This window comes from Lygodium microphyllum, chromosome 4 (genome assembly GCF_053477565.2).
Source record: "Lygodium microphyllum isolate KBCC chromosome 4, Lygodium_microphyllum_v1.1.10, whole genome shotgun sequence".
NCBI lineage: Eukaryota > Viridiplantae > Streptophyta > Polypodiopsida > Schizaeales > Lygodiaceae > Lygodium > Lygodium microphyllum.
In genome coordinates, this window is record NC_141138.1 from 94,300,942 (window position 1) to 94,445,120 (window position 144,179).

At 41.0% G+C, this 144,179-nt stretch overlaps 2 protein-coding genes across 3 annotated transcripts; both read left to right on the forward strand.

The window, feature by feature from the left end:
• The first annotated feature begins 15,360 nt into the window (after positions 1 to 15,360).
• On the forward strand, positions 15,361 to 99,377 carry LOC148037340 (uncharacterized). 2 transcript variants are annotated; one of them, XM_087676246.1, is made up of 8 exons: positions 15,361 to 16,281; positions 17,272 to 17,367; positions 17,555 to 17,638; positions 17,719 to 18,951; positions 63,989 to 64,515; positions 64,875 to 65,018; positions 98,518 to 98,703; positions 98,994 to 99,377. In XM_087676246.1, exons 1-8 carry the CDS (start codon positions 15,522 to 15,524, stop codon positions 99,072 to 99,074), a joined length of 3,111 nt encoding a protein of 1,036 aa, XP_087532372.1. In that variant the 5' UTR covers positions 15,361 to 15,521; the 3' UTR covers positions 99,075 to 99,377. The 2 variants fall into 2 exon arrangements, with proteins under 2 accessions (XP_087532372.1, XP_087532373.1); XM_087676247.1 differs by having other exon boundaries at positions 17,767 to 18,951.
• A 30,711-nt stretch (positions 99,378 to 130,088) lies between these two features.
• TKPR2 (NAD(P)-binding Rossmann-fold superfamily protein) lies at positions 130,089 to 133,756 on the forward strand. The gene is made up of 6 exons (XM_087677289.1): positions 130,089 to 130,252; positions 130,367 to 130,542; positions 131,033 to 131,233; positions 132,826 to 132,988; positions 133,116 to 133,305; positions 133,389 to 133,756. Exons 1-6 carry the CDS (start codon positions 130,105 to 130,107, stop codon positions 133,534 to 133,536), a joined length of 1,026 nt encoding a protein of 341 aa, XP_087533415.1. The 5' UTR covers positions 130,089 to 130,104; the 3' UTR covers positions 133,537 to 133,756.
• Positions 133,757 to 144,179: the final 10,423 nt, after the last annotated feature.

The window sequence follows — 144,179 nt, forward strand, 5'->3', positions numbered from 1 at the left end:
TCCATAATAATGAATGGCTCTACAATATTGTTATTTCTTGCCATATATGATATTTCAAAATCATAACTTTGTAATGTGGCCAACCATTGTCATTGCTTCCGAGATAGATTCAATTGAGAGAGAAAATATTTGAGCACCCAATGGTCACTATCTACTTTGAAATGGTTGCCATAAATGTAATAACATTGCTTTTTAATGGCATAAAAGATTACAAGCATTTCTTGCTCATACATATGGAGTTAGCATTCCTTGCCATCAAGTTTCCTACTCTCGTAAGCAATAACTCCATGGTCTTGATATAAAACAGCCTAATCCCATGTTCACTAGCATCTACACAAATGGTAGTCTTTGGAGAAATCTAGAAATACTAAGATAGGTGATGAAATAAGAAGTCATTTCAAATTAATTAAGTTCTTAATGGTAGTTGCATCCCAAAAGAATGCCTCATGATTCAATCACAGCCCCGATGAGTAGAGTGGCTATATGAGGATAATTCTTCATAAACCACTGATAGAATGAAGAGGATCCAAGAAAACCTTGCAAAGAAGTATAATTCATGGGAGTATGCCAATCTTTGATTCATTGCACTTTCTTGGGACCCACTTTGATACCCTTTTCACCAACTATATGACCCAACTATTCAATCTCAACTGTCATAAAAGTACATTTGCTTTCCTTGACAAAGAGCTTATGCTTTCTTAATGTCTCAAATACTTATTTCACTTATTGTTAATGTTCTCTCTAATGCTTGACATAGGTAAGAGTATTGTTAAAGAAAACCAAGACTATTTTGAATAAGAAGGGTTGTAGCACTTTATTCATCAATGCTTGAAATGTGGTGGATGCACTTGAATGACCAAATGGCATGAATAAGAAGTGGTACAGACCCCATTCCATTTGGAAGACTATTTTGTACTCATCTCCCTCCGCATGTGGATTTAATGGTAACCCTATCGAAGACCTTAGAATCATTGAGCTCATGTAAAACATCATCAATGCAAGGATTCATGCATCTATACTCAATGGTACACTTGTTGAGGTCTCGAAATCAATGCACATTTTAAAAGATTGAATAGGTTGAACTAAACCCATTTTCCACAACTCTTTGGCTTTCCTTTCCACCTCTTTATGCTCATACTTTGATAGGTGGTTTATTAATGGGTTTGTGTTTGGCACTAAGTCAAGCGAGTGGTCTACTTCTCTTTCAGGAGGCAAAGAAGAAGGTGGCTAAAAGACGTCCTTATACTATTCAAACAATTTTCTCAAATATGGATCCTTCATTGAAAAAAAAGTTGGCTGGTTTTCATTTGCTTTACAAAGTAGAATAGTAAAAATGCAAGACATTGCCTTGATTTTCATCTTTAACTTATTCTTAGTGATCAACTCCACTTGCTTTTATTGAATTCCATCAAGTACTACTTATTGCCTATTCCAAGCAAACTCCAATTGCATGTGCTCTTAATCCATAGAGAACTCCCCAAGTGTCTCTAACCAATCACACCAATGATAACATCGATTGGCCCATCTCCAAAGCTATAAGGTGCAAGTCAATGACAATTGAATAGACATTTGTGGACACACCTCTTTGTGTGTTTAAAAGGCTCCATTTTCGACTTGTACCCTCAATGGCACATTCATATCCATTGGTAACAACTTTATCCCATATAAAGATATAGTATTAATAAAGCTACATATGCTACTCGTACAACAAGAATATGAGCAACATTTCCATTAATATTTTCTTTGAGGAGAAGTGTGTTTTCTCCTCTTGAACCCATCCAAGCATCATGAGAAATAGTACATAGGTTCCCACCCAAGTCAAATATAAATTGTCCATAGGATTAAAGAATTTATGATTGGTCTCTTTGTCTATGTCAATGACTCTTCATAGGTAAGATTGGCATCAACTTGTAACAAATTACCTTCATGAATGAATTTATCTTCTAAATCAACAATAAGAATCATGCTCACTTTAGCATTTTTTGCTTTGCATTTCAGCTTGTGATCGGGAGACAATTTGTCACCACACTTATAGCACAAACCCTTTGCATGCATGTCCCAAAGCTTATTACTAGATAGGAGCTAATTGCTGGTACTATTTGATGATGGTTTGGCACCCATTTCAGCCCGTTTAAACTCTAAATTTAACTCACATTAGGCATGTAATTATTCTCCTATTTTGAAGAGTAAGTAGTAGAAAATATACGCACTTTATTGTAGGTGTTTGAGTCCTTCTTTCCATCTATAATTTTGGCTAACATATTGCCCTGTTATAGTGGACTAGTTTGATTGAGAATTTCCTATCACTTTGGAGCAAAAATTAGACAAATCTCTCTTGTACTTTTGACTATATCTTTTAGCAAGCTGAATGGATTCATGGATAGTTGCAGGCCATATAACTCCAACCTCCAAAGATAGGGCTGAATCTAAACCAAAACGATACTTATCATTCTAACTTCTCTTTTTCCAATGGAGACACAAAAGCTTCAACCATTGCACTCTTGAATGCTTCCCATGTTGCAAAAGGTTTCCCAATCTTGATTTTTTACCTATATCATGTATGGGCATACCCTTCAAGGTGAAGTATAGCATAATAGATTTTTTCATCATCATTGTAGCATTATAGACTACAATACATCTCTAGTTTGTTCAACCATTCCTCCTATTCAATCGGAGATGGGTTGTCTCTTTAAAAATTTGAAATATTGATCTTCTCATGATATTCTCAATCATAACAACATGGCTATCTACTATTTGTTTGCTATCCATAAGAGGGTTATTAAGGTGGCTATTGATTCCATGAGCTTTGTCTATGCATATCCAAAACAATTATGATCATTCCCATGGGCTAATAACTATCCATAAGAGTGGTGTCCCACATTATTGTAACCAAGAGATGACCTCCTCTCATTGTGCTTATCTTCTTGAATGGTTTGATGGTTAGTTTCAAATCTTCTGGGCATATTTGAGGGCAATGGATAAAAGGATTTGTAAAATGGGTTGCATCCATGGTAATCTTTATCATGCTTAGGGTTGAATTAAAGCCCTTCATGCTGGTCATTATTCCTAGGAGCAAATTGAGCTCTTGCTTTATATTTGGCTTTCATTTGAGGTGCTTGATAAGAGTCACTCACTATAGATAGCTCACCTCCATGGTGATAATTTGTTGGTTTGGGCAAAGTAGATTCAATTGGAACTACATTTAAAACGGTGGGGCTATTGTGGAAGTAAATTTCTTCCTAAACATGGTAAATGTAGCTATTAACTTGTCAAGCTTGGTGTACATGCTCATATTGAGTTGGTAAATCCCTTCATTCATTAACTTCATCAGACAACTTAGCTTAAATTTATTAGACAACTTATGATAGTCTTTGGAGTCATTAGATATGTCATTGACCTCATCCAAATGATGGGTGTGTTGTGTATTTGACATGCTAACTCCTACATTTTGTTGCTCACTGTTGATGGCATTATTGGAAAGATTTTGTTCATTTTGAAAGGGACGTACATCTTTATTTATGACATTCATTATTCTGATATTTTCTCTTGTTCTTTGCCATAAGTGCTAAGAGTGTTATCTACTCGATCAACTAATTGTGTTTCAACAATATCTCTTTAGCCGGCGTTGAAATGACAAGTTTTTAAATTTAAAATGGAGGTTATGATGTCCTTTAAAGTTTTTTGCTTCAGTTTTTTTTAAATACTCAATTTGCACAATTCTATGATAAATATTCTAAAATTGTCCAAAATAGAACAATACCCTATTTCGATATTGTTCTACACAGGTAGCTACCCCAATTTAACTTGTAAACACTGGGGCAATAGTGGCCACTTGGAAGGATTGTAGGAGCATCTATAGAAACTCTTAAGAAATTATAGAGATCTATAATATTCCTACCACACCACTTCATATCAAGAAACAAACTCGGACTTGAAGCATTTTAAAAATTACTTGTCAAGTTGTCACATAAGTGACTGCACATAATTTTCTTGATATTGAGTCTCACATTAAATCAATTCTATAATTTGACAACGAGAAGACACCACAATGTTCCTAGCCAACAAAAAGTAAATACGCCTCGTAAATAATATTACGACGACTTGATCATAAAAAAATTTCCGCATTATTTTAATTTGGCATTCCTTTTATGTATCAAGGATCGCATTGATTTCATAACCACAAGACAAATCGCAAAAGCCTCAACTGGTAGATGAAGAACACGCAAGAACGAGCATGATATTGGGTAAGTTAAATATAAAAGAGTATGACATGACTTTATATACTAGATAAGTCATGAAGTAACTAGGCCAAAAACCACCATATAAAGTTGTTTTGAAAAGAAAAAGACATTTTTGAAAAAAATTGGCCAAAGAACATGATGTTTTTGACACCTGGAGAAAGGAAAAGCATTAAATAATCATCCCCATGCCACCATCCAATATGTAAGCAATCAAAATGAATATTTAATAAAGCTCAATTGGCTCTTGACAAGTAGCCAAAAGAATCACTCGACTACATACTCCCCCTCATGCCTATACATGCACCCCCTCTCCTTAAAAAAAAAAAAGCAAGAAGGAAGACCTCCTAATGATGGAAAATTTTATATACTTCTCTTATCCATTGAAGCTTGAGCCTTGAAATAGGAAAATACCCCCCTTTTACCTCATTTTAATTTTCTCTACCCCTTGCTACCACATCAATTTCGCTTGACATTCATGGCTTCGCGAGGTCACAGAAATTCAAAAAGCACATTTGAAGCGAGGGAAGCAAGGAGCGCGATCGATGGAGAAAATGACGCAATAGAAATTAGCGAGACCCCCATTACAGCAAACATGAGAGAGGTAACATCTTGCCGATTTGGAAAAAAATAATATTTTATAAGCTTATGGCTTTATTTGGCTTTAAATGATTATAAACACATTCTAATAAAAATACATATGAATTGCCACTTAGGAAAATAACCTAAGTAATATAATAATTAACTATTCAATGAAAAGATTTTTACACTTGAAAAATGATTATATGTCCGTCATTAATAAAATATCTAATTAATTATGATTTATTTCACGATATTTATTGTTATTTCATTAATGACACATGTGATCATAAAACAAAAAAATGATAGATGTTGTTAGGGAAGGGAATATTTTATAAGTTTTTTCTAAAAACGACTATCTCTATTTCATTTTGCTAATGATAAACATATGTATATGAATTTTATAATAATTAATTAAAATGATTTAGATAATATCATGAAATAATCAATGCATTAAATCAATGGAAAATTACATAGGAAAATATATACTAGATGTGCATAAATTATGTGCGTGAAAATATAATTCGATGTTTGAAAGATGAAAGAAAAATTTATACTTATGATTTTTGCATTGCCGCTTGGAATAAATAAATTCAAAAAAACAATTAGCATTGCATTTAAGAAAAAGCTAAATGAAAATTGATCTTTCTACATAACGTTGAAAGTTCAGCAAATGGTCAGAATCATCGATTAAACCATAGAATATGAGTAGAATTTTTTAAAAAATATTTTCTTGCTGAAAACACACACAATTAATATTAATTATTATATTAGTGAGAGCGTCAATATCATGAGTTGACCCATATATGAATCAACGAGAAAACCTAACCTAAAATATCAAGAGTGTTGAAGCGAAAACAACTATGAAATACTCGGCAACCTTGAAACTATCACTATCAAGAAATTAAATAAATATCGGAAGTTCGTAGGACTTGTTGGACATTCATAAGAATTTGTCAATACAATTTCTAAAGTCTAAACAGACTTGGAAAAGCATTTGAAATCTTGCTAATGCCATAGGCATAATATCGTATTATCTTTTAGGGCGAAAATAACAAATTTTTCATAAGGATCAAATAATAGACTTCCATAATTAATTAGATTCATGAAATAACTTGCGGATCTTGAAAAATAGTTGCAAGTAGAAAGCGAAACCCTAAGAATAAGGTGGGACCTTAAAAGAGAAACGCCAGATTTGGGTGGGACTGCTTTCTATGCTAAAAACACTTGCTACTTTTTCTTTTTTATTTGTGCGCGCATTGATGGTTGCACAGAAAAGATTGATTGTGCTTGCAGCAGTTAGATCTGATTGTAAATATATAATCAAGATAATAAGAGGAAAGATCGCGCCATGCCTCTCCCACGGTTAGATGCTAAACCTTGCTCCAAGGGGGATTGTTTTGTACCACCGCGAGGAGCTTTGGGCCGGCCCCAATGGCGAGAGGCCACTCAATGAGGAATTCGTTAGGCAAGAGGAGGTGGGAGTGCCAGGGGGGCTCTAACCATAAATCTCTCGATCACTCTTAGGAACTGCCTGACCCTCACACAAATCAAGTTGGGATCCTGGAGTCCCCGATACTAGTGAAGGGACGGAAATCTTTGAGGGTTTATTTTCTTCTGATAGATAGAAGGGATTTTTCGATGAACTGAGATTTATTTTCTGTGTAGTCAAAAGGGAAAAATCATTATAAACAACTTTGCAAAATAATAAATAAATATGTTTTGCCAAAGGACTATTTTCTCCGTCTTTGTGTTGTGCCATAAATTTATGCGAAGAAACCTATGATAATGGGTTAATTAACAAAGCTACTTCTATATTCAATAACTTAATGTGATAGATAATTAGAAAACTAAAGAAAACCATTTGTGGAAAGCGAGTGGGCAAGATCCCCACAAATGGATGGGTGGTCTTGGTAAGTTGGAAGCTTCTCTTAAGAGATTGAGCGAAATGTTAATTAGGAAAAATTAGGTAGAGCCGAGCGTTGACTTACTAAGGGTCAGGTCTTAAAACCTTGATAAGAAATTATCCTAGGGGAAAGGTGCAGCTATTATGCCAGAACTTTGTTAAGGTTCCTTAAATCCTAACCAATTACTGGAAAAAAGTGTTGCACTCCATGAACCAAGGGTAACTATGATTGCTCCAGTCGGACGAGAAGCCCTCGTGGGACACCTCCGATGGAGCTAGTTGATGTATTGAGACCTCAGTTTTCAAATAGGACCCTGAGCTTTCAGGTTGATCATCGTGGGAATGGCCGGCACCTTTTGTTCTAGGTTGGACTCTGGGAAACCTAGACAATAGACCTCGTGCATTCTTGCGAGTGCCGAGCAAAGCCACCTACGATAGTTCCCCAATGAACCACTAAAACGTATTGCTAGGGAATTGTTAGGCAAGCACGTGACAATATCAAAAGAATACTAAATTACTTTATAGTAATTCATGTGACTCCTGTCAACACTTGTGGGTACATGTAGGCCTGTAATAACCTATTCAGAGCTCTATAACAAATTTGTGACTATTGAATATTATCCTCAACTATTGTAGAGCGTCTATATGTCTTTAAAATCCACTTGGGTACCTATGGTACGGAATACCACCAAAATCAAGGCTCCCTAAATGGGCTCAAGACCAATAGGGGTGTGCAAAGCTCTACCCCAACCTTGGTTGTACACCCCTTCCAAGTATTTAGCAATAGAGAAGGGTCACCTCACTATTGTTCTACTACCTCATCCTACATTTAACTTTTTTATTGTCAAGAATTGAACATGGTAGATTCAATGCTAGACTAATAAAGCATTGATGAGATGCATTGACTGAAAATAGTATTTCACCCTTTCACAAGATGTAATAGGGATAAAATTAAAGAGATCAAATGAATGGGATAAGAGGGATTACCATGGGCAATCAATGACTCACTGATTTGTCACTTACCCTTGTCTTACAATGAATTTATTATCTTCAACGCTCAATCACAACCGATCAAGGTTAGGGATAAAATGAACAGCTCAATAATAGAGAAATTTCAAACGAGTTAGCACTCAATAGAACCTTGGAAGAGGCCATTTAGCTAGTAATTTGAATGTATCAAGCATTCTAACAAAGAAAATGGATCACATACATTGAGAGCTTGAATTCTTGAACATCTAAACAAGTGGCTACGTTGGAGAGATCGAGAATCATCGAATTACCTTTTCGTAGGTTTATTAATGACTTGATGCATCCATTTCAATCAGATCCCATATAATAGATGATCAAGAGCTAATAAAAATCCCTATTCCAATGTTTCTCAAGACATAAATGCTTCAAACAAAGAAATTGAGCCTTGGAACATAAAACCCCCAAATTAGGGTACCATTGAAGCCTCAAGCCTCCAAGAATGCTCTCAGGCTTAAATCCTTGCTTAATGCTTGCATAAGACTATTGTAGGAGACTCTGTTACTAAAGATTGAGAGCTTTACTTATTTAAGCAAATCTTTGAAGTATCCTACTATCCATACAATCTTGATGAAGAAAATGGCTCTAAATGAGAGGGGAAATGCAAAATCCTTCCATTATGTCTTACCTTGAGTAGTGTAGAGAATCAAATTTTTAAGAGACCACTAAAGATTAGAGAGCTTGGAATGAAGATTCATGGTTGCCTTATCCTGTGAGAAAGAGAGCAATAGATGCCTCAATGGAAGAGAAAGTGGCTCAATCTTGGCTTAAGGAGTTGCCACAAGTGAAGAGAAGAGTAGTACTTGAAGCCTTGTAGTGAATAATTCACTTCAAAATTGAGAAATTTCAACTATGAAACACTATGGTCCATCATCTACCATATCTAGGGTTTGTTGAAGAAGATGAAATGGTAAAAGAATGAAGAGGAGCCTTCCACATGGGCCAAAGAAGCTCACATAAGGAAGAAGTAAGCATTAACATAACTTAGTACAATTGGCATTGTGGCAAGCAATAGCAATCATGCTATTGATTTTGGCCCAAATTTTTAGCACAAATTGCACATGTGGACACACTCCACATAGACATAAATCCCAAGCAATATGGTTATTGTAAGAATTATCCTTGAGGCTTGTAGAGTTAAGATCTAGAAGGCTTGTCAGTCGTCATAGAAGCTCTTGTTCAAAAATATGGGAGAAGATCCTCCATGGGAGTTTGAATCAAGCTTGGGAAAGGAAAGAACAACCCTGGTAAAAAAAACTAGAAATGCTTCTAGTTGTTCCTATCTTCAATAGGCTTCTCTTTTGTCCACAAGCCTTCAAAATGGCTCAAACTTTGATGACAAGTTGCTAAATTGACAAGATTGCCATAATTTTCCTCCATATATTAGCCAAAAGCTTCAAGGTAGCCATAGTTTACTATAACATATCCTGTCTAGTCATGATTATAGAAAATAACTAGACAATGATGAGATCTTCAACTACTATAACCAATCTTCCATGCTTGGAACCAAACAAAAACTTGAAAAATGACATCTTTCTTGGATCAAATACGTGCTCTAATACCACTAACAAAGCCAACCTCTAACAAAAAATATATATTGGACACTTGCAAGAAATCAAAGAAATTGAATAGCCATAGCCAAGTCACCTTATGCTTATGACTTGATGTAGCCATAGCCATGAGATACAAAGGAGAACACAAATGAACAATGCAAGAAACTCACCTCTTACAATGGTGGACATGTAACTCACCACATGCTATGATGGGAGGTCCAAGAAGAACCTCAAGAAGAGTTCTTGTGAATTTGATAATGGCAAAAAAATCCACACAATGTTACATCTCCACCTTTTATACCTAAGTCCTAGTACACATGATTTAAGACTAAAACTAAGGTAAATGCTACATGACATATAACAAGAGATAATCATGAATCAATTGGTTGCTAAGATTACAAGTTCCCGTTGCACTAATAGTTAATCATCCTTGCTAAATATATTCCCATGGAAATACTCTCACTTTGGAGGACTTCTCTTTTGTGCTGATGGCAAGCCTAGCACCCGCCCCAAAAATAAAGCTTGTCAATGATAACAAAAACCCATAGTAAATTGTCTTCACTTGGAAACAACATCAAGAGTGCAACCTTCGGTTGTTGCCATAGAATGGGAGGGACTTAAAGTTTTGCTTTTTGAGTGGCCTAGATAGACTTGCAAACAATAGTGACATGGACAAAACATTGATCTATGATTGCAGTCTTGGTGACTATGTCAAAACCATAAACAATCAAACTTCCTTCATAACTTTAGACCAAAAACTAAAACCTCCACAGTTACCTTTATAGTAGGTGCTGAAGTCTCCATCTTGTCTAGTTACACTTACATTCTAGCTAGTAGAGAGAACCTTAAGTATAAATATGTTGAAAGAGAAGTATGACAAGGCAATGAAGACAATAATGGTGGCATGAAAAGGGGCAAATAAACAATAATGGGTTGTTATTCATTGCCATCTAGGATGGAGGCTTGAGAATGACTACTCAACTTTTCACCATGTTCACCTGCATTAGACCCAACTCATTAGCTCAATGAGTTCCCTAGGGCCTCATGGAGCATAACAAAGCAGAATTTGAATAATTTTTGGCTCGAGGCTATCACAAAATCCATCATAAGGGCTTAGAGCATCCTTTGAAGGCTATGCATGAAGCCACTCACAAGCATCAACAAGTGCTGCAATTTTCACTATTGGGAACTTGACAAGAGTAGAATGCAATCCAACTAAAGGAGGAATAGTCTCAAGGGATACAACTACCAATAAAACTCAAGAAAGGGAGCAAGGCACCACAAAGCAAGAAGAAAAATAGAGGAAAGAGGAAACATGCACCATGAGAGAAGAGATAGAGGGGGAAATAAAGAAGGGGGAGAAGAAGCAAACATGTTGGACTAGTAGAGGGGGAAACAAGGAAGGGGGAGAAGAAGCAAACATGTTGGACTGAGCAAGCAAACATGAGAGAAGAGATAGAGGGGAAAATAAGGAAGGGGGAGAAGAAGCAAACATGTTGGACTGAGCAAGCCATAAGAAATTCCTTGAAGGAGATGCAACAAGAACATGATACTCTATCAAAGGAGCAAGAAGACCTAGTTTTTCAGTCATACAACTATCCTACCAAGTGGACATGCATGAGAGGGTCAAGGAAATTATGGGAAGGGTGGAAGAAAGGTTAGAGAGAAGTGCAGAGATATCTAATAAGGGGAAAGATTAGGTCAAAGAACCCTAAAAAAATGCAACAAGGTGATGGTCACTGTCCAAACTTTTCACGCACAATTGTTAGAGCTTAAGAGAATGAAATCCATAGAGAAGGCCACATATAGCAGGGAAAGACATTGATAGGCCAAATCAACACTTGATTCACACCAATGCAAAAGCTAGTTGATTTTCACAAGAGGAGGATATGCCTTATTGGAGCAATTGCATGAAGAGGTCTGAATGACAAGGCACATGTGGTAAGAGCAAGTAGGAACTCCAAGGCATGTTGGATGAAGAAAAGGAAGCTTATGAGGAGTTTATGTAGCGTATTGATCAACAATAGTGAGACATGCAAGCCCAATTGCAAGACATGGAAAAGAAGATTGAGAAAAAGAACAAAAAGCTACAAGAAATAAGAGCTCAAACTCATCACCTAGAGGAGGCACAAATGTAAGAAAAGGAAGCCAAAGTGTAACTACCCAAATGTAGGGTGCATATGGAATAGGAAAGAGCCAAGGTAATGGTCCTAATAAAGGAGCTTGTAAATAGCCAACAAGCTCACTCTCAACTACAAGCCTTTACCAAACAAGAGGCTATGGTGGAAATGAGTCTCCTTAGGTAGTAGCTAGCATGGAAGCCTAAATACTCGTGTGGATATGCTTCATCTCATGGGTGCAGACCTAGCCCATATTCTCTTTCAAGAGAGCCAATATAAGGAGCAGGTGGCTATGTGCAAACATGCCATCTCTCTTCAATAAGAAATGTACCCCAAGATTGTAACGATCACCTTGAGAACCCAAACTGATCAAGCATATGACTCACCTCCCCACCATCCAATGATGACCCGATTATTAGTAGCAATAGTCCTTGAGTTGCCTTTGGCCATGACACCTTCAATAGACACACTGGAGCCCTCGGACTACGATGCACCCCCAAGAGGAACAATGGAAGAGCCCAAGATATGACATGTAGATTACCCCAAAATAATGAGAGACATATGAAATAAATTTCAAAATATTATGATCCCACAAGCAGAAGGTAGCAAACCTTTCATTAGAGATACAATATCAAGAGAGTAGGAAGAAAACCCCTAAGAAAACATTGCACCAACACTAGGAAAACCCCCAAGAAAACATTGCACCAACACTAGGAAAGGCAACAAGAAAATGTTGTTGTCAACTTCAACTTTAAAATTTCTATGAAGAGCCTAGATTTAGGAAGCATCTATCCCTCTAGACAGTACATGCACTCATCAAAACCAAGGAGAGCACCTCAAGGAGATGCCTTAATCAACAAGATAAAGAGACCTTTCAAAATGCTTGCAAGCTTCAAGGTATTTGCGAGAATTGCCTTAAATGAAAGCTAGAGATGCATGGCTAAGACAACCAAAGTGGTAATACTCCATTCTAGAATTTGAGATGAACAATCTTAGTTTACCTTCTATTACTTACCTCCTAATGGGCAAGCTAACTTATTGCACTACCCGTATCCTGGAAGGCATGATAATAGCTACAATGATCAGAAGTATGGGAGGTAAAATTTTCTTAAGGTCCCTAATGCACAAGTAATGAAGGTTGACAATATCTACTTGTTCTAGCCTTGAGATTTAGTTTCCTCATTCAAAAACTTTATGTGGACATTCAACAAAATTGTTACAATCTAATATTCATCACCATGTGCAATTACTTGCAGTTGTTGGTAGGCTACTGCCCCTCTTCTTTGATGTGAATGTGGGAATTGTTTGTGTTTTTTTGGTGTAGTTATACTCCACACATCACTCCTACCATTGTATTGCACGACTTTATTGAAAGGTATGATAGACAGTAGGTCTATTATGGGCACACATCTCTTCTTTCCAAAGTCTTCCATCAAGCTATAAGAATATGTAAAAAGTACTTACTAAGTAAGAGGCACCTACAAAGAACGCTATGATGCCTCCCTAAGCCCTAAACTTGAGAGAGAGAGAGAGAGAGAGAGAGAGAGAGAGAGAGAGAGAGAGAGAGAGAGAGAGAGAGAGAGAGAGAGAGAGAGAGAGAGAGAGAGAGAGAGAGAGAGAGAGAGAGAGAGAGAGAGAGAGAGAGAGAGAGAGAGAGAGAGATCCCTTGTACCTAGAGGCCCTCAATCTCTAGCCTTGCTCTCCATTGCACAATCTCAAGGCACATCAAGGGCAGGATCTACTAGGCATGTTTGGATGACTTGTCATGAATTGCATGATGGGGAGACTTGCTCAAATAGTTGTATCGAACACACCCGATGCATGCAAGGAGAAGCTCACTTAAAGACATAAGAAGAGATATGGAGGCCAAAATGTTTTCTTGCTAGTTTTTATTTCTTCTTTCGCACATATACATGTACACAAAGTATAGTTAAGATACAACATAAAGGAAGTGGCCTACTAAGTTAAATTGTGCATAACTGACTATATTAATGGGTTGGTGCTATAACTATTCCAGCTATAGGTAAATGCAACTAACCAAATATAATATAAGGGATGAGTTAATGGATGTAACGATATGAATGGGTTGGTGCTATAACTATTCCAGCTATAGGTAAATGCAACTAACCAAATATAATATAAGGGATGAGTTGATGGCAATGTGAGGATCATAATGACCATTGACGTGCCAACTGTAGACATGTAGACCCATCTAGCCAAGTAGTCCATCATCAATGTCCACATGTGTTGAGCTTGCTATTTGAACACTTCCCTTAAGCTTAACTACACCTTTGACACTCCAAGTAAGCGTTTAAATCGTTGAAGTTGCTCTGCATCCAATGCCTTTCTGAAAATGTTAGCTACCTAATCTTGTGTATCGACATACACCAAGTTGTTCTCACCTACAAGTACATTCTCTTAGAAAATGGTAATGTACCTTAATGTGTTTTATCTTGGCATGGAGATACTACTCAAAATGTGACAATGAATGACAGTTGTACCAACTACTTGTGCATCCAAAACAACCAATAATTTTTATAGCCATACCACCTCACATGCTGCCATAGCAACAACTCTATATTCAACCTTTGTACTCGATAAAGCAACTCTAGGTTGCCTTTTGCTCCTCCAAGTAATTGCTGCTCTACCCTGTGAAAATGTATGGAAACTAAAATAGGCAGGGACATCTAGATGTCAGTATTGCTCCATAAGAGCAAATGTGAGCATCTACCATGGATATCTAGGTCACTCACATTAACCATTATGAGCATGACCAATGATGCATATAGAGCTTAGCTTATCCATGTATTGGTAGGTGTTTGCATGCTCATCGGCTATATCAAAGGCACCTTTGAGAAGGAGGGGATAGTCCCTAGAGGAGAAGGACAAATAGCTATCAAATAGGTGCTTGGTAGATAGGTGGGCTAAATGCAAGAGTGCAAGAGAAGGGCCACCAAAAGAGGCCTTTCTTGCAAGTAGAGAGAGAGAGAGAGAGAGAGAGAGAGAGAGAGAGAGAGAGAGAGAGAGAGAGAGAGAGAGAGAGAGAGAGAGAGAGAGAGAGAGAGAGAGAGAGAGAGAGAGCACATCCATTTATTCAATGCATATTAATTTCCAACCTACCATCCTACAATGACAAAGAGAGAGAGAGAGAGGGACAGAGAAAAAGAGAGAGGAAAATTAAAAAAAAAACAAATGTGTAATTTGTGGATGCCACATAAGATAGGAGCGAGGTTTGCTATTTCTTTCAATTATAATATAGTATGGATGTATTTCACTTTTCAATAACTAAAAGTCTTGTAAAGTACAAGGTTTTAAACCTTCTTCTTAAAGCTAAGTCTCGCTAGCTCAAGTACTGGTAGTGAGACGGTGTGAAAAACCCAAGGTCAAGGATCCTTGACCTTGGCATCTTGCACAATATAAAGAAAGAGACATGGCTTTGGTCCGCTATTCACCAAGATGAATGTTATAAGAAGACCATGAGTTGAGTTGGTCGTCAAGGGTCTAGACGCCTTTGGTGGGCTCTAAAATGTGATAAATTTAAAGAGTTTGTCCAACACAAGGCACAATGATTTGTGAAGTTTATAAAGTTTATGGGCTATAGCTTTTTGGCCTTATTTATTTCAACATTTGATATCCTTAAACTGCAATCTGTACAAGCCTTGTCATTCAATTAATACAAATCCTTTCATGTCTGAATGTTCTTCTTTAAAGTTTAAGCGTCCTATGAAAATTTTGCACTTCATTTTATGTTAAACCTCCATTTTATTACGAATGAACACTACCTTTGCAGCATATAGTTATTGAGTAGATGCTCTTGATTACAAGACTCGGTGTGAGCCTATTAAAATAGTGTCTAAACCTCCTCTAAAATTGAAGGTTTTCTATGAAGTGTTTGCACTTCATTATGCGTTAACCTCTGCTTTTAAATTTTTAATGAATCCTGGGTCTGCATTGTGTAATTCCGGAGCGTCGAAGCATCATGGCAGAAGAGAATTTGTGAACTTCTAACATTGGCTTCACTCCTCCTTCGATGCAGAGTATACACACACAAATGTGCATTACTGCGAGCACAGAGTGATCGTCTCGTTCTCGTCTCTAAATGAGGGGTTTTGTGGAGCCAAGATGTCTTGCAGCAACGTTCACTCGATCTCATGGCACTGTTCGCTTCTACAGTGCAAGGGGAGGAGGAGGGATTGGAAGAGGGCAGGCAGGAAGAGCTCCGAGCGAAGACGCAGATGACTCCCTATTCGGCGTCGGCGGGTACGGTCATGGATCCCCCCTTAGTTCCAATCTCTCAAGCGGCAACCCAAAACTGGGAGCTGCTCCCTTGGATGATACCGGTGCCCCAATCGCCCCTCCAGGCCTATCCCGTGGCAGGGGCCCTACTGGGCTCAATCAATCACAGCTCAGTGGTCGCGGGTTCTCGCCGGGCCCGATACTGCCGGGCCTATCCCGCGGCCGAGGTGGCCCTTCAGTGCAACCTGCACCCCAAGACCCCATCTTCGCGGACAGGTCATCTTATGCAGTGCCCAAGTTCAGCCTGGGTCTCGGAGGCCTAGGCCGAGGCAAGCCGTCGCCTCCTGGCTCTCCACAAGCCCCACCAGAGGAAGAGACTGCATTTTTGGATGAAGGTCGCAAGGTGCTACCCAAATGGGACGAAGTAATGAAGCGTATCGATGATTCAGAAGGTGTTTCAGCTGCAGAACTGCGGCTATTAAACGATGATGCACCGGTTGGGTCAAGCTTTGCTGGAGCTGCCCCTTTAAGCCCGGGCTCAGTTGGAGGCAGCAGGGGTTCTGCCCAACAGCCAAGACCATCGGATGAGGGACGGCTTAGTACTGGCCAACAGCAGGTCAAAGGTATTACTTGGACTATACTTGGATTTGTAAGTTTTAATTTAGATATATGTGATGGCAATCAAGAATATAAACATGTAGTTTGATAGGTATTGTGGTGGGTGTGTAAGGCTTCTACATGGCCACTGACCTCAGAGATCTTTTAGTCAAGAACGTATCATCAAATTCTCAGAACACGTCAGCATGAAGATTGCTAGTAGAGCTTTTTGGGATTAGAGAAGACGCCAGTTTGTTCGTAGGAGTTCTAGAGTGGGCAACTGGAAGGGGTGTAAGTATGTGCATGCATGCTTTTGTGTGCAAGGGATCATTGAAATCTTGTAGTTACAAGATCATCTAAAACCTTGTCTGGTACCATAGATTTATTTATGCAGATTGACTTTTGGGGCATTTACTTTGTTCTTAGGTGGTGCAAGCTCTTGTTTGGACTGTTGAAATACAATTGCATGAAGATTGGGGCAGGAAGGTGTATCACCTTTGAGACAACGATATAAAGCCATGCTCTTAGGCTTGACTGCTACAGGCTTCACGATATTGACCATTGTCAATATTCACATGATAAACTACTGCTGACATTCTTCATGGCTGCTGGCGTAGCCTCTCTTGACATCAAAATGATTCAAATCAGTGGTTTCACTATTAAAATCGAAGAGAGTGTGTAAACTATTAAATGCATGTCAAGAGCTTAGAGGCAGCATTGCTATACCAAGTAAATCAGGGGTAATCTCCTCTGCTGGCATAGAACATTCGAGGCTCAAACAGTGGCAATTTTCTAATATGAGTTATTTTTTGATTTCTTTTGCTGCCAAGCTGACACTTTGATTGTCATGGGCCCCCTGCTTTTGAAAACTTGATATTTGGTCAAGCACATTTGGCTAGTATAAATGCTGCTGTCTTATTTTGTCTGCTTTTACTGACGATTGAAGTCCTATTTCTGTGGTGCTGTTGCTTGTTTGCATTTACTGATGATCTGAGTTCTATGGCTCCGGTATGCAGCACCACTGAGATCTCATTATAACGTGTTGGGTGCACCTCCATCTATTTCGACATCTAAACCCACTTCTCCATCGCAATCGCCTAGTTTTAAAAAAGGTACTAATTCAGTCATCAGGTGGCTGTTTCAGGCAGATAAGGCTACTTTTTCTTGTGTTTGTTTCATATTTTATTCACATTTTGTGTGTCTCCAGTTCAAAAAAATGTGATGGGCACTCTTTTTATATCCTCTGAAATGTTTTCCCCTGTATATGCTTTGCTTTAACTGTAGATCACCTATGAACAGGTCCACAACAATCTGTGACACATTCTCTCTCTCAAGGATCACCAAACTTGACCTCTCCTCGAGAACTGCCTGTTTTGGCAAAAGGTCTGATAGTTGTGCAACGTTTTATTACTTGTGGTCTGATCTGTTTCAGTTTTTGTTAAGTTAGATTTTTCTGCGTTTAGGCTGGGTGGCTGCAGGTGTGCAAATAGATTCCGACAGTTTACATTCAGGTTCTCAAGGTTCAACCTCTCCAAAGGTTCAGCATATTAGTAATAAGACATCAACCAAGAAGCCAGGGCATCCAGATTTATCTGTATCCCAGACTGTCTCTTCATCTTCTTATGACTCCTACGATGAGGAATATGAGAAGCCAGCTAGCTCAGATACTGAAGTTTATCAAGCAGGCCAGTGGTATTATGATGAAAGTAGTGGTACATCACAGGCTTACGATTCAAGTGAACTTGCCTCTCTACAGGTTGCAGGTCAAGATGAAAGCTGGGATGCATCTTTGCCAACAGCACCCACAGCTGATGGAAGTCCTGACTCCCTGCCCGAAGCAAGCAATTATGACTATGACTGGGCTGCATTTACGTCTGAGTCGAATGCTTCTAAACCAGACCTGGAGGTGAATGCAGGAGTACCTCCACACTCTGAAAGAATTCGGGACTATGATGCAAGAATTGAAGAACTCTATGCAGATGAAAAGCTTGGGGATATAGATGTTCTTTATGCAGAGATGAAGGCTTCACATATTCAACCAAGCCCAAGAACGTATGATACACTATTTCAGACCTATATGAAGCTTGGGAAGTTGGAAAAAATGTCTCAAGTCTATCAAGACATGCGCAGTATACTGACTTCTGAGGATGGTAAAGGTAAAGCAAAAAGTCCTAAATCCCAGAGGATATCTGGATCCCAGGAGAAAACAGTTTCAAAACCTCCAGAGAGTATCAGGACAGACGGCTCAGAGGAAATGGAGGAATTGGTAAAAACAGATGCTGATGTTGCTCATGAAGCTGCTTATGCTAGAGAAGAAGAGATCTCTAGTACACGGGACAGTGCAACTGAACATATCAGGCCCGCATTTGGCGAGAAAGGGAACTTTGGCACTTCTGGAGAGTTCTCTACTGAAACTATTTCATCTGAATCTATTGATATAAAGTCACCAGTGTTATCAGCTGAGAGGCAAGGCTCTGCACTAGGAGTTGGCCTTGGCAGGGGCAAGAAGATAGAAAGATTCTTTGATTCTGATTTTTCAAAGAGTTCAGTGTTGGGAGGTCTTGCAAGAGGAAAAGTGCAGAATGATCAGGAGTTCAAGCCAGAAAAGATTGATGACTACAGCGAGACATTCAGACCAGTTATAAAACCAGAGTTGCAGTATGAGTTTGCTCCACAGGGGCTGTCTAAAGGACCAGGTCAGATCCATTCTTTTTGCACGTTCATTTTAGAAAATGGCCTAGGAAAAATTAATATGTTTGAACTGCAATTTGCACATTCAGGGAAAACATGGAATGATTGAGGATAGAATAACACAAAAGTTTAACTTGGTTTGTCTTTATGATGGTTGTGAACTGCAAGTGTTTACTAAAGTTTTAATTTTCAAAGTTGCCTTAGGTCGGTTGCAAACAGCAAGCGCCAGAAGATTATCCTTTTAAGGATGATTAGAGACTCAGTGTAGTGATTTTCAAGTCTTAACTTCTGACAGTGTGACATGGTTAGTGACTATGAAGTTTATTTATTTACTGGATGACTGTGTTTGGACATAGAATGAGCAAATTACACCTATGGGACAATAAATCCAAATTCAGCAACCTGTTTTTTATACATTATGATTACTTTTAAATAATTAATTCAGCGAGCAGTTCAGCACACTGTTTTTGCATAAATCTTGATTAAATTTTTTCAGATGTTGAATGACAAAATTGCACCAATTGGATAAAAATTCAGTAGGGAATTCGGCATCCTGTTTCTTGTATATCATGTCTAGTGATTTACCTGAATGTACTGTTGGGTGCCAAAGACATGAAATAATGTACTGTAGGAAAGAGTTCATGCTATGCAAGGTAAAGATGCTTTATGGGCTAATTAGCAAAATGTAGCATGGATTATATATTTCGAAAGGTGATCTAGATTCATCAATCAACAAGAGGTTTTTTTAAAGGATTGTGTCGTATCAAAAGGAGATATGACAATAGTTCTCATTAGTATGCATCTAGTGTGGTGAATTAGAAGCAAGTACAAATTAAAGTTAGAATCAGCCTCGGGGTTGTCCTTGAGACACCAGCACCATCAAGTAATTGGTTTTTGGAAGTTTAAGGTGATTGTTAGGGGCAGTGAGCCCCTTAATTCTATGTTGAGATTGTTCAAGTTTCATCATTAGTATTGGCATTGAGAGGTTGCCACTAGTAGGCTTAACTATGCAGGTAGTTGTTTCCTCTTTACCTTGTTGGTTCATTCATTTGTGGGCTTTCTTATATTCACTCTCTTCAATGAAAGACAGATCTAGCATGGTAAGTTGTGCTACATGAGCTCAATGTTGGGATCGAGGACACTCTCCTATTGTTTTAGGAGTTTTGACCTATGAAGTACTTAGGGTAGCTCTCACCTAGCCCCTTGCACGATTGACGAACTTAATGTATAACACAACTAAAAAGAATCTTTATCTTTTTTAACTAATTTGCATAATTAATTATCCATTGAATTTGTAATTATTAAATATCTAGAAAAATGTATTAGATTTAGCCATTGATAAGTGGTCACATGTTATGGTGGACCCATGCAGTGGTTTAGAGAAAAGATAGTGTACACTTCCATCTATATGATCCAATTGGCTATGCATTTGATTGGAACTCAAGTTTATCAAGATCAGACTTGCACACAAAAAGGATTAGTACCTTGAAGTATAGGTTAGATCCATCAGAATAAACAATTACAATAAATAAGATGGCATGATCATGAAAAGTCTATACAATATGTATATATAGGCTAAAGGTTTAGATTGGACATAACTTTGCATAGAAAACTCAAATAAGGATTTCATTATTGTTTTTGTAATGTACTCTAAAAGGGCTTTTGCTTGATACTGATGTTCAAGAATCCCTAAATTTTGTGGGGAATTCCTAAATTTTAGAAGGTTTCTAAATTTAAGGAGCCTTGGATTGGCCTAAAAATGCTAGTCCTAAAACATAGGGATGCTATTCTAAAAGCAGTAAGTTTACATTCTAGTAGTGCTCACTAAATTTGGTTATTTCTATTTTTACAACCCTTAGCCCAAAAAGGAAGGCCATAGAGAAGAAACAAGTTTCAAGACACTTGCCACACGAGCTTCCATGTGCCCCACCACTTGATACATCTTATGTCATGTGATCGAATAGTTGCTATTTTACTTTCTTTGCACAAAGTTTTCCTTGCACCTATAAAAAGAGCTTATAATTTTACATTAGTTTTCCTTGCTGTAATTCATGTACAATAGTTGAAGATAATCTAAAGTTGGTCCTAGCCATCTTCATCATACTTCACTTCATCATCATCAAATTTCTTGATTTTTTCCCTTCTTTCATTGTTGTTTATATGATAATAGACATATAAATTTATTACAACATTCCCTTTAGGATTTTTGAGCTCTTTTTCCATTATAAGATTAAGAAGGAAGCCATATGTGAGAGTGTGAAGTGCTTCTCCTCATGCTCAAGTTGATTGTAATTGAGCTTATTTGTAAGAGATTTGGGCTGAGCAAAAATATCTCTCTTTGGGGGCTTGAGGGGAGGGGGTGGGGAATGAGGGGTGTCCATTTTTAAATCTTAACTTGTTTGTGTCTCAATAATAAGCGAATATTATAATTGCGAGGATAATGCATTGCTCAAGGCTCTTATAGTCTAGGCGAGTGGGGGAATGTGGCCAAGGTAGAGGGGCATGAATCTAGTTGGGTCATTATTTTTTAGTGTGAAAAAGAGTGTGACACCTCAAGTGTACTGGGAAAGGTATTTGAGCTCTTGGTGATTAGGTGAGCCACCTTGATGAAGCTATTCCCAGTATTGTCGGAGCAAATGGATGATGGAGGTCCGATGCTTTGCAAAGTGCAAAGAAGAGTGCTCTCCATTGAAGACTAACTTGGAGTTGGCATTTCAAATGTGTGAGAGAGAACTTGGGAAATGGAATCTATAGACTAAAGCATGAGAGTGTGTACAAATCACACAAGTTGTGGCAATCAATAGAGTACTCCAAGTCTTCCTCTCTCCAATATGATGCACGGTGTTATGTATGATGCGATTTGAGGAGGTGGATCCTATAAATGGACTGAATATAAGCAATAATACTAGTAGATTGACCAGCCATAGAAACGGCCTAAAAAGCAAGTTAGTTAGTTAAGAAATGATTCCCCCATTAAGTAAGAAATGTGCCTAATTTGGTTGGTCTAAGTGCCCATAAAATTGCCCATACAAGCCTCTCACAGATCTTGGTGACAAGTACAATGCAATATACGATGATAAAAGACCCACCATAGTATATACAACAATGAGAATTAGAGAGGACCATGGATGCGCAAACAATGGGTGAAGAAAGCCATCGCCAAGCTGCCTTGAAAAAACATCGATGTTGATGTTGACCGCAGAGAGTAGAAATAAATGAATTTGGATGGTTACCACAAACCAACTTTAGGGAAAGCAAATCATGACCATGGATTCCTTGCTTTTGGCTAGACTGCCAAAGTGTCCCGTTGTATGGGAATATACTAGGACCAAAGATTGCTTGCTTTGTTTTATCTTCCATCATGAACTAGAAAATCAACATGTTGTAGGATTTGAATTTGCTAGGCTTCATTGGTTCATGTAGAATGCCGTGTGAAGAAAAATACCCTAACACAGAAACATAAACAGAAATCGTACGACAAAGCACAGACTGATAAAAAGAACACAGTTAGGGTTAGGGTTAGAGTAACTCATAGACAATGAACATAGTGAATAAATGAAAGGATATGACTACTAATAATACGATGCTCATGCAGCAAACATACTATGCAGTGAATGAATACTGAACCTCGAACTCCTGTATCTCTAGTATTAGGGCAGGGGTAATGAGCTGGAGAGTGTGTCGTACTTCGAACAGATCCCGAATTGCAGGAAGGCAACCTCCGGATGTCGAACACCAGCAAACGCAGCAATGAGAAGCTGGATCTGATGTAGATAGCAACGAGGAGAGAGAAAGACTAAAAACAGAGCCTACAAGAGAGAGAAAGACTAATAACGCAGGTAGGACAGCCTGCAGGAGAGACTAAAAACGGAAAAACAGAGCTTGGAGGAGAGAGAAAGACTGCAACGACTGCAGATAGGAGAGAGAAAACTGTTAGGGCGGCAGCTGGAGCCTGCAAACGCAGTAGTTTGCTGGCGTGGGAGGTTGTACGACAGCAGTGCAGATGAACAACAGTCAGTCGCCAGGCAGAAACAGTAGCAATCAGCGTGTGGAGGGCTGGAAACAGGCGCCAGACTGTAGGGAACAGTGATGGACTGCAAAAACGAGATTGTAAAAGAGTGGAGGGTTGGCTGCCAATTTATAGAAAATTAGGGTTCTAGATCCTCTCCCACTTAACTTTCTCGATCTGCTCCTAGTTTTAGGGTTTTGGCTAAAATAAGCCTAAAATAAGCATGTTTTGGGGCTGTTTAAGTGGCTAAGTGCATTTCTTAGCACAACACTCCCTCTCAGGCCCAAAATAGGGCGAGAAAAGTAGGCCAGCCTAAATTTTGATTTACCCCAAGGCGTCCCACCCCAAAGTAGCCAGGGCATCGGACAAAAGGTGCACGTCGGCTGCCCAGTGGCCTACCAAGACTACAGAGACAATGGATATTTTACCAAGGGAGTCGAAGTGATCACCCCAGAGAGGTCAGGGCATCGGACCAAGGGTGCTCGTCGGCTGCCCAAGGGCCTACCAAGGCCTACAAAGGCGGATGGAATCAACAATGGATTTGTTTGTTTGTTTGTTTTTTTTTTTGAAAAGTATTTTGAAAATACATAAGTAATATAGGGGCAGCGGCCGATTAAGTGACAGATAGGAAAATATAAAGAGAGTTTTAAACCCAAGTTATTCACAAAACTAGCAAGCCAATCCCTCGCACTGACGAGGATAAGTGGCTAAGGATGATAAAAGTGAGTGTATGTGCCAATCATGTGTTGAATATGTGAGAGGCAAAAAAAAAGGTGGGCTTAGCAAGACAAGCAAAGCAAGCAAGCAAGCAAGCAAGGTTAGGGAAACTGCCTTTAGGAGAACTGCCATGTGTTATGCTACGAATATGGTGGATCCTAGAGTCGACCACTCCAAAAGACCGAAAAGGGATAAATGTGCATAGATGTATGTTGACATGAACAGAATGCCAATGCATAGGGTAATGCAAAGGGAGATGCAAGATGTCATGCTCATGCAATATGCTATGCAACGGTGCCACTGGGATAGTGCCCTCGCAGGGAAAGTGTTCACTTGTCCAAGTGCCCTTTTACAATCAGGTCATTTTGATAGTGCGGATGAAGTTACAAATGCCCATAATACAATACAAAAGAATAAGTGAATGTAGTAATGTCTAAAAAACTGTAAGCATCATCATTGTCACGATCAAGAGTAGGAGCCACCCCCTCTCAAATTGGAAGGGAAAGTAAGAGGGAAGCACCCTTTCCTTGTCAAGCTGAAGAAGTAGGGGAGGGTGTACCCAAGCCGATCCTGGGTAGTAGGTACTAAAGAACCGGCCGGTTGACCACTTTGGTCAAGATATCTGCAAAATTATTTGATGAAGGCACAAACTCTAGGTGAATAGTGCCTAGCTCAACCTGCTCTCTGGAAAAGTGGAAGTGGACTTTCACATGCCGTGTTCGTGGTGTGATGATCGGATTGCCCGCAAGGGCAATGGCACTCTGGTTGTTGCAGTAGACAACTATGGGAGAGTCACATTGAAAATGAAGCGCCGCCAGTAAACTCCTCAGATAGATGGCCTCAGTGGTGCCATCAAAGAGAGCCCGGTACTCAGCCTCGGCCGTGGAAGCCGCCACCGTCTCTTGCTTACGGCTGGACCAAGAAATGGGAGCCATGCCCAAGGTAAAGAGGTAGCCGCCATGGGAATGCCGGGTGTCAGGATCTCCTGCCCAATCAGAATCAATGTACCCCTGTAATCATAAACCAAAACCATATGTCAAGCCATAAGAAAAAGTACACCGCAAATAACGTAACACACGAAGACATGCAATCCAATGTGACATCCTAGGTGCTGTGAAATACTGACTGAGTATGCTAACTGAGTAAGCTAAATCTGGCCTAGTGTGAATTAACCAAAGAAGTTTTCCTACAACAGAATGATAGGTGTGTGCATCGAAGGGTTGTCCTAGGGTATCCTTCGACAAGTGGATAGTAGAATCAATAGGCGTGGCCACTGGCCGTGTCTGATCCGAAGTGTACTGTTCCACAAGTTGAAGTGCGTACTTGTGCTGTGACACAAAAATACATCCACCAGAACGAACTACCTCCATCCCCAAAAAATAAGACAACAAACCAAGGCCTGTCATTTCAAATGTAGCTTTAAGCTTAGCCTTAATTTCCGCTATGGCAACAGAATTTGAACTTGTGATGAGTAAGTCATCAACATATAGCAGGATATAGCTAACCCCCTCTGGAGTGGATCGAACATATAAGTTCGGGTCATAAGGGGTAGAATGGTATCCATGAGTCTGTAAGAACTCATCCATTCTATGGAACTAAGACCGCGGCGCTTGCTTCAGCCCATATAAAGAGCTTTCTGTAAGCGGCATACCGTATCCCTAGGGTTCCCTGAGGGAAAGCCCGGTGGCTGCTCCACATAGACTTCCTCCTCCAAGTATCTGTTCAGGAAGGCACTCTTGACATCCATCTGATGTATCGGCCAACTGTGGTGAGCGGCGAGCGTGAGTAGCAACCGAAAGGAAGTCAACCGTGCAATAGGGGCAAAGGTCTCTTCATAATCAATGCCGTGCTTCTGTCGAAACCCTTGCACTACAAGGCGAGCCTTGTACTTGTCTAAACTCCCATCAGCTTTTAGCTTTGTCCGAAAAATCCACTTTGTCCCGATGACTTTCTTGTGGCTTAGACGATCCACCAATGTCCAAGTCTCATTTCGGTCAATACTCTCTAGCTCCCTTTCCATGGCCCCTCACCATTGAGGGTGCTGAAGAGCCCCCTGCCAGGTATTTGGCTTAGAATGCGCTATGTAATCAGCTGTAAACAGTGATGCAAATGATGCCTGAGGAGCAAGCCGGGTAGATCTTCTGGGTCCCTCCGGAGTGGAATCCGGTGGTAGGATCCCCGAATCCCGCATGGTTTGCTAGTACCAACGAGGTAACATGTCTCGCGAAGGGGGCCTGAGAGGTGAAGAAACTGCAAGAATATCAGGAGCAGGAAGTAGACTAGGCTCAGTAGGTACGATCTCTGATGATGTGGAAGAAGGAAGTGGATCGGAATCCGGTGCAGAAGACTGCACAGTATCCCTCTCGTCAAAGACGACATCCCGCCTAACGATCACCTTGTTTGTCCGAGGATCGAACAAACGATAGGCTTTCGCTTCGGAGGAATATCCCACAAAAATAAGGAGATCAGCTCGGGGAGTAAGCTTTCCTATCTTGTCATCAGGCGTGTGTGTGTACGCATGACACCCGAAGACACTAAAATGGAAAATAACAGGCCGAGAGCCAAAAAATGCCTCATACAGGGTCTTCTGAGGAAGAGCCGCAGTTGGGCACCGGTTGAGGATGTACATTGAAGTGTTAACAACCTCGACCCAAAGGGGCTCCGGAAGCTCTGCTGTAAACAGCATAGAGCGTACCATTTCCATGACTGTGCGGTTCCTATGCTCTACGACTCCATTCTGAGAGGGAGAGTTGGTAGAGGTGAGCTGGCGAGAAATGCCATGCTTCTTTAGTGTTGGGGGTAAAGGCGCCTCCGCCGTGCCGCCCCGTGTATTACTACACTGACAGTACCCGCCACTGCACACTGCAGGTGGCGGGCGCCCGTCACGTCACTTTATTCTTTATTCTTTTAGTGACAGTTTGAATAAAGGAAGGCCCGGTCACACATTGTGACTGTTGGAGTTCCCATTTCTTGTCTCTCTCTTTCTTGCTCTTGCTCTCCCGCCATAGCTCGCGTGCAAGCTTCGATCCTTCTCACCTTTCAACTGGTATCAGAGCTTGGCATTCTCTTGCTCGAGCTCGACTCGGTGCTTTCCGACCTTCGCATCGACTCGCTTCACGCATTGGGTCTCCATCCCGGCAGCCATATCCGATCTCCCCGAGCTCCCGTCACTCCCCGGCTTCCCGAGCACCTTCCTAGCCTATTGAGACACCTTCAAGGCATTGATACTGAGGTATTTGATCATTCTTTCAAGGTTTTATTTCAGTCTACAGGTTGCAAACAGCAAGGGCAGCCATGGCTTCAAACCCGTGAAGCTTATTCTCCTCATATTGTGCCTTACACCTATCAAGGCTCAAAGAGGCTTGTCATAGGCCTTTGATAGGCCCTTCTTGAGCCCCCCATTACCCCCTTTTCAGCCCATGTGGAGCAGCAGCAAGTTCAGCACCAACAGGGCAGATTGCATCATTTTTTCCAGGCTGTGAGCACTCATCTACTTCAGCTCCACACTTGGCCATTGCTTCTTGCTCTCTACCTTGATCAAGAGGGCTATAGACTTCATGTTTGATGTCATTCAAGCTTTGGGCATTGGTCTTGATCTTTCGGGGCTGATTTCTTCAGATTTGGGACTGTTATAAACTGTCATAACAGGCTGAAAACAGGGCAGCACCATTGGCATTAGCATTTGTTGCTTATACTCCATTCCGGTTGTGCTATTTCATGCCCGTATGCGGTCTACATGATGCCTAGTGCCTTGGGAATGTATGCACATGATTATGCCATGATTTTGGCTTGAAATATTGGCTGATTTGGGACTGTTATTTACTGTTATACAGTGCTGGAAACAGGGCAGCCACACTTGGCATTGGCATTTAATGCTTATACTCTACTCCGGTTACCTTGTTTGATGCCCGTATGCGGTCTACTTCCTACCCGGATGTATTGGGGATGTATGCATTTGGTTTGACCATGATTTTGGCTTGAATTTGGGGCTGAAATCTACTGTTTAGAACAGTAAATACATGCTGGAATAACAGTGGGCTGAAGGTACTTTACATGCTTTGGCACTTACCTACCGATACCGGATGTATGCTTTGAGCTTTGGCATGATATCTCTGACATTTGGGGACGACTTGGAGCATATGTATGAGATTATGGGATGCTTTTGAGCTTCGCATTAGCTCCGTCTTCACTGGCATTTGGACCGACTCGGCATGCTCGTGGACCGCGTATGCCTCATGTCTCTGCTTGACAGTTAGGCTTTTGCATTACATGCTTTGGTTCGTGACATATGCTATTTGGTTCGTGTATGCCATACCGACATTTGGAGCTTGGATTTGGATGTATTTGAGCATTCCCGGCTTACTTGATCACTGATCTTGGTTGCTATTTGGATGTCATTGAGTTGACCGAGAGCTTATTTGGGCTTATGTATTGCTTCATGGTTAATATGACCGGTGCTTCATGTATGTCATGCTCTCTTGGATGCGCTTGATGCATTGACAGGGTCACTTATCACTGGTGCTTTCTCTTGGGTTGTTTGAGCTTCTAAGCTCGCTTTGTACGCCTTTTGTGCCAGTGGGAGCATTTTACATGCTTTCTTGACCTTTGACAGTTGCATGCTATTGGAGCACTTACATGTATTTGGAGCAGTTTATGTCTTGAGCAGCTACATACACATTGAGACTTTGGGATCATACTCCGATCTTTATGGATATGCATTGATGTACTCTTGGTTCACAGGATGCTTATGAGCTGAGTCTCATATTTGGATCTTTCTCTTTGAGCAGATACCTATTTGTGTCAGGTTTTGGCAGTTACAGGAACACTTTGCCTAGAGTGTCTGGGGGTGTGCCTTTCACTGGCAGATGTTATTTTGACATGCTTGGTGTTGAGCTCATGTTCTTTTCACTGTCATTGGCCTTGCTTATGTCCGTTTCATGCCGGCTTTGGACCTAGCATTGTTTGCTTGACATTGGATCCTATTTTGGGACAGTTTGCTCTCTAGACTGCATACCTGCAATTTATTACAGCAAGCAGTTATTGGTGGACTGAGGTGTACTTTTCATGCTGAAATATCCTGATTTGGTGTACCGCACCTAGTACTAAGTGGGCAGCAACTTTTGGCACACTTTGCTCACCCTTTGGACCCCGTTTTGGTCATTTTTGGGCAGTTTCTGCAGTAAAACAGCAAGCAGTTTTGGACTGTTTGGGCATTTCCAGCCTGTATAATGGCGTCATCTTCGCATGATAGTGCCATCTTTAACATTACAAAGTTGGATGGTACCAACTACTCTTACTGGAAGAGTCAAATATGGCAGGTTTTGGTGCAGAAATCTCAGATTAAGCCACTTCGGTTGAGTGGGGAGCAGCCTGAAACTATGGACATTGACGACTGGCTTGAACTTGATGAGCTATGCAAGTCCACGATTGTATTGTCTCTCACTGAACAGGTACATTATAATGTATTTGAGGAAGCACAGAGTGCATGGGATCTATGGAATAAGATCAAGAATCTTTATGATAAGAAAAGTCCGGCGAGTCAGATGTACTGGTTGAAGCAGCTTATGGATCTGCGCATGAAGGATAATGCGACTATGTCTGCTCACTTGAGCCAGTTCCATGCTATACTGAAGAACCTGACTTCGCAGGATATCACCTTTGGAGAGGAAGTAACTCCTCTTTTCTTGCTTGGAACTCTGAATGAGTCATGGGATGTATTCCGCACTGCTCTTTGTGCCTCTAGTGCTACTCTAAAATTGGCAGATGTTGAGAGTGCTCTTCTTCAGGAAGAGGTGAATCGCAAAAACTTGGATGCCTCTCGTGGTAGTCATGCTTTGACAGTTAGAGGCAGGAATGACAGGTATGACCGTGGTAATGGCCGAGGCCGTGACTCGCAGAAGGGTCGGTCTAAATCTCGTGGTGGCAAGTCGCGTAGTAAGTCGCGTGGACGCAATGCAAATGTCACTTGTCATCATTGTGGGAAAAAGGGCCATATTAGACCACAGTGTCATGAGTTGCGCAATGAGAAGCGCAAGGATAAGGGGAAAGATAAAGTGCAGGAGAAGTCCTCTGATCGCAGCATAGTACCTACGAAGTCCAACGTCAAGATTGAGGAAATTAATGTCACGCAGACTGAAGAGTCCGATGGTGGTGATGAGTTTATACTTGCAGCTAGTTCTTCTGATGCTTCACACTTGACTGAGACACCTAGTATGTATGCACAGTGCTGGTTATTGGATTCAGGTGCGTCCTTCCATGTGACGCCTTACCGTGAGTGGTTTCACTCTTACCGTACTGTATCTGGATCAGTCAGACTTGGAGATGACAGGTCTCTTGATATTGTGGGCTGTGGAGATATTCAGTTGCAGTTTTCCACTGGCAGTTCCTTTTTGCTCAGGGATGTACGTCATGTACCTGCGCTTACGCGTAGTCTTATGTCTGCAGGACAGTTGGATGATGCAGGATTTCATGTCTGTTTTGGGGATTCTGCCTGGAAGATTACCAAAGGCAGACTTGTGCTTGCTAGAGGCGCCAAGGCCGGTAGCCTCTATCCTCTTGTTGTATCTGGGTCTTCTGTAGACCATGTTTTGGCAGTGGGCTCTATCCCACATGTATCACTTTGGCATGCCCGTTTGGGGCATATGTCTTTGAAAGGAATGAAAATGTTATCTGGTTTGCAGTATCTTCCGCCTTTGGATTATGCATGTTTTGACTCGTGTGATCATTGTCTTTATGGTAAGCAGAATAGGTCTACGCATAAGAAATCGGGTAGGCCACGCATGAGTGAGCCCTTGGCATTGGTGCATTCCGATGTTTGTGGGCCTATGCCTTGCATGTCTATGGGTGGCGCGAAGTACTTCGTTACCTTCATTGATGATTTTTCTAGGAAAGTGTGGGCTTATCCCATAAAGCAGAAGTCCGATGTCTTGGCAGTTTTTCAGAGATGGCTTGCTCTTGTTGAGAACCAGACTGGGTATAGGCTGAAATGCCTTAGGACAGATAATGGGGGAGAATATGTCTCGCATGCTTTTGAGCAGTTTTGTGATGACAGGGGTATTAAGCGTCAGTTGACCGCCCCTTACACCCCACCCCAGAATGGTTTGGCTGAGCGCATGAACAGGACTATTCAGGAGCGTGTGCGCTCTATGCTTAGCCATGCAAGCCTACCCCCGAGTTTTTGGGCTGAGGCAGTTAGTACGGCAGTGCATGTCATAAACCGATCGCCTTCCAGTGGATTGGATTTCCAGGTTGCAGAGGAAGTTTGGGCTGGTAAGCCACCCTCTTATGCGCATCTCCGTGTCTTTGGATGTGAGGCATTCTGCCATGTGCCCAAGGACAAGAGGAGTAAATTGGATCCAAAGAGCATTAAATGCATATTCCTTGGCTATGGTGAGTCAGGAGAGATGGGCTATCGCCTATGGGATCCGCAGGCGCGGAAAATAGTACGCAGCCATGATGTCGTCTTCCATGAAGACAAGATGCATAGGCAGCCTGAGAAGGTGGTTGAGATCCGCAGAGTGATCTTTCAGGAGGAGCCTAAAGCTCCAGCACAGCCAGTAGTACAGCCTGCAGCAGTTTCTCCACAGGGCGAGGGTGTTAGACAGGCAGCAGAGCCTGTGGTGAGACGGTCTGCTAGAGATAGACGTCCACCTGACAGATTTCAGCCCTCTATGCATTATGTTTTGGTTACAGATGCAGGAGAGCCTTTCACTTATGATGAGGCTATGCGCAGGGGTGACAGTCACTCCTGGGAGAGGGCTATGCAGTCTGAGATAGACTCCCTGCATAAGAATGAGACTTGGGATTTGGTTGCCTTGCCTAAGGGCAAGAAGGCTTTGCCATGCAAGTGGGTGTACAAGCTGAAAAGTACCCCTGGACACCCCAAGCCGGCATACAAGGCTAGATTGGTAGCAAAGGGTTTTAAGCAGGAACATGGTGTGGACTTTGATGAGGTCTTCTCTCCTGTGGTTAAGATGACCACCCTGCGCTTAGTCTTGGCTTTGGTTGCACAGCTTGACTTAGATCTATATCAGATGGATGTCAAGACGGCTTTTCTACATGGGGACTTGCATGATGAGATCTATATGGATCAGCCTAAGGGCTTTGCAGAACCTGGCAGGGAGCACCTAGTGTGCAAGTTGAAGAAGAGCTTGTATGGCTTGAAGCAGGCACCTAGGGAATGGTATCATAAGTTTGATGCCTTTATGCAGTCACAGGGCTACAGCAGGAGTGCTATGGATCCGTGTCTTTACACGAAGAAAGCCCGTGATGGCAGTTTGCTTATCTTGGTACTCTATGTTGATGATATGCTGATAGTAGGGAAAGCTCATGATGAGCTAGATGCTCTTAAATCTCAGCTAAAGAAGAGCTTTGAGATGAAGGATTTGGGACAGGCCTCACATATACTTGGGATGCGCATTAAGCGCGATAGGCATCAGGGACTTTTGTATCTCTCACAGCAGGAGTACATTCATAAAGTCCTTGAGCGCTTCCGCATGCAGGACGCAAAGCCTATTGGCTGTCCATTACCTTCTTATGTGAAGGTATCACAGGCCGATTGTCCGCAGACAGATGAGCAGAGGGCCGAGATGGCCAAGATCCCTTATGCATCAGCCGTGGGCAGTTTGATGTATGCCATGATAGCCACTCGTCCAGATATTGCACATGCAGTTGGTGTTGTGGCACGCTATATGGCTACACCTGGCAGCAGACATTGGGATGCCGTGAAGGGTATCATGAGGTACCTGAAGGGCACAACAGATATGTGTATTTGCTATGGCAGCCAGGATACAGGGGTCGTGGGGTACACTGACTCCGATTATGCAGGACATGCAGATAGTAGGAAGTCCACTTCTGGCTATGTATTCACCTATGCTGGAGGGGCTATCTCTTGGATGTCCAGGGTTCAGAAGTGTACGGCTTTGTCTACCACTGAGGCCGAGTATGTTGCAGCCACTGAGGCTTGCAAGGAGGCCATATGGTTAGGCCATCTAGTTGCTGACCTTGGGATTGATGCTACACCTACACTGCATTCGGATTCTATGAGTACCATTCAGTTGGCTAAGAATCCGGTCTTCCATGCGAAGACGAAACACATTGAGGTGAGGTATCACTTCATACGTGGTGTCGTGGAGGACAGGTCTGTTGACCTTGTCAAGATCTCCACTGACGAGAATCCTGCAGATTTGCTCACGAAGAGCCTCACTACTGAGCGCTTTGCCTTCCTCAAAAGGTTGATGGGCGTTGGATGAGATGTCACCTTTCCTCATCCCTTGTACCTATGTACATTTGTACTGTCTTTTCTTTTTCTTTTCTCTCTCACTAGGGCAGATTCGCCTTTAAGTGGGAGGTTGTTGGGGGTAAAGGCGCCTCCGCCGTGCCGCCCCGTGTATTACTACACTGACAGTACCCGCCACTGCACACTGCAGGTGGCGGGCGCCCGTCACGTCACTTTATTCTTTATTCTTTTAGTGACAGTTTGAATAAAGGAAGGCCCGGTCACACATTGTGACTGTTGGAGTTCCCATTTCTTGTCTCTCTCTTTCTTGCTCTTGCTCTCCCGCCATAGCTCGCGTGCAAGCTTCGATCCTTCTCACCTTTCATTTAGAAACTCGGAAAACTCGTGGGAGATAAACTCACTACCGCTATCACTCCTCATGCACCCAACTCGACGACCAATCTAGTTATGAACCAGCAGCACCTAACAAGAAAAATATGTGAAAGCATCTGACTTATGCTTGAGGAAGTACACCCACATGTATCGAGAATGATCATCCACTATAAAAAAAAAGTACGGCGCGCCATTCAAAGCAGCAGTGGATGTCGGCCCACAAAGATCAACGTGAATCAGTCTAAGAGGATCCTCAGCTCTATGTGTAGACTGCTGAGGAAATGGGGTACGGTGCTGCTTCTCGAGCTGACAGGCTTTACAGACATCTCGAGCTAGCTTCAGGCGTAGAAGGCCCTCAACCAGCTCACGACGTGACAACTCATAAAGTGAGTCATAACCAAGATGCCCTAAGTGAAAATGCCAAAGACGCTCATTGTGTGTAGGCTCCCGAGATGTGGCTAAGGCCTTGAAGCTATGGAACACAGAGCCTTCGGCGGTCGGCTTGGTCAGAAAGTGTCTCATGTGGTATAGGCCATTAGGCTGTCTCTCACCGCGAGCAATCACTAAACTAGTTAGAGAGTCAAGGACCTCGACTGTGGTCGCTGTAAAGAAAAATGCTCGCCCCAATCGGCAAAGCTGCTGAACAGATAAGAAGTGTACCCCAAGCTGAGGGACATGATATACATTGTCCAGCAAAGCCAGACCCGGACCCTTGTCAGTGGCAAAACTGACGCAACCTTGAGCCTGAATCTTGATGAAGGAGTTGTTTCCTACACGGACCTGCCTGGCTGCAGGGGCTTGGGTACGGAAAATGTCCTCTATAGGAGTCATCTGATGTGTAGCTCCAGTGTCCACAGTCCAAACTGGAGTTGAAGTGCTCGGTTGTGACGAGTGGGCCTCTGCAGTAACCTTGTCGGGAGGCAACTCACAGATGTGGACGAGACTCGCATCTGATGTCTCTATGGAGACGATATGGGCCTCTGCAGACCAGTCAGACAAGCCCTCTGGAGTTGAGAACGTTGTCGACTGAGATGACTGTGCCGTGGTAGTGTGAGTCTAACCTTTAAACTGCCCCTTGCCATCACGTTGCCTCCCCTGCTGGGGGTTGCCCGACTGAGGGGCGAGGGTGTGAGACTTAGATTTTGGTGCTGTGCCTCGTGCCTTTGATCAACACTCATCGTCAAAATGGCCAGCCTTTTGACAATGTTGACAATACCTATTCTTTTTAGGTATATTCTGTCACCCAGGTTTGAGTTGTAACTGGGAGTTTCCTTGAGAATCCCTAGATTGATTTAGCTTTTGAGTTTGATTTTGATTTTGAGTGGAGGTTTGGTTTGGTTTGCCCTTCCTTTGTTGCCCTTTTTGAGAATGAGCAAGAAGAGCACCCTCTAAAGAGGAATTAATATTAAACTGATCGAATAATCGTGCATAACGCAACAGCTGAAACTCAAATTCATAGAATGTAGGCATGGTAGGCTTTGAAACTATTTCGTCCACAAAATTGAAGTATTTCTTGGGGAGTTTATTTAGGAACAATGTGACCTGATTGTCAGAGGACTTGGGAGTCCCTGTAGTGGAGAATTCAGCGAGGAGACGTTGATACTCAGTCAACTTGACTTTCAAGTCATCCCGGTCAGTGATTTTGAAAAGCTGAAGCTCATGGTCAAGATTAATACGACGGGTCCTATCTCGAGTCGCATAGCGGTCAGTCAAGTGCGCCCATCACTCTGACGGTAAGTCAAAATGCTGAAGCTGAGAATGAAACTTTGGCAATAAGTCCTGCATCAGCTCGACAATAGCGGAGGCATTCCTAGCCTTCCATGAGCGGACGACCTCGTATGGAACAAATGCGGGGTTGGGTTGGGGTTCCAACCCGTGCACCAGATCCCATAGGTTTTGTGAATCAAGGACATGTCTCATCAAATTCGACCAAGTAGTAAAGTTTGACCCGTTAAAACGAGTCTTGTCATTAAATGCATTCTTGGCAGAAGATGAGCTAGAACCATGAGGTGTCGGGTAGGTGGAGTAAGATGATGGTGGGAAAGATGGTGGAGGTGAGAGTGTCTGATAAGAGTAAGAAGGAGGGGGAAGAGGTGGGTAGGTAGAAGTAGGTGTCAGAAGTGGAGCAGCGGTGGAAGCATAAACATGTGCTGAAATAAACTGCTGAAACACAAGACAAAAAGAGAAAAGAAAAGAACACTATACAGATGAGAACTCAGATGTATGCACGGGAAATGGAATCCATATATCTGAACATGAGACAGTCGCATACAACAGTGAGTCACTGGCTGCGTGGGCACTGGCGCTGGCTCCTCTCTCCACAGAGTCTGCAGATGGTGAAATGAAGTGACTGACTGAGGAGGAGCCACTGAGTATAAATAGGCTGAAAAAGTGGGGAGCAATAATGCTGGTCGGACAGCATTAATGCTGGCCGACTGGTGCATAAAAATGCTCCACTGGCATAAAATGCCACACCAGAAAAATACCTAAAATACCTAATAAAAATGCCCAGCCCAGATCAAGCTCAGACTCACACATGAGCTGACAAATACTCTGCTAACACCCTCTCTCAGATCATGGGTGATCTGATACAATACAATAGTACAATGAAAAGGGATCAGAAACTATACAACATAGAACCACCAAGTAGAACCATGGATACCCAAGTAGTGGGTGATCAAGCCACCACTAAGGTGCCTCGGAGAGAACCTGATGTCGATGCCGATCGTACCAAACACCTGAAAATAGAGACCATGGATTCTCCGCCTTTGGCCAGACCACCAAAGTGTCCCCTCATGTGAGCTCCAGACGAAAGCCTCCCGCTCTCTGTCAGATGACCAGCTCATCATGAACCTAGATGTCAATCCCAACTCCAGGATTTGATTCCTCCAGACTGAAGTCGATGCGTCAGGAACGTCTCTCTCTGGAACCTGTGCACCTGTATAAAAATATAGATGAGGCGCGGCCGCCCCATCTGAACACCCGCTCACACTCCCTCTCTGGCACAAGAGAGTCGTGAGGGATGACCTCATCACCACCACTAGAAAGCAGCTGAGGAAGGGGCCACCAAGCCCTTCCCGCAATCCAAAGAAGAGGATCCCTTCCGCGCCTTGGACTTCACCTTGGTCGGAGGATCGGAGTCGGAGGCTGATGAAGGAGAGGACTCATCGGTAGAGTCAGCATCCTGCTTCGTCTTCTGCTCCTTCTTCCTGGAAGCCGCTAACTTCTTGCAGTCCTTCCGCAAATGTCCCTTCTTGCCACAGTGGTAACACTGGGCCTTCGACTTCTTCTTCCCGTGACCCCTCTCTGAAGCTACATAAGCCTCACCTCCATAATGTGCCGGAAGCCGCCCCTGTAATCTCAAGGATGCCTCATGTCATATGTAACTTATCATCAGTGGAAGTGCACGGAGGAGCCATATGGAGAGGATAAGAAGAGAAGTAGAGAAGAGATGGAATTTAGAGAGGAAACACAGCCAAAACACAAGCACAGACTACCGAAAATGAGAGTTCACATGCAATAGAACCCAAAATCTGATCGATAGAAGACAAAATCTGTTGCAGAAAGTCAAAAAATCAGTCAAAAACTGCCAAAAACAGCAAAAACGGCCTGAAGTAACAGTCACCCAGCCATGAGAGACGCTGAATCAGCAAAACGCAGGCTGTAAACTGGAGAAAAACAGGTAGAAAACTGTCGCCAGCAGCTACAGATGAAAAACGCAGGCAGCAGAGGGTGCAGAGGCAGCAGGCGATGGCAAAACTGCAAAAAACGCAGGCTGAAAACAGCCCCAAAATAGGTCGCCTGGCTGCGACAGCAGTCGTCTGATCAGCAGGGGTACAAAACAGTCCTGAAATCAGCAAGAAAACACAGCAGAAACACAAATCCTGAAAACTGATACCATGTCAGAAGTGGAGCAGCGGTGGAAGCATAAACATGTGCTGAAATAAACTGCTGAAACACAAGACAAAAAGAGAAAAGAAAAGAACACGATACAGATGAGAACTCAGATGTATGCACGGGAAATGGAATCCATATATCTAAACATGAGATAGTCGCATACAACAGTGAGTCACTGGCTGCTTGGGCACTGGCACTGGCTCCTCTCTCCACAGAGTCTGCAGATGGTGAAATGAAGTGACTGACTGAGGAGGAGCCACTGAGTATAAATAGGCTGAAAAAGTGGGGAGCAATAATGCTGGTCGGACAGCATTAATGCTGGCCGACTGGTGCATAAAAATGCTCCACTGGCATAAAATGCCACACCAGAAAAATACCTAAAATACCTAATAAAAATGCCCAGCCCAGATCAAGCTCAGACTCACACATGAGCTGACAAATACTCTGCTAACAGTAGGTTGTGAGTGTCCAATGAGTGCCGATTGATGCGGAGGCACTGGAACATGAATGTTCCATAAGGTGCCGATGTAGGTGGAGGCACTGGGACATAGTAGCCTTGTCCAAAGTAAGGTTGGGACACAGCATTATGACCAGAAGGTCCACTAGGCAATGCCATGGAGGCAAACTGTGGAGGCAATTGATCCACACTCGGGAGAGATTGAGTGGGATACCCAAGCTGGAATGATCTCGAAAGTGTGTATGAGGTAGGTGGAACACCGCTCGATTGAGGGAAGGATGAGGTCCTAAAGGATGTGCCTATGTTTCCATAACCCCCTGGTGTGATGTGCGGTGCGACATGAGGTGTCTGAAATGGAAATGTAAATGGTGTGAATGGAAGTGGTAAAGCAGCGGAAGAATGTGGTGGGATGGGTGGGTTTTGAAAGTGAGGTGTATGAGATGCAGATTCTTTTTGTTCATTTTTATCATTTAAAGACTGAAAATGAAATTGTGAAGATGATGATACACCATGTAATGAAGTGAAAGAAACACCAAATTCATTCTGATTATGTGAAGTAGATGGAAAAGAAGGAAGGATAGAAGAAGAGTTACCTTGCTTTTTCTTATAATCCTCGCGACGTGTGTTAACATACAAGAATTGGTTCTCTAGAGGACCTTTTTCGTAGTCAACAGACTGGACTCTTTCTTCCACATGATGTCTACCAGTATATTGTAAAACAGAAGAGGTAAAAGAAGGCACAAAAGACGAATCAAGAGTACCTTGCACCTGAGAGGATGGAAGAGTCTGAAAAAATGGAACATACTCCAGATCTTGCTCTCCAAGATGGGGGGCCCATCCCTGATGGAGGTCTCGACGGCCCTGCAACATCATCAAACTTACGCGCAACATTTGAAGAGTGAAATCCATGCATACCTTCATTTAGAAGCTTTTCTTGAAGGGCAATCCTTCGGTTGAGCTCCTCAATCTTCTTTTGTCGATAGGCTATGATCAGTTTATATTCCTCAAAGGTCAGCTTGCCTATCTTTTCTTCTATGTACTCAGATGTTTCTCCCACCATGTCGGAACTTTGTGGAGCAAGCTGATTGGCCCACTCGCTCGGTTCTCGACATAGACTGATCTAGAGACTGAAGTCATTTGAACCTACTGTAGTTCTTGCTTCTTGCGAAGAGCTTTCAGATCAAAGGCCTAGGTTTCGCAAAGAGTACCAGGCTCTGATACCATGTGAAGAAAAATACCCTAACATAGCAACATAAATAGAAATCGTACAACAAAGCACATACTGATAAAAAGAACACAGTTAGGGTTAGGGTTAGAGTAACTCAGAGACAATGAACATAGTGAATAAATGAAATGATATGACTACTAATAATACGATGCTCATACAACAAACACACTATGCAGTGAATGAATATTGAACCTCGAACTCCTATATCTCTAGGATCAGGGCAAGAGTAATGAGCCGGAGAGTGTGTCGTACTTCGAACGGATCCCGAATTGCAGCAAGGCAGCCTCCGGTTGTCGAACACCAGCAAACGCAACAATGAGAAGTTGGATTTGATGTAGACAGCAGTGAGGAGAGAGAAAGACAAAACGGAGCCTGCAGGAGAGAGAGACTAAAAACGCAGGTAGGACAGCCTGCAGGAGAGAGAAAGACTAAAAACGGAAAAGCGGAGCCTATAGTAGAGAGAAAGACTGAAAACGCAGGCAGGACAGTCTGCAGGAGAGAGAAAGACTAAAAATGGAGCCTGTAGGAGAGAGAAAGACTGAAAATGCAAGCAGGACAGCCTGTAGGAGAGAGAAAGACTGCAGCGACTACAGACAGGAGAGAGAAAACTGTCAGGGCGGCAGCTGGAGCCTGCAAACGCAGCAGTTTGTTGGCGTGATAGGCTGTACGACAGCAGTGCAGATGAACAGTAGTCAGTTGCTAGGCAGAAACAGCAGCAATCAGCGTGTGGAGGGCTGGGAACAGGCACCAGACTGTAGGGAAGAGTGATGGACAGCAAAGGCTGAGATGTCCTCTGTGATCGGGGTGTGGGCGGCAAGCTGGTAACACTTGAAACCTGCAAAAACGAGATTGTAAAAGAGTGGAGGGCTGGTTGCCAATTTATAGAAAATTAGGGTTCTAGATCCTCTCCCACTTAACTTTCTCGATCCGCTCCTAGTTTTAGGGTTTTGGCTAAAATAAGCCTAAAATAAGCCTAAAATAAGCATGTTTTGGGGTTGTTTAAGTGACTAAGTGCATTTCTTAGCACAACATGCCATGCTTGGGGCCTAGTGCACTTGATATGGATGAGGCTAGCGTCCCCCACCTTCATAACCTGCTCACACTTCCCTTTGGCATTGGAGAGTTGCGAGGGATGATGGTACCACTGGGGATAGAGGATTGATTTTGCCGTCACTACAGCCATTGCTACATGACTAGCATATGAATCGAAATTTGAGAATAATGAAGAGGTGGAGATGGCACTGGAGAGTTGCGAGGAATGATAGTACCATTGGGGATATAAGATTGATTCTACAGTCATTGTGGCCATTGTTGCACAACTAGCATACGAGTTGAAATTTGAGCGTAATGAAGAGGCAGAGGAGTCCTTACTCTTCTCCTCCTTTTGTAAATTGTTTCCAAGGCAATGCTACTAGCTTCTTGCTGTCCTTATGGAGGTGCCCTTCTTTCCACAAAAGTAGCAGTGACTCTTTATGGAGATGTGCTAGGAATTTCAAAAGAAAACAGAGTGTATGACCATGACTAAAACACAATGAACTCAAATACTAATGCAAAAATGCAAAAAACGTAAAAACACACAATGAAGGTAACCGAATAATGAATGAATAAAGGAATAAAAATGTACAAAATGCTCAAGGGGAGAGCTGTCTAATAGTTGATGGTTGTTGTGGGAGTGGAATGAGGGAGGTCTTGATGTGTGTCGTCCACTAGATATGGATCTTGAGTGCAATAACCACTAGTTTGAGCAAAGGCTAATGAAGAAAAGTGTTGAAAACTCAAAAACAGAGTTGTTGTAGATGCAAATGAAGATTAAACTGAAGCTGAAAAATGCTCCAAGCAATGAACAACAACACAACAACTTGTAGGGATAAAAACATAGCAGTTCACCAGATCCTAATGATCAGGGCAGCAGTTGGGGACACTTGAATAGGGGCTGCAGTGATGGCAACAACAGTTGGAACTAAACGCAAGTGTGAGTAGCCTTCAAATGATCATTGTAGCAGTTGGAGATGAGGAGGAAGGGGTGGGCAGTAGTAGTAGGAGTTGGCAGCTATGTAATGACGGGGGTTGAGTTGGGGTAACCTACAAAACAAGGGATGGAGCAAGTGGCTAGGCAGCCTCCTATTTATAGATGTGGATCCTCCTAAATCCAAACAAGGAACAATAGTAGGCCAACTTGTAGGGATGAAAATGCAGTAGTCCTCCAGGCCCTAATGATCAGGGTAGTAGCTAGGGACACTTGAAATAGTGGTTGCAGTAGTGGAATGGAGGGTTACAATGATGGCAACAACAGTTGGAACCAAACACAAGTGTGAGTATCCTGCAAATGATAATGGCAGCAGTTGGAGATGATGAGGAATGGGTGGGCAGCAAGAGGAGGAGTTGGCAGCTATGTAATGATTGGGGATGAGTTGGATTAATGTGCAAAACAAGGGAGTAAGTGGCTAGGCAACCTTCTATTTATAGATGTGGATCCTTCTAAATTTTAGGTGTTTGCTTATAGGACAAAGGAACTTGGGGTAATTTTTGGGTCTTGGGGTTGTTTTGATGAACTAATCAAAGTTTAATGCGTAATGCACCTTTTTTCGCTTAATACTCCCTCTCATGCCCAAAATTGGAACTAGAAAGGAATTGCAAGCTGTAAATAGATATGTCAGTTCATGGTTGAGTGTGTGCATGTGACTCAATGGGCTAGGGCACCACAGGATATTATCCTGTGTATTTAGGCATTTTTATTTGGCCATTATGATGTGGTTTGAAGCATTTTTCAGCTAGTTGGCTTGCATGGACGACTTGTCATATTCTTGGAATTTATTTTGCCCTATTTCATGCACTCCTCCTCCATAGTCATTATCATTTATCTGTCATTCACAGGTTTTGCTAGAGGGAGGAGCCGATGCTAGTGCCTTCACGACCAGTGACTCACATTGGTTTTTTACTGTCTCATGTCTTGGTATGTGGATTCCATGTCCCGAGCATTCTTTTGAGTTCTCTTCTTTTGCGGTGTTCTTGAATCTTTTCTCTGTCTTGTGTTCAGCAGTCTATTTCAGCATTTGTATATCCTTCATTGCTGCATCTACTTCTAACATGGTATCAGACTGCAGGATCTATGTTCTTGCTGATGTTTTTCTACCGATTACAGGTTTGTAATACCTCTTTTGATTAGGCGACCTGCTGATTGCTTTCAGCCTGTTTGTGGTCTACGTCAGCCTGCATTTTCTGCCCAGGAATCTGCATTTTCAGCCTGCGACGACAAGTGTTTGCCTTGTACTTGTTCGTTTGCTGCATTTATTGCTTCAGTCAGCCTGCGTTTTTGGTTTCCTAACCCTGACTGCTAGCTGGGTGACAGTGTCTATAGGTCATTTGTACTGTTTCTAGCATTCTCTTGCAGTAGTAGCCCTTTTGTTCTGTTCAGATTTTGGTTTCCAATGCTTATGAACTCTCATTTTGTGCAATCTTTGCTGTTGTTTTGGCTGTCTTCTCTCTTTGTCCACCTTCTATCCTCTTATCTTCTCTTCCTATCCTCTCCAGATGGCTCCTGCGTGCATTTCTATTGATAATAAGTTACATGGCCTTGACTATCTCACTTGGAGTATCGTTATGAAAGACTGGTTTGTATAGGAGTTATGGTACATTGTTTGTGGAGCTATTCTGCGTTCTTAGTGTCCTTTTTCCGTTTCAAAAGATTTTGATGAGGACATGAGGAATCTATGTCTAAATGGGATATGGATAATGCGCTTGACTATTCTACTATTCTTCGGTGTATTTTTAAAGAAGTTCTATTGGCGGTTACCTCTTGCAAGACATCTCCCGAAGTATGGTCGAAGCTTCAGATGTTGTACAAGGCACCTTTCACCATGCATATAGTGACACTTTATGGACAGCTTCAGTAGATGAAGTTTGAGCATAAGGACACTATTTAGTCATTTTTGCTCCTTGTTACATAGGTATAAGACCAACTTCAACACATGTAGTGTGTTCTTTTAGAGGCACAACACATCTTGTGGGGAGAGTACTCTACAAGCTCCCCCTAGAGTTTGATGGATTGGCCAATGCTTTGAGGATATAGACATTCTCGACACCTAAGAGCTTTATCCATATGTCCTCCATGCACAAGGTACAATGATAACTTAACAAGATACTGAAAATCCTACAACTCGAGACTGTAGGTATTGACAACAGGACAGGATATAAAGGAACCCATAACTTGGGATCGTAGGTATGGATACAAGATATTAGAATGACAAGATCTCCCTTGATGGGGATGAACAAGATATAAGACAGTACTAGACAAGATCTTGTACTACGAGATTACAAGATAACAAGACAATAGGAGTATAATGGAAGACAAGACAAGACTAGATACCATGACTAGATAAGAACTAAAATTGGAACTTGAAGTTACTTACTTGGAGGTCTCGACTCCTTAATCTTCCAAGATTGGCATTGGCAAGGCTGAGGAGCTTTATGGCTAGCCCCTCCTTTTATGGGTGTTGGAGGGCAACTAAAGATCTTTTAGAATGTTTCATGATGACATCATCAATGATGCAAGTGATGACATGGCATATTTTCTAGAAGGTTCTATGATGACATGGCAAGGGTAGATTCACATGGTTGGCTCGAGGATGTCTTGTTAAGGGTGCGTTCGCATGGGGTGTGGATTCATATAGCATGAGCAAGGATTAATCCGTACACTTGATCATGGTATGTTCGTGACATCACCCCCTTCTTTAGCGACGAGTTTCATGAGGAGCGGCTTGGTGGTTTGATCCAAGTTTCATTGTATTTCTCTTGCGAAAATCTTTAACTATGAGAGGCGCTCTCTGGAGATATTTTAGAGGTTTCCAAGTGCGATCATTGATGTCATATCCGTTCCACTGAACAAGGTATTCCAATCGACCTCGGGAGATCCTTGAGTCTAAGACATGCTAAAACTCAAATTCTTCACGATCTTTGATCTGGACAGGTGGTGGGGGATTAGATCTCTCCCTCCCCATCTCAGTGGTAAGCTATGGTATGGCTCGAGCAAGGAAACATAAAAGACTGGGTGGATCTTCATGATGCTGGGGAGTTGGAGTCGGTAAGCAACTGGTTTGATTTAGGCTACGATAGTGAAGCGTCTAAATCTTTGGTGGTCTAGCTTGGTGGAGGGCCTTATTGTTTGGAGGTTATGCCTGAGTAATCATACTTTATCACCGAATTTGTATGCAAAATGTTGGAGACAATGTTGGTTTACATAGTGCTTGTACAGATTCTGAGCCTTTCGGATTTGTTGCTTGAGTTCTTGGTGTGTATCTGCTAGGTTTCTAGCTTTATCTCGGGTGGCAAGGTTCTTTACATGATTGCAAAGATGTACATTCATCCTTGGGTGTTGGCCATAGTTTGCAAAGGAAGGGCTTGGTAGATGCATGGATACTATTATTATAAGCAAATTGGCAAGAGCTCAAACCAACCATTCCGATGGTAGTTAATGGTGTATCGGAGATATTGTTCCAAGACTTGATTTACCCGTTCTGTTTGACCATCAGTTTGTGGATGATTGGTTGCGGATAACTTAACTTGGACCCCAAAGAGGTTGCAAAGGCTCTTTTAAAAGCTAGATATGGATTGGGAACCTTGATCGCTGATGATGTCGTCTGGGAGTCCATGTAATCTGAAAATGTATGCAAGGAAGAGTCTAGCGATAGCTGCATCTGTGATGGTCTTGGTGGTAGGAATGAAATGTGCCATTTTTGTGAACCTATCTACCACAACAAGAATAGAGTCATATTTGTCTGATTTGAAAAGATCTGTTATGAAATCCATAGATAGAAAAGACCAGGGTAGTGCTGGAATGGGCAAGGGTTGTAGGAGGCCATGTGATTTGTGACAAGGTACCTTGGCCCTGTTGCAAGTATCACATGATTTTATATATTTCTTAACTTCTTTTCACATTTGGGGTCACCAAAAATCTCTTGAAATAAGCTCTAAGGTCTTATTAACTCCAAAGTGTCTTGCTATTGGAGTGTCATGGTGTTGTTGGAGTACCTAGAGTCTTGGCTTTCTTGGAGGGATGTAAAGTAGATCCTTATAATATAACAATCCATTAGTTTTTTGAAATTCACAAACTTCATTTTCTTTTCCTTCCTGATTTTTTCTCTTAACATTGTTGGCCAAATCATCATGCGGTAAGGTAGGATCGTCTTGGTGACAATTGGAGATGGCTATTAGCTGGAGGTCATTTGGCTTGAGTAGTATTGCTTGTTGTTAATCAAAAGCTTCTTCTCTCTTCTTAGGTGCCAGGTAGGATCTTCTTAATAAAGCATTTGATTGGCTTTGTTGGCGTCCTAGGTGATATGTGATGACAAAGTCAAACCTAGATAAGAAGTTACTCTAGCGAGATTGCCTTCGATTGAGGATGCGGATTGTCATAAAGTATTCTAGATTTTTGTGATCTGTATGGACAATAACTTTATGGGCTATACCCTCTAGATGATGATGCCAAGTATCAAAGGCATCTATAATGACAAGGAGTTCTTTGTCATGGATCTCATAGTTTGACTCTGGAGGGGAGAACTTCCTTGAGTGGAATACGAGTGGATGCATATGACCATCATCTACAATGGCAAGGAGTTCTTTGTCATGGATATCATAGTTTATCTTTGGAGGGGAGAACTTCCTTGAGTGGAATGCGAGTGGATGCATATGACCATCATCTCCATGTTGGGACAAGATGGCTTCTAAGGCATAGTTTGATGCATTGGTCTCCAAGAAAAATGGCTTGGTAGGATCTGGGTGGATTAGGATTGAGGCAGTGGTGAAAGTAGTCTTTAGGGTTTGGAAGGCCTTCTCGACTTTTGGGGTCCATGAGAACTTTGAGTTTCTTGTGAGTCTGGTGAGTAGTGTGACTATCTTTGAGTAATCCTTGATAAATATCTTGTAGAGTTGGCAAAGCCAAGGAAACATTGGACATTGCGGACATATGTGGGTGTTTGCCAGTCAAGAATAGTTTTGATATTCTTGGGGTCCATGAAGATTCCTCTCTAGGAGACATTGTATTCCAAGAATTCCACTTCTGTTTGATGGAAAAAACACTTCTCAAGTTTTGCATATAGTCCTTTTTCTTTGAATGTTTCCAAAACTAATTTCACATGGTGCTCATGCTCCTTTGGATCTTTTGAGAATATCAAGATATCATCCAAGTATATAACTACAAAATCATCTAGATGCTCTTGGAAGATATCATTCATCATATATTGAAACATTGTAGGAGCATTGGTGAGACCGAATGGCATAGCAAGATACTCGAAGTGACCATATCTTGTGCGGAAGGTTGTCTTCCATTCTTCTCCTTCTTTGATTTGTACAAAGATTGTAAGCCCCTTGTAGATTAATCTTTGTGAAGATCTTGGCTTTTCCAAGGCGTTCCAAGAGCTCTGGTATCAATGGCAAAGGGTATCGATTCTTGACTGTTATCTTGTTGAGTCCTCGATAATCTACACACATTTGAAGTGACCCGTCTTTCTTCTTCACGAACAGAACTGAGGCTCCAGCAGGAGACTTCAAGTGCCTAATGAACCCCTTGGCTAAGTTCTCATCAATGTTCTTGCGTAGTTTAGCTAGTTCATCAGGGGATAGCCTGTAGATGGGTCCAAAAGGTGGTTGAGCCCCCTCATGGAGTTCTATAGGACAATCATATGGTCTATGTTCGGGCAAGAGATTTGCATTTTTTTTTTCAAAGACATCTTGTAATTCTTGATACTATCTTGGTAGCTTGACTCATCCTTACTAGATTCTTGAGCTGGTATATGATATATCATGTATGTTGGTTCGTGCCTTGCTGTGTGCATAAAGGCTTTGACTCCTAGATATATCGACTTTTCTTGATTTTCATGACGTGTAAACTTTTGCTAAACCCAATCAATTTCTGGGTTGTGTTTCTTTAGCCAAGGCATCCCAAGGATGATTGGATTTGTGGGACTGGATATGACATTAAAGCATACAAGAGATTTGTGATCGCCAAGAGTTACCATGAGTGGTCAGATTTGCTTGGTAATATTTGTAGATGCTAGAGGTCTTCCATCCATGACTTTGGCTGGTGCTGGATTGGTCTTTTAGAGTATTGGAATCTATTATTTATTCACAAAGCCATCATCAATGAAATATGCGGAGGCCTCGGAGTTGACCAGGGCTTTGAGGGAAAGAGTCTTTCTCGGCACTATTATCTAGACTGTCACAAGGAAAGTTTACATGGGTGTGGCTAGGATCAAGAAACCCTTTCTTATATCAAGGTTTGGTTGTGCGGTTTCATTTACAACCGGACATCTTCGTTTTCCTACTCGAGGGTGGTTGCAGGAACTCTTGGGGTTCTTGTCCTCTTGATTGGGCAATTTAGGGCGATGTGTCCAGGGTTTCCACAATATAAGCATAGATGATCTTCTCTTTGTCTTTGCTTTTCTTGTGGGATCAAGGGCTGGAATTTGATATTATCCATTTGCATCAGTTCAGGCTTGGTTACTTCTCTGATTGGGGCTGGGTTCCATTGGCGAGGCCTTAATTCTTCTTGCTTTTCTTGCATCCTCTCGAACGATCTATTATCACACTGGATGGCTTGCATGATATAATCATTGAGTGTTTTTGCCTCAGGCATAGTGAGCACGAGGTCCTTGATGTCATCTTGAAGACCCTATTTGATTTGGTTGATAAAATACTCCTCATGCCTAGTGAGGTCACAGATTAATTGGCTTATTTTAGATGCATAAGTAGAGGCAGGGTGGTTACCTTGTCGTAACTTCCGAAGTTTTGTTTCTACTACTCGACCAATGTTTGCATCTTCAAATGTGGAAGTGAGCACGCAAAGAAATGCCTCATAGTTATGAAGTACTGGCATATTCTTTTCCAAGGTTGGGGCGAACCATGATAAAGCTTAACCACAAAGTAAAGTCCCAATGAATCCCACCTTGGAAGCATCATCGGGATACCTATCTGGTTGCATGCGGATATAGAGCTTTACTTGTTGCAAGAATCCCCTAAACTTCGAATGGTCATTGTTGAACTTCTTTGGCATGTTGATCTTGGGTTCTCTTGTTGGGGGTTGATAAACATGCAGAATCATTTGATCACTTCCTTTGTTGTTCTGCAAGTCTCGGGTTTGGTCTTGCATCTCTTGAAGCACAGGGCCTAGATGCATAGGGTGTTCTATTTTGAAGTTGTGCTTGTCATTCATTTAAGTCTTGAATTTGTCATTGGAGGCTTTAAAGGGAGGCCACGATTCTTTCAAGGGTCGCCTCCATGGTGCTCAGTAGGGTTAGAAAGTAGTTTTGCCAAATTGTTATGGGAGCACTAGAGTGTGCACAAGAGACTAGACTAGATGAGGATTTGTTACAAGAATTCTGATTACAAGATAATCCCACATAGGGGCATAAGGTACAATGATAACTTAACAAGATACGGAAAATCCCACAACTCGGGACCGTAGGTATGGATACAAGATATTAGAATTATAAGATCTCTCTCGACGGGGATGATCAAGATATAAGACAATACTAGATAAGATCTCGTACTATGAGATTACAAGGTGATAAGACAATAGGAGTATATTGGAAGACAAGACAAGACTAGATACCATGACTAGACAAGAATTAAAACTAGAACTCGAAGTTACTTACTTAGGGGTCTCAACTCCTTGAGCTCCCAAGACTGGCATTGGCAAGATTGAGGAGCTTTATGGCGAGCCCCTCCTTTGATAGGTGTTGGAGGGCAGCTAAAGATCTTTTAGAATGTTTCATGATGACATCATCGATGTGCAAGCGACAACATGGCATATCTTCTAGAAGGTTCTATGATGAAATGGCAACAAGGGGCGGGTTCGCATGGTTGGCTCGAGGATGTCGTGTTAAGGATGCGTTCACATGGGGTGTGGATTCATATAGCATGAGTGTGATAGGTATCGGGTAAAGGGTGCTTGTTGTGCCATTGGCCTTCTAAAGCTTGCAAAGGTAGTGTTAAACAACTTTGAACCCTTTTTTTGGGGGATGAAGTAATCGTGCCCATGGAGGGGCGAAAAACAACATTACAAAACAAAGGGCTATCCCAACCACCCATCCACAATGTCGGTGACAAAGTAAAGGGGTAAAGAGGTATGGTACCTAGTAGTGATGGTGGTTACTCGCAATAGAATCATTGGTTGAGACAACTCATGATCCGCTCAAGGGTGCTCTGTTGAATGAGACGCATAGATGAACGTCACATGATGAGAATGCACATGCAACAAGGTGTCACTTGGACAATGTCTATCATAGGGAAATTGTTTTGCCGGTATTGAAGACAATGCTGAAACTTGTAAGTACCAATCGAAGGGTAGAAATCCCATGTCAACCACGAACGTCAATGTTGAAGGAGGAAGAGGATCTCATGTTAGTTGTTGTGAGGTGCATGTGTAGAAATGCAAGGGTTTGCATTGAGAAAACATAGAATGTATGACTATAACTAAAACACAATAACTTAGACAGGGGTTGAGTAGTGAATGGTGTTAGAGAGTGATGTCCACCAAAGATGGATCCTGAGTATTGTAGAAGTGAGAATTGATCATTCGAGGTTGAGGATAGTCATGCGACAGCTGTGTGAAGTTATGTAGGGTTTGCAATGAGGAAATACAGGATGTATGATCAAGATCGAAACACAAAGACTCAGACAAAGACAAGCAAACTCAAACCCTAAATGCAAAGACTCAAAACTCAAACACAGAGACAAACACAAAGAGAAGAAACTCTGAAATGAATGAATGCTGTAAATGAATTTAGAGTGTATAGAATGCCCAAGGGTAGAGCAATGTAGTGTCGAAGAGTGACATTCACCGGAGATGGATCCCAAGTGTAGTAACCACGAGTCGGAGATGAGAGAGAGTGTTGAATAATGAAGGGCAGCAGGCTGGTCACCAAAACACAGTAGTCAGAGGCTGAAATCTTGTAAATGGAGTAGTGTACCATCAAAGGAAGGTTGAAAATTGATCACTTGAGAGGCAAATAATTGTTAGGCGACAAAATTGGAGAGGTGTTTGTTGATGTAGACGTCTTGTTGGACAGCAAAAAAGCAAGTACTGCAGCAGTCCCTTGGTGGGAGAGATGACAGTAACTTGTTACTTGACACTAGATCCTGAAAACGCAGGCTGATCGGGTGCTATGATGATGTAGTAGATGGAGACCTCTAAATAGTAGGGCAATGGCTGAAAATAGGCCTCCTAGAGCTAGATAGTGATGGGCTGCAGCCGATGACGGATGGACAGCAGATGGTAGGTGGTTGATGGTTGAAATCTGCATAGTGGAGTGAGAAACCTACATAACAGGATAAGGTTGAATGGTGGGCAGCCTTTCTATTTATAGATGTTGAGGGGTGTCCTAAAAATTAGGGTTTTGGGGGACCGTTGAAACTCTCTCGAATTGCGCTCCAAATTTGTGTTTTTCATTAATTAAGTGTATTTTGAGGATGTTTAAAAATGCTAATCAGCTATAAAGCATGTTTTAGCTCAACATCTTCTCTCAAGCCCAAAGTTGAACCTAAAAGGGGAGACTTGCAATGTTACCCTAGGGTGTCCCAACCCAAAGCAACAAGGGCATCGAAACAAAGGGTGCACGTCGGTTGTTGAGTGGCCTACTAAGACTCCAGAGGCGATGGTTATCTTACCAAGGGAGTCCAAGTAGTCACCTTAGAGAGGACAGGGCATCGGATAAAGAGTGCTCGTCGGTTGCCTAGTGGCCTACCAAGCTCTATAAAGGCGGATTGAAACCAGCCGAGAGAGTTTAGCGGAAAGCCTTGGGAAGTGGTTTGAGAGAGTTCAATGAAAACCCTAATTTTTGGGGTGCCCTTTCACATCTATAAATAGACAGGCTGCCCCCATTCAGCCTCATTTCGTCTGTGCAGGTTTCACACTCTCCAGTGCAGATTTCAGCCATCAGTCTACCTCCACGTGGCTGTCTAGCCCTCGTGATTGCTGCACCTCTCCCTCTCGCCTCGCAATGCCCTAGCGCCTTCTTCGAGGTTTCGCCCATTGTCAGGCGTCATCTCCCAGGCTGCGTTTGGCCTTCAGCTGCCATCGCCAGCATCTCCAACATCAGGCGACATCCTATAGCCTGCGTTTGCATCCTTCTAGAGTTGCCTGGTGTCATCTTGCCTCTCTGCAGCCGTCGCCTCTGTCTCTGGCAGCCCTTGGTGTCAGCGTTTTGCAGTTTTCTCTCTCTTCACACTCTGACTGGTGGTCACAGACTTGGGATCCGTGTCCGGTGGACATCACACTCTGACATTGCTCTGCCCTTGAGCACATTGTACACTCTTGCATTCATTTACAACATTCATTCACTTTACAATTGTGTTCTCTCTCTCCCTTCTTCTGTTTGTGTTTGAGTTTTTGTGTTTGAGTTTTGAGTTTTGCGTTTAGGGTTTGAGTTTTGCCCTCTGTGTCTGTGTCTGTCTCTTTGTGTTTTTGTCGTGGTCGTACACTCTGCGTGTCCTCAGTGCAAACCCTAGCTGTTTTCTTCATAGATGACCTAGGACACATTGCATGCCTTTTGCCAAGCTTACAGTGAATGAGGGGTATGTTCAGCCAAGAGCCACGGCTCAATTCCTTATCCATCTGCCACAACATTATTATTTGACTTACGATGAAGTATTGAGTGGGTTTTCAAATACGTTTTGCATGCAAATAGCGTGAAATAAGAGTTTACAAGGTGAAGCACTTGATTCGCAGGCCTAATTTCTATGGTTAGGCTAAATGACTTTACCTTAATTTACTCATAGCACGCAAATGGAAGGGAAAAATAGGAGGAACTACCTATATTATTGGGAACAAAAGACTAAATGACATCCCAACGCAGGGCATTTGATTAAGCAATAGACAAGCCATATAGAAAACAACAGTGAGATATTTGAAAGGGAAAGCCTTGGAGAGAAATCAAAGGGCCCATATCATTTGTTGACCTCGTAAGGACTTAGAAGTAAGAAAGCACTTAGTGAATGCTAAGTAAAAAAAAAAAGGGCCTATGTACTTGTTATGCTTTGAAAGCTAAGGGCAGTTGAAAATTGAAAGAAAAAAATTTGATGGGCCAGAAATGCCAAAACATGCCTTATTGCTTACATAATGAACAAGCGCTCTCGCTGAAATGAAGAGATAGCCTTAAGATAAAGCAGTAAAGTGACTTAGTGGTTTTGATTCGCTTTTAAAGACAAAAAAATGGGGCAAGCCGAAAGCAAGCAAAAGGCCTTTTATTATACAGAATAAAAGCGATTTAGGATTGTCCCCATTCCATTTAACACTAACTATTTTCTCTTCTGATTAAGTGGTTGGGAATTAAGTATGCTTTTGGAGTCTACTAACTTCGTTCGTAACCTCTTTTTTTTGAGGCGGATTTGATTGGAATTTGAGAAGTTTCTCTTATTCAAAATTTCTTGTGTTAAGGGAGGCTTAAATCAGATTATCCTAGCTGAGCCCCTTAAGCCCTCTTCTTACGAAAATAGGTCAATTCTAAAAAGGAACAATAAAAAGAACCTATTTCACGACTTGGAAAAGAAAGGACAATGTAATGTTTGAAAAAGATCTGTCAAGCGCAAGTAAAAAAGCTGTATGATGGGTGACTTGCATGTTCGGCTTGGAGAGCACTTATTTATCCTGCATCATTCATTTACATAGGTCAGATAGCGTTTAAGAGACATAGATTTGTTTCGATGAGATCTACATTTTATCATCATTCAGCTAATCATATAAAAATCTTTAGCCCTCTATTGTTAAGCGCAGGTAAACGATTGACTCTATCCTATTGGCCGGGGAACTGTACAGAGAATAAAGACGTAGCTAGCGGGTACGTCGATAAGGCCTCCGGAAACCCTTTGACAACTGCACCTTTTATGCCTTTGGTTACACAATATTATCTCCATGTGAAGAACTAAATTCATTTTGATCCTACTATGGTTAACATAATCAACGACAATCTTTTACTTTTCTCTCCTCTCTTCTTCCGTGGCAAAGATGTTACTCGATTTTCCGGTACAGTGGACAAGAAACGGAACTAATCCGAAGGAAGGAAATGATGCCTGTAAATAGCTAATGTCTTATGTGAGAAAGCTAAAAATCTCTGTTGTCGATACTATTGTAATAAAGATACCTGTGTAAGGCACAATGTTAAAGGGTTGCATTGCCACTAATGATGTACTTGGGTGCAAAGTGGTATACTTTTGAGTGGTTAGTGATGGCCTAAAGCCTTGATGTGCATTAAAGACAACGTGTGCTAAGATTGGATAATCTATTGTAGGTCTACAATAAGGATCTAGATTGAAAGAAGTGGAATCTAAATGTGAAGTGAATGTGGAAGAGAAGGGTGGAAAATGTAAAGGTGGATTGGAAGCACTAAACTTGTACTTAAATGAGACATAGGATAAAGGATTGCATTTTGAAATATCTCTGAACATAGAGTTTTCTTCAAAGCATATTGGCCCCAATCAAGGTCTCCATGGTGACTTACAGTTGGTTCTTGCATAACAGAAGGAGCAGTATAGATAAAATGATATTCACGCAAAAATGGATTATACGAACTTGCCACTATGCTTGATTATGAAGAGCTTCAACTTTTGACTGTGTCTTGAGTGGATAGTCCTTCCTCAAGTGAGAGGTGATTAGTCTCGTTTGCAGAGTGCTTCAATTGTGATACACCTTGTGAAGGAGTATGAGATGAAGAATAGTTGGACCTCAATTGATTGATCTCTCCAAGAAAGGTTAGTAGAAACATTGTCTTCCAAATCAAGACCATAATGCCTCCTTAGGCCCTCCATTAAAGGGCATTAGAGGATCTGAAGATGGAGTCATTTGAGCTATCGTGAATCCGATACATGTCATTCATGTATCGCACCCAAAACCAAGCACTCCATGATAGCCAGCCACATGATACTCTTTAAAAGAGCACTGGCTTTGATACCGTGTGAAGATATGCTAGGGTTTGCACTGAGGAAACACAGAAAGTACTGCCATGATTGAAACACAAACTTTGATAGTGACATGCAAAACTCAAACCCTAAATGCAAAACACAAAACTCAAAATGCAAAAACATAAACATAAAAAGAGAGGAAAGAAAACTCTGAAGTGAATAAGTCAATGCTGTAAATGAAGGAAAGAATGTACAAGATGCTCAAGGGTAGAGCTGTCCAACAGTGAGTGGCTCTTGTGGGAGTGGGTTGAGGGAGGTGTTGATGCCTATCATCCACGAGAGATGGATCTTGAGTGTAGAAACCACTAATGGGAGTAAAGTTTGATGAAGAAAAGTGCTGAAAACACAAAAAAGGGCTTGATGTAGATGATGGAAGTTGATCACCAGCAGCAGTGGGAGGTTGGGCAATAGCTGTAGACCACGTAGTAGCAGTAGCTGGGGGTTGGACAACTAGCCAAAGGGAGATGATGGCTGAAACTTGCAAGACAAGGATAGGGCTGAATGGTGGGCAGCTTGTCTATTTATAGATGTGGAAAGATCCTCCCAAATTAGGGTTTTGCATGTGGGACATAGAAACTCTTTAGAACCACTCCGTGTTTAATGAAACTTTTGGTAATTTAATGTTTGGGGTTGTTTTAAAGAGCTAATTAGAGGGCAATGAAGTTTTAGCTCAACAATGTCCACTGGAGACGGATCCCAAGTATTGTAACCACAAATCAGAGCTGAGCTGATCACTCTGGGTTGAGAACAAGCTATTGCCTGGCTCTAGGGGGTGTGAATGTAGGCTGAACATGTGTAGTCAATGAGGCAGCATTTGGCGACATGAAACTGTAAATGCAGCAGGCTGATGACTCCATGTAGCAAGCCGGTAGCTGTAGACTGGTTGCCAGGTGTTGGAGGAGGAAGGGCTGCAGTTGCCAAGGGCTAGACAGCTTGTCAATGGTGGCTGATGGTTGAAATCTGCATAGTGGAGTGAGAAACCTGGACACAAGGAGGGGCTGAATGGTGGGCAGCATGTCTATTTATAGATGTGGAAGGATCCTCCCAAATTAGGGTTTTGCTTATAGCACATAGAAACTTTCTAGGATTGCACATTGTTTAATGAAACTTTTGGTAATTTACATGCTCTGGGGATGTTCTAAAGAGCTAATTAGTTTGTAATGAATTTTTAGCTCAACAGTCCTCAAGAACCAAGATGAAATAATGCAATTCGATAATGATGGTAGACCTAACACACCTAAGCCTAAATAGCCAAAGAAGAGTTAGCCATTTGGTATGTGGAACATGTCCATACTTGATCTTGGGAGAGGGCTCCAACGCTGACCAAGTGGTGTAGGCAAGCTTGAATCTCAGACTCGGGAGATGGCTCCAATGTTAGTTGAGAATTGCCAAGATAGTAGTCTAGCATGCAAATGGATCAAGAGGATGGAGGAGCAAAGACGATAAGGAAGACGATACTCAAAAGATATCAGGTCTATTGCTCTGATACCAGTGTTGAGTTCAGTAGCATGAGAGAGAGAGAGAGAGAGAGAGAGAGAGAGAGAGAGAGAGTACACAACAAGCCGAATAGATTGATGTGATAGATGTTAATGAAAGTATAATGGTTGTCTCATTATATAGGCATAGGGTTTCCCCCAAACCTTTTGAGACCCTTATTAAATGCTAGGAGGTGTAGAAGGTGTTCGCACCTTTCGCGCGCGTGTGCGCGCGCACACACACACATTTACACGCAAGGTGTGTTCACACAGTGGGGCATGTGTAAAACTAACAAAGAAAGCAAGGAAATAAGGGAATGAAGCCAATAAAAAAAGAAAAAGGCACAAGTGAACACCTCCTTGTGCATGCATTTAATGATTTGTATTTCTTTGCTTTTTGTGCAAAAAATCACAAAAACTATTCTTATAGGCTTTTGGCCTTTCTTGCTTGAACAACTTGCTTTTGGCTAATCATTCCTAAGCTCTATCTAATTTTTGTTGAGGTCTAAACCATAATTCCAACTCTACAAAAATAATTGTCTTGTCCTAATGTCACAAAATAAAGGTTGCAACAATAATAAATAATCTCGGGAATACAAAGTGCACTAATGAATAATAAATTTGTGCACCAATGGTACAAATTAATATTCATGCACACCAGAGTGTTAGCAGATATTCTAGCTCATGTGCGAGTCTGTGCATGCTTTAGGGATGGGCATTATTTAGATTATTTTAGGCATTTTTAATGGTCTTCATTTTGGTCATATTTAGCATTTATTGCTGACCGATCAGCATTAAATGCTGGCTGACCTGATCATATTGAGGACATATTTTTGTCCTATTTATTGAGGCTCTTCCCCCTTAGTTAGTCAATCACTCACCATCACACTTGTGGATATTTTGTTGGGGAAAGGAGCTGGTGCTGGTGCCCACAGAACGAGTGACTCTTTGTTGTATGCCACTGTCTCGTGTTGGATATATGGATTCCATTTCACAAGCATACATCTGAGTTCTCATCTGTATTGTGTTCTTCAATGTTCCTTCTTTCCTTTCTCTTTTGTCTTGTGTTTAGCAGTTTATTTCAGCACATGTTTATGCTTCCATTGCTGCATCTACTTTTGACATGTTATCAGATTTCCGATTCGGTGCTCCTATTGTGTTTTCCTTGCTGATTTCAGGACTGTTTTGACCATTGCTGATTAGATGAGTGTTGCTCTCACTAAGGCGACCTGTTTTTTTGTAGTTCATGCTGCGTTTGCTGATGTTTTCATCCGTATAGCTTGCATTACCCCCTTTGTTGCATGTGTTTTTGATCCAACTTGCGTTTTAGTGTTTTTGCACTTGCTCATGGCTGGTGACTGTTTTTGCTGTTTCAGGCAGTATCTGGCTGATTTTTTTGCCTTTTTGCAGCAGATTTCGTCTTATTTTGGTCAGATTTTGGTGAATATTGCATGTAAACTCTCATTTTTTGCAGTTTGTGCTTGTGGTTTGGTTGTGTTCCCTCTCCCAATACCTTCATTTCTCTCCTTATTTTCTCATCCTCTACAGATGGCTCCTCTGTGCACATCCATTGATGATAAGTTACATGGATCTCTGACTATCCCACATGGATCTGACTATCCCACATGGAGTGCTATGATGAAAGCTTGGTTTGTGTAGAAGCAGTTATGGTACATAGTATGTGGAGCTCTTTCTTGTCCTAAACGTCTTATTTCGATGTCAGATGATCTTGATGAAGATAACCATGAGGAAGCGGTGCTTACCTGAGATTGGGATGATGCATGTGCCTATTCAGCTTTGCTTCGATGTATTTCTAAAGAAGTTTTATCGGCGGTTACTATTACCAGTTGGTGATACTTTTTACAGTTGCTTTTCTTATTTACTTATATAAATATTTTATTTTCCTTTTCTTTTGTTGCTGTTGTTTCTTACCTCCAGAGTTCTCTTGGAATAAGCCAGGATCTTTGCATAGCCAGAAGAGGCAGCCATTGGGACAAATTGAACTAATGGTTTGTCTGAGTCTTAAAACCGGTTTCATATTGAATGGGCACTAAAGAATAGAATGCCAGTGGTTTCGGACTGTGTGCTTAGCCATTGGAGATAGTGCAGGACAATGAGCTTGGCAAAGACAGAAGATGCACATGTGAGCATGCTCACAGAATATATGTCACAACTCTATAGAAACAGAATTTGTATCCTTTTTCATTAATTTGTCTATATAATGATTTATTAAATTTATTTCCTTTGCGCTAATTAGATATAAAGAAAAGTGCATTGGAGCTGGCCATCGATAAGTGGTCACAGGTTATGGTGGACCCACGCGGTGGGTTAGAGAAAAGATAGTTCACACTTCCACCTATATGGCCCGATTGGGCGCCTGTGACCAGAACTCACACATATCAGGGTTAGACTCGCACACATAAAAGATTGATGCCTTGAAGTCTGGACTAGATCCACCAGAACAGACAGTTACAACCAACAAGATGGCATGATCATGAAATGCTTGTATAATGTGCATGTGTGGGCTGAAAGCTTGAAATGCACATTTCTTTGCATAGGAAAGTCACATAAAGATTCTGATACCGTTTTTGCGATGTACACGGAAAAAGCTTTCATATGACACCCATATTGGGGGGGGGGGGGGTCCCTAAATTTTAGGAGATCCCTAAATTTTAGGAGGTCCCTAAATTTTAGGAGCCTCGAATTAGTCTAAAAATGCTAGTCCTAAAAAATAGGGATGTCATTCTAAAAATAGTAAGTTTTGTACTTTGACTGTGCTTACTAAATTTGGTTGTTTCTATTCTTGACAGTATTCAGCCCAAAAAGGAAGGCCATAGAGAAGAGACAAGTGTCAAGACACTTGTCACACAAGTTTCCAAGTGTCCCACCACTTGTCACATCTCATGACATGTGGTTGGACACTTGTCTTGTGCTACTCCACTTTTCCCTTTTGTACTAGCTCTTCCCTCTCCTATAAATAAGAGCTCGTTTTTCTTCATTCAGCATCATTTTTCTTTGCTGTAAACTCATGTACAGCACCCACAAATAGCCAGAAACTGGCCCCATCCATCCCCATCATCATCCCCCACTTCTCCATTATCAAATTCCTCCATATTCCCTCTTCTATCACTGCTGTTTTACAGGACAGCAAGCCTGTAAATTCATTACAGCACCTCGTTCTCAAGCTCTTTCTTCCATTTTAGCAACAAGAAGCAAGCCCTATCCATGTACTACTATTCAACGATGGAGAAAGGCTGATTTCCCCTCTTTCTTCTCTCATACTGTAAAGAAATTAGTTCTTATTATTGCATAATAGATAATGCATGTGTGTTTGTACGTCTTTGCATGATCTTGTGAGAGTGAGAATTACTTCTCCTCACTCTCAGGTTGATTGTAACTGAGCTCTTCCCTAAGGAACTTGGGTTGAGCAGAAATACATTCCTTCGGGGGGGGGGGGGGTTTGCCCATCTTCAACCCTCAATCTTGTCTCCATTACTTTTACATTTTCATGGCTGTAATTTTGTGAGTAATTTTCATTTTCAGCTTTAAGTGTTCATTCTCTTTTATATTAAATCTCGAAAACAAGCGAATATCATAATTGTTAAGCATACTATGTTGTTCGGGGCGTTTACAATAAAAGTCACCGTAATTGAGCCATGCTACACTTTTTGATGTGGTCACAAGGATAAAAGTTACTCAGAACAACTTGAGGAATGTAAGGGTTACCATCCCTAAAATTTAGGGAGTTACTATTGTTGGACCCCAGAATCTGTTTGCGTCATTATTTTCGTTTTTACACGAGGATTAATTCTCTGGTCTGTGCCGAGGTCAAATTTTGCACCGATCATGGAGAATTTTAGACCAGAAGGTTTAAACGGGAAAATTGTTACATGTATGTCATGTGGCACAAATTCCACAGAGAGAGAGAGAGAGAGAGAGAGAGAGCATTAAAAAAAAATGTATTAGGCATAAGGGGCAGATGGGAGAATGAAGTTTGAGGAGCCGAGGGCAGATTGCTGCAAGAAAATCAGCCATGGAAAGTACTTCTATGTGTCTGACTCAAGTTCGGAGGTAGAGCTTGCTCCCTCTGATCAACTCTCTCTCTATTCTCAAAGGAAATGCTTCGCATGATGGGCTGATTCCATCAAAGGTACAATTCTGTGTTTTCTCTGAAATTTTGCACATGATTCATTGAGTATTGGTGACAGAAAATGCCGGACATGCTGGATAGTAATAACAGTGAATTCAAAGATTTGCAAACTGCAATTCTGCACACGAGTCATTGAGTTTCGATCACATGCTGAACAGTAAGAACAGTGAATTCTACGCATGTTAGACAGTAAGAACAGTGAACTCTAGAGATGCTGGACAGTAAGAACAGTGAATTTAGGACATGTTGGACAGTAAAAACAGTGAATTCAGAGATATGCAGACTGCAAATTTTCAGTGGAATCATTGAGTTTTGGTCACAGAAAATGCTTTCCTAAAAGGGATGTGGATCTGGACATGCTGTACTATTCTTATGCAGCTGGGATTTACTTAGAAGAGATGAAAACCAACTGTTCACAGTTTATGTATTTTGGAACATTATAATTTTTGTAAATTTCCATGTTTTAATTGATAAAGAAATACCAAGAGGGGCACCGGTCTTCGGGGCCAATTTGGTGTTGAGCGAGGGAGTGAGGTCTCTACTTGTGTGTGTGTATGTAAAGACCAGGTGTTAATTGAAGGAACTACCGCTTAATGTGAGTCATCGATCGGTTTCAATTACCTCTTAGAGGACATTTTTTGAAGTATGAATGAAGTTGTAGCTGATGTACTTGGTGCCGCACCTTCCAGATAACTCCAGCAAATTACGTTTGAGGCCAAAGATACCATCCAGTCTTTTCTACTTCGTGTGACCCAAATCCAAGACCAACTTTGGCAAATGCAGTTTGTCCTCTCCAGAGGCTTAAAAATATTGGACTCGTACTCTCCAAACTCCCTTGAGTGTTTGATGGAGTGGCGAATGCTTTGAGGGTGTAGACATCATCCACTCCTGTCAGTTTTACACATATGATCTCAATGCCACTTGAGCATGAGGCGTCTTTGCGGTTACAGGGGCGACTTTGTCTTCTTATGGAGGTTCTAGTGAGGCTTTTGCAGCTTCAGAGAGGGGTTTGAAGAAGAAGACCCAATGTTACCATTGTGGAAAGAAAGGTGGTTTACGAAAGGATTGCAAAGAGTTAGCGGCTTCCAGGAAGTAGAAGGCCAAAAAGACGAAGCACGATGCGTACTCCTGCGATGAGTCATCATTTGCGTCAGACTCAGACTATGATGCTCTGGCCAACGGGCAGGCCAAGGACGGAAAGGACTAGCTTCTTCGGATCGTGGGAAGGGATTGATGGCCTCTTCTTCTCTATTGCTTACTAGTGGTGGTGATAACGACATCCCTCACGACTCTCGAGTGCTAGAGAGGGAGTGTGAGAGGGTGGACAGATGGGGTAGCCACATCTCATCTATACATCTATACTGATGCATAGGATCCAAAGAGGGGTTTCCTTGACGCATCGATTGAAGTCTGGTAGGTTCAAACCTTGGAGCTAGCTTTGGCAGTGTTGGCCAAAGGTGGGGATTCCATGGTCACATATGTTCTAGAGGCATTTTTGATAGGATGTTCCTATATGCTATTGAGAGGCATTAACGACAAACACAAAGATATGCTACGATCTTCTTTATTTTCAGGTGCTAGTACGATTGACATTTAGGTTTTCTTCGAGGCACCTTGGTGGTGGCTCACGCATCCACTGCTTGGGTATCCATGGTTCTACTTGGTGGTTCTATGTTGTCTTGTTTATGGTTCCTTATCATTGTACAATTGTATTGTATCAGATTCCCCATGATCAGAGAGAGGGTGTTAGTAGATAGGTCAACTCATGTATGAGTTGGTGCATGTTTTAGGGCTGGCCATTATGTAGATTATTTTAGGCATTTTTTATGGTCTTCATTTTGGTCGTATTTAGCATTTATTGCTGGCTGACCTGATCATATTGAGGACATATTTTTGTCCTATTTATTGAGGTTCTTCCTCCTTAATCAGTCAATCACTCATCATCACACTTGTGGATATTTTCTTGGGGAAAGGAGCTGGTGCTGGTGCCCACACAACGAGTGACTCACTGTTGTATGCCATTGTCTCGTGTTGGATATATGGATTCCATTCCCAAGCATACATTTGAGTTTTCATTTGTATTGTGTTCTTTAGTGTTCCTTCTTTCCTTTCTTTTGTGGCTTGTGTTCAGCAGTTTATTGCAGCACATGTTTATGCTTCCATTGCTGCATCCACTTCTGACACAAAGGTGGTCCATTGGCAAATACAAGAATCATTGCATCTCCATTACTTCGACTGATAATAATTTTGCTTATGAAAAACAGAAAACACATTAATTCTTTGCCTATCTGCTTGGCACAATGTGACCAATGCTATTTGCATACACATTCAACAAGTCACTATTATGTGGCGAATAGAAAAGATAATGCGAAGTAATCTGATAAACAGCATCTTATTTTTATAGAATTGAATATCATAATGAAAGTAATGTATTGCAATTAAATGTTAATGCATCTAATGACTTTGGTTGGTCACCAAAGCTTCGTGTTAGGAGCAAAGCGGATAGGCTGAAAGACTTCAGCTGAGGGAGTGTGGGGCGCTGTACTGGAGTCTCCTGGTGAGACCAAAGGGCCGGTTGCTGTCTTGCAAGCCTTGCTCATTGCTTCATTTGGTTGGGATTCTGTTTCTTGAAACATGTATGTTCCTGGGTCTTGTTGCATGGGTTCCATTGTCAGGGGAGAGGGAGAGATTGAAGAGGAGAAAGAAGAGGTTGAGGTGAGGAGCTGAAGAAGGCTACTGGAGCGGAAGGAGTGGCTGCCATGGAGGTGGATGGGGCATTGAGGAGAGGAGAGAGAAAAGAGAATAGGGAAGTGAAAAAATCGAGAAGTGCATGAAATAAAGAAAAAGGCTGGCAGGGGGTGTATAGCAAAGGGAGGAGAACAGACAAAGAGAAGGAAAAGGAAGTGAGGCAGAGCAGGGAGGGCCACGCACTAGCTGGGAAGGCAGGGGGCTGTGCACTGCTGGCTTTTCACTGGCTCAGCAGCATGCTGGTTAGATTGGGGTGGCAGTGCGTTGATTTGGCAGGGGTGAAGGAAGCTAGGTGAGGCTATCATAAGCAGAAGGGTCTGCAGAACAACAGCAGCTCAGCTGGGCTGGTGGGGTTCAGCTCAGCTCATACTTGGTAGGAGTGCTAACTCATTCTAAATGGCTCAATCAAGCAATTTTAATCTAAAAAAACAAAGCACTTTTCTGTTCCACTGCTTATAAGTTCAGGTGGAAATGACTCATAAGCCATTTTGCACATTGCCAAAACCGAGTTGACTTTTTAACTTGTGCTGCTTAGAGCAAGGTTTTACTTTGACAGCTCTTTTTGACCCTTTTGAATGTTGCTAAAATGGAATGTTGACCATTTAACTTGTATTCTATAGAGCAAGATTTTGACATTGAAAAAGTGGAAACAAAATGATGTTTGAAGTTATCTTTAAGGCTGTCAAATTTTATTTGTAAGAAAAACTTGTAGCTCATTTGAGGATGATGAGAGTTTTACTATCCAGTGATAGTCAAGATCGAGTGTCCTCGGTCATTTAGAGAAGCTTGTGCTACAGTTTTTACTGTGATGGATGCAGAGATTCAAAGCAAAGAAGTGCAACATTTAACTGTCTGGTGAGATTTAAAGCACATGTGTGAGCCAATTGAGGATTGAGTGCAATCATCTTATGTATGAATTGGGGGGAATTCGATTGGAGCTTTATGATTGATGTGAATCATACTTTTTCAATGAACTTGCATTAGTTGATCTTGGAATGAGCAGGATTGCACTCTTACTCTGGGCTTATGCTAATAAATGGCTTTTTTAGCTGCAATTTCATCATGAAAGTGTCAATGCTGATAACAATATATGGGATTGTGAATCAAGATTGTTGGATTGTCGTATTGTGTGTTTATCTTTGAATTGATTTTGTGTGTGTGTGCGCGCGCGCACGCGCTTGCACGCACACACACACACGTGCAGTTTTTGTGTTTTATGGCTTTAAATATTAAGTTCTTGCATACATACATACATACATACATACATACATACATGTATGCATTTAGTTTTTGCGTTTTATGGCTTAAAATATTAAGTTCTTGCTTGCTTGCATACATACATACATACATACATACATAAAAAGTCAGCTGAGCCATTGCCATGAGTGTGATTTGTAATGCTAAGAAAGAATAAGAAAGTTTTGTTGACCCAATAATGACCTGAATAGAAAAGGAGAGGTTCAGTTTATGCACGGAATGAAAACTAGGAATGTGGGCAAGGTGAGTGGTATACCTGTCAACAGGATTATGGTCAATTGGGGACTGATTTACCTGTGACAAGAGTTTGTTTTAAATCATCATGTATGGGGCCTTGCTGACCTCAAAAACCCTAGACTCGCAGTCAAATGTCTTTTGCAATATCAACTTCTAGATGATTTGTGTTCTGGATGATATTTTTTTGAATCTGTTCTTTATGGAGAGGAATCATTGATTCCTTTTCCCTTGAGTTTTTCCCTTTTGCTAGATTGGTTACTTTTATTAGTTTTGGCACGTGGGAATATTAATTCTGTGGTGTTCTGCAGGAGCGGGCCGAGGGAGACTACTTTCAGCTCAAGATTTTGAGTTAGGGCTGGGTCAGATTAAGTCTTTTACTTCTCCTGGTCTTGATCTGGGTGCTGGCCGAGGACGGAAGCCTTCTTCTCAGCTTCTGGGTCTTGAGCTTCAGCCAAGCTTGTCGGGGAGAGAGACAAGTGTGGAATTTGATTATCCTCAAGAGCAACCCCGTCCAATGCTTTCTAACAAAGAGGCTGCTGAACGAGCAATAAGAATCCTGGAGCAGCGAAAGAGCAGATTTGCCAGGATGGAGCAATGGGCAAGTGAAGAAGAAGAAGAACAAGAAGAAGCCACCAGATCATCTACTCTGATGGCACAGCCTAGATTACCAAAGGAAAGGAGACAGTTGCGGAAGTCAGCAAAGCAGCAGGATACACTCAAGCTTCTAGATGAAGAGGAGAAGGCGGCATTAAAGCGCTTGAAGGCAGTTGGAAAGAACAAGGCTGTAGAAGAGCTTCGAAAGTCTTTAGGCGAATTTCTCAAGTGTTTTGGTGAGGTATGGAGTGCTGCACATTCATTTGTTTCCACTTTTGAGCATGCTAAAATTGTGTTCTTACAGAGCATTTTCTTATTTTGACCTGGAAGATGATACACATTTTAGATGTTTCTATTCATGGAGTGTTTTGATTCCATTAGTACATCTTACAATAATACTTTTGACTTTCCACTTATTTCTCATCTGGTGAAGCTTGATATTATCATACTGGTTACTTTATATGATAAGCTGTAGCTGAATTTGTCTTAAGAAGTCATGTATAGAGTGTGCAGGCTCTGTATAAAGTTAAGTATTGAGTGGTTTTTGCTAGAGGATGTGTGTTGTACTCAAATTGAGATTTGGCTGTGTGGAAATTGCAGACGGGTTGTCAATCTCAACATCTTATGGTTTTCACCAATCCAGACATTGATGAAAAGCCATTGCCACCACTTGAAGAATTTTTGGAACTGGCAAAGCCAAATATTATGAAAACTGGACTTGTACCAAGCGAAAAAGAGTGGCAGGTATAGCATGGTCAAATTTGAATAGGTTATTATGCAGTTTCCAGATCTTCTTTTCTGGGTTATACTCATATTTGTTCTTTATGTTTCTTACTGAGCTCATCCCTCTGTTCCTCCTCCTCATACAACGAAACCAAGCTAAAATGACACACAACCCCAACCCCCTGCCAAACCCCAACAGTTGATTCTAGTTGTATCCAATAGCATTAGCAGATAGGTTTAAACAGATTTTAGGTGTGACAGATAGGAATAACAAAATTGAGCATCAACATTATGCACCTTAGTCCTCTGGTGAAACTGACTACAGGGAACTCCTATAAGCAGAATGGTGGGTTGATTGGCGGTAATTTTACTAACTGCCAATGCGCCAGTGAGTTGGCAATTGTAGAAACCGAGTCAAAATAGATCTAAGAATGTCTTCCTAACAAGTAAACATTCACATTAGAGTGTCATAAATCTTTGAAAAACAAGCTTCTGAGCTGCATTCCAACTCAGATGTGATGATGCTAAATGTCCTGGGATTTTTGATGCAATATCTTCTCTGATTGTCTGTTTCACTGCTCTTCTGTTGCTCTTCTTTGTCTTCCTTAAATTGCAAGCTGTGCACAGCCACTAGCTGTAGGAGCTTCTGCTTGCAGTGCTGCTTTCTTTTTCGTTTTTTGGTGTTCTTTTCCCTGTGAAAGAGATATTTATGAAATTATAGAACCTTAACATAACAGTGTCAACTTTTGTTTACAACTGAAAACCATCAAAATAGCAGCTCCTGAGTTTCTTTCTTCCACATGCAGTGATTCTGCAGTGTTTCTCAATGCGATTTTGTGATTGCCTCCTTGACTCCTATTCTACTGCTCGCCTTTGTCTTCCTTAAATTCATGGCTAGCAGGAATGGTGAAACAGGAAGGTTGCATTCTGGGAATGGGACATTCGAAAAGTAGATTAATTTTTAGAAAATTTTCAAAATTCTGAAATGAGCACTTATCAAGTATCCAAAGAAGCTCAATAAGCACATTTGAAAGATTATATTGCAGTATTAAAGACAAAATGAATGATGCAACATATTTTAAGAGTAATCAATGTTATAACATGACTACATGCTACATTAAAAAGTCTGAAGATTCAAGAGCCATAAATATAGGCAAAAAACTTGAAAGCTGAAGCACATATCATAAAGAGCCAAGATCCAAGCTGTACAGCCAATCGGAAAAACAAAAAACCAACAAACAGGTTGGAGATTGTGCATCATATATGGCAAGCTGATTGTAAGTTGCATCTGTCAAGAATTAAGGCTTAAGGGTTGCTAGGCTCCTCCAAGATGTCCATGCTAGCATCTTATTTGAAATTATCATTCACATGGCTTTTGATGAGTTTATCTTGTTGAAGCCTACACAAGGTTTCGAGTCTCCTCATTTTGTTGCTAGGTTATAGGTCTAGGGTTGGCATTTTGCATAATCAGCAGATTTAGAGGACTTCCATGCAAGTAAGGGGTGGGGTATCTATTGCCAAAAGTCCCAAATGTAAGGAAAGGGGGTCAGGAGTAAGATTGGAGCTGTTGAGATATCAATATGTAGGGGGGACTTGAGAAGGTCATTGTGCAGCGCGGACTTTGGTTTAGAACCTTGGAGCTAGACAATAATCATTGTCAAGATGAGAGAAAGGTCAACCCCCTACTTGTAAATGATGAGCATGAGAGATTGCTAGGGGGCATAGAGCAGAGGGACTAAGACCTCATGAGTGGGGTCCTCCGTGTCTCCTTGAGCCCCTCCCTAGGCTCTTGGACATACCCTTTTACTTGCTTCTATCACTCCATCCCCCATTGAGTAAAGGGATTGGTCTTCATAGTCACACTTGCAAAGCATATGCCACGTGGCAACTACCACGTGGCAACAGTCGGACTGCATTAGTTGGCTGCATTTAATGCAGTTGACCTGATTAATTATTGGCATTATTTCTAGTTCATAAATAGGCTGAGTTTCCAGCAGTCTTGGCATATTGTCTCTCATAGATTTCAGTGTGTTGACTGTGGAGATTGCTCTGGGGCTGACGGAGATCTAGATCTTGGAGGTGGAGACATATGTATATATTTTCTTTGCACCCGTGTATAGTTCTGCATCCTTATACGACATTCTTCATTGCAGATTTTCTATGTTTCATTGTCTCTTTTTCTCTATCTCTTCTCTCTTTGTTCACTCTTTGTCATGGTCATTCACTTCTGCATTGCTTCACTCTGACATGGTATCAGAGCATTGAAGGACTTGACCTATTTGAAGAGGAGTTTCAACGCGACATAAGGCTACGTTTTCAGCGTTCAAGTGTGAGCAGGTGGGCTGCTCCACAACAGAATAAGGCTGAGGCGAGTGTGGACATGCGAGAAAAGAGAAGATTTGCTGAAGTTGCTTTTGTTTTTACTGTTAGAGAAGGAAGAAGACAGCATTTTTGGCCTTCATGTGCAGATTTTATGTTTTCATCACCTCCGGCGGGTGAAAAAGGAATGGGACGAGCAAATGTCAGCCCTAGCAGGCTGTATTTACACAGTCAAAGGGGACTGTTTTTTGTGTTTTGTGCAGGCATTGTAGGTGATGATGTCTTCTGAGGCCAAGACAGAGTTTCAGGCGATCATGGATCAGAAGGCTGTCCTACTGGTTCTTCCTTCAGATCAAAAGCTCGATGGTGAGAACTACTGTATCTGGCGGGTCATGATGCTTGCCATATTGGAGTCCTATGATTTGGCGGAGCTTGTTATGGAGGCTATCAATCGTCCTTCTTCGCAAGACAAGTCTAGACTCTCTTTCAGTGGGAAGGCGGAGTTTGCAAAGGCTCAAGCATATTGGGATAAACTCAATGCTTGCATTCGCTCGTTTTTATTTCTCTCATGTACTACAACAGTTATCTCTCATATAGAGCATTTGACGGTGGCTTGAGAGATATGGCTAGAGTTGGATCAAATGTATAATTGGACGATTGTTATGAGGTGAGTTTCTTTGGTAGTGCAAATGAGGACTATGAGTGTCAACAAGTCATCATCCATGCAGAAGTATATCAACAAGCTAAGGTAACTTCAGATGCAAGTTCAAAATGTAGAGAAGGTGATCACTTCTGAAGACATGGTGATAATTCTTCTTTCGCAATTACCGCCTTGCTTTAGTGGCTTTTATTCCGCCTTGATTCCTTCAGTGCGATTTGAGACTCTTCAGTAGGAAGAGTTGGTTCCTATGGTCTTGGACCACGAGAAGCAACTGAAAGGAAATAATACTTCGAAATCTGAAGCTTTGGTTGGTCAATCCTCTCAGAAGAAGGGGAAGGACCAAAAGAAAAAGAAGGAAGACAAATCTAAGAAGGACAAAGATAAGGAATCTACTTGTCACATTTGTGGCAAAATAGGTTACTAGAAGAAGGATTGTCCCGATAAGGAAAAAAAGGAGGAGAAGAAGGAGAAATCTTCCAAGGTTTCCAGAGCGGTGGCTGCTCCCTCGTTAGCTGCTTTCCTCCATTTGGAGGTGGTTGAGGATTCGACCCTGTCGGCTTTTGATGTTGCGTTGACAACCCCATTTACTTGGGAGTGGATTGTTGAGAGTGGTGCCTCTAGGGACATGACTCCTTGAGTAGGTGTTACTCATTTGCGGCCTTCTTATAGTTAGATTCTTATTGTAGATAGTTCGCCTGTTCCTATTCAGGGATGGGGCAACATGCATCTTTTTCCAGATGGGCGCGGTGGTGCCCATGCATCTCAGGTACTTTATGTGTCGGCTTTGGGATATCATTTTCTCTTGGTGCACAAGATTTGTGCCCTCAGTCTCTTGGTCGAATTTGATGTGGATTCTTGATCGAGGATTGAGAGCAGTTCTTTCTTCATCAGGTTATGCGGAAAATGGGCTCTACAAGCTGCGGTCTTCTTATTGAGCTAAAACATGCATTACTTGTTGATTAGCCTCTTAAATAGCCCCAAAACACACTAAAAAATGCTCTTTTAGAGTAAAAACCCTAAAATGGGAAGCGGTTCGAGAGAGTTCAGTGTAAACTGTGAAGAAAACTGCTAGGGTTTGCATAGAGGACACACAAAGTGTACAACCACGACAAAAACACAAAGAGATAGACATAGACACAGAGGGCAAAACTCAAACCCTAAACGCAAAACTCAAAACTCAAACACAAACAGAAGAAGGGAGAGAGAGAACACAACTCTGAAGTGAATGAATGCTGTAAATGAATGTAAGAGTGTACAATGTGCTCAAGGGCAAAGCAATGTCGGAGTGTGAGGTCCACCAAAGATGGATCCCAAGTCTGTGACCACAAGTCGGACTGTAGGAGTGCTGAATAGTGAATGGCAGCAGTTTGGTCACCAAAACGCAGCAGTTTGGAGATTGGAAACTGGTAAATGCAGCAGTGTACCGCCGATCGGAGGCTGGAAACCACGCACAGTTTGCTGTAAACAGTAAGCTGAAACGGTGTGTGACGTGGCTGGCGATGACTACATGATCAGATCGTAGCAGATGATGATGTCACCAGCAGCTGATGTCAGCATGGACAAAGGTGCATGCAGCAGGAGAAAACACGGATGGAGTGGCAACAGTCTCGAGGGTTGGACAGCCATGTGGGAGGAGGTCGATGGCTGAAATCTGCACCTAGAGTGAGAAACCTGCAGAGACGGAATGAGGCTGAATGGGGGCAGCCTGTCTATTTATAGATATGGAAGGGCACTCCAAAAATTAGGGTTTCGATTGAACTCTCTTGAACTGCTTCCCGTTTTAGGGTTTTTACTCTAAAAGAGCATTTTTTAGTGTGTTTTGGGGCTATTTAAGAGGCTAATCAGCAAGTAGTGCATGTTTTAGCTCAACACCCCCTCTCAAGCCCAAAACTAAGTCGAAAGGTTAGGCTAGCCATTGTGATGTTTATTTATACCAAGGCGTCCTATCCCAAAGCAGCCAGGGCATCACAAAGGGTGCATGTCGGCTGCCCAATGTCCTACCAAGACTATAGAGGCGATGGTTATCATACCAAGGGAATCCAAGTAGTCACCCGGAGAGTACATGGCATTGGACAAAGGGGGTGCACGTCAGCTGCCTAGTGGCCTACCAAACCCTACAAAGGTGGATGGAAACACATGGCACTTTTTTTTTAACAAGTGAGGTAAATTTTATGGGATGTGGTCGATTGAGTAAAAGTGACCCAGAAGACGGGAGTAGGGAGGGTACACCCAACACATCACAAAACAGAACAAGCTAACCTATCTATGAAAAATAGGTGATGAGTTATCCATGTGATGACGGAGGATGGTGGTGGGATAACAATAGCCGCGAGTGGAAATAACTTAAGATCTGCTCAAGTGGTGCTTTGCACAATGAGATGCAAAGTATGCTACATGCCGAAGAATGCTCATGCAGCAGGTGCCACTTGGATAGTGTTCCTTATGGAAAAATTATTCGCTTGCCCTAGTGCCCTAGTACAAAGATGATGAAATCATGCAATGCAAAGGGTAAGGTACAACAGGGAGGAAAAGCCGATGTCGAAGACAAATTGCTGAAGCCTGTAGAATACCAAGAAGGATAGAAACCCCCTCTCAACCTGGATGTAGATGTCGAAGAAGGAAGAGGAGCCTGATGTCGGTCTTTGGATGGTGCCGAGAACCATAAGAAATGAAAGAAGAGGAAGTGGATGAAGCACCCCCTAGAAGAGGAAGGTAGAAGTCACCGCTAGGATAACATCGAGAGAGATGTTGCACGATCTGCCTCGGGAGGGAAACTGCCATGTTGGAAGAAGAGCAAGCACACCTAGGATGATGAAACTATGAAAGGAACAATGCGCATCCCCATGTCTCTAGCTCAGGTAGGACCAAAGCAATCTGCAAGTTAGCCCTACACTGAAAGACAAAACCCTGCAAAAGAGATGAGAATTTGCAAATACAGAGGTTAGTGGCAAGATGCTCCAAAGCAAAACATAACAAAAAGAAAATCTTACTCAAAATAAATGCAATGAATGTGTATGTGTGTGAGTAAATGCAATGGAAGATAAAAGAATGGAAGAGCTAAAGACAATGAATCCTATGGGCCTAACTCTAAGAGTGCGAAAAATTAATGCTAGACTGACCTAAGGTATCCAAAAGGACCTAGAGACATGCTAGTCTATGAAGGTGGGTATCATTGCGTATGTCCAATAGAAAGGATCTCCTAAGGGAACGGCTGACGAGGTTGGGAGGAAGGTGAGATAGATGCATGAAGTGCAATAGGATCAGAACCTGCAGACCAATCAGCCAGTTCCTCAGGGATAGTGAAAGAGATGGGCTGTTGAGGCTGTACTCGAGCCACATTTCCAGCAACAACGGGTGTTGAAGGAGCAGATGAAGCAGGAGTAGAAGGCGTAGCCGCACTGGATTGTGCAGTCGCACCAGTTTGCAGAGGCTTTTTAGGTCGAAGACCTTGGGCCTTGGAGTGACATTCCTCGTCCACATGGCGTGTTCTCTGGCAGTGTGTGCAAAATTGGTTTTTCTAAGGGAGTTGCTGCCAGATAGGTCTAGGTTCTTTGGTTCCATCAGAGGAAGAGGAGTCACCCTTGCATTGGCTTGCCTTCGCATCTTGCGAGTTCTTGCCACTGATGGTTTTCCCTCCAGAAGAAGAGGCAACTAATCCCCTTTGCTCTAAATAAGGCTGTGATGAGGATTTCTTGTGGACTTGATCATGCAGCCTCGCGTAACGCAAGAAGTAGCACTCAAACTGGTAGAAGGTTGGCGATCGAGGTTGGGAGATGATGTGTTGTATGAAATTAAAGTACTTTGCGGGCAACTTATTTAAGAAGAATGTAACGTGATCGTCATTTGACTTGGGAGAGCTAGTAGTGGCAAATTTGGCAAGTAACCGCCGATATTCAGCCAGCTTGACTTCCAGATCATCTCCTTCTTTAATATAGGACTCTTGAATCTCAAAGTCGATATTGATGCGCTGAGTACGATCAAGAGCCGCATAGCGGTCGAGAAGGTGACTCCAATGCTTTGACGTGAGCGGGAAGTGCTGCAACTGAGAGTGAAACTTAGGAAGCAATCCCTGCATTAGTTCAATATTGGCTGTGGCATTGCCGGCTCTCCATTGACGGATGTAATCAGGGTGAGCTAGTCGAGGGTTCGGCATAGGCTCTAGATCAATGACGAGGTCCCAAAGACCTTGAGACTCAAGCACTTCTTGCATGAAATTAGACCAAGTGGTGAAATTTAACCCGTTAAAATGTGTCTTATCCGTGAAGGCATTCTTGGCCGTTGCCAAAGGAGTGGTAATGCTCGGAGATGGATAGTGTGAAAAAGTGTAGTGCGGGTAGGATGGGGGAGTGGAGTACACTTGGGAATGGGCCCCAGAGTGCCCACCAGGCATGCGGGTAGTGTGCAAGGTGGATCCATAGGTAGGGATTGGTTGACTAGGCATGGGCATGGTAGCCACATGAGAAACCCAAAGAGGTGGGATGGGAACACGGAAAGTAGAAGAGGGGAATCCCTGCGTAGGTGTAACCCAAGGAGAGTGTGAGGACGCACCATAAGCTGAGTATGGAAACCCCTGCATATGAGTAGTCATGTGAGATGTGAAGCTAGGGACAGTGAGGGGGATGCCCATCACAGTGGACCCAGGAGTTATGGGTGTGCTCATTTGCTGAAAGGTGAGAGGCAGTGTGTTAAAGGGTGGCATTCCCCCTAACGAAGTAGTTTGGTGCAAAGAGGTAGAGAATGGGGTGGAGAAGGAAAAGGTGGTAGGAGCGGAGATGGAAGATCCAACCCCTAGGGTGTGTGATGCACATGTGGAGTGTAATCCAAGGTTTTGGAAAGATGATGAGAGGTGATCAAGGTGTGATATAGAAGAGGGTGGGATGGGAGGGAAGTGAGAAGTGTATGTGATATGGTCAAATGAAATAGAAGCTGTAGATGTGCCTGAATTTTTTCTGCTCCATGAGACCCCTCTATGGTCAAATGAAATAGAAGCTGTAGATGTGCCTGAATTTTTTCTGCTCCATGAGACCCCTCTATTGAAGTTCACATATGCAAAGTCATCTGGATCCTGTACCTCAAAAGAAGAAACAGGTGAGGGTTTTGATTCATGCAACACAAAAGAATGGTACAATCCTCACATTGGACCTGGCTGAGATGATGAAGATGGATCGCCAGACGTTCTGGATGCAGTATGTCCTCCATGGGGTTGTTTAAGAGGCTAACCAGCAAGTAATGCATGTTTTAGCTCAACATAAACCGTGATTTGGGAGGCTCCAATCCACATCTATAAATAGACAGGCTACCCACCATTCAATTCTATCCTTATTTGTAGGTTACACAAGCGCACACACCCTCTGCTGCTGTTGGCGCCCAGTTTCTAGCATACAGCTTGCCTCCATCTGCTGTCCAGCCATCATCGGTTGCAGCCACATTATCCTCAGCCTATCCATTGCTGTAGGAGACAGTTCCTAGCTGTTGGCGACTACTCTGGACTGCTGTTCCAGCCTGCCGCGCATTGTCGCCAAGGTCAGCCTGCCTGCATTTTCAGCATTGCAGGCCTTGTCACTCTCCGACACACCTTCTCCAGCTGTCGCCTTGCTGTTTGGAGCACTTGTGCACAGTTTTCAGCTTCCGATCGGTGGTACACTACTGCGTTTACCGGTTTCCAGCCTCCAGACTGCTGCGTTTTGGTGACCAGTCTGGTGCCATTCACTATTCAGCACTCCTATACTCCGACTGGTGGTCACAGACTTGGGATCCGTCTTCAGTGGACGTCACACTCTGACATTGCTCTACCCTTGGGCACACTATACACTCTTACATTCATTTACAATATTCATTCACTTTAGAGTTGTGTTTTTTCTCTCCCTTCTTCTGTTTGTGTTTGAGTTTCTATGTTTGAGTTTTGAGTTTTGTGTTTAGGGTTTGAGTTTTGCCCTCTGTGTCTGCGTGTCTCTTTGTGTTTCTATCGTCGTTGTACACTCTCTGGGTCCTGAGTGCAAAGCCTAGCAGTTTTCTTCACATGGTATCAGAGGCGGTGCTCTTGTAAAGAGTATCCTGTGGATATTGTGGAGAGCTAGTCTTTGTGCGATGCACACAATACAACTCATAACCAAATCAAAATGTCTTAGACACCTTCTTCTCCAGTTCCTATGATGTCCTATCTGGCTTCTCCATGATTTGAGGCCATGAGACAGCATTATGGACTCGGTGAGGAGGACGACACTCCACTTTTACCTTCTTTTTCTACTCTCATTCTAGATTTTACTAACATGAGAAAGGAGGACTTTGAGAAGTACTATCGCAACAAGTATGGTGATGCTTACACTCCTTCTATCAGTTTTGCTACCACATTTGGACCGGTTGGTGAGGTTGGCCACCTCTCCGATCATGGAGGATACACAGCATTCGGAATGTCTGGCGATCTATCTTCATCATCTCAGCTAGGTCCAATGTTAGGTTTGTAAAATTATTTTGTGTTGTGTGAATCAAAACCCACGCCTATTTCTTCTTTTGAGATACAGGATCCGGATGGCTTTGCGTATGTGAACTTCAATAGAGTGGGCTCATGAAGCAGATGGCTACCATGCCCATGCCTAGTCAGCCCATCCCTACCTATGGATCCACCTTGCACACTACCCGTATGCCTGATGGGCACTCTGGGGCCTACTCTCAAGTGTACTCCACTCCCCCATCTTACCCGCACTACACTTTTTCACACTATCCATCTCCGAGCACTACCACTTCTGTTGCAACAACCAAGAATGCCTTTACGGATAAGTCACGTTTTAACAGGTTAAATTTCACCACCTGGTCTAATTTCATGCAATAAGTGCTTGAGTCTTAGGATCTTTGGGACCTCGTCATGGGTCTAGAGTCTATGAGACCCTCGTCTACCCTGATTATATCTGTGAATGTAGAGCCCGCAATGCCACAGTCAATGTTAAGCTGATGGAGGGATTGGTTCCTGAGTTTCACTCTTAGTTGCATCACTTCCCGCTCGCGTCAGAGCGCTGGAGTCACCGTCTTGACCGCTATGTGGCTCGAGATCCTAATCGGCACATCGGTCTCGACTTTGAGCTTTAAGAGTTCTCTTATTAAGGAAGGGATGATCTGAAAGTCAAGGTGGCTGAATATCGGCAGTTACTTGCCAAGTTCGCCACTACTGGCTCTCCAAAGTCAGATGGCGATCGAGTTGCATTCTTTTTGAATAAGTTGCTCGAAAAGTACTTCAATTTTATTCAACACATAGTCTCCCAATCTAGATTGCCAACCTTCTACGAGTTTTAGTGCCAGTTTTTGCGTTATGCGAGACTACATGATCAAGTCCACAAGAAATTCTCATCACAATCTATTCAGAGCAACGGAAGTTGGTTGTTTCTTCTTCGTGAGGGCAAACCACCAGTGGCAAGAACTTGCAAGATGCAAAGGCAAGGCAATCAAAGGGTGACTCCTCTTCCTCAGATGGAACCAAAGAATCTAAACCTACTTGGTAGCAACTCCCTAGGAAAAACCGGTTTTGTATACATTGCCAGAGAGTAAGCCATGCGAACGAGGAGTGCCGCTCCAAGGTCCAAGATCTTCCACCTAAAAGCCTTAATAGACCGATGCGACTGCACAGCCCAGTGGGGCTATACCTTCCGCTCTTGCTTCATCTGCTCTTTCAGCACTTGTTGTTGTTGCTGGACATGTGGCTCGAGTATAGCCTCAGTAGCCCATCTCTTTCACTACGCCTGAGAGACTCGCTGATGGGTCTACAAGTTCTGATCCTGTTGCACTTCATGTATCTATTTGACCTTCCTTCCCACCTTGTTAGGCGTTCTTTTGGCAGAGCCTTGCTACTGGACATACATGATGGTGGCCCGGTGTGTAGCATCTCTCTTGATGCTATCATTGCGGTGACTTCTACCTTGCTCTTCTAGCGGGGTGCTTCATCCACTTCATCTTCTTTCGTTCCTTATGGTTGTCGGCACCATATGAAGATGGACTTCAAGCCCTTGTTCCTTCTTCAGCATCTACATCCAGGTTGAGAGGGGGATCCTACCCTTCTTGGTATTCTACAGGCTTCAGCACTTTGTCTTCGATACTGATTCCTTCCCCCTGTTGTACCTCACCCTTTGCATTGCGTGATTTCATCATCTTTGTAATAGGACGCTTGGGCAAGTGAACAATTTCCCCATGAGGGACACTGTCCAAGTGGCACTTGCTGCATGATTATTCTTGAGCATGTAGCATACTTTGCATCTCATTGTGCAGGGCACCACTTGAGCGGATCCTAATATTTTTTCACCGGTGGCTATTGTTACCACACCACCATTCTCCTTCATCACATGGATACCTCATTCCTTATTTTTCCTCATCATTGACACCTTGAGTGGATGGGTAAGCTTGTTCTGTTTTGTGATGTGTTGGGTGCACTCTCCCTACTCCCATCTTCTGGGTCACTATTACTCAATCGACCGCGTCCCATAAAATTTAATGTACTTATTTTTTTAAAAAAAGTTCAATGTGGTTCCATCCGCCTTTGCAGGTCTTGGTAGGCCACTGGACAGCCGATGTGCACCCTTTGTTCGATGCCCTGTCCTCTCTGGGGTGACTACTTCGATTCCCTTGGTACGATAACCATTGCCTCTGTAGTCTTGGTAGGTTACTGTGCAGCCGACGTGCACCCTTTGTTCGATACCTTGGCTACTTTGAGGTGGGATGCCTTGAGGTCAATAAACATCACAGTGGCTGGCCTAACCCTTGGGGTCAATAAACATCATAGTGGCCGGCCTAACCTTTCAGCTCAGTTTTGGGCTTGAGAGGGGGTGTTGAGCTAAAACATGCATTACTTGCTGATTAGCCTCTTAAACAGCCCCAAAACACACTAAAAAATGCTCGTTTAGAGTAAAAACCCTAAAACGGGGAGCGGTTCAAGAGAGTTCAGTGAAAACCTCAATTTGGGAGGCTCCAATCCACATTTATAAATAGACAGGCTGCCCACCATTCAGTTCTATCCTTGTTTGTAGGTTATACTAGCCCACACACCCTCTGTTGCTAGTGGCGCCTAGTTTCCAGCATGTAGCTTGCCTCCATTTGCTGTCCTGCTATCATCGACTGCAGCCACATTATGCTCAGCCTGTCCATTAGCTGCTGGTGAATGCTCTAGACTATCCTAGACTGCTGTTCCAGCTTGCCGCCCATCATAGGCAAGGTCAGCCAGCTTGCGTTTTCAGCATTGCAGGCCCTGACAATCTCCGACACACCTTCTCCAACTGTCGCCCTGCTGTTTACAGCACATGTGCATGGTTTTCAGCTTCCGATCGGTGGTACATTCCTGCGTTTACCAGTTTCCAGCCTTTAGACTGTTGTGTTTTGGTGACTAGCTTGCTGCCATTCACTATTCCTACACTCTGACTGGTGGTCATAGACTTGGATCTGCCTCCGGTGGACATCACACTCCGACATTGCTTTGCCTTTGAGCACACTGTACACTCTTACATTTAATAACAACATTCATTCACTTCAGAGTTGTGTTCTCTCTCTCCCTTCTTTTGTTTGTGTTTGAGTTTTGAGTTTTGCGTTTAAATTTTGAGTTTTGCTCTCTATGTCTACGCGTGTCTCTTTGTGTTTCTGTCGTGGTCGTACACTCTGCGTGTCGTCAGTATAAACCCTAGTAGTTTTCTTCACACTTTTTTTACCTTGACTTCTCTTCTTCTTATCTCTCAAACTCAGTACGAGCTTTTGCATACTCGGTTTGGTCATCTCGATTATGAATATCTTCAGAAGGCTTCCAAGGACCAGTTTGTTCGAGGTTTGCTAGATATTGTGGTGAGTCAACACCCTTGTGTATCCTGTATCCGTGGGAGGCAGACTCGTGGTGTTGTTCCTATCAAGGCTTTGAGGCAGTCTTTAGCACCCTTGGAGCTTGTTTACAGATCTTTGTGGATTGATGAGGACACAATCCCTTCGTGGGAGTTTGTATTTCATGCTCGTTATAGATGTTTACAGCAAGATGACATTGTTCTATTTCTTGAAGTTGAAGTTGGAGGCTTTCTCCATCTTCAAGGATTGGTTGCTCTTTGAGGAGAACCGATCGGGTGGAAGTTGAAGACCTTACGATTGGATAAGGGCGGATAAATTGTTTCTAATGAGTTTGCTTGGTTTTGTGCAGATCGTGGCATACACTAGGAGTTTGCCAATACAAACACGTCTTAGAAGAAAGACATTTTGGAGCAGAAGAATCGTAGTTGATCAAGATGGCCCATACCATGATGGAGCATCGTTAGACACCTCAGTGTCTATGGGTTGAGGTTGTGGCTACTTCACATCCTTAATTGTTTCCTTACTTCTACTATTGTTGGTATGACTCCTTTTGAGGCGTACTTTGGATCAAATCCCGATGTTCCTTATTTCAGGGTTTTTGGGTATGATGCTTATTTCACATCTCGAAGGCAGCGTGAAAAATTTGAAGTGGTTTCGAGAAGACACGTGTTTGTGGGCTACAACTTGCAATCTCAAGACTACCGATTGTATGATCTTGTTAAATGGGATGTCTATAAGAGCGGTGATGTTCGGTTTGTGGAGGTTCCAACCCCAAAGGGGGGTGAGGATCACCATGTACTTGGAGATCCCGGTGATAGCTAGGCCCGAGCGACTGCTCCTCTCAAGCCTGTCCCTCTTGAGAACTCTTCTTTGGATGAGGAGCCTACTTTCCAGCCATCAGATTCACCGATTGGTCCTCTGTTGATGGTGGACCTTCTTGAAACTTCAGCAGATCGAGAGCACCGAGGTGAGATTTAGCCTTGTTCTCGTTGGGCTCATGACATGCTTCGAGATTCATGGATTGAGGGGGTCCCTAAGGAGTGGCAACCGCAGGATGGACCGCTGTCGGAGCGTTTGGGGTTAAAAGTCTACCATGGGGGTAAGAGACAGTAGGGTGAAGGGAGATTCAGGGAGAGCAATTTATGAAAGAGAAGGGGTTCGAAAAAATAGAAGATGTAGAAGAATACTCAGAGGTGAAGCCTGTCAATTTATTTCTACATCTTGAGAAAATAAATCCCTTGTAGACCAAAAACGTGCATAAAACAATAGCTTCCTCTTTGTTGCTCAGACTGTCAATCCGATGCTTCCATTGACTTCGAAAGGTGAGAATTCTTCGAGATCACTTCTCCTCCTTCTAGTTCAAAGTGCTATTTATTGCCTGAAAACTGCAATCGTGCGTCACACGATTTCTCCAAACCTTCTTCTTGTATAAAATCTCCTAAAAATGACTAAAAGCTACTTGTTTTTTTTTACATGTCATCCTATTCTAGAAGTTGTCTACAGTTTTTGGATATTTAGAAGAGATAATATCAAAAATATCAAAAATAGGCTAAACTTGTAAAAAAATCTAGTATTTTTGATCCATCCACACTACAGACACTGACATTAATGACTAATATGGAATTAGCTCTCTAGATCAATAAGAAAGCCGAATGATGGTGCACTCTTAGAGTTTCTCATACTATGTCCGCATAGCGGCACAACTTCCACCCCCAGCCACTGGAATCCTTAGAGCTGTTCCATCCACCTTATTTAATGCATAGGTAGCATTGTCAAAAACAAACCTTACCTCATATGGACTAAACCACCGCTTTCCCATTTCCGACTGACACTGTTGATTTTCCAAGTTGCTGACATAAACGAGCACCTAGTCCCCTTCTTGTATAGCTCGTGGTTGAAGTCTATGTCACTTGTTAAACCTCTTCTTGTTCTTGATCCGTGTAGTCTTCAGCTTTTTCATGACTGTCTCAATGTCTTTAGGCCTTCTTTCTAACTGCCTAATGCGTAGGACTAGCAACTCTTGTCTATTCAAACCCTCTTCCCATGGTAGAACACTCCAAGTAGGAATAGTCTCCTCAATATGCATGATTGATTGTTGTCCATACATTAATTCAGCATGCATATACCTTGTAACTGCACTATGAGTGGTCCTATTAGCCCATAAAGCAAAGGGTAACATTCTTGGCCACTCTTTTATCTTGCCCTTGCATGACTTTGCTAATGCCTTATGATAGGATAATGACCTCTTTCAGTTTTTCCATTTGCTTTAGGATTATAGGTTGAAGTTAAAGCTAGCTTGATACCCAATCGTGAAAAGAAGTCACGAGCCTCATCCGCATCCAATTCTCCTCTATCTACAACCACTTTACCAGCACAACCATACTTGCAAAAGACTTGTTCCAATAAGAACTTGCGAATTGCTTGAGTAGTAGTCGTACTAAGAGCTTGACCTTCCACATGATTTGTCAAGTCTTCTCGTGCAAGCACAAGATATCTCATATTTCATAAACCTGTAAGCATGGTAACCAAATCAACTACCCATTTGTAATGTATAGACAATGGATAAGTCGGTTCAAACCCATCTCTATGCTTTACCATGGAATACATCTGACAGTCACTGCATGATCCCACATAATGCTCCACATCTTTTTACATGTTTTGCCACCAATACTTCTCTTTGATCTTGCCAAATGTGCCCCAAACTCCCTTATGTTTAGCCCATAAACTTTCATGAAACTTCTGCATCACCTATTGTTAAGAAGCCCTATCTCCGAATACATGTACATGAGCTCCTCTTTTTTGCTTTGCATGCTTCCATGAATATCCGTCTTTAAAAAAAAACCCATAAGATTTTCTTTTAATCCTTTTGAATTCAGCTTCAGACCACTTAGCCTTCTTTGACATGAGACTGAGATATTGGCCTATTTTCAGCCAATCATCCTCGTATAACTTTTCCAAAAATTGTGTTCTCATTGATGCATAACACTTATGATGCTTTCTCTCTACTGCTCATCTCTTCTCCATGGCTGTAAGCTCTTCTCTTACTGCTGAAATCCCTGTTACAACAGTTGTACCTTATGTATTTGTTGTTATGACAGCTGTACCTACATTAATGACAGCTGTACTTGCTGTTTTCAGATTTGTACTTGTAGTAACAGCAGCTGCATACTCTCCATGCTGTCATAAAGTCATTTTCAGCACCTATCACATCGTCCTCTTCATCTTCCATTAGCTCCTCTTCATCTTCAAACCTTGCTCGTGAAAGCATGTGAGCCACATGATTTTCTCTACTTGCAATATGTTGAAAATCAGGGTTAAGTGACTTTATATATGCAATCCACTGTAACATGGCAATATCGGGAGTTGAGCAATTTACTATCATGCCCAATAGAGGTAGACAATCAGTCTCTACCACTACATGAGCTCCCATAAAATATTCCCTATTACACTTAAGGGCTGTCACTACACCCCAAAGTTCTCTTTTGACTTGAGAATACCGTCATTGCCGTTCATTGACGACCTTTGCTCCAAACGCAATGGCATACTTATTCCCATCACCATCATTTTGACCCACTGCCCAACCTATGCCAATTGGGCTTGTATCCATGGTGAGAATAATAGGCTGCCCATTCTCATAATTTGCTCTCTTTAGTGTTGGGACTGAAATCGATAAGCTCTTTAACTTTTGAACTGCTTTCGTATCCTGTTTATCCCACCAGAACTTTTGCCCTTTTCTCAAGAGCAGATATAAACTTTTAGCCACATGAGCAAAATGTGGAATCCATATCAAGTAAAAGACACATGCATCCAAAAAACTTCTTACCTTGGATACATTTGAACATGTCTTCCACATCTTGCTTATGCCATCAATCTTTATTGGTGAGGGATTTCTTCCATATGGTCCACACATGTGCCCAACGACTAATACTTTCTCCACTCCAAAAATCGACTTTTCTCCTGACAGAGTCAAATGCACTTTTTCAAGACGGCTCAAAATTTTGTCACAATCAACAACATGATCAACCACAAACCTAGGTCATCTGAGGGATATACTCCCTTAAAACTTTATGCATAGCATTTATCATATGCGCCACTGAATTGATTGCTCCTTGTGGAAGTGTACACATCCTAACCAATCCAAACGGTGTCTTCATGGTAGTGATATCCTGACTTTCTAATGTAAGCTGGGACTGATCATATCCTGAGTATAAATCTCCCATAGAGTAAATTGCCTTGCTTGCAAATGCTTTTGCAAATTCATCCACTATTGGACCTAATTCAACATTCCTTACGGTGACCTTATTAATAGGTTGTAAATCTTGTATAAACCTCAAAGCACCATTCTTCTTTGGAACAGTAAACCACTGATTCGAATATGGAGGTGAAGAGGGCTTCAAATTCCTCATCTTGATCTTTATTGTTCAAAAGCTCCTGCAACTTAGGCAAATATGCTTGAGGTACTGGAATAGGCTTTAAATTCCATGGCACATGAGGTATTGTAAAGATCACCATAGGTGCAACTATGGTTGGATCAACACATCCAATTTCATTTGGTTGAAATGCAAAGGCTTTTCCATGCCTTGCCAACATTTGCAAGAAACAAGCTCTTTCTACATGCAAAAGAAAGCTTCTATCACCAGTTTTCAGCTTTTGTAAAGTTTCGGTTGTAAATTTATGTTCTACTTCATGTGGATCCCGTGAACTAGATTGTTGAGTCACTTTTTCAGCCAACCCATCACTTTCAGGCGATAAAGGCAAAGCCACAGGCTTAACCTTCTTTGCAACTGTTTTGTACTTTGTATCCATCCTTGCTTCAGCCTTGTTTTGCAGCCCATAACATTCATGCTCAGCAAACTCTTGAATGACTTCATACATCTCCAAAGTATCAACATAAATAACATCTTTTTGTACCCTGTTTCAGCATTAATTGATGTAGGAATTTCAGCCACTGTATGAATATCAACCAGCCCTGAAATATCTTCATTTGCAGCTATCAAACCATATGTCTTCAGCTCTTTTTCAGTCCATCCTACATATTTCTTTTTTGTCCTGCACATGGTTGAAATATTCTTAAAATTGCCAAGACTACATGCTGTCCATTCTTGCAATTCAGACACAAACACAGTTTTCCTCTTTCTTGGAGCATATTATCTTTCTAGAGGCACTGCCATAGTCTCCACTTATAGCTGTGCTGTCTAAAAACTCTTAAAACTCTCGTGGATTAGGTGGCATGGGATTATCCTGCAACCTGTCCTGATTGTGGGGATGATTCACACAAACAATGAGAAACTGTATTGCCTTTTGTATTGTCTTTACTCTGAACCCAAGCATACGAATAATTATTATCTAAGGCTTTTGTTTCCAGTCTTGATTTTGAAATATAGGGCTGCCCCAAAATCATCGGATAACTATATGAATCCTGTACAAAAAAATGTATTCATCCCTAACGTCTCCAATAGTCACAGGTACATTCGGAGAAGCCGCATAAAGATCCCTTGATGAATTGTTTGCTGCCCGCATGCACCATCCCAGATCTATATCAATTGGCCAACCTCCATTCTCATACAAGCTACGTGCCATAACATTGATTTCAGAACCATGATCCAAGAGAGCTATGCAAGGCGTTTCTCTTTCTCCCACTTTAACAATTGTCTCTGTTGTAGCACGAGCCCAATGCGTTCGTGAATAATGATTGCTTGGAATCAAATGAGCATCTTCTTCTTCATGTACTTGTTGATGGATATCCCCATTATACATAGCTTTCTCTCTATGCTTACTGCTGTCCATAAGACCAATTTCAGCCACAAGCTTGCTGTCTACACTTCTATTTAACCCATTTTCAATATCAGCTTGCTCCAAATCAGCATTACATGTTGTAGTGATAGGTTAGGCACGGAGATCTAGACAGACAGTTGTTACGCGCAGCGAGAGTCAGAGAGAGTGAGATAGAGCAGAGTAGAGAGTGAGCACGTTTGTAGGTACAATAACGAGAGTGTATCTTTAGGTTTTTAGATAGATATATATGTGTAAGTACAAGTGCTAAGGGTGTGCTCATAGTCGAGCACATTTAAAGGCACGAGGCATTTGTAGTGACGGGTTAGGCACGGAGATCTAGACAGACAGTCATTACGTGCAGTGAGAGTGAGAGAGAGTGAGATAGAGCAGAGTAGAGAGTGAGCATATTTGTAGGTACAATAAGGAGAGTGTACCTTTAGGTTTTTAGATAGATATATATGTGTAAGTACAAGTGCTAAGGGTGTGTTCACACCCGAGTACATTTAAAGGCATGAGGCCTTTATTCTCAACAACCTCCCACCTAAAGTCATTGTGCCTTAAGAGGAGAAAAGAATCAACTAAGTCTAGGTATATACAAAGCTGAAATACATATATCTATCCAACTCCCATCATTTGTCGGCAATGAGCAAACCACTCTACTCGAAGACCCTTCGTGAGAAGGTCTGCAGGGTTATCATCTGTATGCACTTTGACAAGCTCAATGCTCTTCCTGTCAAGTACATCTCTAACGAAGTGGTACTTCACCTGTATGTGTTGTCTTTGCATGAAAAACAGGATTCCGTGCTAGCATGATAGCACTTTGACTATCACAATGGAGAACAGGTAACTCTGAGATGCCAAGCTCTCCCACAAGATGTGAAAGTCATAAAGCATGCCTCAATGGCAGCCACATACACTGGCTCTGTAGTAGACAATGCAACACACTTTTGTAGCTTGGAGATCCAAGAGAGTACTCCTCTTGTGAAAGTAAACACATATCCAGAAGTGGACTTCTTGCAGTCCGCATGACTAGCATAGTCTGCATCCGTAAAGCCAACAACAAATGACTTCTGCTTTCCAAAGCAGATGCACAACTCCTTTGTGCCTTTGAGGTATCTCATAATACCTTTCACTGCATCCCAATGCTTCTTGCTAGGGGTTGCCATGTATTTGCTAACCACTCTTATTGCAAAAGCAATGTCAGAACGTGTAGCAACCATAGCATACATCAAACTGCCAACAGCTGAGGCATATGGTATCTTGGCCATTTCAGCCTTCTCATTATCAGATGTAGGGTTGTCCTCTGCACTAAGTTTCACATATGGAGGCAATGGAACCCCAATTGTTTTCCCCCCCTCCATATTGAAACGCTGCAAAACTTTGGAGATATACTCCTATTGAGATAGATATAGTAAGCCTTTCGATCTATCTCTGAGTATTCGCATGTCAAGAATGTGATTTGCATCACCAAGATCCTTCATGTCAAAGTTGCAATGAAGATTTTACTTCAGTGAGTCCAAGGCATGAGTATCCCTGCCAGCAGTCAGCATGTCATCAACATACAAAACCAAGATAATCAGGCTGCCATCTGTTGCCTTTTTGATATACAAGCAATGATCCACTTGACTTCTATGAAAGCCTTGGGATTGCATGAATGTATCAAACTTATGATACCATTCTCTTGGTGCTTGTTTTAGCCCATACAAACTCCTTTTGAGTTTACATGCCATTTTTTCTTTCCCTTGTTCAACAAACCCTTCAGGCTGCTGCATATAGATGTCTTCATGCAGATCACCATGTAAAAACGCAGTCTTGACATCCATATGTACGAGCTCCATATCCTCAACTGCAACCAAGCCCAAAATGGTTCTTAATGTAGTCATCTTGACTACAGGAGAGAAAATCTCATCAAAATCAATTCCATGCTCCTGCTTGTACTCCTTTGCAACCAATCTTGCTTTGTACTTTGGTGAGGAACAAGAAGTGACCATCTTGTAAACCCATTTGCATGGAAGGGTTTTTTGCCCTTTAGGCAACTGTACCAAGTCCTAAGTGCCATTTTTTTCAAGAGATTCCATCTTTGACAACATGGCTTTATACCATTTCGTGGTGTCCTGTCTGTCCATTGCTTCCTTGAAGCAAGACGGTTCACCATAGTCTGTCAACATGGCATAATCAGCCACATTATTTGCCAGGAACAAATCTGTCAGGTTGTCTAGTAGCCCTAGACGATCTCCTAACCCAACGGTCATTGTTTGCTGGCTGTTCTTGCAAATTTCCATTTTCAGCATGCTGTCCTGACATTTCAGCCTGCAAATCAGCAATTTTTCAGCCGTTTGGAGAGCGGTGGTTGGTTTCTCGCTAAGGCCCTTTGATTGGGTCTTTGTGCAGCCCAAATACCCAACACCGGCACAGCCACATATGAAGCTCGTGTTTCACTTTCTTCGATATTGGGGCTGTTGGCATAACTGGACCATTCGGAATGCTTTTCTTTTTGATTCCGCCAGTAATGTTCAGCGGCATATTGCTAGGCTTAAGGGTCTCTTGTATTGGCAGATAGATCTTCTTCAGCATTCTGACTTACTTTCTCGGGAGGACTTGCGTCCCTGGCATATGGCAATTTCCTCTACATCTTTGCCATGACCTTGTAACTCTTAGAACTAGAACCTTTTCACATGATGGCTTAGTGCCATCATGTATCTTGTAATCAAGTAAACTTGTACTTTTTTTGTAATTAATACAATTACCTTTTACGAGAGAGAGAGAGAGAGAGAGAGAGAGAGAGAGAGAGAGAGAGGCTTTGGTTAGGAGACAACAATATCCTTCTTGGGCATTGGTTTGCAAATGGCTGATCTTCTGTATGCCATTCATACTTAGATGGAGAGGTTCTAGCCCGGTAAAACTATTGATGCTATGGGGAAAGCATTGCAACAATAGTTTTCTCTTACCTGTTTATCATGAGGATAGCATTATGGAATATCAAGGGTGTCTTGTCTGGGAGCAAAGAGTATAAAATGTGGATGATTGTTTTTGCTGGAAGCTGGGATATATTCTATACAATGGAACACAAGCAATACTCAATGGCTGGTTCCATTTATGTATATAAGGATTTTACAGTGTTTTCCAGTAGTAGTGCGCCTTGTAGATCTAGGGTCATGTTGACTGTTCACTCTTCCTTGCAAGCATCTTTGATTTGCAAGGATGCTTGAGATAGATTCATGATTGTAGAGATTATGTATGAGGGTGAGGCTTTGTAAACCACCCATGACCAAACACAACTTGGGATTGTCATTAGCTTTGGGTGGACTTGCAGTGTCTCTCTATGGATCGCCAAGAGATTGTGATGGGAGACTTTAGTGCTTGTGAGTATGCCAAATAGGCAACTTCGCCTCATTTAGTGATGGATGGTTATGAACGCTAGACATGTGATGCTTTGGTAGCCTCCTCATTGAAACAAGATATGTGGTCTTGCCTCCATCCTTCAGAGCTTGGTTTTATCTTTTGTTCATTTCAGCATTTTGGTACTTGAGCTAGATTGGACATGATGTATGGCTGTCTAGTGATTCGTTCCTTTTATTCGTGCTTAATGTGTGGGTGGAGAAACATCATATCCTTTTCGACCATTATTCTTTGGTCCTAGAAATCACCCAAGGGATGCTTTCAAGGCACTACTTGCTCTTTTGCCATTACGATTCAATCAATCTTTCTTGTTGCATGATCAGTTCTTGAGGTACATGCAGCAATTGATTGCTTTGTTTGCTAGATAGGTCCTATCTAAGGGTATGAATGCATGGGTAATTTTTTGGGATAATGCTCGTGCTTTGTTTAGAGCATATGGGATTCAGCAACCATCTTCATTCAAAGCTGAATTACAACATTTGTAATTTTTGCTGGAGCATTTTGTGACTTTGCAATAGGTTGGGGATACGTTTGATGAGTTGACCACTTATTGAGAATGGTTGAAATGTAGAGTCCAAGCTCTTCATGATGAGCAATATGCGAATTATAAATTGTTGGTCTGCTTGGATGCTTTCTATGATAGTGATTGCCAACTCATTAGTTTTTTTCTTGCCTTTGCCAAAAATATGGGCATGAGAATATTGTTTGCTTGTTGGATCCATAGGGTGTTGTGTTCACTAAGCCTTGGTCTATAATACGTATGTGTTTGGAATACTAAAAATCTTTGTTGGGTCCACCATCAATTCTCACTAATTAGGTTTATGTTACTCGTCATTATATTTTAGGCATGGTGCATGACTAGGTAAAGCTTGAATGGGTAGATTTTATGGAGGTAGATATTACTGAGGTAGAGGTGGAGGAGGTGGTGTCCCATCTGCCACATAGAAAATACCTTGGTTGGGATGGCTTGTTGAATGAGCTCTTTTTTGCATATACTGGCTAGCTTAGGGACCCGTTGGCCCGCCGACTTTGTCAGTAAGTTTGGAGATTGGGTTGCATACCTTTAGATTGGAAGATTGTAGTGCTTTATTTGTTATTGAAGATTCCCTGCCCCCAAGCTTTGAAGCAGTGGAGACCCATTTTTGTTATTGGATCCTTGTATAAAATCTTCTCTAAGATCATCGCCATAGATTATAGAAAGTATTCCCGCTATTGATTCACCCGCAATAGTATGGCTTCATCAAGGGCCATAATATCATGCACACTATTCTCTATGTTCAATTGGGGATAGATTATGCCAAAGCCTTTGGATAATAGGTTGCTATGATTTAGTTGGATATTGAAAAGACATTCAATCATACTAGCTAGTCCTTTTGTCTACAACTAATGGCTACCATGGGTTTTGGTCCTAGAATGACCTCTCTTACTGATACCATGAGCACTGATGTAGTGGTGCACATAGTACTAAATGGGGGAGTGACTGATGACATTGATCTTTCTCGCTCCTTGCTCCCTTCGTCAGGGATGCTCCTTTAGTCCATTGTTGTTTGCATTGGTGACACATCTGATGCTCTCTTTGTTGGATAAGTTGGATATTGATGGTGAGATTGTTGGACTGGCTCTTCATAGTGGAGAAAAACTTTTCACCACCTTACTGTTTTGAATCACCTCATTAATATTGAGCAACTTCTCATGCACATTCTAACTGTATGTGGTGTGACCTGTCATAGAATCGCCCTCATTCATGTGAGCATTGGCCAATTCTCTTCATAAGAAGGAGGTATGGGCCTTATTCTTGGCTGCAAACATCTACTCCAGGACAACACAAGCTACATGTGAGGTTTTGCAAGACTAGATGTGAGGTATGATAGTTCTTTTCACTAATAGAACTACTGATGGCAAAGCTTGTGCATTGTGAGAATCCCATCTCTTCTACTCAGGCATAACAACAATAGGGACAGTAGTAGGCTGTCCTTTACCTCTCCCTTTTTGGGGAGGTGTGCCAGCAGCAATTTGTGTGGGTCGAACTTCATCACATGTGTCTTAATCCTAGAGATTCTTGGCCACAAGGAGGTTCCAAATCATGAGACTCTAGAGGGAGTAATTTGTACCATCTGTAATATCCTCACTACGTAGGTAGACTCGGAAAATGCAGTGGGCTAGGACTTAGCTCCTCTTGATCATTGAGTCTTCTTCATTGCAGGAAGTGATGAAAACACAAGTTTGCGTTTGTTTGCTGAAAAGACAGCCTCTTGAACACTTCTATTGAGATCTTCAAGAAATCAGGTTCCCAAACCTTCTCCTGACAAAATGCAGGTCTAGGATGCCCTCTAGGTCTGAAAATGCAGCACTTCTCCTTTTGTTGACGGGATCTCCAACCCACTCCACATACCTGCACTTGTACACTGAAATGCTGCTCCTCTTGTCTGCTGATACTATGTGTAGTCTCTGTCCACCTTTGCAGCAGCCTACTACAGCTTTGTTACCATAACAAAGTGCTGCAATGTGGAAGCAGATGCACAGCTGATCAGAAAATGGAAAACGGGGAGAGAGAGAGAGAGAGAGAGAGAGAGAGAGAGAGAGAGAGTTAGATTAACGTCCTTTAGAGGCCAAAATTGATGTATAGGAACAAATAAGATAGTTCATTCCATTCCACTTTGAGTATTGGTGTCGTGAAGACACATAAAATGAAAAAGGAAAATAAAATTCGATGGGATAAACTCTAAGTTCTTGTGACTCATGAAAGCTTTAATTGTAACGTTAGGCTCCGTTACAAATATAGAGGGTGACAAAATTCATTGTATATTTATTTGTGGGAAAGTGGGGTGTACAACTCCCTAATGGATGCTTTTCCTCGTCGATACACTATCCACTACTCATTTCTTCACGCTTCTTTGACTTTGGCTAATTTTGTTAATCAAATTTTGAGCTAAAGTGGGGTCAAATCAATTGCTATCCACACTTTCGCACCTTGTAGGGCAGGTGTCCACTTCATCATGGCTATCTTCTTTGTCATATCTATGCAGTTGATCTTTGTTTGTGTGTCTTTTGGGATAATGCTAATAGGCTCTCCCAAATATATGAAAGGGACCACCTTGCTTAACTATGCTTGTGGAACATTTATTTCTAGGATGAAATCTTGTTTCAATTTTGGAGCAAGTTTCTCCCTATCCTAGCCCCGAGAAGATCACCAATCTAATTTTTCCTTTATTACTTTCTGTCTTCTTGTTCTTGATTATTGACATAACAACCATAGTTGTCAAGTACGAAAGGTACAATATGGTACGGTACGATAAAATACGGTACTAAATGGTATCTTATGATTTTATAAGGTACAATATGCAAAATAAGATGAATACATGAGGTTGGACCGTGGCCATCACGATTGAATGGGCTGCGGAAAACATGCTACATGCGATACAACTATAGTCTAGTACACACATAGATGATGGATCATGGTCCATCGATGATGCATCATAGTGGCATCATGCATGTGGATACAATGATAGTAGATACAAAAAAGAGAGACCTATGAATCTGTGATGAGGCATCACTATCGTCATCCTCATTATGATCATCAGAACGATCTGAGTGCTCATCAAGAGAGTCTAAAGATAACTCCTCGACATCGGATGATGAGACACATTCATACTTATCCTCACTAATGAGACTATCATCATCATCAAATGATGGCTCCCTAGGTTGCGGCTGTGTAGGAAAGGGGGGGATGTTATCATGAGGTACGAGATGTGAGCTACTAGAGCCTCACCTTACATATGTCTGCAAGCCACTTGAACCAACAGTCAATGTTAGAGGGTGTCGAATGACTATGCCCTTGCGACCACCTACTCGAACTCCTTGCCCACGAGCACATTGACTACGAGTGTCACGAGTATCTGCTGCTATAAGCTCTCTATAGTGCTTTGCAAAAATCTCCTTCTTCTCCTCATCCACCTCGTGATGTACACTTGGAAGAGTGTCGTCCGTCAACTTGAATGTATTAATATTCACCTACACAATGCATATAAGATTGTAAATGTTAAAGTCAATTGTAAAGTACAAACTTCAAAGTTCAAAGTTTAAAACAACAAATTTTAAATTTTATGGTTAAGTGTTTAAACTTTATCTATTTCAGACCCATGCTCATCATAGCTCTCATCATGCGTAAGTTAGTGCGGCAATAGACTAGCCGCTCCAACTATCGTATGCTAAGACGATTGCGAATCTTCATGTGAATGAGAGAACATGCACTCCATTTTCTCTCATATGTACTCGAAGAGCAATCCTAGGTAATGTCTGCAATGCGTATCCAAAGTTTTGCTACCAAAATAAAGGCTTCACAAGTGACTTTCTCCTCCAATAAGTGGGAGAAGCAAAAGCTACATGTCCTCTCTATTCTGCATAGCATCCTAGCTTCTCCAACACTGCATTGTGGTCATCATAGGGACCACACGAGTTAAATAAGGAAGTTGATCCAAACAGAGCTCTCTATCATCTATGTACGAATGTGGCAAAACCATGGATGAGTTTATTCATCTATGCCCATCTCCTCTTTGCTATCTCTAAAACATGTGCATATTGTGTCTCTGTGATCATTGTACAAGCACGTGCCTCTACCAATGTTGTTCTAAAGAAGTAAACGAGAAGGCCCATGGTGGACCCCTTGCAATCACTTATACGTAACACCTTATAAAAGGGAGTCACGACAATGACAACGACATGGAGTTTCTGTCAAAACTGCTCATTAAGGCATTAGTGCTGCATGGCTTTGGCCTTCTCTATCTCATGCTCATTCCACTCATTCCATAGAGTGGACACCACTGTTTGGCGCAAGGCAGACCGCACCTTATAAAGGTGCTCTAGCAATAACCACATGTAAGCTAACCGAGTCGAAGAAGGCTTCTTCAACTCTAGTGTACTATACTCATGATACATTGCAAGCACCTTTATCTTTGTTGTGAGAAGGTGACAATTGATGTAGCTTTGTGGACCATTCTTTTCACCCACTTGAGCTTCCCAATGTGCTCCATAAGCAAGTCCAAACAATGACTTGCACATGGAGTCCAAACAATGACTTGCACTTGAGCTTCCCAATGTCCTCAAGCAAATGGCCCATGTGCCGATAATTGGATGCATTGTCGATAATAACTCATTCGAGGGGTCCACCTACAACCACAATTTACAAATTACAAGTAACAATACTTGGAGGCTAGAGAGAGAGAGAGAGTTGAGCCTTTCAAGTTTCAACTTCCAAGATTTAAGAATGAAGAGAGATGGAGGTCGGGGCCCAGGAGGAAAGAGAGAATTGAGATAGATATTAGAGAGAAATTTGAATGGGGAGATAGATAGTTATGCATAAATTAATCATCATAGTGAAAGAAAGTGAAACAAATTTAAAAGGCAATGTATACCTCAATGATAGCTTGTTGAATGTGGTGGTAGATGAATGCGCCTGTTGTTTTCCTCCCCCTCTTATCAATATCTATGGCCCGCAAAAAGTAAGTGCCGAGTGGACATGAGACAAGTATGTTGATGATGCCCCGTTTCTTACGATCACTGCATGTGTCGGCGCGAATAGAGCAACCATATTTTATCCATGCGGTTCTCATGTCATTGTATGTGACACCGGTCCATCCTTCACATGGACCCACATTGGCAATGGCTTTTACCATCTTCTTCCATTGCTCTTGTTTTAGAACATTGAATGCAAGATTTCACTCAATCATCGTGCATGCAATCTCAATGTCCACAAGTCGATTTCTTTCTCTAAGAAAGACGACCGATCTATGCATATGACCGAGAGAGAGAGAGAGAGAGAGAGAGAGAGAGAGAGAGAGAGGATTGTTTCTCTTGTGCCACATGAGCCTTCACTCTTTGTCTTTTACTGGAGCCAGATGCGGATGTGGAGCTCCCACTACCAATGGTAGAGGCCTTTCCCGCACCGGTTGAAGATATGCCCACATTCGATGCTTTGTCATTACTAGGCATAGGAGTTGGTGCTAATAAGCCAGTTTTTGCTCCTCTTGTGGATCCCCCTTCATCTTGGTGAGAATCTCATCCGTGATGTTTTGAGGGATCTCCTTGCATGGAGCAACTTGCTCCCTAGTCTTGGAAAGATGTTGGAGAAGCCAAATTGCACCACTTGTATAATACTTCCCACAATACTTGCACGTCCAATGGTGGAAGTTGAACTTCTTTGTATCCCTCTCCACATGGATCGCGTGCAAATAGAAGGCCTTGTGCTTCTCATGAGTCATGGTGCTGATGACGGATAGAGAGGCCCGGGGGAGAGTAAGAGAGAGAGGGAGAGTGAGATGCTTGAGTCTTGACTCTTGAAACTTGAAAGTTGAAACAGAGGGAGAGGGTTGGGGCAAAGTTGAAAGAGCAAGAGTGAGAGAGAGGGGATGGAAGATGAGAATGGCAAATGCTTTGATAGGGTGCGGGAATGACGAGATGGGAGATGAGAATGACAAATCACAAATCAATTCAAGATCCAAGAGCGGGGGATTAGAATGGCAAATGCTTGTTGAATTGGTGTGGAAGCATGGAGGAAAGGAGCACCTTTTGTAGATGAGAGAAGGTGAAACAGTCAAAGAGGGGTCAATAGTCAAAGAGGGTTGCTAGCTAGACAGAATCCAAGGAGGGCTTTTGGCGGGGAGTGCATAGTTGGAAAAGGAGCTGAGATGAGGTATCCAAGGCTTCCCACCCCCCAAAAGTGCTACATAGGCGGAACGGGTAGGTGGAAAGTGTAGGTAGAATGCGGGGAGATGTGGCAAACATGGTGGCAAAAAACGGCCCGTTTTTTCATATGAAACCATACGGATGATGTGGTACCATATGGTATGATCAATAGTACTAACTTCCATGATGAAGGCTTTGCTGAGACCTAGAGGAGAAGTTGTCCGAAGAGTTCCCAAGGGGTTCCCCTTCCTCCCCTTGGGTTTGTCTCACAATAACCCTACAGGAGACCAAGGAACTACAAGGTGAGGCGGATGAAGTGAGGGCGCGCGTGGAAGATAGCAAGGTAGAGACGACAATTAGGGAAGGATTAGATAGTCAAGGTGAGGGGCATGTGCAGGTGCATTGAGGGAAGCTTGGGTTTGAGGAGGGGCACGTGGTCTTTAGACTGCTCGTAAGCGCACTTTCATAGCTTTTAATATAACCTCATATCAAAACTGAGTGTTGGTTAGTGTTTGTAGCAACTCTATTTTATTTGGAGATATTTTCCTTACAAGCAAATCAATGGACTTTTCTACACACACACACACACACACACACACACACACACACACATATAAACCTAACCATTCAATGCTGCGATGTCTAATCTTAAATTGGACCAATGGCTTACATGATCAAGGCCAAAAATTCAATTTGTCCAATCAATTTAGTTTAGGTCATTGTTTGCTCCAAAGCAAATCCATAATAGATCTACAAAAGTTTATGTATTTAAGTGTTTCTAGCCCTAGTGGACATCTCATGTTTCTCCATTTGGATTGCTGAGACCTAGAGGGGAAGTTGTCTGAACAATCAAGAAGGGATTTCCCTTCCCCTCGTGGGTTTGTCTTATAGTGATCCTACAAGAGACCAAACAATTGCAAGGTGAGGCAGATGAATTGAGGGCTAGGGCGGGTCAATATAGCAGGGCGGAGGCAAGACAATTAGGGCGGCAAGGGATAGTCAAGGCAAGGGCAAGACATGTGCAAGTGCAATGAGGGCAGGGTGTGTGTGAGAATATATGATAACATGTGTCGACAAGATGGCTTTACCCCACCTTGAAGTTTAGCCATAACACAACAAGCATCTCCATGAAGACTTGAATGTTGCTCTTGAAGCCCGTGGCTCGGGTGATTCTCCGCCTCGCTCATATGCTCATGTGACTTCTACTTTGCAAGATTTACAGGAATCAAATTGGGAACAAGTGCATGTTTGTGAAATCTCTCTTGGAAGAATATGTTGAGGCATAATCATCAAGCTATCCTTGTCTATGCGGAGGAGGAGGTTTTGGATACATGGGTGTGCACTCAAGAGGTTCTTTGTTCTTTTTCAGCCTTTCATGAGTGAGGAGTTATTCTCTTCTTCATAGGCCGGATTCGTGTGCTTGGTAGGATCTTATAGTGGCAGACTTCTCTCCTTCAGGTTGATTGTGTGGAGGAGATTTTCATTGGTCCATGTGGTTTCTATGAGGTTGTGCTTCTACTTCGGCACGGAATTTTCTTCTCACTCAGCAGCCCCTCTTCTTTGATAAACAGTTGGTGCATGTTGTCTCCTAGCATCCAATGGCAGATTTCCAATGTTTGCTCAAGCAGGCATGCCCTATATGGGTGAAAGTGAAGCGTTGCCTGGTTGTTTATTGGGCCCTTCTCAAGGATGCTATGGCTGGAGCAATAGCAACAATAGCATACCCCTAGTCTTTGGATGCTGCCAGTTGAGTCATCTTCATGGGATCGCAAGTATCCAAGTTCTACCTCCCACCTTGCAAATGGGCCTTCCTCCTCACGGGCCAAAGATTAGAGGCCGAATCCCTTTGTGGTGCTAGGAGACTTCTTTGAAGATGGTCTACTGGAGACATTGGCAGTAAAGGCCAAGGCCCATGCGACGAAATCCTGTCAAAACTCTTGATCCTTTGCATTTGTCTAGTACTAGGGTGCCTCTTGCACTCTTATCCTTTTTTATTTACTGAATCCATTGTATCTGGTTCATATATGATGGCCTAGAGCCACCCTGCACTTTGTAATCTAGTTATCCTGTACTTTTTTTTTTGTTTTGGTAATTAATGTATCTACCCATTACGGAAAAGAGAGAGAGAGAGAGAGAGAGAGAGAGAGAGAGAGAGAGAGAGAGAGAGAGAGAGTCTCTCAAGATGAATGCTGAATACTGAACAATCAGGGCAGAATACTGACCACACTTGTAGGCATTAGATACAGTGTACCAGCAGCCAGATCAGAACTGAATTTTGGGCTGATCTGCTGCAAATCATGTCAAGAATAATAAAAGGCCACAAATGCTGTGTCCACCCTGTGCTGAACTGGCTTAATACCCTAATGCTGATAGACTGTGCTTGTAATGCTGTTCAATTGTCCATGAACTGACATGAATAGGAGATGAAGCTCTTAACAAATCCAATCCTCAGGGGGGAGAGAACTTTCTTCATAATGACAGTTCTCTACCCTCACCTGGTGCAAGTATGTGCGAAGCTAACCAACGACACACTGTACTTGGTGAGGGAGGTGTCTCTCCATGTACATCAAGCAAACCACAGAAGCATCAAAGGACAGATAGAGAAGGATGGAGAAGCATCAAGGGACAAAAGCAGCTTGGTAGGTGTAACTCATGTCTTGGCTGTTTGTGGTTGAAGGATGTCAATCTTGATGATCTTCTAGAGCTTCTCTCGATTGAGCTCTAAGAAAGGGCTTAGTGATCTTGTTGAGCTTCTCTCAATTGAGCTCTAGGAATGCGGAGTCTAGGCTATATGCTAGAGGCGGGAGATGATCCAATTGTAGCCCATGTTGTTGAAACCAGTTACCATGTGCTCGTTTGAAATTGTCAGCACACTCTGTCACCTTGTACTGCTAATTTTTTAGATGCCAAGAGCAAGTTTCAGATATGTGTATGGGAAGGTTCCAAAGAAGTCATTGTCTGGAAAATGAGCCTTAGCCGCAATATAGGTAGTGCTCCCATCACTGATTTGACAATCTCATGCGACAATGGTGATTTCATCATGTTCATTTGGGAGATAATCATCACTAGCATGGACAGTGCAAAACACACGTAGATGTGACACAAGCCATAGAAACTTGAAAGAAAGACAAAGGGATAGATATCAGACTTGAGAGTCACCTTACAAGTCCAGAGCGTAAGGGGCTCATCTCCAAGCCTAGGCCCTAGAATCTTCAACTTATTGAGCCAAGCTTCCAATGCAAGGGCTAATGTCCCATAAGATCATCCCACACTATCCTAGAGTGTGTATGGAGCTAGGGTCTATAATCCAGCCTCTCGTCTTCAAGTAGATGTACATATCTTGTAGGAGAGGTATGATATTTGGTAAATGTCTTTTCTATGGTAGGGGTAAAGGTATTTATAGTCATCTGGATTGTACAAAGTTATTCGTTTCCTTTTTCTTATGTAGTTGCAGCTGAATAGATCTGAATCCTCTCTTATCAGATTGTTTGTGACTTCATGAGACAGTTTCTCAGAATCCCCTCAATTCATGGGTCAAAGGGAAACACATGAGACATGGCTTTATTTTGTTGTTTATGAAGTCTAGTTTATTTCATATGTTTCCCACCATTTTGGAAGTGGTTTGAAATAGGGTTCACAAATGATCTATACTAGAGGATCAGAAGCAAGGGGGGATTCTGGGGATCCCATCAATTATGAATAAAAGGATGATATAAAATATGGCTGATGTGGCCATGCTTACCATTCAAAAGTTTGGTGTAGAGAGGTGGAAAAAACTAACCATATTTATGTCTTTTAGGTTATTCACTGTAATTTTGCACTGGCTTTTCTATGGTAGGGGTAAAGGTATTTATAGTCATCTGGATTGTACAAAGTTATTCGTTTCCTTTTTCTTATGTAGTTGCAGCTGAATTGATCTGAATCCTCTCTTATCAGATTGTTTGTGACTTCATGAGACAGTTTCTCAGAATCCCCTCAATTCATGTGTCAAAGGGAAACACATGAGACATGGCTTTATTTTGTTGTTTATGAAGTCTAGTTTATTTCGTATGTTTCCCACCACTTTGGAAGTGGTTTGAAATAGGGTTCACAAATGATCTATACTAGAGGATCAGAAGCAAGGGGGGATTCTGGGGATCCCATCAATTATGAATAAAAGGATGATATAAAATATGGCTGATGTGGCCATGCTTACCATTCAAAAGTTTGGTGTAGAGAGGTGGAAAAAACTAACCATATTTATGTCTTTTAGGTTATTCGCTGTAATTTTGCACTTATTTTGGATACCTGCTTTTAACCTTGGGTCCATGAAGTTGCATGGGAAAATGCCTAGAAACTGTCAAAGGAAAATGCTGGAAGGAAATGAGCATTGTAACTGACTTGTCAAGTGTAGATTTTTGAAAGAGCAAGGGTAGAACCTTGAAGAGGAGTGAATGGTCAGCCTGGATGACAGGAAAACGATAGAGCTAGAGTGGGCTAAGGAGAGAATTTGCATGGTGTGCAGGGTAGAACCTTGAAGAGGAGAGAATGGTCAACCTGGATGACAGGAAATTGATAGAGCTATAGTGGGCCAAGGAGAGAAATTGCATGGCATACAAAGATCACGAGAGACATGAAAGTTCTAAGAGGCCTGCCTCTGCCTTGTACTTGGCAGCGTTCAGCACTTCCTAGATGCAATCATGAAGGTTGGAAGTTGGAGGAGGGTTTTTTCCAAGCTGTGATGGCAACATATTCACAATTTCTTTTCTCTGTGCGCTTTTAACATTTTTCAGTGTCATCTAAGTATTGAACTTTTGATTGGTTTTGGACCATTAGTTGTATGTTGAAATATTATCTTTGTTATTTCAAATCTTCTAATGCTTGTTTTGTTTATATTTATAGAGGATGGTTAAGGATGCTGTGAAACATGCTCCATATTATGAGAAATTTATTGAAGAGCGTGCCGGTCCAGGCATCCTCACTGCCAAAGAAGAAAATGAAGATCTTGAGGAAATCGCTAGCACGTTGCCTCTGAATGTGTCCCCGGAGATAAAATCATTTGTTCAGAGAGGCTTGACCACTTTGAAGGTCCATATTTTTTTCCGCTTCTGATGACTCTGTAGATAGCGTAAATGGATTTTTCTGTGGAAGGACCATCCAAAATACGTGTTTTGAATCTGCAATTTTTCTCTAGATGAACTCTATTAACCTGAGGAGCATCTTTTGAGTTTGATGCACAATCTTGAGAAAATATGAAAAAATCATCCTCAGATGTATATGGCGTGCTGTCTGAAGTATGATTTCGCAAATAAGTCTTTGATTGTTCTTGCAAGCTGTTAGTTTTGGTAATCTTATCACTTTACTATGTTTACTTTCAGAGCAATCCTGGTCTCAACTTTGATGAGAAGCAGTGGATGATGGTCAAAATGGTGGGTGAATTGTCCGAGTATGCCTCATAGTCCAGTTCTCAAATTGTCCATCTCCCTTCCGGCTGATCCAGGTCAGGAGTAAGATGTCTGATTAATGAAATAAATTTGTTCAGGGCTTGAAAGAAAGCATTTCCTGACTTATAAACTCTCTCAATTATTGACTGGTTAGTTTGGTGTTGAGGAAAATAATACAGCTGGAAGTTCATACATCTTTTCGTTCATGTGACATCTGGACAATCTATCATATCTAGACTTTCCTTGAATGGCCGTTTCTCCATGTCACAATTACAGCTATCTTACTGGTTCTTTCATTATTGGTACTGATTTGATCCTTACTGTTGGTCACAATTGAACGAAATGGATGCGACACTATTGTTTTAGAATGGAGAAGGGTGTTCATATGCATGCACTTGCACCTCATGCACACGTGCACCCAGACACACACATAATAAATGGAAAAACAATGTATGAGAAGATCAAATGCAAGAATGCTTGTCTAGGCGAACTGGATAGATATATCTGTCAATGCACCATACCTGAAGGCGATAAGTAAGGTTTGCCACCCATGGTAAAACCAGTCTCATACCCATGGCTAATTTATGTGGGTCTAGTATGACACCAAATTCGCATCCACATGGGCAAGACAATGCGAGTCTTATAGACTAGCCTAGGTCAAAACCATCCAAGTTATTCAAAAACTATGAAGATTTTGCAATTTCCCAAGCTATGGACAGTTGAGGTGGTGTGTGAACGACTTCTCCGCAACTTCAGTTTGCTGGAATTGACTGAATAAAGAGTTTTAAAGAAAGTACAATTCCCAAGCCACGAGCGGAGTAAGGCAATTGACAAACAACTATTATCCATATCCATAGCAATACGAGGCTCCCAGCCCCACGCTAAAACGGTAGAGATGTGTCTTGAGTGAATGGTCTGCAGAACAGTTGGATAAAACAAGTTTCATGTAGTTCACTTGAAGGGAACTTCCAAACAGTTTGAGTTGGAATCTCTTGATTTTGATTGGTCAAGGATGAAGATATATCAAGGAACTCTAGTACAAGCAATATCACACCCACTAGTTGCTACCACTAGTAAGTCTTAGAACCACTTGTAACTAGGCTGTAATAGCAACAACGGAAGTAATTAGAAAATGTAGGACTCAAATAACGATGTATGTATTAGTAGTGACCAATGAATGATAAATGAGAAAACAATATTAGGCAGGTGGAATGGAAGCTTGTGATTGAATTATGAGATTTGGCAAGGGATTAAACACAGAAAATGAAGAAAACATCTGCACATGGCATACAATTGAGCAACAAAGGAGTGTGTGTGTGAGGTTGCACGTATGTAATTCTACTAGCAAAGCAATTGTGTTACTAAAGTTCACTTGAATCAGAAGCTGTGACATAGGTATACTTGATATCCATATGATGGCCTTAAGGTAACAAGTGCTTCACAAAGTCTGCTTCCATGGCATTGATGGCTGATAGGATGTTAAAAGGATCTCCATGTTACATATGAACAACGGACTTGGCAACTATTTGTTTATCTTTGTCAAAAGTGTGTATATAACCAACTGATATCTTGTGTAGTCATGCGATTTGAACAATTAGTGGTACATGTTTAGATATAGCTAGTGATATTCAATTAGATTGACATCACCGCATAATGCAAATTACACTCATGAGATATTGGTTCTCTACCAAATGTGTGTGGTTAGTATAAATGGTTAGAATGCTTGCCTTCAAAAGAGGTTTAAATACTTCGCAATGTATTTCGGACGAGGTCATGTCAAAGCACTAAATGTGATGTAGGTGTTGATCTAGGCTCGACTCCTAGTTGGTGAAATTGGAACAGTTAGTTGTTCACAATTGGATTTGGATCCCTGTGTGGAATTAAAAAAAAAGCTCTCGACTAATAATGGATTGGCTATCAATATTGCTCAATAATTATGTGCCTCTTGTGCTTTAAAGCCTCATGGCTTGGCTTCTAATTATGATGATACATGGTTGGAAAATAAACTTTTTATTTAATGAGATATGATTTGATAATTAAAGTTTTCAAGGAAATGTGTCTCACTTAGAGATGAAGTGTCAAAAATAAATCTCCTTGGTGGGAATTTGAAAGGAATGTATACAATTTAGTAGTAGTTGACATTTTGCATCATCAATAGAAAACCTTGAAAATGGATTTTGGTATGTGAATGTTAGGTCCATAGTGGAAATGATTGCATTGTTGTATTCATGACTCACTCGGAATGCATTCTTGCCTTGCATGTTGTACCTACATATATGTGCACATGCATGTGAGCGTGCACGTGTACATATCTTCAAAGTTTAATATGTCAACCTTTGACAAATTGCCTTCATTCCATATCTTTGAGTTTTTGTATGTCTCTACATTTATATACATAAAATGTCAATAACTTGGATGAGACGAAAAGTATTTTAAGATTTTTCTTCTAATGCAAAAATTTAACCAACCCTTGAAATTTAAGTCTTGATTGCAAGTTAAGCTTGGAGCATTGCCTTATGGAGAGTGGTAAGAGGTTAAGTATGAGAAAAAGCACATTCGAAGCAAAACAATTACCTACCCCTCCCCTCCCCCCAATGCTCTCATACCCAAAACCCCCCAAGGTTGAAGCATTGCCTTATGGAAAATGATAAGAGGTTAGGAGAAAATGCACATTGGGAGCAAATCAATCCCACGTCCCCAAACGCATGCGTGCACATGCACATGTACTCCCTCTTCGCCCCTATTTTCATTCTCTCATCATCTCTCCTCTCTCATCTACACAAAAGAGAGAGGGCAAATAAATTTTTTTCAGTTATCTTAATTTTATGGCCTTCTTGTTTCCACTCTTTTTTTTCTTACTCCAAACACATGCACAGATCCATAAATACCCACATGCTCTTCACCTCGTTTTGTCTTCCCGTTTCTTATAAAAGGTACCCTTCTTTGTTTGTAAAACAATTTTCCACAACCACAGGAATCTCTCTCTCTCTCTCTCTCTCTCTCTCTCTCTCTATCTCTCTTTCCCTACTTTCTTGCTCTCTTACTCTGTTATTCTCTCTCCCCCTTCCACTTTACACACACAATCTCTCTCTCTACTCACACACACACACACACACACACACACACACACACACACACACACACACACACACACTCACTCACTCACTCTCTCTCTCTCTCTATCTTGCTACTCTATCCAAGAGTCTCTTAATTTCTCTCTCATCTAAACTTTTCCACTTCTTTGTCTTTGTCTTGTCTCTCCCATTTTTCATGTTTTCTCTAGGCTTGTGTGTGTGTGTGTGTGTGCGCGCGCGCGCGTTGTTAGAGTATAAATGAAGGTTGTTATAGAGTTAGGGTAAAGGGTAAGAAGAATTTGAGGGTAAATGCTTGTGCAATCCTTTTTTGTATGGGAAGGTGGGGGATGAGGGGGAGAGCAAGGGGGACTCAAGGTTAATAGGTAGTCCATTTTAGGGGAAGGGGAGGGGAAGGAAGATACAAGTACTCACAATGGTGGATGTCAAGGAATGTATTACCATTAGTGTTAAAGGTGTTATAGAATTTTTTAGACAAGCTAGAAGAGCATGAAAAAACTATTCTTGCTTGAGATGGTTTGTTGAAGAAGCGATAGGAAAGAAAGATACTAGTTAGGAGGTGCAATGAATGAAGTTGAGAGGAGAGAGGAGAATGAGCAAAAGAGAGCAAGAGAGAAAGAAGGAGAAAGAGTAAGAGGAGAGAGAAAGATAGAAAACAAGAGAGAAAGAGGGAGAAAGCCATGGAAGCTTGAGAGAAGGATGAAGAGTTAGTTCTTGATTATGTTTGGATGCTCTAAATTGAGTCTCATACACCATATATACCTTGGTCAGTGTGATTGGGTGTTCAATTCCTAGTTCTTGTGCATTCCGTTCATTATATTCTATCTCGATCTTGAGAGTTTTTGCCCTAAAAATTAAAAGACAATTGGAGGGACTTGATAGAGTGGCTAGGGAGTGGGGTTGCATAGTACTACTTTGAGCCACATTACAATGAGAAGGGTGGGTGAAGACTATGGACAACATGCTATCCATAGCCACTACACGCTTGCTGAGGTAAACTTGCCATAACTTTGATAGGCTATTTCAAATGGGGCATGCTACATGTCGAAATAGAGCTTATGATGCGTACTTTTAGGCCATGTAGGGAGCACATGGTTGTATTTGAGACGTTTATAAAACTATACTAAAACAGTGTAGAGGGGTGCAAGTAGTGTGTGGTCAAAAGGGGATATAACTAGCTAGTCTTCAACAACCTGTTGGGCCTCTTGGAGGGGGGGAAATTCATTTACAATAGTGGTTGGTTGCTAGTCGGGTTCTTCCAAGGGTAGGCCTTGCCATTTGATGAGATATTTCTTGATGGATCGAGATCTCAAGTGCTTTTCTCACTACCCAATGATTGCCTCGGGGATATATCAAATAATATCTTATTCGTCTATTGGGGATATCTCTTCCACATATTCTATTGAGGTGCTAATGAAATGCTTCAATTAGTTAACATGAAACACATCGTGAATCTTGGTGGCAAGGGGAAGCTCTAATTGATAAGCCAAGTCACCAACTCTCTTGAGGATTCGATAAGGGCCATAAAAATGGTGGGCGAGCTTGTTACCAATGTTGTCTTCTTTGAGAATGGGCGAGCTTGCTACTAATGTTGTCTTCTTCATTAAGAGGATCAGCTTTCCCTCTTGAAATTCCAAATGTTTTCTTTTCTCATTGGTTGAAAGCTTCATATAGTCTTGTGCCTTTTGAAGATTCACTTTGCATTGTTGAAGCAGAGCATATATGTGCTCCGACTTGTCTTTATTTCGAGGGTTGATCTTATCATTGAACAAGATTGCAAGGAGGGGAACCTTATACCTGTATAATGTCTCAAAAGGAGAAAACCCAATGCTAGAGTGGGTGGAGTTGTTATATGAAAATTCAACGAAGTGGAGCACATATCCCAACTGTATTTTATATGATGGAAAAAGTGTGTAGGTATGTCTCAATCTATTTATTTACCCTTTCAGTCATGCCATTTTTTTTATGGGTGGTATGCAGTGGATGGAGCAAGCTTGGTGCCCATAGATGTGAAAATTTCCTATCAAAAGTTACTCATAAACTTGGCATTGTGATTATGCACTATGACTTGTGGTAATCCGTGCAACTTGAATACATACTCTTAAATTGAGTGGCCATCCGAGAGGCACTGTATTAGGTCTTAATTGGGATAAAGTGGGCAGCATTGGTGAGGTGGTCGGCTACCATATATATACTGTTCCATCCTTTCTTGGTAACGAGGAGGCTAGTAAAGAAGCCCATGGTGATATGTGTCCATTTCCTTTAGGAATAGGCAGGGGTTGTAAGAGACCAATGGATCTAAGCGTAATGTCCTTGTTCTATTAGCATGGGACACATTTGATTACAGAATCCTTGACATGTCTCCATAATCCTTTCTAATGAAAACTCTTGGCAATCCTATTCTAGGTTTTGAAAATGCCGAAAGTGGGGCAATAATGAATATCTTCCATGATTTTCTGTGTGAAGGGAGAAGTGTGGGGTATGACAATCTTGCCATAGGACCAAATAAGGCCATGTTTGAGCTGACATTGAGAGTTTTCAACCATTATCTCATGTTGTAATTTCTAACATATGTGGTGGGTTGAAGTCCTCATCCAACAAATAAGCTTCATGAAGTTTCTCAATCCAATCACTATGCAACTTTGAAATGGAAGACACTCTACATGCCCACATCTATGAGAGAATCAGCCATTATGTTATCTTCGTTCTGAGTGTGAGAGATGTCAAAATCATAGTTTTGCAAGGTTTCCAGCCATCTCCTTTGCTTAGGAGTCAAAGTAGGCTAAGTCAAAAAGTATTGGAGGACTTGATGGTCACTCTTTACTCTAAAGTGACTGCCATATAGGTAGTGGTGCCATTTCTTACTAACATTCATTTGTATCTCCTTGTCATCAAGCCAATGGCTCTCAAAAGCAATCACACCATGCTCTTGGTGTAATACAACATCAATATCTGAGCCATTGGCATTATACTAAATAGTAAACTCTTTGGAGAAGTTAGGGCATACGAGAATAAGAGTTGAAATAAGCATTTTCTTCAATCGTGTTAAGCTGTGATTAGCAATAATGTCCCAAGAGTGATTTTTTCTTTAGCCGATCATTCAAAGGTCCTACAATGGTGGTATAATGCTTAATGAAGTAATTATAAAATGAAGAGAGACCAAGAAAAGCATGTCATCAAGTAGTGGTGGATGGTATGGACCAGCCCTTTACACATAGTACCGTTTTAGAATTAACCTCTTGTATGCCATTCTTGCTAAAAATGTATCCCAAGTATTCCACTAATGTCTGCATGAAGGTACACTTACTTTCCTTAGCAAAGAGTTGATGCTCTCTCAAGATATCAAACACCCTTTTGACATGTGTCAAGTGCTCCTGTTGTGACTTGTTGTAAAATGAGAATGTCATCAAAGAAAACAAGCATAAACTTGAACATGAAGGGGTGGAGGATTTTACTCATGAGGCCCTAAAATGTGGCGGGGGAATTAGTCAAACCAAAAAGGCATCACTAGAAAATGATAAAGCCCATGATCAGTCCTGAAAGCTATTTTGATCTCATCACTCTCTCTCATGCATATTTGATGGTAGCTAGAGCATAGATTAATCTTAGTGAAGAATTATGTCCCTTTTAACTCATCCAGCACGTCATCAATCTGTGGGATGGGATATCGGTTCTTAATTATGATTTTGTTTAAGTCCGTGTAGTCAATGCATATGTAGAAAGAGCCATCTTTTTTCATGACTAGCAAGATTGAAGATGCATAAGGGGAAGAACTAGGTTCAATGAATCCCATCTCAAGTAACTCTTTGACTTGCTTTTCAACTTATTCATATTCACACTTGGAGAGTCAATAAGATGGCTTATTCATTGGCTTGGAATGGGGCTCTAAATCAATTGGGTGGCCCACTTGCCTCTTAGGGGAAGGGCTGTAGGTAGATACTTGAAATAAATCACTATACTCCTCAAGTAGAGCTTTCAAGGCTAAATCTTGAGATATTTTGGAGGGAATTTTTCTTATTAAAGTGCAAGGCAAAGATTTACGAACATTTCTTAAACTCCCTTTTTTCTTTGCTATAATTACCCACAAATCGGTATTCCCTCTAAGTGGATGAGCTATCTATGCATCATAAACTCCATGTAGAGATGAGAGAAGTCCATAGTAATTTTACCCAAATGTTTCAGTCAATCACAACTCAAGATAACATCAATGGATCCATGTCTAATGTGATTAGGTCAACCAATGCTATAGAAATATCAGTCAAGCATAGGGGTCTTTGGAGCATACATGTGTGTTGATTTCTTTTTCACCATTTGTTACCTGAACTTTTAGGGAGTGATATAATTCCATTAGCGGCGCATTTCAATCGATCAATGGCTGATTTATTGAAAAAATTGTGTCTACTACCATTATCCACAAGGATAAATATATGCTTCCCATTAATATTGCCTTGAATGCGTAGAGTGTTGGGGCTCCTCGAACTAGTCCAAGCATCTAGGGGAGATGGAGCAAAGGGAGGTGGTAGTTGGGTGGGGTGTAGTAGAGATAGTCAAATCAAGAGCATGGGATGGAAAATCACCTGTGTCAAAGGGAAACCCATCCTTCGGATCATAGAAGTGCTATTGGTCCAAATCCTCAACAAACTCTTCATTTTCAATAGGTAATTTCTCCTTATCATCGTTCCAATCTTCCATCATATACATGCTATAAACTTTGACCTTGGCTATCTTGTAAGGGCATTTTGAGGCATGGTTGGTTGTGTGCTTATCACCACATTTAAAGCATAGGTCTTTTTCTTTCCATTCCTTCATAATGTTAGGGGAAATGAACTTTTGACCTGAACTTTTGAACACTTGGACCATTCGAGGGTGATGCAGTGTGGAGTCTATTTTTAGCATATTTTCTCTCACCATTAGAGCTAAGTGCTATCCTAAAAGTCCCCAATTTTCTTTCAGCATGGAATGGGGGTAAGTGTGTATTTTGGGGCTGCTAGTAGATATGGGGTTGCCTCTAAAACACCCCCGTATGGGGCTGACCTCAATGGGGTGTAGGGCTATCCATAACCTTTCTGAAAATTCTCATTTTTACGGTACTTTCTTGCATATCTTTCAACCAATTCAATTGCATCACATAGGGTAGTAGGCTTTTGAGCCATGACATCCACGGATAGCCAACCCATAGATGTACCTGTGCAATTTTGCATCATCACTAATGCTATCCACATACATGGTCAAGTTCATAAATTCATTAGTGTACTCTTGTACAATGAGATTGTGTTTGTCAAGAGTGTACCATCGTTGTGCCAACTACTCTTTTTCCACGGGGGATACAAATACTTGAACCATATGTTGGCTACATGGATGATGGGGAAGCTTAAGAGAGGCTCGTCCATAACATAAGAGGGTTCATCAACCTTATAAGTGGAATGGGAATGCCCTGTGAACCATGTAGTGGCTCTAGTGGTGGAGGTTAACAAGACTCGTGCTTGGACTCATTTGCCTTTTCTTATGCCAAAGTGGTGATTAACTGGGCCACAAGAGTGGTGAGCTGCTCTAGGGTTTGAGTTCGAGAATTTGAGAGGGCCATTTTCTCAAATGCCACATTGATTTTAGATAGTATCAGATGATGCTTGACAACCATGCCATTATGCCTCTCCATGTGATGAAGCTCATACCACGGACATAGAGTGTGATTGAGCATGCTGTAAGGGTGATCGGGCACTTTCTCTTGCATTTCACCATGATAAACTTGTGCTGAGCTAGGTTCATAATTTTTTGAGGTCTTGGAGTCCCTAATCTCTCTTTGAACCTCCTCATGGGCCTTTATTTTTTCTTTTTGACGAGCCATTTAAGTGCAGTCCTTGACATGACCCTGTTGTCAGTAAACGGGGCATAATGGAAATTCCAATTAGTGAGATTTTTGATGAAAATCGAAGGGAAGGAAGCCCTCTTCAAGATGAGCTATCAATCTTTGTGACAAAAAATGATGGGAGAGTTCTGCAATTGGATTTCTGTGCATGTCATGGAGTGGTCTGCACCTTGTCCATAGTGACCTTAGTACATAAAAATGGCCATAACTTTAAAATTGTAGCTTCGATTGGGGACATTGTTGATTCAAATCAAAAGGGATAGCCTATTCGAGAGGAGATATAGGGTTCTCTCCCAAATGCAATATGAAATTTACTGCAGCAAGCTTTTTGTGAGTGTTCTTGAGTGCCTATGACTAAAACACACTCTATTCCAATTCCCATATGCACTGTATGAACGGATCATGGGTTGAGGGCCTTGAGCATCATCGTAAGCAAAATCCTAAGCATACTGAGCATAATCCAAAGTACATTGACATATCCATTTGCTTTGTCATCACTGCATAAGTAGGCTTTAGTGTCATACATCTAATATTGACCACATACATGTCAAGTGTCATACATGGGTGCCTTGATCACCGACAGTGTGTCCAATTAGGGGGTATCTCATTGGGAACGGGGTGACCATGGAGTGTACCTACACCTACATACAAGTATTGAGCTCTAGATTATTGAGAGGTGGGGAAAGTTCTGATTGGGTTGTGTATTCCTTTAAGGTCTTCAATGGTAAAGAAGAGTCACCTCTCTTTTGGCTTACCACCTTGCTCGGCATCGGCCTTTTTTATTAGTAGGAGTATACATGGTAGAAATTTTTAATGAAGCAACGAGCATGGGGTGCATTGGAAAATAAGTATTGGGTCTTTTCTTGAGATGTAAGGGTTGAACAAGCGCTTGGGTAGGGCTTATCTTGGTAGTCTAGTGACTCACTAGCTACCACTTACCCTTTTACAATGGCTTATTATCCACTTGGGATTGATGTAAGACACACATGATTAGATAAGTATTAGTGTAAGAAAGAACCAATGAGAAAGAGTTAGCATAATGCACTAAAAGGAAAATGGGAGCAAGTAGGTTACTGATTTCATGTGGGTAGCATGCACATAATGAAGGGATCGACTAAGAGGAAATATGCATCCTTAATCTCTCCACCAAAGGGATTAAGCTTAAGAAGTAGATTAGAATGAGAGATTAAGATTGAATCGACATACCTCTTCAGTTTGAAGTAGATGAATAAAGCATAATCCAACAACGATGCCAAGTTCTCCATAAGTCAGTATGGGTGAGTAGAGCACTCCAATGGATGAAATCTTCAAGGGTTTGATTCTTCCTCTAATGGCAGGGACTCCCATGCTTGTTCTTGAGCTTGTTCTTAATGAATTGAAAGCTTGAAGTGGAGATTTCATGGTTGCCCATAATAAATCTCTGTATGCTGAGCTCCATGTCGTCAATATGGGTAGTTGAGGTCAAGAATGATTGAAGGAGCTCCTGGGGTTGAGATTTCAGAGGTGGGAAAGCTTGAGCTAAGCTTTAATGGCTGAGAAAGATCCAGATGAAAAATCCATGGTTGCCCCAACTGCCAAGATACTATCCCTCTTCTAGGGTTTAGGGAGGTAAGAAGTATCAAAAAGGGGAAGGGGAGTGTTGAACAAGTTCTGCAAAGTTGGGGCCCAAAGCTTGAGTGGGTTGTAGGAGGGTTGTTTTTGGGGTTGGAGGAGCAAAAATAGTCAATGCAGATTGTGCGAGGTCACATAGGATAGCAACTAACCAAGACACTACTCAATCTTGAGCTGAGGGTGCAAGGGGTCAAGTCCTAGTGTTGGTTGATGTCTTGGAGAAGGCTGGAACAAGATCTTAGGTTTTCTTGGGGCTGGTAGCATGGCAGCTTGCAGGAGAAGAGAGAGAAAGGGACTAGAACAAAAAGTAACTAGGATTTTTTTCCTATTTTAATTCACGAGCCTCCAACTTTTGTCCTCGGATCTCTAAAAGTTGCACAAAAAGGAGCGATGACTTGCTAAGTTAACCATTTTACCTCCAAATATGTCGAAAGATCTAGCCATAGCTCTTGCTTGCTTAAAAAAAAAGCTATAACCGATTGTAGTCTTTCTTGTTGTACCTATACCTATGACTTGAGTAACTAGGGTTTTAGATTTGAAAAGGGAACTAGATGGAGAAAGAGAAAAGGATCAAAGGACCAAAGCCTGATGCTCTGATACCATTTATAATAAATGAAGCTGAGAGAGAGAGAGAGAGAGAGAGAGAGAGAGAGAGAGAGAGAGAGAGAGAGAGAGAGAGAGAGAGAGAGAGAGAGAGAGAGAGAGAGAGAGAGAGAGAGAGAGAGAGAGAGAGAGAGAGAGAGAGAGAGAGAGAGAGAGAGAGAGAAGAAAAAGAAGAAGGAGAAAGACTAAAATAGGGGAGAGAAAGATAGAAAAGAGGAAAAAGAGGGAGGAAGCCATGGAAGATTGAGAGAAAGGTGAAGAGTCAGTTCTTGATTATGTCTAGATGCCCTAAACTTGGTCTCGTACACCTTATATACCCCAGTCAATGTAACTAGGTGTCTAACCTCTCGTTTGTGCATATGCAATTCGTTACACGAGGTGTATATGACATAACGAGGAAGAGGGCACAAATGCAATTGGGACGAGGAGAAGGGAAGTGTAAGTAACACATTACAAGGGATGCTACAAGTGCCAAGACTCTGCTCATAATAACATGCAACACCATGCATACTCCAATCTTGCATTGATGATAAACTAAAATCCTTGATGGTTAATCATTCTATTCATTGATTTCAATTGGTTTATTTGATATGTCTAATTGATTTTTAGTAATATACTTGATTTTCTTATATATTATTTTGTGCATAGGGTCTTATAAAACATTAGGTTTACAAGTGGATGTTGATATATGAATCTTGACAAGTAACCTTTTATAAATATGGAATTCTTGATTCCAAGTAAGGTCATTTGTTGTAGTCTAGCCCATTCCATTGTGTTGTATAATAACCATGCCTATTATTGGGCAAGTGACTACAAGATACAAAGAGCTCAAGGAGGCCTTGTACTACAATAGATACATTCATGGAATATGCATTTTGGTAGCCTAGTTAGAAGCACATAGAATGAATGAAAAAATGGTGCATGTAAACATAATAGAGCTGAATCAGTAAGCATGATGAGTTTGGGAGCGGGATTAGCTATGCTAAGTGCACATTTGTCCCGTATTGTAAGTTATATGTATGGGAACGCCACAAGTGGCTAATGGGGCGGATTCAAGAATATAGGTATATGTAAGGAAGATTATTAATTGTTGCAACACATCTTTATTAGTGAAGAGTGTTTCTAGCTCTCAAACTTATAATTTAGAACCACGTGAAGTGAGGTAACTTATAATAATTGTAGAGGTGAGACCCACGGACCACTTATTGCTTCAAGCGTTCCAAGCCGAGCACTAATGGCTACCTCTCACATAGCCGGTGTGCTATCCTTCTCTACGGGTGCAGTGAGCTTATCTCCATGCGTGATCGAGTTACCTCCTCTCCCGAGCACTCCGGTAGCTCCACGATCCAAGTGCAAGCTCCATCCTCAAGCTCCATGCTCCAAGCTCCATCGCCGCGAGCAAGAGAAGAGAAGAGAAGAAGAGAGGAGAAGATGGAGAGCTTCTCCACCACGGTCCTTCACCCTCACACGCTCACTTCCTCACACTCTTACACTCCCTCTCTCAAGCAAGCAAGCAAGTAAGAAGAAGAAGAAGAAGAAGAAAAAGAAGAGCTACTTTTGGCTACACACAAGAATGAGCTTCTCATTCACTTTTCAACTTTATATTCAAAGCCTTGAATCCCATTGTGGCGGTCATTCCCTTTTTACACGGCCGGCCATAGCCTAGGACATTTTTTCCATTGTTCTTCTATCTTCCTAGCTTCCTTCCTATTGCCCATCTATATTTACAATTTTCACAGGTCAGAGCCCGACACTCTTAAAATAAAACACGGTGCGCCTTGCGCTCTTTTACAAAAGTTTTGACTTGTGTCTTTTCTTGAGTGCCTCTCCTTGATTTAAGATTTTTTCACACTTCTTGTGTTTCCCGATTTTTCTTGGCGTGCCTTTGTTCTCCATTCCGCTTTTGCCTTAGCTCTGTCTTTTGCTTTAGATTTTCTTGAATTTTCACCTTGTTCATTTGAGGGTTAACATTACTCCCCTCCTAGTTGAGTGCCAGTCCCATGGCACTTGTTAGGGGATGAGTTGGGCTTGGTTGCTGGAGTAGCCAAGTAGCTCTTTGAGTTTGTGTGCGAGTCGGGTTGGAAGGTGTGTTGGGTTGGAGGGATTTATGGAATTGAAGGGCCCTTGAGCTTGACTGAGCCTTGGTCATGAAGAGAGGCTATAGTCGTCAGATCTGGCGTGGAAATTGAAGATTGTGTTGGATGGATCTGGAGTGGAAATTGAAGTTTGTGGCATTGGTCGAAATGAGCGTCCTCATTTACTGTTCAATTGGGGTTGTTGCGTTCGCCCCTTAGGTTGGTGGGCTGGCATGGTAGGACCCCTAGGTGTGGTGGGGTGTAGTGGATGTGTACTTTGCGGGGGTGACGTTTTTTTTTTGGCCACAAGGGTGCTCTCAGATTGTACCCTGTTCTTACTCGGATGAGTCGCAAGGTGGCCTTAGGGATTTAGTCAAGAAGGCACAGCTTTGTAGGTATTTCTTGATGTTAGCCCTCGAATTGAGAGGTGTGGTTGACAAAAAAGGGTGGTTGCACCTCGTAAAGTGGCTATCATTCATGTATTCAAGGATCCTCATGCAAAGCGAGGGAAGAAAGGTTACCCTCATCATGAGCCTAGCCATAGCAATCTATCTATTCCTAGGTTAATGTAAAAAAAGAGTGGGGGAAGGTGGGCTTTCTCAGCCACTGGCTTTTGTTTCAGCAGAAACCTAATGATCCTTAGGTAATTATAAGTGGTTATAAAGGCTGGGCTTGGGAAGGAAGAGAAATCCTCAAGGAAGCAGTTAATAGAAGGGCACAAGTCCGCTACTCTAAAAGTCATGCATTCCCTCGGAGTTGCCACATTGACATTGTAGATCTTCGAAAATTCATACCTGCCATGCACCCCCCCTATCGTAATCCACCTCGTGTCTGCAAGGGTAGGGCATGTAGGCGGGATCATTCCATTCTTTCTGTAGAGTACCTCAAAAAGCCATCCACACATCAAAATTGGTGCCCCAAATCCTCAGTGTGCTTCATAGGAGATTTAATTGGGCCTAGAAAATTGATCCCCCACTTTTGGAAAAGTTTTAAGAGAAGCATATGGTGATCCTTCATGCAATCCCGTGGTTGAGGCTAGCCCTCCTTAGCACAAATCAAACACGATTTAGCAAATTGATATGTGTCCTTTAAAACTATAGGCTACCACAACCCAACATGCAAAATCTTTCGACCTGTAACTTCTCCTGAAAAATGCCCTCCTAAGACACTAGCATGAGCCTCTTCAAGAACTACCCAATGTTCCTACTCTAGTACACAACTTCTCAAAACATCATCATGACCCCACATCTATATAATTGACCAAGGATAACTTGAAAGGATTTAGTCTACAACGCGAGCTTTTTTTGCTAATCAGAACTTAGTGAATCAGGCATGATGCTTGAAAGCAGAGACTTCAGGAACTGATCATAATATGCATTAGGATTATACATGTAAACTTCAAACATATTAGCATCAAGCAACTGATCATCAATGCTAGTATGTGGTTCCTATCCATTCAACGTGCTCAAAAACTTAGCAACCATAGGCATCTATACCATATAATAATCCAAGTCTTGTAAAATCATCATCCAAAGAGCTAACTGACTAGTCAACTAGGGCTTTTTAGCAAATAAAGTAAGGCTTGAATATCTACATGAAAAACAACTTTGTTAGCTAACAAATAATGCCTAAAATTTTGTAGGGAAATTAAATCTCAAAAGCCTCTCTCTCAATCATGGAATAGTTCTTTTATGTAGCACTTACCCTTTGGTTTGCATAATAAACTAGTCAAAACCATCCTAGAACCTCATCCTGCATTAAAACTGCATCCATTGCAACATCAAAGGCATCCACAAAAACATAAAAAGAGAGATGCCACTTACGAGGTTGTATAATAGGTGCAAGAACCAACATTTTCTTCAATGCATCAAAAAACTTTAGTTGAGAATCTCTCCATACAAAATGTACACCCTTACGCGTCAACATGGTAAGCATAACACAAATATTAGCCATGTAGCTAAGATGCCTACTATATAATTTAATCTAGCCAATAAACCACATTACCTTTGAAACTCACTTGGGAGGCTAAACTTTGCTCACCACCTCAATCTTCCAAGGATTAATTGACATGCGTCCTCAGAAGTAATATGTTCAAGCATAACTTCATGCTTGGTCGCAAATACGAACTTGAAAGGATTTAGGGTAAGCCCAAACTGGCGACACCTTTTAAAACACAACCTAAGACGACATAAATGGTCCTCCTTCTTCCCAAATATGTAGAAATCATCAAGAAAAACTCTCATGAAAGTAGTCAAGTAAGGGTCTAAAGTTTCCTATGCTACCCCCAAAATTGTGCAACACTATTTTTCAAGCCAAAATTCATAATAGTGCTAACAAAGGCACCCCATTCTATTATGAATATTTTTTTATCCATGTCCTATGGATGGATGCAAATTTACAAAAATTGGACTTGACTAACAGGCTTAATGAATCCAAACTGCAACAATTTATCAAAAGTTCCTTCTTTACTTGTTTTGCATAATTAGGATTCATCTTGTAATGACACTACACAACAGGTTTGGCATCCTTTTACAAATTGATTTAATGCTGACAAATTTGAGAGTCAAAACCCCACATATTGATATACTCCAAAGCAAAAATATCTACAAATTTCTTGCACAATGCTATCAGCTCTTTCTTAAATTCAAGATCAATAAAAATGTGCTAACCTTAATAGGTTTAGGGACATAAGTAAAACCCAAATCTACTTCTTCCACTTCATCTTCTGTAACACAAGTTGAGTGTCGCATTGTATGTTCAAATTGTGCATCTATCATAATCATAGCTTTCTTGGCCATTTCCTCATGCTCTTTAGCAACTTAAAAATACTCTATTGTCTGATCCTGAACATGTTGTGCTTGTAGGATATAATTCTATAGGTCTAGGTCTATTTCCTAACTATTTTTTATAATATGTAAATCTTGCATATTAGAAATAGTGGAGTATTCTTGTACTATCTTTTCGACATCTATTTCAAAAATAGGGAGTACTATAGGATTAGCTTGGAGGAAAAGATCTTTCTCATTATCGTTAACTTTAGGAGCTAAATTAATTGTTTGGCCACAAGCTTGACTAGCATCTTGCCTCGATTGCAAAGTTTAATCTCCTTTTGGCCATGTAGAATAATCACAAATCTCGAACCCCAATCTTGTTTCATCTTGGCCAACTTAAACCAATGTCTTCCTAGCAACATTTGTTAAGCATCCTCAAACTCAAATATATGCAACACTACAAAACTCACATTGAATTTCAAACTAGCAACTTGGATTAACTGATTCCTCAGAATTCCTAATGGTTGTGATCTTCATTGCTAATAAGCTATCTTCACCTACAATGGAGCTAGAGCCAAACTTTGAACATTTATGAGATAGGTAAACTGATTCTAGAAAAATATTAACTGAGGATCCACCATCTAAAGAACTTCATCAAACATCTTTTCCATATACTCCACCTAAATTGTGGGGATTTCATAATGGACCACTAATTGCTAAGTAAGGATTACAATAGGACATAGAGCATCCATGGGTTCTAGACCCGATTCATGATTACTAAGACTCATGTAATGTTCTTTTAGTTTTTGCAAGTTCTCCTTAAAACCAAGAATCAGGTCTAAAACATGTTCAAGTGTCAACTACAATGATGAGGTAACTAAGGCATGGAATAATGCTTCAAATCCACCTACTTCAAGTGCTATTGTTTTTGAAACAACAAGTCTTCTGAACTAAAATTCTTTAGGATTTTTCAAGGAATCCTCCTCCTAAACTTCATTATTTGATTTTGCAAATCTTTCTTGCCTTTAAAATCATTGTACCTAATGAATTGCTTGATTTTTGACATCTTTGTAAACTTCCCAACCTAACTTCTTCTTCTTCTAGGCTCTTGTCATAGCCATTGCCTCAGCATCCTTTTGATAGGCTTCAACTACCATACAAGTAGAACAATCACACTGAAGATGAACTTGTGAAACATTATCCACATGCTAAATTGATGCCATCCTGAACTTTTGACCTTCAAGGAATTCCTAAAATAATTATGTATTCTCATATTTTGCTTGCAAAGCTTGAGATGTCTGCTTGTTCCTCATGCAAATTTGTGATAATTGCAATGATTTGGGTTGATGACTCTAGATTAGGTGCTCTTATAGACCTTCCTTCATTGTGGTTCTTTGTTATTGGTATTCCTCTCTCAGCTCTATGCCTAACCCATAGTTCACATTGTAGCCTCATGAAATGCCCCATGGACTCCATAGTAGCGACGAGATCCTTGTCGCTTCTCCTTTGGCTCTCGAGTTCGATAGGGCTACGCTGGTATATTTGGAAATCTTTGAGGTCCCCTAAACCTCCTTTGAATCATGTTATCTACAAAAACCTAATGAACTACTACTGGTTGTTGTACTCTAATAGGTGGCTATGGATTTCTCACGTTGGGATTGTACCAACAAGTTTAGCTTCATGACCAGTTCTATTACAGGCACTTAACAAACTTACTTCTACTTCTTTGTCCCAAAAAATCCTAAAGCTTTTAATTTCTCAGCTATTTTCTAATCCAATTTACTATCAAATTTCTTTTTGAATGGTGATTTTGATTTAGAGGTTTTATGGTAGGACTTCTTACCTTTGGATTTCCTAATACACTTCATGTCCTTGTTCTTGTGGCCTTCATCATTAGAATCATCAGAGTTTGAATGAGATTTTGAGTCATTATAGTCACTTTCATCTTCAAACTCCTCATCATCCTCCTTCTCACTATTTGTATCACTTTTTGAATCAAAATCTTCATCTCTCTTTTTATGGGGAATGGGAAAAACCAAGCCATTTTTCCTCTTTTTAATCTTATCATTGAATAAGACATCATGACCACTTGCAACCCAGTGAGTTTCAAATTGTGCTACATGCCAATTAGGATCCTCCTTCTTTCCACCGTAGAACTTGGTTTTCTTAAGTGTAGGATTAGGTTGAGCCATATTGGTAGGCACTCACTTCTTAAATGGTTTTAATGGTAATGGATTAAACCGCGACTGCTTATAGCATTAACAATTTGATTGAAAATGCAACTTTCTAAAACAAGATACTGCAAGTATAATATATCAGAAGATATATTCATAAAAGAATCTAGATAAGTATTTGAACTTGAAGCCTCTCCTGACAAACCGGTAGTTTGCACTTGCGCTTCAAATTGTCTACAATTGTTTCTCCTTGCCCTCAAAGATACTCAAGCATGCTACAATTCTTCCCATCTATGGCCGGCATGAGCATGGACCTATCTTGCTCTAGAACATGTAAGAATGTCATTTTTTGTAAAGGGAAACCGCTCTGCCATGTAGATTCTCCAAATGCACCCCTTGATGGGCTACAACTACCATAACTATTAGCACTGCCCAAGTACACTACATGAAATTACATCAGCATGTCATAATTAAATGGATTTCTTCCACGCTTGGCCTACATCTATTTCTTACAAACAAATTGAGGCAAGATCTCCAAGTGGTCCTACTACATATATTAAACCAAACATAAACATATCCTGAAACTGAAACAATACGAGGAACTCTAGCACATCATAAACAAGAGAACTTGAATAAGAAACATAGCAAAAGCATCACACAAAGTGCACCAAAAATAATAGGGATGTGGTGCAAAACATATCACTTCTTCTTCATTCATTCCATTGATACAAAAAATGACATTCCACCTCCGTAACTACTATTGTGTTAATTCTAATAGACACCAAAATTTACATGACAACTAAAGTGCATTTACATTGGAAAGAACTAAGCTACAGGTCATGCGTGTCTAACTTGACCAAACCATGACTGCACAACAATAATTGTAATCTATAATCTATATGTAGAATCCTTCTATGTCTACAACAACCAAGTAAACACTTGAAGCCTTATAGATTCAAAATCTATAACATGTTCAGCTATTAACGATTGACTTAGCCAAAATAGCACTATACTAAAAAACTACTATTGGACCACTTGCAAGTCCCAAATTGAGGCCAAAATGATCTCGGATACTAAAAATGATAGCAAATCACTAGAGGGTTTATCTCAATATGTATATACTATTCTTTCTTCTCACCAAGTTTTACTGTAATTAAAGAGAGTAGCCCTACCAACCTTAGGAGACTCCTACAGCTACAATCCAAGGCAAATCAAGCAAGGTGCAAAAACTTCTTATGTGTTGCTTTCTTTCTTACTTTCATATTTCAACACCTTCACCTTAGCCTTCAATTGAGCTCTACATAGCTATGGGATAGCTTTGATACCATGGAAATAGATAAGAGGGGAGACATGTGAAGAAACCAAGAGCACACATATAAAAGCAATGGACACTTGAGCACTTATGCTAGTTGATTAGCTTAGAATGCTCTTGCCATGTCTCTTCTAGTGGTTGATGTAATCAGGGCCAATGCCAAGTGAGATGGCAAGCCAATAGTGGGGTGACCCCCCTTGCCATTAATGACCCTAAAGGGGGTGCACAACCTAGCTTGAGGTGGGACTTTTCACACCCCTCGATCTTGAAGACCAAGCACTCATTTGTAGGTGCAGGTATAATCCATCCTTACCCCGAAGACCATTGGAAGATCATTGGAAATGTATATGGGATGTATGTCACACATGTATTGATAGTGAGTTGAATGTATACTAGGGACTCTTGTTGAGTTTGCCAAATAGTTGCATACAATTACAATAAAAGTACCACAACGTATGTACATAATGTCACAAAGTGTATATCCACTAAGAAAAGAAGAGATAACACAATGAATGCGCCATACAGACTATGTGGGTGTAGTCTAGCTGTAGAATTATTGGTGTATCCTCATGTCGATCACCTAACATACCAGTGAGTAATATCCTGCCACATCACCAAGGCACATAGTGGATACCATTTCATGTGGACTTGACATCTCAACATTTAGAATGTAGCCATAATTTTTAAAAATGATAAGTAAATCTATTTGAATTGAATTTAGATACTTCGGTCTTGCAAATATGCAATTACCTAGGTCATAAAATCTTACTAGGCATATACTTAGCCTAAGGATTGATTTTTGAAAAAAACCTAGTCTAAATATATTAGTGTAAGAGGAACAAGAACAAATAATCATTGAAATATGATTGTGCAAAAAAAAGGGTTTATCCTTCAAAAATTTCAAAGGCCCTTAGATAGGATATTCTGTAACTAAAACCATATATCGGATATTCCATGACTAAAATTTCCAAAGATCCTTAAATAGGATATTCCATGACTAAAATCTTAGAAACCAAACAAGATGGAACTCAACCACACATAATGAAGTAGGGGCTTGATTCCCTAAGAGATGTATGAAACTCACAACTTATAAAACCTAGGAAAAATCTCAAGGGGAAGAGTAAATCCAAGGAATGTTGTAGGGGTTTTCCACTAGGGTAAATTCCATTTTGAATTGTGTATTTTGGAATTGATTGATGCGCTATGGAATGAAATGTTTTCATTTGTAAGATTTAGGATTCTAATTGAATCTTAACAATAACATATTGATATGGATTCACTAGACCTCCCCTAAGGGTAGTTGTTGAAACCCTACACCAAGGGGGTTTGTTTTAGTTGCATTAGGAGCTAGGACCCAGCCCTGTTTGCGAGAGGTCTCTCTGTAAGGATGACGTTAGACTAGGAGGTGGTAAGGGTACATGGGGGACTTTGGTTGTAGATTCCTTGTGTATCCAGGACCTACCTAACCCGTACAAGCTAATGATGGTCTTTGTGGAAGGCCTTGTTACTACTTAAGGGCAAGAACTTGGAGGATTGAACTTTGGATTCATCCTTAATGAGAAAAATGATATTGTGATAGGCTAAGCCATTGAGATGAATCAAGGAGTATTTGACAAGTATTCTTTTACTTGTTTGAGTATTGTGATTTAATTTATGTGAATGAATCCCGTGTTTAAAGGATTGAAGATATATTTTTGTGTTCACATAAATGTAGTAGATAATTAGAAAACTAAAGAATGCCCCATCTCAAAAGAAAAACGAGAGGGCAAAACCCTTGACAGGCTCATCTTAAGACTCTAAGTGGTCTCAATTAGCTGATAAATTTCTTAAAAGTTATGCTAATTAGGAAGTCACACATTGATCAATTAGGAAATCTAGTAGAATCTTGAGTTCATGTCACTTTAAGGGACTAGAGTGAGGCTTTACAATGTGTTTCTCAGATACACATTGTCATTGTGGTTGACTGCTCTAGTGTCTTCTTATAATAGACAACTAGTGCTATTTTGATGTCTAAAAATTCACAAGGGGTCTAGGGAGGACTTAAGCATTGGTGTAATTGTGTAGAGGCTTGTTACAATGCGAAGGACATTATGGATGATACCAAAGAGGAATCCCCATCCTAGACACCAGCACTAGAAAACTTGTGGAGAAAAACATACACTTTCTCATGTAAATCACTATCCAAAAATGCAATTTTGATACCTAACTAATGTACATTCTAACCATTATGAGCAACTAATGCACAAATGCTACAAATTATTATCACACAGAAAGTGGGAGCAAAGGTCTCATCAAAATCACTTCCCTTTTCTACAAGTTTACATTTATAGTGATCAATACTACCATCTAGTTTTCTTTTTAAATGTTAACACACTTGGTGTCAATGGCCTTCTTGCCATGGGGCATCCTTGTGTCCTTTACATGATTCTTCTTGCCAACCATATGACCCATCTTATCCTTTATACAACTCAGCTCTCTCTCTCTCTCTCTCTCTCTCTCTCTCTCTCTCTCTCTCTCTCTCTCTCTCTCTCTCTCTCTCTCTCTCTCTCTCTCTCTCTCTCTCTCTCTCTCTCTCTCTCTCTCTCTCTCTAGACCACATCACCATCATCTGACTCCCTCTATATTATAATACTCTTTGCCTTCATGTCAAAAATCCATAAATGTAAGCATATGGAGAGAGTGATGGTTTGGATTAGGGTTAATAAAAGAGAAATATAAGAGAAGAGAGAGAAAGCTACAAGTACATTGGACAACAATGAGTGAAGTCTTGCTTAGAAAGAGAAGGAGTTGATATCATCTAATAGAAAGCATCATCAAGCCACAAAGGTACTTCTAGCTTTTCTCCCTTTTCTGAGTGTTTGAATAAATGGTTTAAGGTTTTAAATATTCTCCTGACCTCAACTATCACATCCTCAATATGAGATTATTGAAAGGCCTTACATGAGTGCCAGTTGGTAGCATAAGATTATCATTGAAGTAGGACACTATTCCCAATTTAGCAGATGACCACCAATTCAAGTTGCACAAGTGGGGCATGTGTCAATTGGCAGCATATGATAATCTATGAAGCAACGCAATATTTGCAACTTAGCATATGACTACCAATTCAAGTTTCTAGAGTCACTTGAGTTGTTTAGAGACCCTCAAGTCCCATAAATTCTCAACATTTTCATGTACACATATGAAAAAAAAGTTGATTTACTATATAGTTCACACTTTTGGGCACTATTAGAATTTGCTTGAACGTGAGAATAAGTGTACTCTTGTTCACCAAGCTTATATCAAGTATAAGAAAGGAAAGGAATGGTTGTGTATAACAATTTAGATGGTGGTTGAATTCAATTGGGGTCAAATGGAATAATGTGAGTTCAAAAAATAAGTTAATTAATGTGCAATAAATGTTGAATAAGTAAATTTGTCAATGTATCGTGATTTCTTAACATGTTTATACTTTCATATGTTGGTAAACACAAATATACAAAATAAGATTTAACCTCTAACATTAAAACATGAAAAAATCTACACATTGTAAAATATCTCATGTAATATTGAAATTGGAAATACTTGTGGTGTAGACACCTTTATCTTCAAAAATGATTAATTGTATATAAATAGCAATATTAACATGATATCAAGAGCACATTAGGCCTTATTTGTTGCAAGAAATAAGGATGAAAAGCACTTTTAGAATTATAAAATAATGGAGAAGGAAAAAGAAACTAAAGAGAAAAAATATTTGAATTTTAATTTTGTGGTGAAAATAGAAATGCTAAAAAAATTAGGCTTTTTTGGAAGAAGGCGTAATAAACCTAAACTCAAATAAAGTGTTAAAAAAGGAGAGAAAGGGAAAAAGCATATTAGGTTTCGCCCACCACCACCAAACCCGCCGCCCCCCCCCCCCCCCCCTGGCGCTTAGATCTATATAAACCTTCTACTTTAGTAAAAAGCCCATAGATTTCAATCTTAAGAAGGATTGAACCCCTAGATGTGCTTGAGGCTGAGATTGAGAGGATTTCAACCATGTTGTGTCCACTTGAAGAAAAAAAAATAATGTTATTCACAATCTACTTCTATATCTTAATATCATGGTGCCCTCTTTGCTAACATTTGGAGTTATACTCAACAAATATCTTACACTACACAATTTTTAAAATCTCTTCATAGTGCCCTCCAACTCTCAGCCACTTACTCTAGCCCATGTTTCTATGATTCGAGGCTCAAAGGTGATTCAAAGTTTGAAACAATTTCTAGTTATCTCCAAAAAATTCATTAGTGCTATAGTATGCCCACTCTACCTTGAGCAATAGCACACTTGAGTTTGGAGGCTGTTCACATGCTCATAAAGTTTGTGTCTAGAATATTATTTTCAATGGTCCTAAAGAAACATAGGGAGAATGCTTGTACTCCCACTATCAATGGCCCCATTGTTGAAGCCATGGCTCATCTTAAAGCTAAAGCATAGCTCAAAGAGACCATGGAATCCATACAACCCAAAGGTGTGGTGGTTGTAGGCCAATTGAATCAATAATTTCATCTATGAAATCTGACTTCCTAACATATTTACACAATGGTAAATGTTAGTATAATTAATAAAACTTAACCCATGTAGTTAAAAATGAAAGGTCCACACATTTTAAAATGGAATATTTGATGTTGGAGTAGGGAAAAATAAATTGCATAGATGAATTTTCTCAAAATTTTGTAGCTCATTAATTTTATAGCACATTTTATCAAAAGCATGCTAGCCTTATTTTGCAAAGGAAACAAGGAGGAAAAGTGATTTTGAAAGACTAAAATAATGGGAGAAGGGAAAATAAATTATATTAAAACAAGAAATTCCAATTTAGATTTTGGATTGAAAATAGGAGGGCTAAAAATTTTGGTTTTTTTGGGAGAATGCACGCTCAATACGACTAAACTCAAAGAATATTGCAACAAACAAGTCATCCAATGCATTGCATACCAGAGAGAGGTCTCAGCAAAACAGGGGAAAGTTGGCAGTAAAGGATGTGGCAAATCTTATGGGAAAGATGTTGAGTGTCATCATTGTGGCAAGAAAGGATACTTTAAGTGCAAACGCTATAAGCGGAAGAAAGAGAAAGGCAAGGGTAAGAAGAATGATGATAACAAGAAAAGAATAAGGAAAGCTTAGTCACCACCAAGTCCTTGTTTGGTTTATGGATCCACTCGTAGAAGTTGGGCCTCATATCCATCCCAAGATCCTACAAGAAATATTCTTCCTTCAAAGCTTTCTTGAATGTAGCCCAAATAGGAATTATAACATACAACTTGTTGATGTGTGACTTCAAAGAAGAAGTAACCAATCGCACAAAAAATTGGCTTATCATGTGAGTAGGCATACCAAAGAACTCCATCTTTGACTTATAGGGCTTTAAGTAGCTCGTAATGTTGCATCCATCAAAAAGATACCTCTAGATTTTCACCACCTCCATAGTCTTTAGAGCAATAAGTTCATATTATTGTGTTGGCTGGCTTGTACCTACATCTGTTGTAGCATCTGGTTTGCTGACGATGTTGTTGTTGCTCCTCCATAAGTGTATGGATAAATTACTTCATCTCTTTAGATATGGATGGACCTGCAGATAAGGATGATACTTCCATCTTGTCGATACTCAAGTTGTGGCTTGGAGATAGTAGGAATTCTACCTCTATAGGTATGTCTTCACTTTTGCTAGAGGTGCTATTTCTTGGATGTCCAACATGAAAAAATGGATAGCCTTATCTACTGAGGTAGAGCATATTACAACTACTGACTCTGACTATGCCATACATTCAGATAGTGGAAAGTCCACCATCTTTGGGTATGTCTTCACTTTTGCTAGAGGTGTTGTTTCTTGGATTTCTAGGGTGCACAAATACATGACCTTATCCACCACTGAGATAGAGCATATTGTAGCCATTGAGACTTTTAAGGAGGCCCTTTGCTCAGGCCGACCTTGGTGTTATTGTTACTCCTACAGTGCATTTGAATTCTATGAGTGTTATTCAATTGGCTAAGAATCAGATCTTCCATGCAAAGACAAAGCACATTGAGGTGTGCTATCACTTCATCAAGGAGATGATAGAGGAAAAGTCCATTGAGCTTGTCAATATACCTATAGATATGAATCCTACAGATCTACTCACTAAAAGTCTCCTAATGGAACAATATGCCTTCCTTATAGGAGGTTGATGGGCATAGGATGAGAAGATGTTTTTCCTCATCCTATTGTACTTTATGTACATGTACTTTTTTCCTTTTTTTTTCACTTCTCACTAAGGCATATTCTCCTTTAAGTGGAAGGTTGTTGTAGGCAAGGGCATCTATCCTTAGTTGTCCATATTTACTCACTGTACACTCCAACCACACACTTGTACACACTATAGGTGGTGGGACCCATCATTGTCACTTTATTATTTATTCTTTCACTAACTATTGAATAAGGGAAGGCTATTCACACATTGTGGCTGTTGGAGTTCCCACATACGGTGTCTATCTCTCTCTTGCTCCATTTGCCATAGCTCTTACCTTGCTCTTACTTGCGCTTATGTGCTTCCACTCGGGCTCTACCTTTCAATGTTGTTTGATAAATTCTCCATTAAGGCCAAGTACCCCATTTCCAACTATTCTCCTTCCTTCTCTTCTTTCAATTTATGCGCAAATAATTGACTATGACGGTGCAAGCTTCTTTAGCTTCTATTAATAGTGGAAAGAGTCCACTCTTTCAAGGCTTGCATCAAGATGGCATTGTGCTTTCTCCATTGAGAAACAAATCTCTTATAATAAGTTACTCTTGCTATGAACGTTATCAATTATTCCTTAGTTGTAAGGCTCTTACTATTTTCTATTGCTTTTTTTTCTTCCAAATAGTGTCATTTTTTTCATTTTTCAGCATGGGGGAGTGCTTGTTTTGATGACAATTTTCCTCAAATGCATACAAAACATGATCTCTCAAGGGAACACCAAGGAAATAAGAAAAGAACTGCAAGAAAATCTATCTTGTAGCATCAAAAAGCAACTTCTTCATCTTTTTATATACCAAACAATGAAAACAAGAACAAAATTTCACTTAACACCATAGAATGTATCTTCCACTGTCATAGTATTCTTCATTTCCATAATCAATAGAGCTTATTTAGATGATCATATGAATGGAAAATCATCACATAGTATTCAAATAATGTCTTCAACAATGTATCCATAGTCTTTTGCTCTCATATTCTCACAATCTCTCATAATATACAATGTTTCGGTATCAATATGGCTATCTTTCTCTTAAGATCTCTCTCTCTCATACTCTCATACAAAGATACAATGTAATAATAATTCACATGTCTCTCTTGGTCTTGGATCCACTCTCCATCCAAAGGACAAGTTTGATATGAAGAGATTCCAGAGTTACTACACTAACTCTTCACAATGAGCTACTACAATGTCATTTTAAGTCTTTAACTTTAGTCTTCAATTGCTACTTTGTTCACTTGAACTAGGCTCTTGTAAGAGTGTATATTCTCCTCTTTCCAAAGTAGAAAAACATCCCCAAGCTAAGAACCCATTGAACATAACATATATAGACATATACAAAAGGTCACGTTAGCATACATAAGCTCACAAAAAGTATAGAAGGTAAACCAAGCATAATAAAATCCACATTACATTCATTTATACCACAAAGCTCAAACAAAAGAAAAACTAGCACTTAATAGAGACAAATAGAATAGATCAGAACCAAATAGTCACCTAATAGAACACATCAAAACATAGTAAACCAAATGAAAACCTCAACGAGATACAAAAGTTATTCAAACCAAACAAAACTCATCCAAAACACTCACAAAGGCATACAATCATGCATCTAACAAGTAATTTAACTCCAAATAGACAACAAAAAACAACTAAAAATCTATTTAGATTGCCACTCAACAAAACAACCTCCAAAAATACTATCTATATAATAAAAATCAAAGTATTTTATTAAGTTATTTTTAAAGTTACTAAATTTTTCTATATATATCTATATATCATCAAACACTATCAAACTCCATTTCTCAAAAATATACATAGAACCTTTAAGGTAAAAATCTCTCTCTCTCTCTCTCTCTCTCTCTCTCTCGCATTAAAAAAGTTTATCTTATGTAATATCTCAATATAAATAAAAATATTAATCAAAATAATAAAAATTATTTCTCTCTCTAAGAGGATTTACCAACCTGGATAGCTGATCACAATACTCAAAAAAAGAAATAACCATTACTGACCACACATACTATTTGAAGTTTTGAAATAGCCTTAAAATCACACACACACACACACACACACACACACACACACACACACACACACACACACACACACACACACACACACACACACACACACACACACACACACACACACACACACACACACACACACACACACACACACACACACACACACACACACACACACACACACACACACACACACACACACACACACACACACACACACACACACACACACACACACACACACACACACACACACACACACACACACACACACACACACACACACACACACACACACACACACACACACACACACACACACACACACACACACACACACACACACACACACACACATGCACGCATGCACGCGCGCGCGCACGCACCCACACACTCACATTTCAAAAAGTCGATCTCAAGCGGGCGAGGAACGGGGGTGCTATCATGGGGCTAGGTGGGAGCGGGGGGGGGGGGGGGGGGGTTTGTTGCAAGGTTGGACAAGGGGGAAACCTTCTCTCTCTTTTTTCATCTCTCATTCCCAACCTCAATGGCCTTCTCTCTCTCGTCGCCATCTCTCTCTCCAAATCTTAGAATTGCTATCTATAGAGAGAGAGAGAGAGAGAGAGAGAGAGAGAGAGAGAGAGAGAGAGAGAGAGAGAGAGAGAGAGAGAGAGAGAGAGAGAGAGAGAGAGAGAGAGAGAGAGAGAGAGAGAGAGAGAGAGAGAGAGAGAGAGAGAGAGAGAGAGAGATGGAGTCTCCCTCACTAATAAACCTATGATGTGGAGGCCCCTTGTGATGTTGTGCAAGAGAGGATGCAAGAGAGGCAAAGAAGGTGAGCCCTTACAAGATGAGTACAATGACTTGTATAGCGATGACTATAATGACTTACATGGTGCAAGAGGCAATGCATCACACACACACACATATAGAAACCTTCGGGAGCTGAATATCCATGAGTCTTACCTAAGCATGACATTCAATGCCTTGAAGAGGAGCACATCATTTATATGGAGAGCGAGGAGCACATTGTTCATGAGCAGAATATATGTCTATTTTGTAGGATGGTGTGGTATGACAATAGAAAAGGAACATGTATTAATTTCCACATCGTAATTATTACTCCCTCACTAATGAGAGTCCTTTTCATGCAACATGAGATTTTATTTTGCAGACGTGGGAGTATAGTTGTACTTCTTTCACAAGCCAACAATATAGAAGAGGAACATCATAAGGTGTGCATGACATGAGGGACCCATTTCATAGCCTCTCAGCTCATCAAGGTTCTCTAAAAAGAAGAAGCTATGAAATTGATTGATAGTTCATGTAGATCATATAGTAGATCTTAATTTACATAGTTTCAGATACATTTATAGGCATGTAAAAGAAGCCATTTACACAACAACACACTATTAGTGAATTTGGGAAATATTCACAAGTTTAGGACTCATGGTCAAAACTATCTTTGCTATAACTCTCACGCCTTTGCTTCAAATTTATTTTTTAATAGATCAATAGATTCCATTTTTCATAAGGTTTCCAATTATGTGTCAACATGATATGTTTTGAAAACTTAAATATGTCTTTTTGGAGTTTCATTATTCTAAATAATGAAGAATGGGACTTGAACGATTCCCAAATTCACTAAAATTATGTTCGACAATCTAAGTATGTGTTTATAGTCATAGAGTCATGAGAACCTGAAATAACAAAGAGTAAATACATGTCTTAATGTTACATTTACATCCAAGTGTAAGAAAACATTCACATGATTGTTGAAAGAATCATGTAAATAAACACTTAAATGAATGTTCAACACATCGATTATAGTTAATAATATAGGTATTGACAATGGTATTTACTCAGGCATAGAATAGTAAACTTAAGAATCTTAGACAACAAATAACAACATGGGTCTAAATCGTTCAAAATAACAAACAAGCTCTAATTAACCAAAACAAATGCAAGCAAACTATTGATTATAAAGACATTAGAAGGGAAGCGAACCTTAGATAATTTGAGAAGAGGGTTCTCTACACGACCTTGGATATGAGCTCCAACTCCTTACAATACCTTGGATCAACTCTCTCTCTCTCTCTCTCTCTCTCTCTCTCTCTCTCTCTCTCTCTCTCTCTCTCTCTCTCTCTCTCTCTCTCTCTCTCTCTCTCTCTCTCTCTCTCTCTCTCTCTCTCCACACATGTTTCCTTTCTATTTTTTCCAAAAGGTATTTTTTGGGCTTTTTGAAATGTCTAAATTTAACATGGCAGTGTTTTGAATCGGCATGTACATAACACATGAAATGAGGTGTGTAGAATCTTGCTTTTCTTACATGTTTGAACTTGCATTTATTGATGCAATTTAACTTTCACTTACACTACAATTGTAAACAATAGGATATCTGTTAATTTTAACATGCCTACTTGCGCACATGTGGCTTTCATATATTTGCTTTCATTCTATTGTTGTGTAGCTTTGGTTAAGCAAAAGAGTCAACATGGTCGAATATGCTTTGAAGCATCACAATGAAGAAATGGAAGCAACATAATTAGAAAAAGTTTCACAATGATAATAACATTAAGGGGAACAACAATGATGACCGCAATTGTGAGAAAGAAAAATGAGAATGAGGATAAGTGGAATAAGAAGAAGAATGGCAAGAAAGAAATGGAAATGAATAAAGAGTCACAATCCTTATAAACACCCACTAGATAAGCAAATATTCATAATGGTGAATGGGAGAAAGGTTTTTGTGTAGTTTTTTTATTTGAATAGTTAAGAGCTCTCTTATTCAAGGGAAACCCATAAGAAAAGTATGTTATTCAGGGAATGGGATAGTATTTGGTTTGAGTGTGGGTTAATTTGGATGGGTGTATGGGTTTAAACCTTGGCTTGCACCTTAGTGGCACTATTTAATTGCAACTCAAGCTGTGTAATTCCATTGGTGGTAAAGCTAAAGATCGATAGAATAAGTGTCACAATCTTTGCAAGGTGCATCCTCCAAGATCCATCAAATTAGGTTTCAATAGAGACAAATTTTCGTAAAGAATCGTAATAATAGTAAACAATGTTTACCAAAGACAATTAGATCATACATAAAAACATATGCATACACGTATGTTTGTGCGTGTCGTTGGCCTTCTTTGAGATGGTAAAGCCTAAGAGCCACATGAGATATGCGTGAGGGTCATAGTGACATAATAAAAATACTAACCACGCGCAGACATTCACAAGACGGTATATATATATATATTTGTATACATATGTGGGGGTATGGTTGTGGTTCTTTCACAAGCCAACAATATGGAAGAGGAGCGTCAAGAGGTGTGCGTGACAGGCGGGACGGGTTTCATAGCTTCTCACCTCATCAAGGCTCTCTTGGATAAGGGATATCATGTGAGGACGACAGTGAGAAATCCGGGTATGTCTGATATACATATGTGTGTGTGTGTGTGTGTGTGTGAGTGATAAAACAAAGCAGGAGGAGGCCAAATTAAGCAGGGTTTTGAATGTGTGTGTGTGACTGTGTGTGTAGATGATGAGAGTAAGACTGGGTTTCTGTGGGAGTTGGCGGGCGCGAGGGAGAGACTGCGGGTGGTGCGGGCAGATTTGCTGGAGGAAGGGAGCTTCGATGAAGCGATCGAGGGAGTGAGGGGCGTGTTCCATGTGGCGTCTCCTGTGATCGTGGCCGGCGGCTGCCAGGACCCGGAGGTAAATGAAGGATCAGCTCTCGACACAGACAGACGCCATTGATTCTTCTTCTTCTTCTCTCTCTCTCTCTCTCTCTATATATATATATCCTCGCTTTATTTATTGTCACTATTAGTCTCCTCGCTTTGTTTATTTTTATAAAAAGCTTCTCTGTTATTGCGCTCGCTCGCTCTCTCTCTCTCTCTCTCCCCTTGCTTTTGTGAATGGCTTCTCTCTCTCTCTCTCTCTCTCTCAATGAACCGACTACCCATGTGATCACAAGAGTTCAGCAGACCCGAGTAATAATAAGTCTCTTGACCATCCAAGTTTACTGGCCTCACAAGCCATTCGGTTTTTGGCCAAAGCCGCCAATTTATACGCGAAGGCCGTCTGCAATGGATGGTGGCGTGGCTGGAAGAGCTGCGCCGTCGCGCATTAAGGGCCCTGCAGGCTAATCGTGTGATGTAGAAATGAACAAGCAAATAAGCAAATTAGTGGGACGTGGTTGCAGAGAACGTACCTCCAGCCCTGCCTCAAGGGCGCGGCCAACGTGCTGTCGTGCTGCGCGCGGCGCAGGTCGTCCACGTCGGTGCGACGAGTGGTGCTCACCTCCTCCTGCTCGGCCGTCCGCTACGACTACCACCGCCAACTCGCCGACCCCCCCTTAGACGAGTCCCAGTGGAGCAGCCCCTCCTACTGCCACGAATTCCAGGTATGCCATTGCTCGACGTCCCCGCATGTCGTTGTTTGCTGTCCATCCAGTACAGGTCGACGTACACACGTTTATCACGTATTCTTCACTCACACCAGCATGCCATGACGAGGTTCAGCGTCAAGTGTCGTTCCATCTTTTGCTAAAAAGACCTTGAAATTTTTGGGAGAGATGGCTTTGCAAGTTTCCTTACCCTTTTAAGCAAATCTTGCTGCACCTACACACCACCCCACGGTCGTGATATCGAATGTTTCTATGTTTGCTGCAAAATTTCTTTTTGGTAAACGCAATTTGTTTCTTGGTGAACTTTGCACTCAAGCTAAATCAAACACAAATCACATTTTCAATCTAGTGGAAATATAGGAGATCCATTTGTATGTATGTTCAAGGGGTTGGTTTGTTGACATCAACTACGAGATGGAGCTAAAAATTTGAGCCATGTACGAGAAGCTCAGTGCCATGGTCGCCCATTGTTTGTGAATCAACTCTTATACACCAAGTGGGCCCCTATCCATCGCACATGGAGTAGGGGCCTTTAGAAATGACTATGAGGAGCCAAATTGGCAAAATTGGGTAGCCAATTTAGCTTGACTAAACCTTGGGCTTCACTTGTTTGATTTGGGTGCTTAGAGTCAAAGCAAAAGTAGAGCTCCTCATAGCTTCATGGTGTATGTTATGTGTTGTGACTCCAATTTAGCTTTAATATATCTTCCCTTTCGATTTTAAATGAGGTCATTCTTGGGCTTTCCTTCCAATTACCAAAATCAGAGTGCAATGTATACCTCTTCATAGCTTCATGACTTATGTATTGTGACTCCAATTTAACTTTAATAAATCTCCCCTTTTGATTTTGAACTAGCTGAGTCTTGGGCTTTCCTTTCCATTTCCAATGTGATAAGAAAATAGGCCTTGTTGCCTTTACTAACTAGGACTCGCTTTGAGTACTTGCCATTGTGAGAAGAGATTAAAAATGCAAGTGGTGTCACTTCAGTTGTCAATTAAGTAATTATGCCTTCAATTTGAAAACCTTACAAATCTCCATATTGCACATCTAATTTCATCAACTTTAGATATATTTTGAAAACATTAACATATGTGTTTGACTTCAAACCTTGCATAAACCACCCCAAAGGAACCTTTGGAGCCTTAGCTATAGCGATAACATGCTAATCATCCCACCATTGCAATTGCAAATATATTTGAGCATGATGATTGAAGTAGTGATGAAGCTCAAGAGAATTAAATTCAATTAAAGAAAGATAAGGATAAAGAGCATTATTTGACTTTTAATTTTTGAACTCAATATTTGATTCATGAGTGCAATTTTTAGAGACCTTTCACTTGCAAATTTGAAAATATGTAGGAGAAATAAGCATAACCAATGAAAGGGCATTACCACTTGTATTTCTAAAAGTAACTAAATGTATCATGTACTAGAAGAGGGGACTCTAGTAAAGGATTACTTTTTAATTAACATCATTATTTTGGACCTTTGAATTTACTACCACTTGAAGATACATTATGTTTCTGTCTCAGAATGAGGATTCTTATTGATATTACACTTGTTTGAATATTCTTTTCATATTTTGCAGCTTTGGTATGCATGGGCAAAGACCTTAGCAGAGATGGAGGCATGGAGAATTGCACATGAAAAGGGCTTAGAACTTGTTGTGGTCAATCCATCCTTTGTTGTAGGTCCAACACTTTCCAAGGTTCCCACAAGCACGATTGCTATGGTCTTAAGTATTCTTAAAGGTAATACTAATATATGTCTATTTTTCAAACACTTAAACATAGTTCAAATATTGACTCATTTCGCATGTCTCTATAGTTCATGTCTTGTCACTTCTAACAGAGAGTTCACAATTGAATATTTTTTTAGGAACATTTCAGGAGTACCCAAACTCAAGAATGGGATATGTACACATTGATGACGTTGTGCATGCTCACATTCTTGCATATGAAAACCCTAATGCAAGTGGGCGACTTATTTGCTCAGGAGAAGTTTATGGATGGAGAGAGATTCTAGACATCATAAAAGCGAAATACCCAATGTTGCCTCTTCCCACAAAGTAAGCTTAAGACTGAGTTTTGTATTCCAATGTTTTCATTCACTCATTTGATGTCTGAGTTTAGCGTAATTGTCATTGTTAAGGTGTGGTAGCGAACAAGGAAACGACATCCCACATAGAATGGATAGTAGAAAGCTTCAAAAGTTGGGTCTCAAAGATTTCAAAAGTTTGGAGCAAATGTTTGATGATTGCATATCAAGTCTCAAAATGCATGGGCTTTTAACTTGTTAACAAAAGGTTTGGTGCATTGCAAATGAATAAATAAAAAATACAAATTTCTTATGTAACAATGGTTTATGGAACTTATAATTACAGGTAGTTGCTTGCATAAGCATCAATTATAGTGTTCACTCCATAAGCAACAAGAGATGTACTTGCTACTAAGTGTAAGGTGATTTTGATGAGTATTTTGTGTCTTAACATAGTTTGACACATTAGAGTCACTTAAGAATGTGTTATCGGTGTCATTAACATTCCAACAATCATGTCAAAAGAAATTTTGAACAATACGGCACCTTTATTATAGCGTTTGACCACATTTGACAATGCTTTCAAAGCACAACTAGGTGATATATTAATGGGCATGTTGCAAATAACAAATTCTAGCGATATGATTAGGGCAAAAAAGGACATGTTATGATAAACATTGAGCACTTTTGTCCACCATAAGTCAAAAGCCATGATAACAAGAACACCACATGGAAATCAACAAACATGATGTTGTTTGTCAATACTCAATTACAATACCTATTTAGCAACAAAAGTTAGAGGAAGTATTGTGTCTGATATTTAAGTGTGTTTCCTACGTAAGATAAGCTAAACATCAGTTTCCAAAAAATGCAAGTCTGTGCAAAGTCAAATGTAAGTGAAAGTGCATTTTAAGAAATGCTGTAATATTTCTACTTTGAGAAGCATACCTTAAACACTATGTTGAACACTTGGAACTTCCATTGTTGCAAATAAGAGTATAATCTACCTTGTCAATAGCACCTATAGTGGGAAGAATTGGCACTTCATTCTTTATGGAAATTGAGAATCATTTGGAAACCATTGGTAATATTTTGATTCCTAGCTCTGATAAGTCACATGCTTTCCTTGGTCGATGAAAGTAAGTGGTGGCTTGTATAGGTATTAGAGCTTTCCATATGAAGCACTTTTCTCCCTCTATGGGGAGACTCTAAAAATGAAAAAGAAATGTTATTCTTTTCAAGGAAGAATCTAAATAGATACAAGAGTATATCAAACTTGTTGATAGAATCTTTATATAAGAGTTTCAAAATGAAGAAGATGGGAGGCCTAGAGTTTGACAAACCATTCATGAATGGCTAAGTAATTGTATTTGTTGTTTATTGCACTTGTATCATCAAATTAAGGAATGAATGAATGTGTGAAAGTAATCCTCATTCCTAGAGTATGGTGGGCTTTTTAAAGCATTTTGAGTCATCCAATCTCTATGGAGGAGAGTAGTCGATTGGCTACTTCTTCCTTCAAGAAATTTTCTACACTTACATTAACTCACCTCTCACCAAGGTTGCTCAAATCCTACTCTGTCACTCTCTCTTCCTCTCCAACTCCATCTTGTCCCATACATGTAAGCTAAAAATAAAGATAAAGAGAGGAACATTTCTATTTTTAACTTCATTGAGTTCAATGTGGTTGAAGGATGCTTCCATAGTCTTTGCGAGTCTTCTTGTGTGCTCAAATGGTATCCTCTTGATCCATGCTATCAAAACTTGCAAGAAAGTGAGAGACAAGTTTCACAATTTCTCATACTATAAACATTTTACATGTAGCATTTTGATTTGGGGCCTCCACTTTTCACTTCCACCCTTAAACTAGTCATTGGCCTCTCACTTTTCTATTCCAATGCTCAGCTCTTTGCCTAGGCATTTTCCATATCTTTGTAGGACTTTAAAAACTTGCATAAGAGAGCATCAAATGCTCATATTTCACAACAAATATTGTTAATGGTGGGCGATAAGATTAAAATAGAATATATTACTCAAAACATGTACATGGGAAAATAAAATTGTGATATTGTTGTAGCTCCACTTAGCCACCAATTAGCTTCTTCTCATTATGATTTACCTTTTTTTCACATTGCATTGTCTCATGCATTATAGATTTCTAAATTGTGTGAGACCCTTGATAGTCATGATAAAACATAAAAATGGTCTTTAAGGATCATTGGCTATAGATAAAGGTGTGGGAGATAGTTGGTGGGTTTTTGACAAAAGATTGACTACCAAATTATAACCTATGATGAGTAGTACTCACTAAGTGGTATCCTTTCCTTTAGTGAGTGGTGATATGGAATGCATGTGTGATTGGGAGATGGTACTAATTCTAGGCAAGTCAGTGTCAAGATTGTGGGAGAGAAGGAAGGAGTCTCACTTGTAGCTTTCTTGCTTGCACAATGGGGGAATACACACACAGGTGGAGGCTGAAAACAGTTTTCCTCTTCTTAGTTGTGTAAGCCAAAAGAACTCACATACAAAGAAATATAAGAACCCTATATATGGGTCTCAAAACCAAAGACAACTAACTAAGGTGGCATACTAACTGAGCCACGAACTAGAGTAGATAAGGATAGATGTCATCTAGCTATTATTCATGGGTGGTGTACCAACCGCATCTGCAACTGACAAGTCGGTGACATAAATGCACAATGGTCACCCTGGCATATCACGAGTGGAGCTCGATATCTCAACACTCCCCCTCGAGCTCAATCCCAATTCCTGCGCACCAAGTAGGTCTCTGAACTTGTGCAGCTTCTCTGTGCCCAATGCCTTCATGAATATGTCAGCTACCTGATCCTCTGTGCTGACATAAACTAGATCAATAAGACCTAGTAAAACCCTTTCCCGCACATAGTGATAATGCACCTCAATGTGCTTTGTTCTAGCATGATAGACTAGGTTATTTGCCAAGTGTATACTACTCATGTTGTCACAATAAATGACAACTGGCCCATCTGTAGGCTGATGCATATCATAAAGTAGCTTATGCAACCAAGCTACCTCACATGCAGCCATTGCTGCGCCCCTGTACTCAGCCTCTGTGCTAGATAAGGCAACTGTAGGCTGTTTCTTGCTGCTCCAAGTGACTGCAGCACTCCCAAAAGAGAACACATATCCATTGGTAGATCGTCTATTAGAAATGCTACCAGCCCAATCAGCATCAGTGTATCCATGCAACTGTATCTGAACCCTAGTATCATAAAATAGTCCATACTGCAATGTGGACTTCACATACCTGAGTATGCGTCTAGCCGCATCCAAATGTGGTTTCCTTGGAGCCTGCATAAACTGACTTACCAATCCAACAGCATAGCTCAAATCTGGCCTGGTAATAGTCATATAAATCAAGCTTCCTACTATGCATCTGTACATAGTAGGGTATTCCAGAAGCTCACCTGCATCTGCGCTCAGCTTCACATTCTGCTCCAAAGGAACTGAAATAGGCTTACAGCCTGTCATCCCATATTTGGACAGCATGTCCAATCCATACTGCCTCTGTAAGAGCTGTATCCCACTTGGTGATCTAATCACCTCAATGCCCAAGAAATAACGCAGCTCTCCCAAATCCTTCATCTCAAACTTTTGCTTCAATAGCATTTTCACATGAAGGATATCTTCATCACTGTCACTTGTCATAATCAAATCATCAACATAAATGACAAGTAGCATAATACATTTCTCTGTTTTTCGCACATAAAGTGAGAAATCTGCCTTGGAAATCTGAAAGCCAATAGTGACAAGATACTGTCCTATTTTGTCAGACCATGCTCTAGGTGCTTGCTTCAAGCCATACAAGGCTTTCTTCAACCTGCAAACAAACTCAGGATGAACATCATGCACATAACCTGGTGGCTGCTCCATATAGACCTCTTCTTGCAAATCACCATGCAAGAAGGCATTCTTTACATCCATCTGATGTAAAGACCATCCCTTTGATGCAGCCATAGCAATGACTGCTCTTACGGTTGCCATCCTTGCAACTGGACTGAATGTTTCTTCATAGTCAATGCCATATGTTTGTGCATACCCCTTGACTACTAATCTTGCCTTGTATCTGTTCACAGAACCATCTGCATGTACTTCACCTTATAAACCCACTTACAGCCAATTGCATTCTTACCTTTAGGCAAAGGTACTAACTTCCATGTAGCATTTGCTTCCAAGGCATCCATTTCTTCATCCATGGCTTTCTCCCATTTTTCTTTTCCCATGGCTTGCTCAAAAGAAGTGGGTTCTGGTTCCTGTATCACTTTGACCATATATGCATAGTGAATGGCTGTAAATCCATCATATTTCAGCCTATCCACAGGATACCTAGCTCTGGTAGACCTGCGCAAAGTAGGTTCACTCCCAGGTGCTCTCAAAACATCCCTGGTCTTCCTTACTCCAGGTGTAACAATAGAAGGAATACCCAACTCATCATCAATGCTCTGTTATGAGCCATTGGATTCACCATCCACATAAGAGTGACATGCATTCACATCAAACATGAGCTGATCTACCTTCTCTTTTCCTTTTCGTGATACCTGCATACCACTATTTGCACTGCCTTGAGAAGATTCTCCTGATCTCAATCTGCCTGTCCATGGCGAAGAATGTGAACCACTGCTAGAGGACGCTCCAGGTCCACTAATATCTTGTGACGGCTGCTGAGAATTCTGTGCAACATTACCATTTTGTGCGTCTACATTTTCAATCACATTTACTAGTTTATACCAGCTACTCATCTCATCAAAAACAACATCTCTGCTCACTGTAAACTTACGAGTAGAAGGGTTATAGCATCTATACCCTTTTTGCTGCAGAGAATAACCAATAAAGATGCACTTCTCAGCTTTTGGATCCAACTTGGATCTCAACTCATCTGGCACATGAACATAGGCAATGCAGCCAAAAATTTTCAAATGAGAAATATCTGGTTTCCTACGAGTATACCTCTCCTCTGGAGTCATTCCATGTATTGCTGCAGTGGGAGTCCTGTTCATTATGTAGACTACTGTAGCAATTGCTTCAGCCCAATAAAAATCTGACACGCCTTTTTCATTGAGCATGGCACGAGATACCTCTCCAATATGCCTGTTTTTTCTTTCTGCAATTCCATTTTGCTGTGGGGTATGACTGCATGAATATTGCTGCTTTATGCCATGCTCCTGCAAGAACCTTGCAAACTCATTTGAGAGGTACTCTCCCCCTCCATCTGACCTTAGGCATTTTATTTGCAGGCCTGTTTCTTTTTCAACCACAGCTTTAAGAGCTTTGAAATGCCCAAAAACTTCACTTTTCTTTTTCATAAAATACACCCAAACTTTTCTGCTATAGTCATCAATAAAAGTGACAAAATAATGATAGCCTCTAAGAGATGCAGCTTTAGTAGTCCACACATCAGAGTGGATTAATTCCAATGGCTTCTTACTATGTTGAACATGTCTAGGAAATGGTTTCCTTGCTTGTTTTTCAAACTAACAAGCTTCACATATCTTATGCATTTCTGCAACCTTGAATTTAGGCAATCATTCAACAATATTTTGGGCCTGCATTGATTTAAGTCGTTGTACATTAACATGACCAATGCGTTTATGCCAGATATCAATATCTGCAACTACACCGGTCCCATGTGCAAACATTGCTGCACTCAATTCAGACATGTCTGCATCCAACGTAAACATTCTGCCCTTCTTATTTCCTTTTGCTATCAAGCGACCTTTATTTTTCATATCCTCAACAAAGCATCCATGAGGATTAAATCTGACCTGCAAGCCCTGCTCAACAATTTGACCAACAGAAACCAGATTCTTGGTGATATTCGGGACATGAAATACATCGGACATGTATTTCTTTTTCCCATCCTGCATAGACAAAGAAATTTTTCCAATCTGCATAATAGGATGTGCAGTATCATCACCAGTCTCCACAAATCCTAGTTTTTCCATTTTCCTTGCATCCTCCATCCATTCTGCATGACCTGTCATGTGGTTTGATGCACCTGAGTCAACATACCACACATCGTTTCTTTCTTCTGCACTTGCCACAGAATTGTTCATGTGCTGCACCATAAACAAATGCTCATTTCTGTCATCACCCTATCTACTAGAAGATGCATAATTTCCTTGTTGCAATTTTCCATTCATGATGTCATTCTGCTTTTTATAGCAGTCTTTAGCCATATGATCCATTTTACCACAGTAGTAGCATTCAATATTGCTATTTGCATTTTGACCTCTTTGCCATCCACCACGACCTCTTTGGCTCCCCCTGCCTCTAGAGTTACCACGTCCTCCTCCATAGGACTGGTTTTCTTGAGTTTGCTGCATATTCAGATTTCTACCACGGCCTCCAAATCGGCCTCCTCTACCTCTGCCTCTACCTCTTCCAACATTTGAGTAGAAGATAGTCTCTTTTGAAGTTCCTCCTGAAGAAGATGCACCACCATTTCTCTGCTCCTCAGAAATTAGAAGAGCAATCAACTCCTCAAAATCAGAAAATCTTTCACGAACTGAAATGGATGTTCGAAACTGTGCATAATCCTTTCCTAGACCATTCAAGGTCACAGAAACTAAATCATCATCTTCCACTGGCGACCCAATGGAAGCAAGTGCATCTGCAATCTTCTTCACCTTCATGTGTTAGTCATTGATGCTCATACTTTCTCTTTGCACATTATGCAACTTTTGCTTGAGCTGCATTTTCCTGGCTTGTGTATTTGTGCTATACATTTTTGACAAAGTATCCCATGCCTCCTTTGGCATACTTGCATCCTGAATATGCACAATCATAGAGTCTGAAATTCTGATTGACAGCCAGTACATAACTTTCCTGGCTCTCTCATGCCATGCTTTAAATGCCTGCATTTGCTGTTGATTGGGAACATCAGGAAGAACTGGTTCTTCTTCATTTCCTGCAACAAATTTCCAATATCCTTTTCCCATAAGGAAATTCGTCATTCTAAACTTCCATGCTTGGAAGTTGTTCTTGTCAAGCTTTTCAGTGACAATCTGTGAAAGAGAATCAGACGCCATTACAGAACACTGTAAAAAATTCTGTCACTGCAAAGAACACAGCTTCAGCTTCACAAGGGCAAATCTGCAAAACTGACGAAAGTGGTATTTGACCACACAGTCACTTCCTAGTGACGATTTGCATCAACAGGCAACAATAATGATTCTGTAACTCCCAATGTCTCTGCGCATAGGTATACAATGCAATTTCTACAGTACCTTTTCACCGACCTGTAGAACAGTGGTCGCACATCATAAAACTGGGCCTTTTCTTGAGTGCGTGCAGAAAACTTCCGCCTCCAAAACAGGCCCCGAAATGGCCTCAAATAAAAAAAATAGGGTCGCCAAGGGCTAAATCCCTCCCCTGCAGCATATATTGCCCTCTTGCTTCACCGCGAAGGGCGTCTCAACCTGAGACAATGCACTCTTGCAATTTCCGGCTATGCTACCTGCAGAGATTTGCTCCCAAAACAGAAAATAAAAGCAACACTGCTCCTCTTACCAGAACACCGCGAGCTTGGCTTGCTTTCTTGAGCTCCTTACCACGAACAAGGCTCTGATACCATGTCAAGATTGTGGGAGAGAAGGAAGGAGTCTCACTTGTAGCTTTCTTGCTTTCACAATGGGGGAATACACACACAGGTGGAGGCTGAAAACAGTTTTCCTCTTCTTAGTTGTGTAAGCCAAAAGAACTCGCATACAAAGAAATAGAAGAACCCTATATATGGGTCTCAAAACCAAAGACAACTAACTAAGGTGGCATACTAACTGAGCCACTAACTAGAGTAGATAAGGATAGCTGTCATCTAGCTATTATTCATGGGCGGTGTACCAACCGCATTTGCAAACTGACAAGTCGGTGACATAAATGCACAACGGTTGCCCTGGCATATCACGAGTGGAGCTCGATATCTCAACAGTCAGAACTCCCTAAGTATATCCATGGAGAGAGTCAACACTAGAGTAAATTAATGGAAGGAAAGGATGATTGTAAGTAGTGAACTCATTGGCATTATATTCTCTAACACCTGATTCAGACTATAGATAATAAGAAGAAGGGTACTGAGAATCCATGGAGATAAAGCTAGACCATTTATGGTGGGTCTACCCTTACATTAATGTTGAAGAATAGGGAAAGTAAGTGATCTTCTAGCTTTGTGTACCAAGTCTCTAAGAGAAGGATGAGTTGTCTCTGATAGCTCTTTACCATGAGATCAAGGCATGATCTTAAGCAATCAAAGGTGTCTTAGGTGAAAGCTTGAACCAAGTTTTTGGTGAGTATACGTGGATGTGGATTTGAAGATCAAGCTGTTGGGAATCTTTAAAGATTCTAACACCCATAAGCATATCTATTGATGCTCTCACCGAATTTGTATGGCTTAAGGAAGTGTTAAGAGTTGGCCCAAGATAATGCAATAGTAGTGCAACAAGACAAACACCTCATATCATAACTAAAGTAATGGGAAATGACTATCAAATTTGATTTCTTATACTATAGTATGCTTTGCATGATAATTTTCACCCATATGTTTAGATCTTTGAATAATTGAGAGTATGTGGCTTTTCTAGGTGGGTGAAGAACTTCTTTGGGATTTAGGATCTTGTATTGATTAGAGGATGGATGAGGAACATGGAAACGGCCCAACATAACTTGGGAAGGATCTCAAAGTCAAAGACAACAAGAATGTCGATCTTTGTCTTTGAAGTGCCAAAGTCCACATATATGGATTGTTGGGTATTGTCTTGTCCAATGAGATCAAAGGGAAGAAGATCAACAAGTGGGATGTGCTAAGTGACTAAAGTAAAGGATGTTAGAGTCACCTAGCAAAGCCACATACTCTCAATTATTCAAAGATCTAAACATATGGGTGAAGAACTTCTTTGGGATTTAGGATCTTGTATTGATAAGAGGATGGATGAGGAACATGGAAATGGCCCAACATAACTTGGGAGGGATCTCAAAGTCAAAGACAACAAGGATGTCAATCTTTTTCTTTGAAGTGCCAAAGTCCACATATATGGATTGTTGGGTATTGTCTTGTCCAATGAGATCAAAGGGGGAGATCAACAAGTGGGATGTGCTAAGTGACTAAAGTAAAGGATATTAGAGTCTCCTATGGAGATAACTTGTGAATGGTAGGGGTAGTTGAGGGAGTGGGTAAATATACTCATTGTAATTTTTTATAAAGAACTATTTGAAAGTCTATATATATATGTGCATAATTTACTTGAAGAAATATCGATTTAAAAGGGTTAATTAAGGAAGTTAACTACTACTATGTGTCAAATTAAATCATGCTAGGACTAATTAGCAAACTAAAGAGGACCCTAAAGGGAAGCAGGTGGCTAGATCCTTGACGACAGGTGTCACCAAAGGGAGGGTAGTCTCCAGTAGTAAAGAGGGTTCCATTACATTTTAGCATTATTTTTAGCCAATTAGGAAGAGCCAAACATTGACTATCCTAGCATGTTGTCAATAGAACCCAACTAGTGCCGTTTTAGGGGGATGGAGCTAAGACTATTATTTTTAATTGCCCTACTTTGAGGATGTATACCATGTGCAACAAATTATGTTATGGCTATGGTGGGCACTATAACAATGGCAATATCATTTTTCCATTCAACAATGTTTGCCAAACAAAATGGATCCTTACGCTTGAGTTTTACAACTCCATAATTTAGCTAAACATCTCTTCGATATCTCAAAAAGACTTCCCATGGAATGCACAATTGGGTCTTGAATAGCAATATTGTAGTCACAAGATGAGCACCATTACATGTAAATTATGAAAAATGGAGCAAAATCCTCCATTTTAGGGGACTAAAAGTTGGAACATTATTAAGATGCAACTCATCAATCATTGTGATTTCTAGCATTATTATGATCATTGAGCATAGAAGCACAATCAATGTGAATCATAGTCAAATTCATAGCAACTTGTCATTGAGCTAGTTCATTATTCCCATTTAAAATATCCACACGAGAAGAAATGTTTGTACATTATGTGTCAAATTGTCAAACTATGAAATCTCATAAGAATGGACCTATCATGATTTAAAGCTCCTCTTTGTGAAATAGTTTGGCACCCAAAGTACATATCTCCCCTTGCCCCGACCAATGTTGTTTTGTTTTTGTAGTCAAACCATTTTTTAGGCTTCCTTGCATTTACTCAAACCTTTATTTTTCTTGAAACAATTGGAGATTTAAATTATCCTTGAAGCTTTTTCCAATACTAGTTACTTCCTTGAATGTTATGGATGGGTGTCAATAAGTTCTAGAAACCATTAAGATGCTCGAGTCAAGGTTGCATATTCTTGAATATTATGGATGAGTTATCACAAAGTTCTTAAACCATTCAGACACTCACATCAATGGGCTTCATATTTTATGGAATGTATTTTAATGGATGGGTGTCACTAAGTTCTAAAATCACAGTCAAGACATTTATATTTAATGGAGTAGAGTTAAATAAATTCTTTTTCCATCATATTAATCCCTTTCATATGGGTTACTTGTGGCATAAACATAGATTTGTGGAATGAATATCTTCTACACACATAGACATATATGCATACATAAAAATAGCTTTGTAGAAAGAATATAGTCTTCACGCACATAGACGCATACACATACACACATATAATAAATAAATGTGAGCTTCATTTGATATGTTAAGAAAATATGTCATACTTGAATATGTGCATGTGGTATACCTATAACTTTAGGGTTCTTAACATTTACTCAAAGCTTCATTTATGATGAAACAATTGGAGATAAAAATAATTCTCAAAACATTTTTTCAATATAAGTTAATTTCTTGAATGTTATGGATGGGTCTCTAAGTTCTACAATCACATG

Excerpts from the sequence above, each read along its gene's own strand:
- LOC148037340 (XM_087676246.1), top strand. The coding sequence starts at position 15,522 with ATGAGGGGTTTTGTGGAGCCAAGATGTCTTGCAGCAACGTTCACTCGA. Across the intron at positions 17,368-17,554 it reads ATCGCCTAGTTTTAAAAAAG|GTCCACAACAATCTGTGACA; the intron begins GTACTAATTCAG and ends ACCTATGAACAG. Across the intron at positions 17,639-17,718 it reads ACTGCCTGTTTTGGCAAAAG|GCTGGGTGGCTGCAGGTGTG; the intron begins GTCTGATAGTTG and ends TTCTGCGTTTAG.
- TKPR2 (XM_087677289.1), top strand. The coding sequence starts at position 130,105 with ATGGTTGTGGTTCTTTCACAAGCCAACAATATGGAAGAGGAGCGTCAA. Across the intron at positions 130,253-130,366 it reads GACGACAGTGAGAAATCCGG|ATGATGAGAGTAAGACTGGG; the intron begins GTATGTCTGATA and ends CTGTGTGTGTAG. Across the intron at positions 130,543-131,032 it reads GCGGCTGCCAGGACCCGGAG|AGAACGTACCTCCAGCCCTG; the intron begins GTAAATGAAGGA and ends ACGTGGTTGCAG.